At 46.9% G+C, this 121,896-nt stretch overlaps 3 protein-coding genes and 2 pseudogenes across 5 annotated transcripts; 1 reads left to right on the forward strand and 4 right to left on the reverse strand.

The window, feature by feature from the left end:
- Positions 1 to 812: 812 nt before the first annotated feature.
- On the reverse strand, positions 813 to 4,582 carry LOC118153097 (uncharacterized; annotated as a pseudogene). Its single transcript, XR_013528705.1, has 4 exons — positions 4,448 to 4,582; positions 3,050 to 3,690; positions 1,498 to 2,396; positions 813 to 1,188 (listed from the first exon to the last, which is right to left on the reverse strand). The product of XR_013528705.1 is annotated as an uncharacterized LOC118153097 (transcript).
- Positions 4,583 to 12,731: 8,149 nt separating this feature from the next.
- LOC128931550 (uncharacterized) lies at positions 12,732 to 32,674 on the forward strand. Its single transcript, XM_078345185.1, has 9 exons — positions 12,732 to 12,827; positions 12,927 to 13,044; positions 14,893 to 14,995; positions 15,668 to 15,811; positions 16,075 to 16,092; positions 16,362 to 16,419; positions 16,845 to 17,346; positions 21,154 to 21,227; positions 32,293 to 32,674. The coding sequence occupies exons 1-9, from the start codon at positions 12,732 to 12,734 to the stop codon at positions 32,320 to 32,322; spliced, it is 1,143 nt and encodes a 380-aa protein (XP_078201311.1). The 3' UTR covers positions 32,323 to 32,674.
- A 7,844-nt stretch (positions 32,675 to 40,518) lies between these two features.
- On the reverse strand, positions 40,519 to 76,356 carry LOC100413807 (dehydrogenase/reductase SDR family member 12-like). Its single transcript, XM_078355650.1, has 11 exons — positions 76,107 to 76,356; positions 71,578 to 71,711; positions 69,954 to 70,034; positions 62,478 to 62,572; positions 61,344 to 61,425; positions 48,106 to 48,167; positions 47,033 to 47,150; positions 44,139 to 44,223; positions 43,891 to 43,893; positions 41,534 to 41,661; positions 40,519 to 40,738 (listed from the first exon to the last, which is right to left on the reverse strand). Exons 1-11 carry the CDS (start codon positions 76,241 to 76,243, stop codon positions 40,629 to 40,631), a joined length of 1,035 nt encoding a protein of 344 aa, XP_078211776.1. The 5' UTR covers positions 76,244 to 76,356; the 3' UTR covers positions 40,519 to 40,628.
- Positions 45,666 to 46,396, reverse strand: LOC100389222 (U1 small nuclear ribonucleoprotein C pseudogene; annotated as a pseudogene). The gene has a single exon (XR_013528791.1). The product of XR_013528791.1 is annotated as a U1 small nuclear ribonucleoprotein C pseudogene (transcript).
- Positions 76,357 to 84,708: 8,352 nt separating the features above from the next.
- LOC103791411 (transmembrane protein 272) lies at positions 84,709 to 117,074 on the reverse strand. Its single transcript, XM_054252913.2, is given in 4 exon segments — positions 84,709 to 88,246; positions 88,248 to 88,351; positions 109,890 to 109,970; positions 116,915 to 117,074. Coding segments are annotated over 4 exon segments (534 nt in total). The 5' UTR covers positions 117,008 to 117,074; the 3' UTR covers positions 84,709 to 87,990.
- Between the last annotated feature and the right edge of the window lie 4,822 nt (positions 117,075 to 121,896).

A 121,896-nucleotide genomic window follows, 5' to 3' on the forward strand; every position in this document is an offset into this window, starting at 1 on the left:
CAACCCAATATATATATTTCATGTATGTCCCCTACATATTTTTTTAATTCTTATGAAACAGGCTGGTAGAAGAGGTTTCTGAGCCTAGCCCAAGGGCTTATTCATCACTATGGGTAAATTATTTAAACTCAATTAAGGAAAATATTTTCCCAGCTAGGAAAAAAGTACTCATTCTCATTTAAACTCATTTGGAGGGATCATATGAGTTGGCCTACTTAAAACTAGTGAAAGGTCCCTTTTTTCTCTCTCTCTGTTTCACGCAGCCAAATGTGAAAGTTGTGTTTTAGGAAAATCACTTGTGTTAAAGTGTAAATCTTATTATCAAAGTTATTTTGCTGTTTTCCTCCTTATCCTTGTACCAAATAAAACATTGACATTCTCACATTTTGTAGATGAAGAAAAATAACCAGGATGGAGGGGAATGTAGATTTTCAGGAATGAATGTCACTGTACACATAACATCCCTGAGGGGTTGGGAAAAGGGGCAAACCAAAGTAACCTTGCAGGTGCTACTTTGACTTACAATTGCAAGGCTAAAGGCCAAAGGAACTGGACCTCAGCACTGTGTTGCAACTTGTAAGTTTGTTTCTCATCGGGCTTGGGGTGGGGCTGGGGGTGGGGAGGCTGTGACCAATTCTGAAATAGCTTTACATGCACCATGAGTAAGAAGGGGCAAATAAGTAAATGAAGAGTGGATAGTGGGGGTCAGGTTTTTCACTGCTGGAGAGAGAGGTTATAGATAAGCAAAGGCAGAAGGCTAGAAGGAACCCTGTGATACTGGATTTGAGTTAGAGAAATAAGTATGACTCATATTTAACCACACATATATAAAAATTTAATAGATATGTGTATATACATGGGTTAATACACATATCTCCTATCCGTGTGCTCTGAGAGGGCCTATTACAGGGTTACAGATAGTATAGGGTTGCCAGATCAACACAGGATGCATAAATAAATTTGAATTTCAGATAACAATAAACAAATTAGGTCTGCATGGATGAGAGTGTTGGGGAGGCCCAGGCCACCTCTTGGTCCTGCTGGTGCACCTTACTGGGGGCTTAAAACCACCCCAAGTGTTTGGGTGTGGAGGCTCACACCTGTAGTCCCAGCACCTTGAGAGACTGCGGCAGGATAACTGAACCCAGGTGTTTCAGACCAGTCTGGACAATGCAGCAAACCCCATCTCTAGAAAAGAGAAAAGGAAAAATTAGTCAGGCATTGTGGCACACACCTGTAGTCCTAGGTACTGGGGAGGCTGACACGGGAGGATGGCTTCAGCCTAGCAGTTAGAGGCTGCAGTGATCCATGATGGAGCCAAGCAGGGGAGAAATATGGAGATGCACACACCCCTCCATCATCTCTACACAGACACAGAACCATGCACAGCTCTTGGGAGGAGGAAGATGAGCTGCTCAAAGCCAGGGAGGGACCTGCACAGTGGCCAGCATGGCAGGGACGGTGCTTTAGCCAAGGCAGGGATGGCGGGAGACCTACTTGGGATCCTCAAGGAGGCTGCAGCACTTCCATGTTCTTTCCAGATAACAGGGATGTGTCGATGATGATTAATGAGATGGACGTACACACCATCACAGACACACTGAAGCTCTACTTCCATGAGCTGCCTGAGCCCCTCTTCACTGACAAGTTCTACCCAACTTTGATGAGGGCATTGGTGAGCACGGGAGGCCTTGGCATCATAGGAGGCATCTCCTCCATGTGCACTGCTGCCGTTAGGGGCTGTGGAAAGTGAGGTGTGAGAACCCAAGCTGTGTCTTTTCTACCATGGTCAATGCTTTAACCAAGCTCAGAAAGCAGGGGCCACAACTGAGGCTGTTGTGTAAGTCCTCGTCTGTCCCCAGAGGACTCCTTGTCCTATTCCTCAAGGAGACCAAGAGAGTAAAATGCTCATCACTGCTGTGCTGTGGGGTCCTAAAGTCTGCTGTCCCCCTTCCAGCAGACCAGGGCTGAACGAGGGTCCCCAGGTGCTCTAGCCACGGGTCCTGGCCCAGTCAAGCACAGGATCAAACCTGGCCTGACCCCAAGTCAACCTGCAGGCTGATGTCTAAGCAGGGCACTGCATGTGTGGCCCTGTATCCTCTGCATGACCCTTAGGGCAGGCCTGCCTCCCGGGCCCACGCCCAGAGGACCAGTCTGAGGTGCCCCTGCGGAGTCTAGGGTGAAGAGAGGGTCTCTGCTTAGTTTGTGGGGCTGGGGCCACCCATCTCCCACCTCCTTGTGTCCCTCACTCCCCTTTTTCATTTTATGCTGAGCCTCCACTACTCTGGGCTGCCCTTGGGAGGGGGTGGCAGCTGCAGTTTCCCACGGGTAGCTCTGCCCATGAGCCACTGCTCTCACGCCACCTCCTGCTGCTGTTCTCCAGGTGCTGCTGACCCCTGTGGGGAAGAGAAAAGGAATTCAGGTGGCTCATACCCCACACTGGCGCCCTTCACAGGGTCCTTATTTGGGCCCAGTGCTGTAGGAGTGAGGATGATGACGAGCCTAAGCTTTTCAGGAGCATGTGTCCTGGGTGCTCCCTGTCACCCACTCGGGAGAGGTCTCCAGCTCGTTGTGACCACGAGAAGTAACCCACTGCCTTGTGCAGTAATTTCAGACCCCGCTGCAAAGAACTCCATGCTCAACCTGCCCTTGTCCCGGCTGGAGGCCAACCTGCTCACCTTCCTTTTCCTTCTGGACCACCTGAAAAGGTAGCCCAGCTCTCTCATGGCTGCCCAGGGAGGGCTACAAAAACCCAGGCCACAGGGTGTCCCTCTGCTCACATCAGACCCCCAGCATGGAGGACCTTTCCCCCCAACCCATCTACAGTCCCTCACTGCCTCTGGGAACCAGCACCCCTGCCACCCCCACCCCAGCCTCTCCTCTTTGCCCTGCTCCCCCCTCTGCACTGTGGCTTCACAAAGAGAGAGCTTTGGCCATAGCCAACAGTGCACTTGAATCCCCCAACTCCCTCACTCCCTGACCATGGAGGAGACCTCCCCACCAGCCCAGAGCTAACCCCTCATCGTGGGCCGCTGAGACCCACAAGTACCAGGGCTGGAATCAGCTTGCATCACAGCCAGGGTCAAGGTTGCTCCCTCCCAGAGGACTCCAGCATGGCCCAGCCCCTCTGCCTCTTTCCTGGTGGTGGCATAGAAATAGCACCCTCTTCTTCGGTCCTGCACAGGGTGGTAAGAAAAAGGCAGTCAATAAAAGTCCCTGCACAACCTCGCCATGGTCTTTGGCCCCACACTGCTCCAGCCTCAGAGAAGGAGAGCAAGCTTTCTGCCAATCCCAGTGGCCCATCACCATGACCGACAGCTGGTCCTTGGAGGTCATGACCTACGTGTGGGAAGACAGGCTTCAGCCAGCCCATGTCACCCCGACCTGACAGAGGTGGCCTCTGCCTGCTACACCCCCAGTCCTGCCCTGCCCAGCTTCCTACTTGCATTGTCTGTGGTGGTGCCTGAGATTCAGAGAGAGAAACTTGCCTAGGTCTGCATGGATGAGAGTGTTGGGGAGGTCCAGGCCACCTCTTGGTCCTGCTGGTGCACCTTACTGGGGGCTTAAAACCACCCCAAGTGTTTGGGTGTGGAGGCTCATGCCTGTAGTCCCAGCACTTTGAGAGACTGCGGCAGGATAACTGAACCCAGGTGTTTGAGACCAGTCTGGACAATGCAGCAAACCCCATTTCTAGAAAAGAGGAAAGGAAAAATTAGTCAGGCATTGTGGCACACACCTGCAGTCCTAGGTACTGGGGAGGCTGACACCGGAGGATGCCTTGAGCCTAGCAGTTAGAGGCTGCAGTGCCCCATGATGGAACCACTGTACTCCAGCATGGGTGACAGAGCAAGGCCTTGTGCACCTCTAAAATAACCCCCCCAAGTCATGCCTTGTCCTCATCCACACCCCCACCTCCCGTCTCACTGTAAAGGTTTCATGGCAGCAGCAGAGGACCCAGCACCTCAGCTGGACTTGGGGCTAAAGATCACCAGCTGTGAGCACCCTCTGAGCCTCTCTCCTCTTTCCCACTCTTTCTGGAAGGTCCAGGTGCTGCTGTACTTCCTGCAGCTGGAGGCCATCCCTGCCCCAGACAGTAAGAGACAGAGCATCCTGTTCTCAACCGAAGTCTTAAGGCCCCTGTCCATCTCCAGAAGGCAGATAGATGTCCCTGAAACCTCTGGATAATCGGATCATTGTAGAGTGGGAACCAAACCTTCCTGAGGTGTCCTTGGGCCAGCCCCAAGCATCAGGCCATCTGCCAAGGGACACTGAGACAAAGCAGAAGGACAGGTGGCCTGGGGACATCCTGGCCCGGTCTGGAAGCCCCAGACTGGCCCTAAACTGTGTTTTTTCCCATGGCCACCCGAGGGCACCCCAAGCCAGTATATCTCAGAGTCTGGGCCAGGTCCTGGGGGACAGAGTGAAGGGAGTTGGTTTAGGAACTTACATGTCTCCTGGATCACATCTCGACATGTGCCCTCTCCAGGGAGACAGGAATGTGACAGGATTTCCTCACTGTTGTATCTTGAATAAATGCTGCTGCTTCATCCTCTGGGGTCATGGCCCTGTCCCTGAGTGAGAGGGGCCTCTCCATTCCCTGACTAGGAAACCACACTCCATTTAGAAAAGAATTGAGAGGCTAAGTCAGCACTGGGTAACATTTTGACTCCATTCACGGCTTTCTTTTTTCTTCTTTCCAGAAGGACTTTTGTGCAGAAATGGATCTTTTCTTGCTGTGTTTGTCCTTATTGGAAGGCAGCTCCAGGAGGCCTGTGAAACGTTGGAGGACTGGACCCCAGGGGAGGGAGTCCCAGGCTGTGCACTTTAGGATTCCTCCTCCAGGGAGAGCAACCTCATCCCCGATCCTGACCGCCCTCCTGGCTCACGCGCTCCTGTTTGGCTTCCACAGGCCGGGACTTCTCTGGCTTCCCTCTGCCCACACTCTCCCTGCCTCAAGTGTCCCCAGCACGGGTGGCTTCATTTTTCTCTCAACTCAGGGAACTTGCTCAACTTCTGTAAAAGTCCCCACTTAGTGGTAGAGGCTTGCTGATGGCACGTTTTAAAACGTTGATTCAAATAACCTTTTAATACTTGAATATTTTAAGTTTTATATGTAGTTCCTAATTTTTTTCCTAACATATTCAGATACCTAATAAGATCCTAGAATGGCACCAGTTTGTCTTTCTCTAAGTACCTGGCTCTGCTCTCTCAGGAGTGGGTTCTGAGGTCTCTGGACTACAGGATATTCAGAAGGTCAGGGAGAAGCCCGGCCTAGGGACGAGGGGCAGGGGGACGGCCTCCTTCCTCAAGCAGGAACAGCACCATCTGCCGCCCCTTCTGCCAGCACCTGTGTGGGAGCCCAGGCATCCTTTGTAACCCTGCATTACCAGCAGGCTGAAAGAAAACAGAAGCGTGGAGGCCGCCACTTATTTTCAACAAATTAACCCATAAACAATTCCCTCACTTTTTCAGAAAAAGGAGGTTTGGGCAAGTAGAGGGGAGAAGGGAGATGAAACCCAGAGCCAAATTTCCAGAAAATCCTGCAGGAGAAAAAGATGCAGCTGCCCAGTGGAGGGAAGCAGGATCACACTCAGGAAAGTGTGTGGGGTCCTGGATGACACCAAAACCCAGTGTAGTTCTGTCTGGCTACCTCTGCACCGGACAAGGTGGCGAAGGTGAGTGTTCCCTAAATGTCTGTGGGCAGATCCTGCTGAGCATGCAGCATGTTGGGGAATCTGACACTGGAGCCATTCTCCTCCACTCCAGGCAATTCCAGGCAAGGCAAGGCAAGGCAAGACAAAACAATTCCAGGCAAGGCAATCCTAGGCAAGGCAAGGCAAGGCAAGTCAGGGCAGGGCAGGGCAGGGCAGGACCAGGCAAGGCAAAGCAAGGAAGGGAAAGGCAAGGCAAGGCAAGCAAGGCAAGGCAAGGAAGGCAAGGAAGGCAAGGCAAAGCAAGGCAAGCAAGGCAATTCCAGGAAAGGCAATTCCAGGCAAGGCAAGGCAAGACAAGGCAGGGAAAAGGAATTCCAAGCAAGGCAATTCCAGGTAAGGCAAGGCAAGGCAATTCCAGGGAAGGCAAATCCAGGCAAAGCCAGGCAAGGCAATATCAGGCAAGGCAAGGCAACCCAGGGTAAGGCAATTCCAGGCAAGGGAAGGGAAGGCAATTCCAGGCAATGCAAGGCAAGGCAAGGCAAAAAAAATTCCAGCAAGGAAATTCCAGGCAAGGCAAGGAAAGGCAAGGAGAGGCAAGGTCATTCCAGGCAAGGCAATTTCAGACAAGGCAAGGCAATGCAATGCAACACAATTCCAAGCAAGAAAAATCCAGGCAAGAAAAGGCAAGGCAATTCCAGACAAGGTAATTTCAGACAAGGAAAGGAAAGGCAATTCCAGACAAGGCAAAACAAGGCAAAAAAAGGGCCATTCCAGGCAAGGTGATTTCAGGCAAGGCAAGGCAATGCAATTCCAGGCAAGGCAAGGCAAGGGAAGACAAGGCAAGGCAATTCCAGACAAGGTAATTCCAGGAAAGGCAAGTCAATTCACCTGGAATTTCCTTGCCTTGCATTACCTTGCCTTGTCTTGACTGGAATTTGGTTGCCTGGAATTGCCTTGACCTGCCTTAGTAGGAATTGCCTTGCCTGGAATTGCCTTTCCCTGCCTTTTCTTGCCTTGCCTGGCCTGGAATGCTATTCCTTGCCTGGAATTGCATTGCCTCACTTTGCCTTGTTTTGTTTTGCCTGGAATTGCCTGGCCTAGAATTGCATTGTCTTGCCTTACCTTGTCTTACCTGGAATTGCCTTGCCTGCAATTGCCTTTCTTTGCTTTTCATGGAATTACCTTGTCTGGAATTGCCTTGCCTTGTCTTGCCTGGTATTTTCTTGCTTGGAATTGTGTTGCATTGCATTGCCTTGCCTTGCCTGAAATTGCCTTGCCTGGAATGACCTTGCCTCTCCTTTCCTTGTCTGAAATTACCTTGTCTGGAATTGCCTGGAATTTTCTTGCTTGGAATTGCATTGCATTGCATTGCCTTGCCTTGCCTGAAATTGCCTTGCCTGGAACGACCTTGCCTCTGCTTGCCCTTCCTTGCCTTGCCTGGAATTTCCTTGCTGGAATTTTTTTGCCTTGCCTTGCCTTGCATTGCCTAGAATTGCCTTGCCTGGAATAGATTTGCCTTCCCTTGCCTGGAATTGCCTTACCCTGCGTTGCCTTCCCTTTCTTGGAATTGCCTTGCCTGATATTGCCTTTCCCTGCCTTGTCTTGCCTTGCCTAGCCTGAAATTGCCTTTCCTGCAATTGCCTAGCCTGGAATTGCATTGCATTGCCTTGCCTTGTTTTGTTTTGCCTTGCTTGGAATTGCTTTGACTTGCATTGCCGTGCCTGGAATTGAAATGCCTGGAATTGCCTTGCCTTGCCTTACCTGGAATTGCCTTGCCTGGAATTGCATTGCATTACCTTGCTTCTCCTTGCCTGGGATTGCCCTGCCTTGCCTTCCCTGGAATAGCCTTGCCTGAAATTGCCTTGTCTTGCCTTGCCTTGACTGGAATTGCCTCATTTCAAGTTTCCTTGGCTTGCCTTTCCTCACCTGGAATTGCCTTGCCTAGAATTTCCTTGCCTTGCTTTGTGTTGCTTTGCCTTGACTGGAATTGCCTTGCCTGGAATTGCCTTTTCCTGCCTTTTCTTGCCTTGCCTTGCCTTGCCTGGAATTGCCTGGCCTAGAATTGCATTGCCTTGCCTTACTTTGCCTTTCCTGGAATTGCCTTGTCTGGAATAGATTTGCCTTCCCTTGCCTGGAATTGCCTTACCCTGCATTGCCTTCCCTTTCTTGGAATTGCCTTGCCTGATATTGCCTTTCCCTGCCTTGTCTTGCCTTGCCTTGCCTGGAATTGTCTTGCCTTGCCTGAAATCGCCTTGCCTGGAATTGCCCTTTTTTGCCTTGCCTTGCCTTGAATTGCCTTGCTTGGAATTTCCCTGCCTTGCCTTGCCTCAAATTGCTTTGCCTGAAATTACCCTGCTTTGCCTTGCCTTTTCTTACATCGAATTACCTTGCCTGAAATTGGCCTGCCTTGCCTTGCTTTGCCTTGCCTGGAATTGCCATGCCTTGCCTTGCCTGAAATTTTCTTGCCTTGCCGGGAATTTTCTTGCATCGCCTTGCTTTGCTTAGCCTGAAATTGCCCTGTCTGGAATTGCCTTGCCTTGGCTTGCCTTGCCTTGCCTGGAATTGCCTTGCCTTGTCTTGCCTTGCCTGCTGTGCCTGGATTTGCCTTGTTTGCAATTGCCTTGCCTAGCTTTGCCTGAAATTTACTTGCCTGGAATTGCCTTGCATTGACTTGCCTTGCCAGGAATTTCCTTGCCTTGCCTTTCCTTGCCTTCCCTTGCCTTGCCTTGTCTTGCCTTTCCTGAAATTGCCTTGCCTTGACTTGCCTGGAATTGCCTTGCATTAGATTGCCTTGTCTTGCCTTGTCTGGAATTGCATTGCCTTGCCTTGCCTTTAATTTCCTTGCCTGAAATTTTTGCCTTTCCTTGCCTTGCAAGCCTGGAATAGCCTTGCCTTGCCTTGCCTGGAATTGCCTTGTCCTCCATTGCCTTGCCTTGCCTGGAATTTCCTTGCCTGGAATTGCCTTGCCTTGCCTGGAGTTACCTTCCCTGGAATTACCTTGCCTTGCCTTACGTGCAATTGCCTTGCCTCGAATTTCCTTTCCCTGCCTTGTCTTGCCTTGCCTTGCCTGCAATTGCCTTGCCTGCAATTGCCTTGCCTGGGATTGCATTGCCTTGCCTTGCCTGGCATTGCCTTCTCTTGCCTTGCCTTGCCTTTCCTTGCATTGCCTAGAATTGCCTTGCCTTGCCTTACCTGGAATTGACTTGCCTGGAATTGCCTTGCTTTTCCTTGCCTGGAATTGCCCTGCCTTGACTTTCCTGGAATAGCCTTGCCTGGAATTGCCTTGTCTTCCTTGCCATGACTGAAATTGCCTCATTTCAAATTGCCTTGCCTTGTCTTTCCTTGCCTGGAATTGCCTTGCCATGTGTTGCCTTGCCTTGCCTTGAATTGCCTTCCCTGGAATTGCCTTGCCTTGCGTGAAATTGCCTTGCCTGGATTGGTCTTGCCTTGACTTGACTTGCCTTTAATTTCCTTGCCTGGAATTTTTTGCCTCTCCTTGCCTTGCATTGCCTGGAATTGCCTTGCCTGGAATAGCCTTGCCTTGCCTTGCCTGGAATTGCCTTGCCTGGAATTGTTTTGCCTTGCCTTGCCTGGAGTTGCCCAGCCTAGAATGGCATTGCCTTGCCTTACCTTGCCTTGCGTGGAATTGCCTTGCCTGAAATTGCCTATTTTTGCCTTTTCTCGAATTAACTTGTCTGGAATTGCATTGCCTTGCATTGCCTTGCCTGAAATTGCCTATTTTTGCCTTTTCTCGAATTAACTTGTCTGGAATTGCATTGCCTTGCATTGCCTTGCCTGAAATTGCACTTTTTTGCCTTGCTTTGTCTTGCTTGGAATTGCCTTTTCTTTTTTTGTCTGAAATTACCTTGTCTAGAATTGCCTTTCCTTGCCTTGCCTGGAATTTCCTTGCTGGAATTTGTTTGCCTTTCCTTGCATTGCATTGCCTGGAATTGCCTTGCCTGGAATAGCCTTGCCTTCCCTTACCTGGAATTACCTTACCCTGCATTGCCTTGCCTTGCCTGAAATTGTCTTGCCTGATGTTGCCTTGCCTTGCCTTCCCTGGAGTTGCCTTCCCTGGAATTGCCTTGCTATGCCTTACCTCAAATTGCCTTGCCTGGAATTGCCTTTCCCTGCCTTGTCTTGCCTTGCCTAGCCTGGAATTGCCTTTCCTGCAATTGCCTAGCCTGGAATTGCATTGCCTTGCCTTGCCTTCTGTTGCCTTGCCTGGAATTGCTTTGACTTGTATTGCCTTGCCTCGAATTGCTTTGCCTGGAATTGACATGCCTGGAATTGCCTTGCCTTGCCTTACCTGGAGTTGCCTTGCCTGGAATTTCATTGCATTACCTTGCTTCTTTTCACCTGGAATTGCCCTGACTTGCCTTCCCTGGAATAGCCTTGCCTGGAATTGCCTTTTTGCCTTGACTGGAATTGCCTTGTTTCAAATTGCCTTTCCTTGCCTGGAATTGCCTTGCCTAGAATTTCCTTGCCTTGTATTACCTTGCCTTGCCTTGACTGGAATTGCCTTGCTGGAATTGCCTTGCCTTGTTTTAGCTAGAATTGCCTTGCCTGGAATTGCCTTTCCTTGCCTTGTCTTGCCTTCCCTGGCCTGGAATTGCCTTTTGGGCAATTGCCTTGCCTGAAAATGCCGTGCCTTGCATTGCCTGGAATTTTCTTGCCTGGAATTGCCTTGCCTTGCATTGCCTCGCTTGCCTGGAATTGCCTGGCTTAGAATTGCATTGCCTTGCCTTACTTTGCCTTGTCTGGAATTGCCTTGCCTTGTCTTGCCTTGCCTGGAATTGCCTTACCTGGAATTGCCTTGCCTTGCCTTGCCTTGCCTTGACTGAAAATTCCTTGGCTGGAATTGCCCTTTTTTGCCTTGCCTGCCTTGCCTCGAATTGCCTTGCTTGGAATTTTCCTGCCTTGCCTTGCCTTGAATTGCCTTGCCTGGAATTACCATGCTTTGCCTTGCCTTACCTCAAATTACCTTTCCTGAAATTGGCCTGCCTCGCCTCGCCTCGCCTGAAATTGCCTTGCCTGAAATTGCCTTGCCTTGCCTGAAATTGCCTTGCCTTGCCTGAAATTGCCTTGCCTGAAATTGCCTTGCCTGAAATTGCCTTGCCTGAAATTGCCTTGCCTGAAATTGCCTTGCCTTGCCTTGCCTTGCCTTGCCTTGCCTTGCCTGAAATTGCCTTGCCTTGCCTGAAATTGCCTTGCCTTGCCTGAAATTGCCTTGCCTTGCCTGAAATTGCCTTGCCTTGCCTGAAATTGCCTTGCCTGAAATTGCCTTGCCTGAAATTGCCTTGCCTTGCCTTGCCTGAAATTGCCTTGTCCTGCTGGAAATTTTTTTGCATTGCCTCGCCTTGCCTAGCCTGGAATTGCCCTGTCTGGATTTGCCTTGCCTTGGCTTGCCTTGCCTTGCCTGGAATTGCCATGCCTAGAATTGCCTTACCTTATCTTGCCTTGCCTGCTGTGCCTGGATTTGCCTTGTTTGCAATTGCCTTGCCTAGCTTTGCCTGAAATTTACTTGCCTGAAATTGCCTTGCATTGACTTGCCTTGCCAGGAATTTTCTTGCCTTTCCTTTCCTTGCCTTCCCTTGCCTTGCCTTGTCTTGCCTTTCCTGAAATTGCCTTGCCTTGCCTTGCCTTGCTTGGAATTGCCTTTTCCGAAATTGCATTGCATTGCCTCGCCTCGCCTCGCCTTGCCTTGCCTTGCCTTGGATTGCCTTGCCTGGAATTGCCTTGCCTTGCCTTGACTTTCCTGAAATTGCCTTGCCTTGCCTGGAATGGTCTTTACTGGAATTTCCCTGCCTTGCCCTGCTGGAATTGCCTTGCCTGGAATTACCTTGTCTTGTCTTGCTTGACTGGAATTTTCTTGCCTTGAATTGCCTTGCCTTGCTGTGCCTTGTCTTGCCTTGCCTGGAATTGCCTTGCCTTGCCTTGCCTGGAGTTACCTTCCCTGGAATTACCTTGCCTTGCCTTACCTGCAATTACCTTGCCTTGAATTTTCTTTCCCTGCCTTGTCTTGCCTTGCCTTGCCTTGCCTGCAATTGCCTTGCCTGGGATTGCCTTGCCTTGCCTTGCCTGGCATTGCCTTGCCTGGAATTACTTTGTCTTGTCTTGCTTGACTGGAATTTTCTTGCCTTGAATTGCCTTGCCTTGCTGTGCCTTGCCTTGCCTTGCCTGGAATTGCCTTGCCTTGCCTTGCCTGGAGTTACCTTCCCTGGAATTACCTTGCCTTGCCTTACCTGCAATTGCCTTGCCTTGAATTTCCTTTCCCTGCCTTGTCTTGCCTTGCCTTGCCTGCAATTGCCTTTCCTGCAATTGCCTTGCCTGGGATTGCCTTGCCTTGCCTTGCCTGGCATTGCCTTGCCTGGAATTTCCTTGCCCAGAAATTTTTTCCCTTGCCTTGCCTTGCATTACCTGGAATTGCCTTGCCTGGAATTGCCTTGCCTTGCCTGGAGTCACCTTTGCTAGAATTGCCTTGCCTTGCACTCCTCTCTGCTTGTGGACCTGGTGAGGCAGGGAGCAGAAAATACAAAAATTAGTAGGGCGAGGTGGCACTTGCCTTTATACCCAGGTACTGTTGACACTGAGGCAGGAGAATCGCTTGAACCTGGGAGGCAGAGGTGCAGTGAGCCAAGTTTGGGCCACTGCACTCTAGCCAGAATGACTGCTCAACACTCCAGCCCAAATAAATAAGAAATAAATAAATGTAAGCCTGTAATTCTATCACTTTGGGAGGCTCCGGTAGGTAGTTCACCTGAAATCAGGAGTTCGAGATCAGCCTGGCCAATATGGAGAAACCCCATCTCTACCAAAAATATAAATACTAGTTGGGTGTTGTGGCATGCGCCTGTAGTCTCAGCTGGTCAGGAAGTTGAGACAGAAGAATTACTTGAACTCAGGAGGCAGAGGATGCAGTAAGCCAAGATCACACCACTGCACTTCAGCCTGGGTGACAGAGCCAGACTCTGTCTCAAAATAAATAAATAAATACAATTAAAACATTTTTTAAAATGTAGTAAGATTGCAGTCGTGCAGGGGAAGCATGCTAGTCCTATCCAGGTAGTGAAGGCCATGGTGGGAGATGGGGTCAATGACTCCCCGGCCTTGGCCCAGGCAGACATGGGCATCACCATTGGTACCAGCACAGATGTGGCCATTGAGGAAGCTGTGTCGTCCTCATCAGAGTGAGCACAGCTGCAGCCAGGCTGCAGGAGCAGGGAGGGCAATTGGCAGACCTCTTCTTCACTGCATGCTCCTCTCCCTCAGAATGATTTGCTGGATGTGGTGGCTAGCATTCACCGTTCCAAGAGGACTGTCCAGAGGATAAGCATCAACCTGGTCCTGGCACTGATTTATAACCTGGTTGGGATACCCATTGCGGCAGGTAGGCAGCTCTTACTTACTGTGCTTCAGCTGTGCCCAGAAAGGCTTCTCCCTCCTGGGTTCCTGCTGAGGTTAGTGAGTGGCTTACTCACTGGCTGGCTAGAGGCATTTTAGAAAGGCTGGTTGTGTTATGTCCCCTGCTTTATATGTCTCTAAAGGTAAATGAGAAAGTGCTGAGAGGACCCAAAGCCTTCATCCACTCTGGTCCTTTCTAAAAAGCTAGTGGAGATGCTTGGATATATTTTCTGAGCCATTTGTTAAGACATATAGTCTGAGAATTCATCATTAGTAAGAATTATGAGGCACCTGCTACATGCTATGAACATTTTTTTTGAGATGGAGTGTCACTCTTGTCACCCAGCCTGGAGTGCGGTGGCACAATCTTGGCTCACTGCAACCTCCACCTCCTGAGTTCAAGCAATACTCCTGCCTCAACCTCCCGAGTAGCTGGAATTACAGGCATGTGACACCATGCCCAGGTAATTTTTATATTTTTAGTAGGGATGGGGTATCACCATGTTGGCCAGGCTTGAGCTCCTGACCTCAGATGATCTGCCAGCCTTGGCCTTGCAAAGTGCTGTGATTATAGGTGTGAGCCACTACACCCGACCATGTTAGGCACAATTGCTGGTGTTTCAGAACCTTATATTGGACACTAATCCTGCCCGGTTTCGCTTTGATTTACACAGATGATCATGAAAAGAAATGGCTTTTTGTCCAAGCATGCTGTCTCATGCCTGTGATCCCAACACTTTGGGAGGCTAAGGCAGGAGGATCACTTGAGCTCAGGAGTTCAAGACCCGCCTGGGCAACATAGTCTCCCTTTACATAACATTTTAAAATTAGCTGGGCATGGTAGCATACAACTTAGTCCCATCTGGGAGTACAGAGGTTGTGGCAGGAGGATGTATTGCGTCCAGGAGCTGGAGGTGGCAGTGAGCCATGATCACACCACTGCGCTCTAGCCTGGGCAAGAGTGAAACTCTCAGAAAAAGAAAAAAGGAAAATAAATACATTTTTCTGCTTTGTAATTCCTCCTCCTTCCCCCTCCCAAGCAACTGCCTCTCTCCTGCCCTCTATTCCATGGAACATGGCAGGGAAAACTTCCAGACCCTTCTGCAAGGCAGTGCTCCTCCATGGGCTTAGGAGAGACCAAGTTTGTAAACTCAGCATTCCTGCCTGTGTCTCCCTTATGTCTGAGTGGTTAGTGATGATGTGTATAACAGGGCCTTGGCCTCCTGAGCCCAGTGAGTCAGTCAGACAGGTTTATTTCCTGTCTCTAGAGCCAGCTCAGGAGCTTCATTCCCCCCAGTGTGTGTGCCTCTGCCATGCAAAATTGACCATACCTGTCTCCTGACCCTGTCCTGGGACCCAGCTCTCATTCCTCTCTTAAAGATGTTATGAAGCCCTGGAGTCAACATCATCTGCTAGACAAGGGCTGTGGCCATCAGCCGTGATTATCCTCTGTAGGACTGTGGCTGCAGGATGGGCTGCTGGCTCCCTCACCTCCTGCCACTTTTCTCCTCCCCCTGTGCTCACCCCTCCCACTCCCTGTGCTTTGCCACTCCCCTGGAGCTGACCCTGAAATGAGATGCCATCTGTGGGTGGTTCTTGGAACATCAGGGCGAGTAGAAGAGAGTCAGGCCCACTTGATAGCACCCCACATCCATCTTTCTAGGAAGCCTCGCTTCGGGGGGCCTGTAGGCAAGACCCATCAGCAGGGGCTTCCAAGCATGCCAGGAGGAGACCTCCAAGGGGGCCACTGAGGGTGGGGCCAGCCTGGTGCTGGAGGCCCTCTCCTGGCTCCTCTCCCAGGCCTAGGTGTGAGTGTGAGTTCTTTCTTTCCCAGGTGTCTTCATGCCCTTCGGCATTGTTCTGCAGTCCTGGATGGGCGCAGCAGCCGTGGCAGCCTCCTCCATGTCTGTGGTGCTCTCATCCCTGCAGCTCAAGTGGTGAGTCCCCGCAGGTGGGGCATCTGTGAGAGGCTCCCAGGAGGCCCTGTCGCTCTGCATGCTCAAGGCACAGTGGGTCTTGCCTCTCACTCCTCATTCATTTGCCTAGGATAAATGCTGCAGTGGCACCCCACATGGAGCCAGGTGTGTGTGCGTGTGACTTAGCACCATGAGCAGGCAGTTCACCGCTGCACAGCCTCGTGCCAGACTGCCCTTACTCTGCCGCTCAAGGGCTGTTATGTGAACATCATGCAGACATGGGTCCCTGTGTATTATCTATCATTGTTTCCTTTAAACAAGATGTTCACTTATTTATGAGTCCATTCATTTAACTAAAGTTAGTGGCAGCATAAAGCATTTGCTTAGGAAGTTTCTAAATCAGTTGAGCTTTCCTGGAACCATAGGGAGTTTAATGCCCTTTTCCTTTGAAACTCTTGAGGTTTTTATACTGAATGTTCTGAAAAGATGGATGAGAGGCCTTCACCAGGTTAGAAAAAAAAAAAGAGCCTTGTATCTAGAATGGCTCAGATGCTGTTGCATTCCTGCTTTCCAGCTATAAGAAGCCTGACCTTGAGAGGTACGAGGCACACGTGCATGGCTGCATGAAACCCCTGATGGCATCCCAGATCAGTGTACACATTGGCATGGATGACAGCAGAGGGACTCCCCCAGGGCCACGCCATGGGACCAGGTCAGCTATGTCAGCCAGGTGTCGCTGTCCTCCCTGACGTCCAACAGGCCATCTCGGCACAGCGCTACAGTCGATGATGGTGGGGACAAGTGGTCTCTGCTCCTGAATGACAGGGATGAGGAGCAGTACATCTGATGGCTCCAGGCGGGCAGGGACTTGCCTCCACTCGCCACAAGCCAAGCAGGACAGCCAGCTGCAGGATGAGCAGAGCTAGCTTCCAGCTTTGGGGACTTCCACTCCCTGGACATGTCCGGTCACCCCGCCCTGCGATGTGTGGCCTTGTCTGGGTGGAGCTGGCCTTGGCCTGGAGAGGATGTTCCTGCCTGCTTCCTGGCCTCACTGGGCCATCAGCATGGGCTTTGTCTTGGACTCTAGTTCTTGCCTGTAGGACTGTAGAAGATGAGAGGTGAGCCACCCTCATCACAGACCTCTCCTGGAGTATTTAGGATGACTGCTGTGAAATGGAGAACAGTTTCATCCGGACCAAAAAACCTCGCTGGTCCTTTCCAGAGAACCAGACCTCACTGTCAGGCTCTTTCTGATGATGCCTGTGTGCCTCATGTTTCTGAGACTACAGTTTAAAGTGTGTCTGTTGCTTTCTGCCTGCATAGTCTGTTCCTTTTCTGTCCTGTGTGCTTTCACTGGGGACCCCGTGTGACCCTGCCTATCACCTAGGAGGGTGTCCTTGTGGTCCCTGCTGCTGCTCTCAGGTGCTTCTCCAATGCTCTGGAGTGTGCATTTCAGCCTGAATCTGCTTCCTGGCATGCAACTCGGGGACTGGGGGCGGGGTAGGGAGCGGCACGCGCACTAGGTACTGGAGGGAAAGGCGAGCACAAAGGGCTCGGAGTCTTAACGGATTGGCCTGACAAGGCACACGCGCAAGGCCATGATTATTAGTCCACGATTATTAATATCTCTAAGCTTTTGCTCATGCTATCTTTGCTCATGCCTTCCTGGAAAACCCTCCCCACCTCTAGGGTTATCGAGACCATCCTGGCCAACACGGTGAAACCCCGTCTCTACTAAAAATACGAAAATTAGCTGGTAGTGGTGGCACACGCCTGTAGTCTCAACAACTCGGGAGGCTGAGGCAGAAGAATCACTTGAACCTGGGACGCGGAGGTTACAGTGAGCTGAGGTAGTGCCACTGCACTCCAGCCCGGCAATAGAAAGGGACTCTGTCAAAAGAAAAAAAGAAATAGAACCAAAAAGAACCAGCAGAGCCTTGTCCACACCCAGCGCCACAGCTTCTACGAGCCGGAGCGGCGGCTGGACGGAGCTGAGCGCGGAGAATCGCTGCTTGTGGGAGCATCAGCAGCTGCTGCAAGCGTAGCTCCGCTAGAATTCCTTACCTGGTGGTCTTACGGCTGCCGGGCCCAGGAACTTCTTCAGCACTACGGACAGCGTTCTTTCTCCCAGTCGCAGCCGGCGCCTCGGCCGGCATCGTTTCAGAACCACGGACAGCTCCGGGCGCAACCCCAGCCGGGCCCTGGCGGCAGGGCTCACACACCCCAGGCGCTCCATCAGCACCTGGGCACACTTGGGGCCACGGCCAACAATGAGAAGAAAGGTCCCCCGGATTTCCATGCTGCCCCCGGAGCCCCTCTTCAGCAAGAATCTCCCTCGCCGTCGCCAAAGACGTCCCGAGCAGCAGACCTGAGTGAGCGGGGAGGAGCAGATGGGCACTGCCATGGTGGGAGCAAGGGAAGCAAGCGGGTGTGAGGGGACAGAGAAATCGGATGCGTAGGAATCTAAAGGACCTGGGCGATGTGTGAAGGGGTGAGAAGATGTTTGGGGGCAGAAGCCTGACAGGGAGATTTGTGGGGAAGGAGGGGAAAATATCAGTGTTTGAGAACGTTTTGGGGGAATGTTGGAGCAAAAAGGAGTAACCAGATCATCGGTAGGGGAAAAGGAGGAAAGAAATTGGACATTTAAGCCATTGGGAGCGGCGCGAACTAGGTACTGGAGGGAGAGGCGAGTACAAAGGGCTCGAAATCTTAACGGATTGGCGTGGCAAGGCACGCGCACAAGGCACCTGCTGGCAAGGACGGGAAAATGGGGGTCCAGGGCCGGGCGCGCGTAATAGGTACTAGAGACAGAGGCGCGCTCACAAAGGACCCGAGATGTTAAGGGATTGGTGCGGCAAGGTATGCGCAAAAGGCACCTGCTGGCAACGGGGGTCGGGGGAGAGCCGAGGCGGGAGGAGAGGGGCGCACAGTCTACCAGATATCTCAGATTACAAGTGTGGGACACCACACCCGGCCAATGTTTTGTATTTTTTTGTAGAGCCGGGGTTTCACTTTATTGCCAAGACTGGTCTCGAACTCCTGAACTCGAGCAACCTTACAGCTTCTGCCTCCAAAAGTTTTGGGATTATGGGCATGACCCCCACCATGTCCCGCCTAAACATTTTTGAGATTCATAGAGATGAATCTCATGAATAATTGTTCACAACTTGTAGTTTATGTTTTCCAATGTTATTGTCTAGAATTTTTATGGTTTTAGTCTTAGATGTAAGTCTTTGGTTCATCTTGAGTTGGTTTTTGTATAAGGTAAAAGATGAGGATCCAGTTTCATTCTTCATTCTTCTGCATGGGGCTTGCCAGTTATCTCAGCACCATTTGTTGAATAGGGTGTCCTTTCTCCACTTTATGTTTTTGTTTGCCTTATCAAAGATCCGTTGGCTGTAAGTATTTGTATTTATTTCTGGGTTCTCTTTTCTGTTGCATTGATCTGTGTGCCTGTTTTAATACCAGTACCATGCTGTTTTGGTGACTATGACTATGTATATAGTCTGAAGTCGGGTAATGTGATTCCTTGAGATTTGTTCTTTTTGCTTAGTCTTGTTTTGGCTATGTGGGCTCTTTTTTGGTTCCATATAACTTGTAGGATTGTTTTTTCTAGTTCTGTGAAGAATGATGGTGGTATTTTAATGGGAATTGCATTGAATTTGTGGAATGCTTTTGGCAATATGGGGATTTTCAAAATATTGATTCTACCCCTCCATGAGCATGGGATGTGTTTTCATTTGTTTGTGTCATCTGTGTCTTCCAGCAGTATTTTGTAGTTTTCCTTGTAGAGGTCTTTCACCTCCTTGGTTAGGTATCCCAAATATTTTATTTTACTTTTTGCAGCTACTGTAAAAGAGGTTGAGTTCTTGATTTGATTCTCAGCTTAGTCATTGTTGGTGTATAGCAGAGCTACTGATTTGTATACAGTAATTTTGTATCTTGAAACTTTGCTGAATTCATTTATTATAGGAACAGTCCTTTGCTTTTAATTCTGGTCGTGACTTCTTACTGTGCATAAAATGGTTTGAACCAATAGGGTGAAAGTGTCTTACAGTTTCTATATACAGTTGGTTTCACCATGTATAATTTTTTTGATTTTTTGATGGCAGCAATAATACCTTATATATAATTGTAGGACAGGCCTTGAACATAGTGAGCATTTAAAATTTTTCTTGAGAGAATAACAAGAAATATAGGAAATTGGGGGAAAAAACAAGGAATAAAGGAATGGCCATGAAGATCTAAGAGTAGCCTATGCTTTTTGTATAAATGTATTTTAAATTACATTCAAAGTTCAGGGGATTTTCTAATTATAGCATAACTGGATTGGATTTTGGAGGAAATCACACAGGGAATACTTTCAGATGGTCAAGTGAGCAGCCAAATAAGGTTGTTCATGGCTAGTCACTAGCCCCTTGGGGCTGAAATAGAGTTTTGCTTCATATGCTCATACTTATGGCTTCATAAATTGTGACATACTTGAAATTAATTTTAAGAGGAATAGCAACATAAAAATAAAGACAGTGTTATAGAAATAATTTTATCACTTGAACACAAGAATAATTTTTTATGTATCCTGTACTTTTATGTGTATATGTACTTTACACTGTTGTAATCACAGTGTGTTTTTTCTTTAGAATTTTTTCAGCTAACATGATAATTTTCCATGAAATTATTAGATTTTAATTCTGCACACGTTATGGGATTTTGAGACCTGGCATCTTACTGTTGTATGGAAATTGTGCCAACATAGTTTACAGGTCAAGGGCAATAAAACTGACTTTCTTAGGGCAGTGTATTAAATATCATTTGATTCCTGTTTTCAGCAGTGTACTCTTGGGAATCTGGTTTTATTTTGTAACCAAGTAGGAAGAAGTCTGTTGTACTGCTAGAAGTTTTAGGGGGAAATTCTTTTCGGCATGTTTTTATTTCTGAATATATCATGATAGAAAATGAGAAAAAGCTAAATTTCCGTTTAGAAGATCTGTTTGTTGTTTTATTCAGGGCCCTTTTATAGAGAGTGAAAAATATGTTACTAAGTGATATGTTTGTGAAGTGGCTGTCAGTAGAACTTGAAGTTCTTTTCTAGTTTAAAAATAATCTAAGTCGGTTGTTTGAAAATGGAACTGTACGTTTGAATGATGTCTTTGAATCTTTTTCAACTGTTTCCTATGTTACCTTGGGTAAAACATCTAATCATAACTGTGAAAAGTAGGAATAAAAATATTTGATGCTGACTGTGATTATGGTAATAGGTAGTTCATGATCTATGTAGCTTTTGTGAATATGAAGGGAGACATATAAAAACTGTGTTAAACTCCTTAGAATCACTATCAAATATTTCAGTATTGGGTAAATTGTCAAACGACTCCATTTTCATGAGCAAACATAGATTGAGAAGGCAGGGGCATAGGAGCTGAATGTGTAGTAAGCACTTGTTGACCACACATGGCTTCCAAGCATACCTAATTTACTTAGGCCCAGGTGTCCTCAGGCAGTCAGTCTTGCAGAACAGGGAGACCCAGATCAGTCCTGGGTGTACTGACTCACCTGGTCTCTTTCCTACAGTGTCTAGCCCTATGATGAGTTGGTTCTTTTTTAGATTGAGACAAATCCACCTCAGCCATTTTTAATCAGCAGACTCCAGCATACCCTCAAAGGCCAAGAGCAAAAAAATTCCTGTTAATTCACACACCCCAAATCAATTCTGAATCAAAAAATAGACTCTGTACTCCTATGTGTATGTGTCTGTATGTGGGTGGGGAGGGTGGAGGGATAATAAGATATTTCTTTTTTTTTGTCTAGTTCAGAAAGGATAGGTTATTTCTATTTAAGATGGAATTGGAGTGGTACAAAGAGAAACATTACACAGCAGAAAATATTCTTAATCTAGTCAAGCAAATTTAGACTCCATACTGACAGAACCAGCCAAGACCAAGCCCCTTGGAACTTGTCCAGTTTGAGAATATCTTGTTATATTCATTAAAAGGATAACTCAACAACTATGGGGTGGCTGTAAAATTACTGTTTTTATTTTTTGGTGAGTGGGTGTTAAATGAAATGTTTTCTAGGAGATAGTGGGAAAATACAGCTCCACACTTTTAGCTAGTTGGGCACGCCTGAATTGATGAGAATCATGGTTTTGTTAATTTCATCAACATGTTCATTTCTTTCAGCTCCATGTTCATGCATGTCTTTTAACCCGGAAACAAGAAGACTGTCCATAGGTCTAGACAATGGTACAATCTCAGTAAGTACACATAAATAAGATTTCCAGTTGAAATACTTCCCTTCCTGTGGAGTATGTATATGTATTTATTAGCTTTTTCAAATTAACAGAATAATTTTCTTGCTAAGTGAGTGAAAATTGCCGCATAGCAAATTATGTTGAGGTAAGAGATTCTAATATAGGGAGAGCTATTATCAGTATCCACTTAAGTGCTGACAGAGTTCAGCTTGACCTACCCTGTACACAGTGGCTAGGATGGGGGCATTCGGAGGCCAGTGAGTAAACTTCATGAATCTGCATTAGCGAGAGCAAGCTGTGATACTAGCGGCTTTAATCAGATGGTTAATCATGGTGCCTTAAGCTTTGCCACATAAGCAACTGAACAGGAGGAAAATGCTTTCCCTTATGTCTGCATGTCTGATCTTGTCTTTGATACTCTGTGTTCTTTCTCTCTTCCTTCTGCTTCTTGTTTTTTTTCCAGCTCCATCTAGCATATGACTAGAATTCTGTAAATTTGTATGAATTTGCGAAAACAGCATGGAGTCTTGATTTAGTCTATAGAGTAGATCCACATAAATATTAGACCCTTTGATTATAGATGTTGGAGGAATTAATGTGATTAAAGATTGGAATTTTGGGTTTTACTTACCTACTTAATCTTTCTACATATTATGTTTCAACTAGTATATTAACAGTAACGTGACTGATCTGGTAAATTCTCCATTTGGTAAATTATCCAGCATTGCTTTTGGTCCTGGGCAAGAGAAGTCCTGTATCAGAACCCATGAATTAATTAGAAGGCCCTTTTTTGTTCACACTTCCCCATAGGGTGAAGGATCTGAGGGGCCAAGGGGATGTGATCAGCCCAAGTCCTCCCTCTCTCCCACTTCATCCTCCCCCTACCAAAACTCTGGACTTTCCTGCCCCCAAGCTGCTTGGAATCTGCTTCCAAAGTCTTCATTGGCCTTTTTCCTGGATCAGTCCTTAGATAAAACCAGTGAGTATGTTTTTAGGCCTGAGAGGTGGCAAAGAGGTAGCAGTTTGTGGTAGACAGGATGTCCACACTTGAGTGCAAGGCCCCTCAAGGTCTTGACAAAACTGGGGAACAAAAAGAGAAGGGAGTAGGCTAGCCCCAGTGTCACCACAATATGGCATGGAACTTCAAGGAGTCTAAGAATTCTAAATTTGAACCTGTGTACCTCCAACTGGTGAAAGGTGTATTTGTCAAGATTGGAAGATGAGACCATATTTTATTTACTAGTTCAACTGGACTTGTAACTTTTAAATATGTAAACATGGGACATGGGCCTCTATTTGTAATCTTGCCCTAGCCCCTACAAATGTTACTGGGTCTGAAGTTTTCAATTTGATCTTTAGTCAAAACATTTGCTTGATGACCTTTTTGGGACTATTAATTATATTATTAAATATAAATCAGCCTATTGACAGGTATTTATGAAATTTCTGTAATATTCAATACATTTGGTAGCTCTGTAAACCCTTTCTTAGCTGGATAGACGTTTATGATACAAAGTTGTCTAAGGAGAGCCATTTTAAAAAGGAGGAATATGTATGAGATAAATTTATTTTTAAAAGATAAAGGGAGTCGTTGGATTATTCAATGGACTTCTGAAGTGTTCATTGCAAAGAAAATCTGAAAAGATGAACTGAGATCCCTCCATTACCCAACAGTTATAGGATAGTATCCATTACGCTCACTGTTCGTGAGAAGACTTAGGTTTATATATAACATAGGAGTGGTTTGTTGCAGTTTTGAAATCAGTGTAGGTGGTTTATGGATACTGATAAATGTGGCTTTGAAGGCAAGAAAGATGAACAAAGTAAGTTGTGGAGAATTCTAGCTATTTATTCTATGTAAGAGGAGAAACCACCTTAGCCATTATTTAACCTGCAGTAAATGAAACTGCCAGAGAAGCAGAATATGAATCAGGGCCAATCTTTTCAAGTATGTCAGTATACGGTGAGACCTTAACTTACTCCAGTCTTCTGAAAAAGATTGAGGACCCTAGCTTATATGAAATGATTTCCTTAAAAGTACCACCTTTGTATTGTTGAGGAAGATGAGTTACACACCCTACCTCTTCTCATCTACAGAATTAGAACAAGTTCTAAGTTAGCAAAAGGTACACTGACAGAACAGCATGTTTCAGGTTCAGGATTCTCATTGATCACTACAATAGCAGGCTCTTTACTGAAAATGCTGTCTCAGCTGTTTAATAATTTACTTTTTAGACATGAGAAATCCTAGTCAGAGACTATATATTCCGTTTCCCGAATATAGCCAATACATTTTAAGAAGAAATAGTGGTTAACTTATTTTAAAACTAAGAAAGTGTGGAATCAGAAAGTAACATCATTATTTCACTTGATTTTACTGAATAAAAAGAACACATTTTGTAGGATATAGAGACAAACTTATCCAGCTAGGTAGTGAATTAGAGATGAAGTAGAGATAAGATCTAGAGACCATTATTTCAAAAATGTGGCCACAAAGAGCAGGAAGAGGGAGAGCATGAGCAGTGGAGCAGGGTCTGGTAGGAGACAAGCAGCAAGAGGGTCCTGAACAATGTGGGAAAGTTAGCTGTGGGAAAGAATGGGGACAGTTGAGAGAGAAGGAAAGGAGAAAGGAATGTCATTCGGTTATGAGATATAGGAGAGGAATGCCTTTTACTTTTTCCTGTGAGCTAGCAGGTGAGGTCACCTACTAAGAGAAGCTAAAGATATGGGGTGAGAGTAAATTTTCCTATCTCTGCCTTTTGCTCTTTCTGATCATACAGCCCAGAATCCCATTCTGCCAGCTTGGTCTACAAAGTTGTAATTATTTTTCCCACCTCATTCAAATGTTATCTTTTTGTTTGTATTTTTATTTTTGGTGATGGTTCCTGAGCCCTACCAATGGAAATCAGTCACACATGGTACTCAGTAGGTTAGCTATATTGTGTTCTGTATTTAAATTCTGCTTGTGAAGTGTTTTTAAGTCTGTCTCTTCCATTAAACTGTTGGATGTTGAAGAGTTGACTAGTCTTTTATTCATCTCTCTTCCTGGTAGATCTTATTGTGACTCCTTGTATACAAATCGGGAACTCAATGAATAATTTGTTAAATAGTTTATTGATTAAAGTACAAGCACTATTATTTAATATAGCTGATTGTAATAATCACGTGCTTAAATTCTGAGATAGTTTATTTGTATAATTCTTTTACCATTCAAAATGTTTTTCAAAATAGAATGAACTTCTGTAGGGGAAAAATTTATGCCAGTAGTTTAATTTATCTTGAGCTTTTTCAGAAATGTCTTCTGTTTTAATAGAGAAATCAGGCAGATTGTGCTGCTATTCATGCTGAAGTAAAACTTTACACTTTCCATTTTTACGTCTCATGTATTTTAGCCAACTAAAAAATATTTGAATATCAGCTCTGTACAAAAGGTTATGCTCAATTCTAACATAGTGTGGCTTCTGTTCTCAAAGTATTTATTTTTCACTTAGGGAGTTAAAATGAAAAATGAAGTTATGGAATAAGTAATGCAAAGTCAACAAATAATCGCAGAAGTACCGTTACACCAATGAGTGTGGTGTTGGCAAAGCGGTGATGTCAGAAGACAGTGAGAGATAATGGTCTAGGATGGCTCCCTGGAGACTGGATGTGAACTGGATTTAGAAGACTGGCTAGGATTGGATTAGCTGAAGATAGGAAAGTCAGGTATTTCGGACAAAGTTAATGAAGTAGGGGGAAAAAAACCCAAAACCATGGAGGTGCCAAAGGACCAAAGATGTTTGGAGAGAAATAAACCAATTTGGTAAGAGGATTAATAGGATATCCTGAAAGCCTTGATTCAGGATGAGTGGTAAGCGTTATGTAAGGTAAAGGAACTGGATTTGTAACATGGAAGTTTCTCCCAATTCCGCTCTAAGACTTCATACCAGATTTAAAGGGATAATTGACTGATGAGGAAATATCAACACAGCTGTAAAGAATTTTCCATTAAACTAATTTTCACCCACCCTACTGAATAATTGCTATAGGATAGTATAGGGTGGATGTATATATCTTTTTTTTATTATTGCATTCTAGGTTTTGGGGTACATGTGCAGAACATGCAAGCATAGGTACACACGTGGCAGTGTGTTTTTTTTTTTAATTTTTTATTGGATTTTAGGTTTTGGGGTACATGAGCAGAGCATGCAAGACAGTTGCGTAGGTACACACATGGCAGTGTGTTTTGCTGCCTTCCTCCCCTTCACCCACATTTGGCATTTCTCCCCAGGCTATCCCTCCCCAGCTCTCCCCGCTACTGTCCCTCCCCTATTTACCCCAATAGACCCCAGTGTGTAGTACTCCCTTCCCTGTGTCCATGTGTTCTCATTTTTCATCACCCACCTATAAGTGAGAATATGCAGTATTTCATTTTCTGTTCTTGTGTCAGTTTGCTGAGAATGATGTTCTCCAGATTTATCCATGTCCCTACAAACGACACAAACTCATCATTTTTGACTGCTGCATAATATTCCATGGTGTATATGTGCCACATTTTCCCAGTCCAGTCTATCATCAATGGGCATTTGGGATGGTTCCAGGTCTTTGCTATAGTAAACAGTGCTGCAATGAACATTCGTGTGCATGTGTCCTTATAATAGACCGATTTATAGTCCTTTGGATATATACCCAGTAATAGGATTGCTGGGTCAAATGGAATTTCTATTTCTAAGGTCTTGAGGAATCGCCACACTGTCTTCCACAATGGTTGAACTAATTTACACTCCCACCAGCAGTGTAAAAGTGTTCCTATTTCTCCACATCCTCTCCGGCATCTGTTGTCTCCAGATTTTTTAATGATCGCCATTCAAACTGGCGTGAGATGGTATCTCAATGTGGTTTTGATTTGCATCTCCCTAATGACCAGTGATGATGAGCATTTTTTCATATGTTTATTGGCCTCATGTATGTCTTCTTTTGTAAAGTGTCTGTTCATATCCCTTGCCCATTTTTGAATGGGCTTGTTTTTTTCCTGTAAATCTGTTTGAGTTCTTTGTAAATTCTGGATATCAGCCCTTTGTCAGATGGATAAACTGCAAAACTTTTTTCCCATTCTGTTGGTTGCCGATTCACTCTAGTGACTGTTTCTTTTGCCGTGCAGAAGCTGTGGAGTTTGATTAGGTCCCATTTGTCTATTTTGGCTTTTGTTGCCAATGCTTTTGGTGTTTTGTTCATGAAGTCCTTGCCTATTCCTATGTCCTGAATGGTTTTTCCTAGATTTTCTTCTAGGGTTTTTATGGTGCCAGGTCTTATGTTTAAGTCTTTAATCCATCTGGAGTTAATTTTAAGTTAAGTTAAGGTGTCAGGAAGGGGTCCAGTTTCTGCCTTCTGCACATGGCTAGCCAGTTTTCCCAACACCATTTATTAAACAGGGAATCCTTTCCCCATTGCTTGTTTTTATCAGGTTTATCAAAGATTGTATGGTTGTAGATATGCTGTGTGGCCTCCGAGGCCTCTATTCTGTTCCATTAGTCTATATCTCTGTTTTGGTACCAGTACCATGCTGTTTTGATTACTATAGCCTTGTAGTATAGTTTGAAGTCCGGTAGTGTGATGCCTCCCGCTGTGTTCTTTTTGCTTTGCATTGACTTGGCTATGTGGGCTCTCTTTTGGTTCCATATGAAGTTCATGGTGGTTTTTTCCAGTTCTGTGAAGAAAGTCAGTGGTAGCTTGATGGGGATAGTGTTGATTTTGTAAATTACTTTGGGCAGTATAGCCATTTTCACGATATTGATTCTTCCTAACCATGAACATGGAATGTTTCTCCATCTGTTTGTGTCCTCTCTGATTTCGTTGAGCAGTGGTTTGTAGTTCTCCTTGAAGAGGTCCTTTACGTTCCTTGTGTGTTGTATTCCTAGGTATTTTATTCTTTTTGTAGCAATTGTGAATGGCAGTTCGTTCTTGATTTGGCTCTCTTTCAGTCTGTTATTGGTGTATAGGAATGCTTGTGATTTTTGCACATTGATTTTATATCCTGAGACTTTGCTGAAGTTGCTTATCAGTTTTGGGAGTTTTTGGGCTGAGACGATGGCATCTTCTAGGTATACTATGATGTTGTCTGCAAATAGAGACAATTTGGCTTCCGCGTTTCCTATTTGAATACGCTTTATTTCTTTTTCTTGCCTGATTGCTCTGGCAAGAACTTCCAGAACTATATTGAATAGGAGTGGTGAGAGAGGGCATTTTTGTCTAGTGCCAGATTTCAAAGGGAATGCTTCCAGTTTTTGCCGATTCAGTATGATATTGGCTGTTGGCTTGTGATAAATAGCTTTTATTACTTTGAGATACGTTCCATCTATACCGAGTTTATTGAGGGTATAGCATAAAGGGCTGTTGAATTTTGTCAAATGCCTTCTCTGTGTCAATTGAGATAATCATGTGGTTTTTGTTTTTGATTTTGTTTATGTGGTGAATTACATTTATAGACTTGCATATGTTGAAACAGCCTTGCATCCCCGGGATGGATCCTACTTGATCATGATGGATACGTTTTTTGATGTGCTGTTGCAATCGGCTTACCAGTATTTTATTGAAGATTTTTGCATCTATGTTCATCATGGATATTGGCCTGAAGTTTTCTTTTCTTGTTGAGTCTCTGCCGGGTTTTGGTATCAGGATGATGTTGGTCTCATAAAATGATTTGGGAAGGATTCCCTCTTTTTGGATGATTTGGAATAGTTTCAGAATGAATGGTACCAGCTCCTCTTTGTGTGTCTGGTAGAATTTGACTGTGAACCCATCTGGACCTGGCCTTTTTTCGTGTGGTCGGCTCATAATTGCTGCCTCGACTTCAGACCTTGTTATTGGTCTATTCATAGTTTCAGCTTCCTCCTGGTTTAGGGTTGGGAGGACACAGGTGTCCAGGAATTTATCCATTTCTTCCAGGTTAACTAGTTTATGTGCATAGAGTTGTTTGTAATATTTTCTGATGATGGTTTAAATTTCTGTGGGATCTGTGGTGATTTCCCCTTTATTGTTTTTTATTAAATCTATTTGGTTGTTCTCTCTTTTCTTTTTTATCAGTCTTGCTAGTGGTCTGTCTATTTTGTTGATCTTTTCCAAAAAAACAGCTCCTGGATTTATTGATTTTTGGAGGGTTTTTTGTGTCGCTATCTCCTTCAGTTCTACTCTGATCTTAGTTATTTCTTGTCTTCTGCTAGGTTTTGAGTTTTTTTTATCTTGCTCCTCTAGCTCTTTCAATTTTGATGATAGGGTGTCAATTTTGGATCTCTCCACTCTTCTCATATGGGCACTTGTTGCTATATATTTTCCTCTGGAGACTGCTTTAAATGTGTCCCAGAGGTTCTGGTAAGTTGTGTCTTCATTTTTGTTGGTTTCGATGAACGTCTTTATTTCTGCCTTCATTTCATTGTTTATCCAATGAACATTCAAGAGCCAGCTCTTCAGTTTCCATGAAGCTGTACGGTTCTGAGTTAGTTTCTGAATTCTGGGTTCTAATTTGATTGCCCTATGGTCTGAGAGACTGTTTGTTATGATTTCAGTTGTTATGCACTTGCTGAGGAGTGCTTTACTTCCAATTATGTGGTCAATTTTAGAGTAGGTGTGATGTGGTGCTGAGAAGAATGTATATTCTGTGGATTTGGGGTGGAGAGTTCTGTAAATGTCTATCAGGTTTGCTTGTTCCAGGTCTGAGTTCAAGCCTTGGATATCCTTGTTAATTTTCTGTCTGGTTGATCTGTCTAATATTGACAGTGGAGCGTTAAAGTCTCCCACTATTATTGTGTGGGAGTCTAAGTCTCTTTGTAAGTCATTAAGAACTTGCCTTATATATCTGGGTGCTCCTGTATTTGGTCCATATATATTTAGGATCGTTAGCTCTTTTTGTTGTATTGATCCTTTTACCATTATGTAATGACCTGCTTTGTCTCTTTTGATCTTTGTTGCTGTAAAGTCTATTTTATCAGAGATGAGAATTGCAACTCCTGCTTTTTTTTTGCTCTCCATTTGCTTGGTAAATCTTCCTCCATCCCTTTATTTTGAGCCTTTGTGTATCCTTGCATGTGAGATGGGTTTCCTGGTTACAGCACACCGACGGGTTTTGGTTTTTTATCCTATTTGCCAGTCTGTGTCTTTTAATTGGTGCATTTAGCCCATTTACATTTAGGGTTAATATTGTTATATGTGAATTTGATACTGCCATTTTGATGCTAACTGGCTGTTTTGCCCGTTAGTTGATGCAGAGTCTTCATTTTGTTGATGCTCTTTAGCATTTGGTATGTTTTTGGAGTGGCTTGTACTGGTTGTTCCTTTCTATGTGTAGTGCCTCTTTCAGGAGCTCTTGTAGAGCAGGTCTGGTGGTGACAAAATCTCTGAGTACTTGCTAGTTTGCAAAGGATTCTATTTTTCCTTCACTTATGAAGCTCAGTTTGGCTGGATACGAAATTCTGGGTTGAAAGTTCTTTTCTTTAAGGATGTTGAATATTGGCCCCCACTCTCTTCTGGCTTGTAGTATTTCTGCCAAGAGATCTGCTGTGAGTCTGATGGGCTTCCCTTTGTGGGTGACCCGACCTTTCTCTCTGGCTGCCCTTAGTATTTTCTCCTTCATTTCAACCCTGATGAATCTGATGATTATGTGCCTTGGGCTTGCTCTTCTTGCAGAATATCTTTGTAGTGTTCTCTGTATTTCCTGGACTTGAATATTGGCCTGGCTTGCTAGGTTGGGGAAATATTCCTGGATGATGTCCTGAAGAGTATTTTCCAGCTTGGATTTATTCTCTTCATCACATTCTGGTACACCTATCAAACATAGGTTAGGTCTTTTCACATAGTCCCACATTTCTTGGAGACTTTGTTCATTCCTTTTTGCACTTTTTACTCTGATCTTGGTTTCTCATTATATTTCATTGAATTGATCTTTGACTTCTGATATTCTTTCTTCTGCTTGGTCAATTTGGCTGTTGAAACTTGTGCATGCTTCACGAAGTTCTCGTGTTGTGTTTTTCAGCTCCTTCAATTCATTCATATTCCTAAGTTGTCCATTCTTGTTATCATTTCCTCGAATCTTTTTTCAAGGTTCTTAGTTTCTTTGCATTGATTTAGAACATGTTCTTTTAGCTCACAGAAGTTTCTTATTATCCACCTTCTGAAGTCTGATTCTGTCATTTCGTTACACTCATTCTCTGTCCAGCTTTGTTCCCTTGCTGGTGAGGAGTTTTGGTCCTTTGTAGGAGGTGAGGTGTTTTGGTTTTGGGTGTTTTCCTTCTTTTTGTGCTGGTTTCTTCCCATCTTTGTGGATTTATCCACCTGTCATCTGAGTAGTTGCTGACTTTTCGATTGGGTCTCTGAGTGGATGCCCAGATTATTGATGATGAAGTATTTCTGTTAGTTTTCCTTCTAACAGTCTAGCCCCTTTGCTGTAGGACTGCTGAGGTCCACTCCAGGCCCTGCTTGTCTGGGGTACACCTGTAGCAGCTGCAGAACAGTGAGGGGTGCTACCAGTTTCTTCTGCTGCTATCTTTGTCCCAGAATGATGCCTGCCAAATGTCAGTCTGATCAGTCCTTTTTGAGGTGACTCTTTGGATATACAGGGGTCAGGGAGCTGCTTGCGGAGGTGGTCTGTACTTTATAGTAGCTCACATGCTGAGCTATGAGCTCCGTTGTTCATTCAGGGCTGTTAGGCCAGTACATTTAAGTCTGCTGCAGCAGAACTCATAAAACTCCTTTTTTTCCTCAGATGCTCTGTCTCAAGGAGTTAGAGCTTTCTTTATGAGTATCTGTTGCACCTTCCTGCCCAGCTAGGAGGCAGTCTAGTCACTATTTGCCTGCCGAGGCTCTGCCCTGCTACCACGGGGTCCATTCTGTTGCTGTGGTCTCCGCCCTGCTGTTGTGGGCTCTGTCCTGTTTCTGTGGGCACCACCCTACTGTCGTGGGCTCCACCCTGTTGCCGAGGGCCCCGTCCTGCTGTCATGGGCTCTGCCCTGTTGCTGGAGTCTCTCTGTTATGGTGGGTTGTCTCGGCAACAGCAGGCTGCATCAGCAGTGGGAGTGTTCCTCAGTAGGGGTGGAATGCTTCGGTAACGGTGGACACCCCTCCCCCACTGAGCTGCACCATCCTGGATTCAGCTGTGCCTGCAGTGAAACTCTCAACCCTGAGCATCTCAAATCATTGTTTTGTTTGTCCCTGTGGGGATGGGACCCGCTGAGCCTGATCACCTGGCTCCCTGCCTCAGAGCCCTTTTTCTTTCTTTTTTTTTTTTTTAGGTTGAATGGTTGACTTTTTTTTTTAGGTTGAATGGTTTCAGTTGCCTGCCTCTGCGCCTTCACTGAGAGCTGCAATCCTGAGTTGCTCCTACCGCAGCATCTTCTTTTTCCACCCCACCTCTCCAATTTTTTAACAATAAAGTTGGATGGCTGGGCATGGTGGCTCACATAAGCCTGTCATCCAAGTGCTTTGAAGACCAAGGCGGGCAGATTACCCAAGATTGCGGGTTCGAGACCGGCCCGACAAACGTGGTGAAACCCCATCTTTAAAAAAAACAAAAACAAAAGTTAGGTTGGGCTCGGCTGCTCACGCCTCTTATCCAAGCACTTTGGAAGGCCAAGGTGAGTGGATCGTGAGGTCACAGGTTTGAGACTGGCCTTGAATGACACAGTGCAAATGGGTGCAGTGGCTCAAGTCTGTAATCTCAGTCTGGAAAACATGACAAAACCCCACTTTACTAAAAATACAAAAATTAGCTGGGTGCGGTGGTGGGTGCCCATAATCCCAGCTACTGAGAAGGCTGAGGCAGGAGAATCCCTGGAACACAGGAGGTGGAGGTTGCAGTGAGCCGAGGTTGCACCATTGTACTTGAGAAAGAAAGATCATTGTCATGTTTTTGAGCTTTCTTTGAAGTTTTTTGATGAGAAAATATTTTATAGATTTAGAAATCATATTAGTATAGTATGTAGTTTGTTAAATGAAAAAAAAATTCCTTGAAGAATTTAGTTATAAGGACTGTTATCCGCAACACAATTTAATTTTAGTTCATTCTGTCTTTTTTTTTTTTTTTTTTTTTTTTTTTTTGCAGCTGTGGGATATGACCCCGGTTGTGTCTTGATGACTCTCCCAGGAATACTAAAGGAATGGTTGTTTTAATCCGAATAATCACCAGAGCAGTAAAGCAGATATGTGAGAAGTCAGAAACTGAAGACTCTGGATGAATTTGCAGATTACTTGTGCATACAGTGGTAACCCAGCGAGTGCACACTTGCAAGGGGACTCTTCCAACTTGTTCATACAATAGAAAAGAAGCTATTTTTTTAACAAATGGTTTACATCATCTGGCTGTGCTGCATTGTTTTGACTATACCGAAAAATCTGTGTGGGATGTTTAACTTTTATACTTCTCAACACTCCATTTTACTTGTTGCTTTGTGTGTCAGAGAAATAAGGGAAGTATCTATTTAGAGTATTTTGGTCATTATAGTTTCTGTGTTTTCTTTACTTCAACATGTGTCACGTGGCCAGGGTCTTTTTCTTATCGTCCCTCTGCATCTACCTGCACCTTCTCTGCCTTTACTGGAGGGGATGTTTCTACATCATTTATTCCAGTGTTTCTGCTTTCATGTCCTCCTCAGTGGAGAGACTTGCAAACCCATCATGTGGGTTCGCCAGCTGGCTGTGGGAATCGTCTGAAGATTTGTTTGGAATGTCTGCCTCATTCATGGTCTTATTAAGTAGAAAAGACTGTTTCTACCTCAGTTGCCTCTGTCTTTCCCACATTAAAAAAAAAAAAATGCTGTGAGAAAGCTGCTCCCAACATGGTTATCACAGAAGTAGATTATTTTAACTCAGAGCTTCGATGATCAGTGCCTGGATCATTTAGAATTCAGTTGGAGCCTCCTGAGCCTTAGTTTTTGGACACAGCTCTTCCTAACTCATAACAATGAAAAGGGATGACACACACACAGAACCCTATATCAGCAGTTCTCAACTTTGTTGGCGTTAGGGACTGGCTTCAAAATGAAACTGTTCCACCTCAGATCATTAGGCATTAGATTCTCATAAGAAGCATGGAAACTTGATCCCTTGCATGCACAGTTCACTATAGAGTCCATGCTCCTATGAGAATCAAATGCCACCGCTGATCTGATGGGAGTCGGAGCTGAGGCAGTAATGCTCACTTGCCTGCTGCCCACTTCGGATGTGCAGCTCCATTTCTGTCCTCACAAGCCATGGACCAGTGCCCATCCACAGCCCAGGGTTGGGGACCCCCCCCACCATACATGCTCTGAAAATAAGTGTCTTTGAGATGTGTTTTTCTGTGTGACACTCTGAACTTAAATGTGTTTATTACAGCAAGGTTGTGATTCTGCTGTATTCCTTACCCTCTGTAGTTTGTCCCTTTAAAAACTAGATATTTTTCCTCAGAACACTTTGCACACTTTCTTACTAAAACAGTATGTGATTGGTCCAAGATAGGTACCTCCAGCGCAGGCTGTGTTCCCATGGGGAATGGAAAAGAGGACTTTAGAGAGTACACCTGAAGAACTCTTATTTCTAAGGGAGTCCAATCAAGCTTGAGAAAATGAAATATTCTTGTGTGTAGTGGCTCAACTCAGGATATTGAAGTCCTTTTTAAAGTCTTATTTTCACCTGTAAAAATGGAAGGAAAATTAATGGAAAGCCTGCCCTGGGTGCCTGCCCCTCCTAAGCACTTTACACATACAGCTCATTCAGCCTCGTGTGTCTGGAGCATCAGGGAGCTCACCAGTCTCTTGAGGATCACAGGCCAATTGTTTGTCCTTCCTGACCCAAGCCCCACCCACAGTGTCTTGCCTTCTGATTTTGCAGGTTTTTGGTGGTAATACATATGGGAGTGAAATTGAAGTCCCCCCTATTATTTTTCCTCTTTTCCTGGAAAGCCATTTTTTGCCCTCACAATCATTCATTCCTTCTCTAACTAGGGGGAAGTACTACAAGCCATCCTCGGTTACTGCTCCTACATGTGCTTTCTTCCTAGAGGTGATTCTGCTGCCCCAGCATTGGGAAGTAGGACCAGCACATGTGTCCCACACAGCCATGGTCCATGGCAGCTGTTGCCTGAGCCATCAGACCAGATCAGCCCATGTGACCAGAGCCCTGAAGAGGCACACACGCATGCACCACACAAGGCTGTTAGCACTTGTCACTTCGCTGCCCTGGTCCATACTACCCTTGCTTGCATCAGTCAAAACCGTTATAACTACTTGGAATCCTTTCTGCATGATTGCTCTGTGAGAGAGCTTTAATGAGGGAATGAAATTTAAAGTATTCAAATATCTATTTTGTAGTTTATTACTAGAACCTGCAGCCACTTACTAAGTTGTATGTAATAGAGGACTGCTGTGGGAAATGAGTAATAGACATGAATCTCTCTACTGTCCCTTCCTCAACTTTGATCTTGGCCTGTCTGCAGAGAGAGGAACACAGTATTAGGACAGCAAAGCCCCAGCAAGCCTGTGTGGGTTCTGAGATGGGTCTAGATGCATTCAGACCTCATTCAGGAAGCAGAGTGTCCTGTCAGATTGCCTATGTACTCTACAATCACTCTGGCCTGTGGCCCTGCATGCCACTCTGCCATCTCCCTCCCAGCCCACAGAGCCACTCAGAGGCTGAAGCCACTTCACATCTCACTGGTGTGGAAATTCATGATCAAGAAACCATAGATAAGTCAAGGTATCCATTGCTCTTCCCTTTTCTCTCATCTGTGTGGGTGCTTGAATTTGGTGAAATGCGTTTAGCAAACCAACTGTGTGTCTGTAATACTGTGAATTCTTGAGTTTTGCATTAAGTGTCTCCCCCATTTTTGTAATTTGTAGAGAAATATGTACTGGTGTTGAGTGTCTTCCAAGCATTTTATGGAAATTGAGGCTCCATTCCTTAGGAGTGAAAGCTGGCGCCGGCACTTGGCTTTTGTCCTGTCCAGGTGAACTCTCATAATTCTTGTTTCACCTTTGGATTTGCACTTTACATATATTTTTGCTCTATTACTTAAACATACAGCAGCTTTTGCCAATAATGCCTAACGTGACTGTGTTGAGAAAGTGGCAGATCGACACATCATACACAGAGATGTTCTCTGCCTGGCAGGACAAAACCAACCACATGCTCTCGGTTCCTCCCAACGAATGACATTACTTGACATTACTGCCTGAATGTGTCTTCACAATAGCAAAATTGTTAAGCGTTTGGAATCTTGTGTCATTTTGCATGAGGTCAACCCACCATGAGTTTCTCATTTGATTGTTTTAATTATTCAAGAAATCATGAAGTCACAACACTGGAAGGAATCTTCAGAGATCTAGAATGTTCCAAGCAGAAAACACATTTAGTTATACCAGGCAGTTAGCTATGGCTGAGATGTAAACAAGAGAATCTAAAAGAATGTTCAAGAAATAGCTGTTTTTGAACATTACTTAGTAATGGCATAAGTGGGAAGAGAGACTGTCAGCGCTTTGAGACAGGATGCTCTCTGGAACCAGGTTTGTTCCTCCTACTGCAAGCGTATATGACACTTACTTTGGCCCCAGCCCTGTGGTGGGGGAGGTAATTATTGCCTTCATCCACATAAATTCCTTCCTATACATCCCCCTTAGACCACCCCAGGGGCAAAATTGAAACAGAAATCTAGGGGCACTTAAAATTCACCCTACCCCATTTGGCCATGATTCCTGGGCTGACAGCACTGCCCTTATGGAATTATTATATTTTCATTTTCTGAGATTCATTTTATAAAAGTATAGCCAGGTGCCCTGGCTCACACCTACAATCTTAACACTTTGGGAGGAAAAGGTGGGAGGATCACTAAGCCCAGGAGTTCAAGACCAGTCTGGGCACCATAGCAAGACCCTGTTGCTACCAAAAATTTAAAAATTAGTTGAGTGTAGTGGCACACTCCTGTATTCCCAGCTACTCAGGAAGCTGAGGCAGGAGGATCACTTGAGCCCAGGAATTCAAGGATGCAGTGACCTATGATTATACCACTGCAATCTAGCCTGGGGAGCAGAGCAAGCCCCTGAATAAATAAATAAAAGTAAAATTTATTTTTGCCTGACATTAATCACTTCTTAAGGCCCAAATTTTGGTTTTTTGGCAAAAGGATAGCTCTAACTGTGGGTCACAGTTACTGCACATTCACTAAATGAGATTCCTTTGGTTATGGCTGTTCATAGAAGTTTAATTGTATATAAGTGTTCCTGTTCACTAAGATTTATATTTCAAAGTGAAAGAAAACACTTTACCAATACATTCTTATTTTTTTCTCCTTTAACATAATGTTGTATTTTTCCTGGTATGAAGGCAGATATGTATTAACTTGAGATTTGAAAATGCAGAAATTAAGTTCATGTTGAACACTGAGTTATCTAGATGATCTTTGAGATTTGGATGTTCATATCAACCGTGCTGAGTGCTCACCAGGCTTTAAACTAGGCAGTGGCGGTGGAAGGCATCTGAGGCCCATTCCCAGGCTGGGCAGAGATCACACAGTGAGTAAATGGGTCATTTCAGTACAATGTGGTCGTGATAGAGGCACGCCAAGGGTGCCACTAACCCAGCAGGTATGGCAGGAGGAGCTTCACAGAGGAAAGGACTTGAGCTCAGTGTTAAAGAATGAGGAGTGAGTCATAAGGGGGAAATATGGAAATGACTTTCCGGGCTTCAGAAGTAGCATAAACAAAGGCTTGAGAGCTGGAGTCAGTGTGGTGTGTCCAGGGATCACAAGTCGGCTGGAGCAGCTGTAGAAAAGCCAAGTGGCTCAGCTGCAGTCCCGGAACCAAGCTCTCGTCACTATCAGATGTTGCTGCTCCCTGGCCTCAGAGGAAGTAGCACACCGCTCACCAGGAGGGGTTTCCCCAGGGGCTCCTCCCGCAGCCAGTGCTACTAGTAGTTTGTATTATAATCGTATCCATTTCTTTTTCTTTGGAAATCTAGCCCTCGAACTGCTATCTGAAAACAACCCAGGATAACTAATTTTGGATCTTTGGGTGCACAGCCTCTCACTGGAGTCTAGGAGGAGGAAGTGGAGACTATTACATGCACAGCCTGCAACCAGGAAGGACTCCCAGACTGACACCAATAGTGTGCTGGGCTCAGCTGGTCCACTTTGGTAAAGGAAAGCCCTGGACCTGCTGCAGGAATGGATTGTTCTAGTCGTGTGGCATTGCACGGACAGGCGGTGCCGAGGCTTTGGGTGCAGATGCTGGCAGCTGCTGCCCTCCACTTCCTGCTCTTGCAAGTCACAGATCATTCCAGTCCAGTGTGGGAGATCCTGTTCACAGGGGCACTTGCAAGGGGAAGGGAGAGATTTTGTCAATTCACGTACAGGTCTGCCTGGGAGACCCAGCCCTGTGGAGGCAGGAACACTGCACCACATGGGGGCATGGAAGTGCCTGTCTTTGCTATCACATCATTTGCCTTTTCCTTGTAGGACCCAAAGATCTATGTCCAAAACAGTCCAGAAACATCTGTGTTCCTGTTTAAACTTCAGCTCAGCTTCATAACCAAGAATCACATGTCAACCCTTCAGGGTTGTGGTTTGTATTCTTGCCTTTAAACATTATCCTTTCCACCAAGAAGCCTACTTAGGTTTAACACATGAAAGCAGTGTCTAAAAATTAGATCTGTCCTAAACTGGAATGGGGTGTCTTCCTTGTATGTCCCATACAAGGGATTTTTTTTTTTAACAGAGTATGTAGCCTTTGCCAGCCATGTTGAAAGGGAGATTAAAGGCTTGAGTAAGGGATGAATTTAATCATCATTCTTAGTCCCTTCCAGTCCTGTGAGTCTATGATTCTATGGGTCTTGTTTATTACTGGACTTGCCTAACCCATCACCAGTGACCTGCCCGCATATTGCTGCCTTTGCTTGGATAAAGGAGAGTCTATCACCACATGCCTTTGTTGTCTTCCATCATATCGAGTGAGTTGCTTTCTGGACTTTTTCCATCTAGAGCCTACTACGTTTGGTTTTGGAAAAAGATGAAGTTTCTTTTCATGAGTTTGTAGGAAAAAAATTTTTTTTAAAGATGGTAAGGGTGGAAATTAATCATGGTACCATCTCATTAAAAATAGATACCTCAAAATGTTTACCTTTACAAGTCAAGAAGAATACCTGACTTGGAAGTGTCAGGAATTGCAGGTTAGCTGAAAAGTTAGATTGAGAATCTGACCTTGATATTTATGATTCTTTTTTCCCTTGGTTCTCGGGGATGCATGAGAAGGTGAGCGGTCACTCACAAAGGAAAAATGGTTTGAAAAATACGTTTCACATATATATACTCTTTTTATCATTTAAGTGGATGGCAGCCTTACAGTAGTATATGCCAATATGAAGTATGGACCAAAATACTAGTGTCACTCGTAACCATTGTACTTTCATGTATTTGTGTCTTATACCATTTGCCTTGCTTTTTAAATGACTTTGTTTTTTCAAGGTACTGTCATTTTGCAAAAGGTAATCTTTATATGAAAAGTACAAAAATTGTTACTAACTGGACAACAGGGAAGGTGCTGGCCCCACATTAGTGCCTGCCTACCACTCAACTTCTAACCAGGGACATGGATCTTCCATTCTGTACCTCCACCGGGCTGCAGCCCACATGTGGACCTGGCTGCAGTGGGCATGTTACTGTATGAGTATCTTTTTCTTTCTTTTTTTGAAGTGAGGAGATTCTTCCGGAGGTCAGGCTGAGAAGGTAATAAGCCTGGCATTGGAACAAATTTCTCCTGTGTGGTCTAGCTGGACCCCTCTGGCATCTGCCACACTCCCTGCCAGTCCTGGTCAGTCCTGACTTTGATTTCCTGAATGTGATTAGGTGGTAATGAGCAAAAATTTCCGAGGATGTTGAAATGTCTGTATCCAGGCGTCCATTCAAATGCTGCTGAATATTGTGAATGTTTTTACTCCGCTCACTTTCCCACTGTGCTTCCCTTTAACCGAAATATACGTGCAGCCATTACCAACATACAACTCTCAGTGTGGAGTTGCCTCCATGGTTTAAAATAAATGTGTGTGAAAACCTTTCTGCAGCTGTGGTCCCGTCACTGTTCCATGTGGCCACACACACACCGACAACCTTGCTGTGTGCTGTTTAGCCCCATGGGTTCTGTCAAGTTGGTGGGAAGGGGAGCTTCCGGCCACTCCACCTGGTCTAGATGCCAGGGAGAGCTGCCATCTGGAGGTGAATTTGGGCCTGTTCACCACAGTCTAAGCACATATGCGGGCTGTGGCCAGGGATCCCTTTTTCTGTCATGTAAGTCGGCTTTTTCCTGTGTTTAGTAAACTTTCCAAATGAGGAGGACTTCAGGGCAAACACTGCCATGGAAAGCCTCTTTTAAAACTTGTGGGGTTCATTTTATGGAGAAGAAAAATAGGTACAAAGATACCAAGTGACCTGCCTGGTAACAGAATCTCCGTCGACAAGGTGGCTGAGTTGTCCTGTCCCGGTGCTCCCAGTACAGCCTTGCCCACACCCAGCACTGCTGAGGCCCATCTTCCTCCTGCAGAAAAGGAGGCATGCAGTTAAATGGAGCTGGTGCATGCTTGACAGCACTACCTGTTGTCAGAAAGATGCTGATGTTTCAGGCTGGCACATCCAGAAAAAATCCCTTCCTTGAGGTCTTGGCTGATGAGACACTTCCATCCAGGGCTCAAGGACCACTGAGAAGCTGCAGCCATCTGGGTTTTCCTCTGGGGTATAAGTTATGTTTATTCCACCATGGACACCAAGAATCTATGTAGATATATTCTAAATCTGTGCATTGGTTTTGCTACAGCTTTCTCTGGAGCCACTAAGAGGTAAAATGCTATAAATTAGACGTTTTATCACAGTATAGTACCAGAATGCCAGATGCATTACAGAAGCCGCTCCTAATCTTAAGCAAATATAAACTAGGCCTCATGTAAAGGGTTTATGTGAATACACATTGTCCCTTGATTATACTGTGCTCCTAGGACCATGAACAGCAAAGGTAGTGCCCAGCCCTCTCCTGCAGGGGGGCCCAATACCAGCCTCTGACACTGAAGATCTGAGAAAGGGAGGGGAAGCACAGTCCACAGCGGGGCATTCCTGCTACCTCCACCCCTGCCTCCCCTCAGACTGACAATGGTGGTTCATCTCAAACTTCAAATTCTTTAGAAAACCACATTTTCAAATAAATGAGAGACTTGAACAAGAAGAGAGCCTGCTGCTTCAGGTTCAGGGTGAGCCTAATCACAGCCCCAGTAGGATTTATTTTGAAACAAAAGTTCCCATAACTTGTAGGCCCCTCACTGTAAGGCACATCTTCAAGGGGAAGTTGAAGTAAGGTCTGTTCACCGGTCCCTAGACCACACCTGGTATTTTCTAAGGCAATTCTGGTACCACATTGTGTCTGGGTTGGCCTATTTAAATGTCTGAGCCAGCTGTTCTAGGATTTCAATGAGCTTCTCTTCTTCAGCCGGTGAGGAGGACGTTCTAGCGAGAGGCAAGTGTATAGAAACTGGTTTCCGATCTAAAAGCGATAGGGAACAGCAGAGACATGTTAGCCGCCGCAGCAAGGCTGGGGCTGTCTTTGTGCTGCTCAGGCCCTGAAGTGACACCTGCTCGGGAGGGAGTGGTGGTGGCCCGCGGGTGTTAGACCCCATCCTGCCCTCAGAGGTCCCACATGGATTAGGCAGCGTGGGTCTATTGTGAAGTGCACTTTGGGAACTGGCAGGCTGCACCCAGGGCTGGGCAGGAGACCACTGAGTGATCAGCAGGAAGGGGCACGGCCATCCTCCCAGACACCCCAGGGTCACCAGCACTTCAGGATCCCTCAAGCAAGGTGGTTCTCATCAAGGAGAGAAGAAAGAGAAGTAGAGCAAAGAGCCTGGCTTCCACCCAAGGTCAAGTGTTCTCTTCAGATGGCATGCACCCATACCCCTGGCCCCTTAGGAGCCCACTGGGAAAAGGCGTGAACAGATCACTGCTTCCAAAAATAGTAGTGTTGATTACTCCCTTTGCATTGGAGCTTTAAATAGCGCCCCTCTCGGGCCTCAGGAAACTGCAGAGAAAATCCCCAAGGTAGGCACTGCCTCTACCTTGTCCCCACAGGACCTTGATGACAGGGTTATCACAAGTCTTCAAAGAATCTACCAATCGGGGTAAAGCACTTCCCAAAACTAACCTCAGCAGGCAAAGCAATCACCCCACCAGAGAAGCCCTGGCACCCCCAAGGGTCGGTCCCAATGGAGGGGAAGGTGCACCTCTAAGGCCCAGCTGCCCCCAGCCCTGTGTCAGCTGCCTTCATAGCCAGGGAGGATGTCACCTTGAAAGAAGTGGCCATTGGGCTGCGCGGCTGTGGCAGAGAGGGCCAGCCACAGCATTGTGTCCACGCCCTGGGCCTCAGAGCACAGGCGGTCCCTGAACCTGGCATGAAACCCCGGCATCACCTGCCTCACATCCAGGAAAAGGAAGGGGCAGGTGGGTTAGGACAGAATTCTCCAGCAAATGTGGTTGACTTTCCTTACTAGAAAAAAAAAGTGTAAAAATGAAATGGGATCATAAACTACTCTTTCTACTTGAAAGCAGCACTCACAAGCCACTCCCAAGTTCTTTGGAACTGATTCCAAAGAACCTTGTTAAAAAGCCCCTGAGGTGTCCCTGATGGGCCTGATTGAGTCCCCATGACCCAGGGACACCAGCACCCAGCCCAGCCGGAGAGCAGAGTCTCCAGCAGAGCCCCCCTTTCCACCCTAGGGGAGGATTCTAATAAGCGGTGGACCCACAGAGAGGCTGGGCCGAGCAAACCTTGACTCCGCCTCCTGGGTTTGGGTGCCCCCTCAAACCATCCTAGGCTCGGAGGATCCTGGCTGTTGGTTCCTTGGACTATTTTAGTATTTTCCTCTTTTTAGGGAGGAGTAGATGAGAGGGACTAATTCTTCACTTCCTCTGCCAAACCCCTCGAGGTGTCTCTCCCTCTGCATCCCAGGGCTACAGGGAGGTTTTTGCCTGGAGTAGCCTGCCCAGGCCTGGCCTGTGCTGCAGGTGGCCCCAGGCTGGCGGCTCTACCTGCCCACGCCTTCGAGGACTCAGCCATGGCTCTGGCTGCCGGCCACACCCCATTTTCCTACAGACTCCAGGGAACACAGTGTCTCCACAGTGAGCACGTTGGAAAACAAAATAGTTCTCTCTCGAAGCCAAGAAAAGAAATGAAACCAGAGAAAACAACTATTAAGAGCCTTACTGAGATCATGAGCTTAGAGACTGAAAGGATCACCTAAGCTAAGGCCCTCCTTTTTTAAATTAAACATCTTTTTTCTTTTTACAGAAGCAATATTTGTTAATTGTAGAAAAGTCAGAATGCTCTGCTAGGCAAAAATACAAAAATCTGAAAACCTGGTGTATCACTCACAGGTGACAAATGTCCACATCCTCAGCCCTCCCAGCCAAGGTCGTGTGCACAGCCAAGGTCGTGTGCACCTGAGAGCTGCTCTCTAACCTGTGAGCAATACATGGTAGACCCAGATGACAGATCCCAGTGGAAGGCGTGCCAGGCAGATTTTAAACATCTTAGCTGATGTTGGGATTCTCAGAATGGTATCCTTGGAGGGTAAGAGGCTAGGGGTCCCCTATGGTCTCCTGGAATTCACCCTGGACAGACAGAAGCAAGCATGTCTCCCATTAGGCAGTCAAAAGAATGGAGAAGCCACGCTCCCTGAGCCCTCCCCTGGTGCACTTTGCTGAGAACATCCTATTTGTATTTAAGGCAGGAGACTCCCATCTGTGCAGCAGAGGGCTAATTTCTGCCAACTCTCCAAGCTGGTCTCCATGGGATGTCACAAAGCACCAGCGCACACCTCTTTCTATAGGGATGTGGTAGTCACAAAAATAAGATCACAAGGTATGTACTATTCGGGAACTTGTATCTTCATTTAATGATGTAGTGCACACAGGGGTTTTTCCATAGGCATGATTGACAGCAGCGTCTTCAGCCCTGAACAGATTTTGTACAGGTGTTCCATAATTTATCAACTTCATCTCCTACCACCAGCACTGTGATAAGCAGTGCTTGTTTTCCCTATCTTTATTTATTAGGATGAATTTCAAGGCTTCTGATATTCAGAAAGGCCATGCCAGCAGTATGTGAGAGCCTAATCCCCAATACCCCCTGGCCAGGACCAGCCTCTTTGGGCCTCAGTTCCCTCATCTGTAAATGGGTATGATAACAGACAGTAGTGGCCACCCCACGGGGGCTCTTAGGGTGAGTGAGTGAATCCACAGACAGCACTGAGACCAGCTCTTGGCACCGCGGGTGCACCCTAGGGTGTGTGCTGTGGCTGCTGCTGCTTTCAGTTCCCTTATTTGTGGAGGAGAAAAGAGCTGCAGAGAGCCCAGGTGAGCTGCCTGAGGTCACGGAGTTGGTGAGGCAGGTCAGAAAAAGAATTCTGCTCCCCTCTACCGCTGCCCCAACTCGTTTTCAGATCATTCGAACTGTGTCCTTGTGGCCATCATTTACCTTCAAGCATCATTATTTCCAAAAACCTGGGGAGTGGTGAGGCAGCCTGGGCCTCTCCCACTACCTTCCTTCAGGCCCTGCTCATTCCTGTCTGACATGGAAATGACAGTGGTCAACAGCTCCCTGTCTTGCCAGGATATGCTGTAGTTAGGAGGGCAACCCAGCACCGCCTGCTCTGGTTCCCACCGTCCCTTTCCCTGACTTGGGCAGGGCAAGCTGCAAGCAAAAGCTCTGTGTCTGCATGAGGCTTCCCCCAGGTGCAGTCCCAATGCATCCCTGCCTAAATGGGAATGAAGCAGCTCCTCAGTCCTCATTATGCTGGTTTTAGGTCATTCCTGGGGAGAGTCAATCCTGCAGCGGCTGCTCAGGTATTCTTAGATGAAACCTAAGTGGCTCAGCAATTAAAGGCTATGACATACCTGGGGTGTCGGCCCAGCCAGGATGCATGGAAGAAAAATGGATGGCCGGGTGCCCTTGGGCCCACCGCTCCATCAGAACCTCTGGACAGGAGCAAGGGGGTGAACAGCAGAGAGGAGGCACCATTAGGTGCAAGGGCAGGAGATAAGCCCTGCCCAGCCTAGCATCCCTTACACTGGACTCTGCAGTATGTACGGCCCCTTGATATCACCCTCGTCCAGAATCACTCTTGACCCAGAAGGTCTGAATAGGACCTAGAAGGTTCTGCCTCCTCCAAAGAAGGGGAAAACAAGCAACAAGCAAACCCAGCAAAATGCTGTGAGAGGGGAGAACAGCAGACCCACCACCCATGAAGTTATGCCCCTCAGCGCCCAGGTGTTCCTCGTCCACAAATGGCCTGTTTGACTCTATTCTTTGCTGCTCACTGAGGGCAGGGGTGGTATCTGTCTTGTTCACTGCTGTACCTCAGGCCCCCAGCACAGACTGGCATGGAGTGGGTGTTCTGCTAATATGGGAATTAAGGCCAGGTGCGGTGGCTCACACCTGTAATCCTTGCATTTTGGGAGGCTGAGGCAGGTGGATCATCTGAGGTCAGGAGTTCAAGACCAGCCTGGCCAATTTGGTGAAACCCCATCTCTACTAAAAATGCAAAAACTAGCCAGATGTGGTGGTGGGTGCCTATAATCCCAGCTACTCAGGAGGCTGAGGCTGGAGAACCACTTGAACCCAGGAGATGGAAGTTGCAGTGAGCCAAGATCACACCACTGCACTCCAGACTGGGCAACAAGAACGAGACTCCATCTCAAAAAAAAAAAAGGGGGGGGGCGTGGGTGGGGGGAATTAACTCCTGCCTTAGGCAGAGCATAGCAAATGTACTGGGAACAATGTACTAGAAAATACATCGGTTATAGACATTAAAATCCTTAACTACTTCCTTTTCCCAGCTGCAGTCACACTACTGCCCCATCCCAGGGCAGCTGGAACATGCTTGGCAGAGAACTCCATCTCTGGGCCTCATTTATAACAAGTGGATGGTTTCTTCCCATGTCCTCTGGGAAAACTGTAAAGAAGTGCGGCTCTTTCAAATGTCAGGATTTGGAGTCATGAGATGTAATTCACCAGGATTTGGTCTGGGGTCAGGGAGCAAAATTGGGCACACCTGGGGCATACAAGCAGAAGTGGAGGCACAGAGAGTCCCAGACAGGGCCCCCTTCAGAAGGCACACAGCACCGACAGGGAAGGCGGAGGGGCTGGCAGACTTACAGACAATGTGGGCGCCCTACCAGGTGAATTTAAGGGCAAGAACTGTAACTATGGAAGTTATATATATCCGGCTTTTAAATATAGCTGTAATAAGCAGAGACACAGCAGTACAGGATGAGCATCCTTCATCTGAAATGCTGAGGCCCAGAAGTGTTTCGAATTTCAGATTTTTTCAGATTTTGGAGTATCTGCATATACATAATGAGATACCTTGGGGATGGAACTTGAGTCTAGACACCTTATGCAAATAGCTTGAAGGTAATTTCTTTTTTTTTTTTTAACTAAAGGAGTTGACAGTTTTATTTTCACATTTCCCAATACAAATGAAAACTGCATCTTTTTGCCCCACCTCTCCCCTCCAAAACTATTCTCTTTGATCAGACAGGGGAGCAAGTCTTCCTTATGCTGTTTAGAAAACCCAGCATCACAGCAGCATGATCTCCTGGTGAAGCCGAACAGGTAATATAAAACTGACAGAATGAGGCCTCCCCTCTGTCCTTATCTGTCTGGTCGAGTCATTCCAGGCAGAGTGGGCACCATCATGGGACGGGCAGGAGGTCTCATCATTGGGGGCCCAGGCATCATTGGCATATGGCCTCCCATGGGTGGCCTCATTCCAGGAGCAGGTCCCACTGGCATCATCCCAGGAGGAGGAGGGCCCATCATTGGCATCATGGGAGGGCCCCCCATATGGGGTGCTGGCATCATACCAGGGCGAGGAGGACCCGGAAGACTTGGGGGAGTTGGTATCATCGCCCCTGCAGGAGGAGGAGCAGAGAATGGAGTAGGAGGTATCTTTCCTTGTTGAAATGCAGCCACTGTTTTGTCAATCAGGCTCTGAGCCTGCTCTTCCATCCATTTCTGATAGTAGTCTTTCACATTCTCTTTGTGTTTCCTACCACTGCAGTGTGTCTTTCTCACAGATGGAGAGTCATGGGTGAGGTATGTATCGCAGTAGTCATAATAAAACTTGGGCATGTTGCTCTGCAAGCCATTGGCCACTCCCCTGAAGGTAATTTCATACAGTATTTTAAAAATAATATTGTGCATGAAACAAAAGGTGTGTTCGTGGAACCATCAGAAAGCAAAGGTGTGGGATTTTCCAGTCATGACATCATGTCAGTACTCACAATGGTTTAGATTTTGGAGCATTTTGGATTTGGGATTTTCAGATGAAGGATGCTCAATATGTAGAAATGTACTTTCTGTTCAGAGTAGTCAAGGGTTCTGGATTCTGGCCCCTTTGGTCCCTCAAAATTCCATGTGCAGCCCTCCCAGTGAGCCTGGGCATCTGTCTAGCCAGGGAGCCAGGAGCTGCCAGAGTAGAGAGGAGGGATCTTATTCCTTCTGAGCAGCACAGGACAATGGATCTCCCTGCTAGGATTCTGTTCTGTTTGGGTCTGAGAAACATCGAGAGCAGACGTGGCAGCTTTGTAGCTTCTCCTTGGATGCTGCTGAAAGCCCCCCGGGCCTGAGCAGCGCTGTGCTCCCCAAAGAGGGGCCCTCTTGGTCTGGGAACATTTTCAGGTTCTACGTAACTGCTAAGGTTCAATTACTGTGCATCCCAGAGTAAGCTTTCCTTGGAAGAGGGCCTGCACAGCCCGTGGGTACAATGCAGTCTTGGGAAACCCATGTCTCTGACCTTGTTTTGTGCATAGACCACAGTTCCATCAAACGGTGTTCTTTCAGACCGGAGATCATTAGTGTTCAGTTTCTGAACCAACATTCCTCCTGAGGAGACAGTTATCTGCAATAAAGGTAACAGATTTACAAAGTAAAGCCTGTGACTCCTTCCACTCTTCGCCCTCTGTGGAGCAGAACGTTTGCTATGGCTTGACACAACACACGTATTCTCCTACAGGATTCTCCTCCATGTATTCTCCCTCGGTTCTGGAGGCCAGAAGTCTGAGATGGGGCTCATGGGGCTAAAATCCAAGTGTCAGCAGAGTCGCGTCCCCTCTGCTGGTTTCAGAGGAGACTCCATTTTTTGCCTTCAGCTTCTAGAGGCTACTCCTTGGCTCACAGCCACATCCTCCACCCTCTGCTTCCACAGTCACTTCTCCCCTGACTCTGGCCCTCCTCCCTCCCTCCCATAGGACCCTTGAGACTCCATCAAGCCCTTGGATACTCCAGGACATGCTCCCCATCTCAAGACCCTGAACTGAACTGCAGCTACCAAGTCCCTTCGGCTATCTAAAGGTGACATAGTCACAGGTTCTGGGATTAGGATAAGAACTTTTGGTGCAGGCTGAGGGGGTATCATTACTCTGCCCATCACAGCAGAGAGAAGGCAGCCTCCATCAACTGTCTTCTTCCTACTTCCTCCAATGTAAGATATTTCAACCCACTGGGGGAGAACAGGCTCCAGTAGCCAGTCCCTTCCCCTCTGAGCAGGGGAGTCCCCAAGAAAAGCACCACCACCCTGACCTGAGCACCCTACAAGCTTCCCCTGCTCTTCAGAGGCCTCCCTCCCCAGTGCTTTGCCAACACCCATGTATAGCTGGGGGTGGGGTTGGGGGGGTTCAGAGAGGGCTAGGGTCTAAATGTTCTCTTGGCATGCCTCCATCTCCCTCTTGTCCCCCCCCAACAGAATTGGGGTTTTGCTGTGGATGTGGACAGAATGGCCCCCTTAGAGCAGCCTGGCATCAAACCTGGGCCCACCAACTTCCCATCAGGAGCAAAGTCCATTACTCTCAACTCACCACTTGGGGGTCGTGTTCTTTCTGCAGCACAGGGATCAGGCTGGTGGTGAGAATGTACACACCTGAGAGCGCACAGCATCCTGTAAGGGGCTGCAGGAAGCCCCACTCAGGGTGTCCTGTAGGGCTATCTGCCCGAACCCACCCCCATCAAGAGGGCAAGTGGCCACCTGAGGGGCCACCCTCCTGAGGATCCTTCTCCCAGAAGTGGAAGGAAGATGCCTTAGAGCCTCCTGTACCAATAGGAAAAGATGTCCACACTACAGAGATGCAGGAAGGGAAAGAAAACTGTCAAACAGCAGGTGGATCCACTTTGCAGAAGGGAAAATGCATCTACAAGTCCAGTCTGTGCACAGAAAAATGTGAAGATGAAATTTAGCCATACTGCTTAGGTCTCCAGGGTGGAATTCAGTAAAACTTTTCCTTCCTTTGTTATACATACCCACACTGTTTGGATTTGAGTATTTTTACAGTGAATATATATAACTTTATGGTTTTGTTACATCTTCAATCAAGAAATATACATATAGCATTTCTAATGGAATGAGAAAATCACTGAAGTGTATTTGACATGGAGAGACATTCCTAACATAAGGAATGAGAAGTTACAGAATGGTGGGAACACCATTCCCTTTTGGTGAGGAAAGATGTATCAAGATGAAGAGAAAGTGTCTGCAAGGATGAGACTGGTGCCCTGAATGGTGACAATGCTCATCTCTGAATGGGGGGATTATCACTTCTAAATACTTCTTACACGTTCTATATTCTCCTTATACATACCTGTAATTTTTTTTAAAACAATAAACACAAAAATAAAATAAATAAATTACCCTGTATTTGCAAAGAAGGGCGGCATTTAAAGCCCCTTATCCCAAAGTGAGGCAGGAATCTAGTTAGGGGCTTCAAGTGGCGAGCCCTGGGCTCTTTTCTGGGCTGCACCATGGAGCTTCTGTGTGACAAGCTCTCACCACCGTTTCCTGCACCGCCCGTGACGTGGCCTGCACCCAGCCTGAAGGAACTTCCTGACATCATGGGAAGGGTGCTGGAGGCAGATCCAGGGGCCTGCCTCTCAACCCTGGCTCTGGCACCTATCAGCAGTGTGACCATAGGCAAGTGCCATGGCATTTTCAAGAGATAATAGCTGGTCAGCCCACCTCACAGGATCAGAGGAGTTTGTGGTGGAATAAAAATGTGTGCATGATCTGTGAGGACTGGAAAGTTCTCTGGGCAGGCTGCGTTTGTCCTGCTCTTGCCGTATTATCATTTGCGATTCTGAGTTGTGACTTTCATCCCAGACAGTATGCTTAGTTGTTCACAGTGCAATTTATTTGGAGGAGCCTGCCTTGTTAGTATTTGCGGACTTGTAAAGTCTCCTGAACCCTGGGTCGCTAATAGCTATTAACCTTCCAGCCAGCGGTCTTGGACTTTCTTTGTATTCACCTCCGGTGGCTTTCTCTGTGATTTAATTTATGACAAGTAGAAAGGACTTCTGCCAAAAGCGATCTGCCCCATCAGCCTGCCCTGACGGGTTGTCATAAATGGCTCTTGCGAGGAAGGGAAATGAAAGCCGGTGGCTGGGCTGGCTCTGCTGCCTGTCGAGGGCACCTCCTCTCCTCTCAGAACGATGAGAGCTGGGGAGAGCCCCTTTGCACCTGTACTCCCTGCCTGGGAGGTGCTCGGCTTTCATTCCCAGTCACCTGCAGGAGGGCTGGCCAGGCCGGGCCGCTTGTCCCTGCCAGGTACCTTCCCTCTAGGGGACAGCCAGGTAGCAGGTGCTTTAAAAAAAAAAAAAAAAAAAAAAACTCCTAGAGAACGAGCACAGTTTCTAGCAGTGGGCCTTTCAGATCTTTTTAAAAGTCTCCTTTCTCCCCAAGTCTACAAAAGGTTCCCATGCCCACCCAGCCCCCAAAGGGAGCAGAGCTGAGACAGTGCAAGTTTCTGCTCACTTTTAGCCTCCTGGGTCACCAAAACATGCCTAATTCTTCACGTCCAGCAGGTATCCCTCCCCCATGAGATGACAAAGCAGCTCTCTTCCTAGCTACAAGCAATTTACAATCCTCCGAACTCCAGCAGGCCTTCTGAGACCCTTCCTTTCCAGGCCAGCAAAGAGAAACACAATATTAATCTGCTAAAGTAATACACAGTATATAAGTACGTAAGTGTATACATATGTGTGTACACATATACGTATGTGTATATATATAACCTATTAATGAAAGAATTAGAGTTACAGAATCCCAGAGAGGTTCAGTGACTTATCCAAAGTCCCAGCAAATTCATACAATGTGGAAAACAGAGGCAAATCTCCCTTTTCTTGAGTCGTTTAGCATGCTGCATGCCAACCAATGCCAGGGAGAAGGAAGATGCCCATCATCTGCAAGTCTTTCTTTCCTCAGTGGACATGGCACAACTGCTCCTTGCCCAGCTCACACAGATCCAAAGAGAGGCCTGTCATTAACACATGAGCCAGCATCACTCTTCTGCCCCCAAAGTCCTTTAACACTCTGGTCCCCCATCGAATCAAGCAAAACTCAGCCTGGTCCAGTAAACCTCTTTGGGAGATATGCCCCATTCCCTCTCTTCAGGTAGGCCCCAAGTACATCCTGTTTATAACAACAACAAACACGTAACTGAGTCTTTGCTCCAGGTGAGGCGCTGGGTTTATCCCATGTGGCCTTGACCCCACAGGCTCTCCTGGGGTCTGGGCCAGGAGGGTGACACCTGGTCCAAGCTGTCCCAGCCGAACCCTCTGCAGGAGTGTGAACATGGGATGCTGAACGGAGGACAGGTGACTCAGTGGCAGCCGTATGTGACCCAGATGCAAGGAAAAGCAGAGACGGGGAGTGAACAAGGCAGTTGTGGTGAGAATCCATGGAGAACAGTCCCAGGGAAGCAGAAGGTCCCCTCAGCGCTGACAGGTTCTCCAGTCCTGTCTCTGGCCCCCAAGCCCAGCTGTACCTCTGCCACTGAGTTCTGTGAGGGCTGCCCTTGTAGCCCATTGATAAATCATGTTTTTGTCTAGTCTTCCTGTGTGGGGTCCTGTTACTTGTGACCACACAAACCCTAAGACACTTGGCTTGTCTCAGGAAGTCCACCAGTTCTCCTGAGGTAACCAGCTACCCTTTAAAATAAGAATGTCTTAACAGGCGCAATGGCTCACACCTGTAATCCCAGTACTTTGGGAGGCTGAGGCTGGTGGGTCACCTGAGATCAGGAGTTTGAGACCAGCCTGGCCAACATGGTGAAAGCCCATCTCTATTAAAAATACAATAATTAGTTGGATGTGGTGGCGGGCACCTGTATTCCCAGCTACATGGGAGGCTGAGGCAGGAGAACTGCTTGAATCCAGGAGGTGGAGGTTGCAGTGAGCCAAAATTGTGCCAGTTATACTACAGCCTGGGCAACAGAGTGAGACTCTGTCTCAATAAATGAATGAATGAATGAATGGTCTCTGGACAGACAGGTGAGGCATGGATCTAAATGGTTAATGGATATTGTCAGTCATTCATAGCTTTGTGTGAACCAGTTCAACAACTTCCTTTTCTCTAAGACTTCCTATTAATATCAGGGACATTTGGGTGATTCAAGGTTTTGATGAGAGAGAGAGAGAGAGAGATATTTTAGAGTACTGAATCCAGCAGGAGCGCAGGCCTGGGTGGGAGGAAGGCACCTTCAGCTACTGGAAAAGTTGCCCAAGGTTAGTCCTGCTCCCAGTAATAAGGAAAATAATTCATTATCATTAAGACTCACTAACATTTTTAATTTACATAATGCCTTTCTTCCAAGGACCTCATTATGTCGATGGAGGTTCATTATGAGAAAGAGATCTGGGAGTGGAATTTATGTTGGACACAGCCTTCTAAATACGGAAACAAGAACTTTTATCACATGGGTACATGACTCGAAGCAAATCTATCAGCTAATTAAGAAGGGAGGTAGAACTGTGTCAAGCCCAGGTAACACTAAAGGAGAGATGCCGCATGTTCTTAGAGCGCTGTGAAACCCATGTTTGTGTCCTCCAAATATTAAATTCATCGTGTTTCTCAAATTATAAGGTATCTTGAGCATGACATTTTAATAGAATTAAAGGTAATTATTTTTAATGCAAAAAATATATTACAATTTTTAAACTTAGCATAGGAAATCTGATTGGCATTTCTATTAAGAAACCTTCAAAGCCGCCTTGAATTAAAGCTACTTTGGGTACTGGCCAATGGGTTGTGTACTTCCGTCCATTCTATCTGCCGGAGAAAATCATTGTCCTGTTATCACTGGGAAGTTTCTGTGTCAATTTTAAAGGAGCAGACAGCTGCACTGGGGGACGTGGTTTGGTATTTCTTTTGTAATGGTAACAAAAACATCCCATAGCGAGCCTGGGGGCTCACACGCTAATCTCACAAATTATATAAAGATGATTTCAAAGATCACATTACCTGGAGAAGCCAGTAGGACAGAGTCCCAGAGAAAATGAGCTATTAGAAGACATTTGAGGCACTGGTCTTTTATGGAGTATTCTTGGTTTAGGGTCAGAGGGTGGTTAGCATGAGTTACACCTTCTCCTTTGCCCCCAACCTCAACTCATCCCCACCACCTTATCCAGTTTCATGGACTGAACAAGTATTTCTCAAGGGCCTGCTGAGTGCCAGACCCAGTGCTAAGTACTCTGGATACAGACTGAGGGCTCCCTGGCCTCTCAGTGCCCACCAGGCGTTCCCAGGCATTATACGTTACTACGTGACTAACCTACACTCATGATCGAGGTAAGTGCAAGGCTGCTATGGGCATGTGGGGGTTCTGCATGAACTGTGAAGGGATATTTCAGTTAAGACCTGGAGGAGAGGTGGGGAAAGGCAGGTGGAGGGCTGGGGATGGGAAGGAGGGCTGCAGGTATGGAGCATACCTGTGCAAAGAGGCCCTGAGGCTGGAGAGTGCAACCAGGACAGCTGCAGCCGAGTGAGCATGGCAGGCGTAGGGCAAGGTGAGGCTGCAGCTCCGAGGGCAACACCACATTCACTCACCTTGTATGAAACCAAGGGGTGACTTTAAGCAGAAGGAAACAGATTCGCATGTATAAGGATCACACTGTCAGCCTTATGGAGGAAGCTTCTGTTAGGGAGGTGAGTGCAAGGGAGCACATAGGGCCCCCATATTACTCTACCACATCACAGTGACTGCAGTGGCTTGGGCAGCATGGTCACAGTGGAGCTGAAGAGAAGGAGACAGACTGGAGACAAGCTGTACAGGGAGTCCAAAGGCACGATCATTGCCTGGATATGGGAAGTGAGGGGGCATCAAGGATGAGCGGTGATGGACACGATGCTGGCCACTGGGGTAGGGCCCATTAGAGAAGCAGACTGGTGAGGGACTAATGGTTCAGTTTCAGGCCTGCTGAGTCTGAGCTGTGCGATCTGGGCCTGGAGCTCAGAAGAGAGATCTGGGCTGAAAGGAGGCCCTTGGGAGCCAGGCACGTGATGGCATTTGGGGCAAGGATGAGATCCTCACGGAGAGTGTGGGAGGAGGAGAAAGGAGGGTGCAGGATTGGTCTGGGAGAGACCTCAACATTTAAAGTCCCTGCAGACACGCTGGCTAAGGAGGCTGAGAAGGAGCGAACCCCGGAAGTTGGAATTGCACGTGGTTCGGAGGCCCACATACCATGGGAGCATGGACAGCTGCGCCCAGTGCTGCTGATGGACATGATAGAGGCGCACCCTCTGGAACCGGGAATGTCAGGGTCATGGGTGACCTCAGCACAACAGTGGCCAAAGGTGAGGGAGATAAGCCAACTGAGTGAGCTGCAGGATGCCCGGGACTGCAGGCAGAGGGGCTGGCTGAGGAACTGCTGTGAAGGCTCTTCCCAGGGCCTAGCCAGTCATGTCACCTCTGCTGTCACAGCCGCAGTGTCGAGGGTCCTGCATGCTTCACTGAGACATATGAAAGAACCTGCTTTACTGCAGGGGGAACCAAATGTGGGCACTTGGGCCTCAGTTCATTAAAAGGACAAAGGTGCTTATTTGGGATTTTGTTTCTAAAACTCCCCAAATGAATGCTTGTTACCAGCATGCCTTTAAAACACTCACCAAATCCCTGCTAGATAATTAGATAAGGTTCTGGCCCACAGGAGGACTTGGATTTGGAGTCAGTGCCCTTAGGCCAGGAGACTTAGAAGGGTAGACACCATAGAGCCCAAAGAGACCCCTGCATCACACAGAGCTGCCCAGAAGGAAGAGCGGGCCAGAGTGGGCTGCACAGCGTGGCCCAGGAAGCTCAACTCTGGGGAGCTTTTGTGTCTAATCAGAAGCAGCTTCCACGGCAGGCAGAAAACAGAAAATCAATGGAAAAATGATCTGACTTCTGAGCTTGTTCACTGTTGCTCCTTAGGAGGGCTCCCAGTGCAGTTTAAACCAAGAGCCTCACCTGGGGCTCAAAGGCCCTTCTAGGGGTCAAGGGGAAGGAGGGTTCCTAGAAGCTCCAGACTCCACCAGCCTCTCCTGTGGTCTGAAATCTGCCCCCACCCCAAGCTGGAAAGGATACAACAGCAGTTCACTTGTTACTGAGGAAGAGCACCAAGTAACAATCATAACGAATAATACTCCTCTTGCGATGGAACAGACTCACTACATGCCAGGCATTGTGCTGAAAGTTACAATGCTTTTTTTCTTGTTCATACATATAACTACTTTTTTTTTTTTTTTTTTGAGATGCAGTTTTGCTCTTATTGTCCAGGCTGGAGTGCAATGGCACGATCTCAGCTCACCGCAACCTCCACCTCCTGGGTTCAAGCGATTCTCCTGCCTCAGCCTCCCAAGCATGCACCAACATGCCCGGCTAATTTTTTATTTTTAGTAGAGATGGGGTTTCTCCATGTTGGTCAGGCTGGTCTCAAACTCCTAACCTCAGGTGATCCCCCTGCCATGGCCTCCCAAAGTGCTGTGATTACAAGCATGAGCCACCTCGCCTGGCCTAATTTTTTTAACAAAGTAAAATCTTGTGTGTGTGTGTGTACACACAGTTCTGAACTGTGACAGATGCAGAGTTGTGTAACTATGCATTAGCCTCTGGGGTGACTGACAGGAACTCTATCACCCCAGATGTTCCCTCACAGCCACTCGGATTCCTTTGTAGTCACACCCTCCTCCTGCTCCTCACCACCCCTTAATCCCACCCCAGCAGCCTCTGACCTCTTCTTGGCCCCCTTGGTTGCCTTTTCCAGAATGTCCTATAAATGGAATCAAACAGTCTGCACCCCTTGGGGTCTGGCTTGACTTTGGCTGGTGCATGTAAGAGTCACTCACATTGTTCTGCATGTCAACATTTTGTGCCTTTTAATTACGGAACAGCATTCCGTTGAATGGAAGTTCCAGTTTATTCACCACATGAACACCATCTATGCTGACTCCAGTTTCAGGCAATTATGAGTAAAGCTGCTATAACATTCACATGCATATTTTTGTGTGCACACAGGTTATTTCTCTTGAGTTAAATAACCTACAAGTCTTTTTAAAAGTATTCACTTCTGGCCCCTAAAAGTATCATCATTCCCATTTTACAGAAAAGGAAAGTAAGGCGTGGGGAGTCTGAGGACATTCATAGAGTCAGTAACTGGAGGAGGTGGACTACAGCCCCACTCAGTGCAGCCAGGGGGACTGAGAGCCTCCTGAGAGCCAGGTGGATTCCACCCTCAAGGATCCACACTCTGTGCAAGGAACCCCCCCATCAGCAGGTGGCTTCTACTGAGCCATGACAGGCACACAGAGGGGGCTGCAGGAGCCCAGAGGGGTGCACCTGACCAGGCTCTGGGTGGGGAGGAATATGTCTAGCAGAGTCACAGAGGAGCAGTACGATTTACTCAGGTGGGGGACATTTCTGGCAGGAAAGCAGCAGGACAAAAGCAGGGAGGTGGCACTGCCAGTGGCAAGTTCCAAAGTAAAAGGCTGATGGCTAGAGGGTTCATGTAGGAAAATAATGGGAATACTTTTAGACAGGAGGTGGGGTCTGCTAACAAAGGACTTCAATTCCAGGTTAAGGAATCTGGATGTTAAACAACATTAGCTGCCATTTCTACAGTGCTATTTCCCAGGCTCTGTGCCTCTCTGGTAGCCTTGAAGGTTTGTGACCTGGAAGGAGATCTTAGGAACAAAACGGTGTGCGAGGAAAGCTCAGAGTAAAGGTTATTGACAGGTAAGAATGCCTGGCACCAAACGCATGCCCTGTCTAAGGAAGCATTCTGCCTGGGAAGCACTGTTCTCTGTTTTCCTCTGAGTCTCCGTACCAATCTCCCTTCATGGATGAAAAGAACTTTACCCTATGATTACTGAAATTGTGTATGTGTCTAATGCCCCCACAAGGCCAGCAGTCCCTTCCATTTCTCGATCCCTATAACTGGCCACACATCTGGCATAAAATGGACACTTTATAAATGTTTACAGAACAGGCCATGTGTGGTGACTCATACCTGTAATCCCAGCAATTTGGGAGGCTGAGGCAGGTGAATCACCTGAGGTCAGGAGTTTGAGACCAGCGTGGCCAACCCCGTCTCTACTAAAAATAAAAAAATTAGATGGGTGTGGTGGTGTGCACCTGTAGTCCTGGCTTCTCAGGAGGCTGAGGCAGGAGAATTGCTTTATTGCTTGAACCCAAGAGATGGAGGTTGCAGTGAGCTGAGATCCTGCCAGTACATTCCAGCCTGCTTAACAGAGCGAGACTCCATCTCAAAAAAAAAGTGTATGAAACAAATAAGGTGCCTTTGTTCACTCGGTATTTTGATTAATAAATAGTTACCATATTAAACTCACATGACCCACTTTCAAAGAATTAGAATGTAAAAAAAAAATCTTGTGGCAGATTATTGTTCAACAATATTCATTCTCTCCTCGCCACCTCTGTGGGAGAAGCATACTTCTCTGATGCTTGATTTGGGGCTCTGTGAAATGGTTTGCTTTGATTAACTGGATATCTACTGATTTCTGGATTGGTTAAGTGGATATCTACTGATACCCAGTTAATCACAGGGGCTGGGATGCAAGCAGAGGCTTGGAATTGCTTGCACAGCTGGGCTCTGCTGTTGCCCTGAGAGCACAGCTTGGTCAAGGAGGATACAAGACATTTGGCACATACTCCACACCAAACCTGCAGCTTGGAGACACACAGCTGAGCCCGGCTGAGATCAGCCTGCCCCGTGAGTCTGCAGAAGAGTCAGCAAAAATGCAAGCTTATCACTGTGCGCCCCTGAGATTCTGGAGTTGTTTCGTAGCAATAGCTAATGATACAACACTAAACTAAAAATGCCCCAACCACCATTTTGTTGTCCTTTGTTTATGAAGCGAATCACAAACTGGTTTCAGACTACCTCTGAGCCTGCTTCCTCATTTATAAAATCTGTAAAATGGTTACGAGACTGAATGAGACCATCCAAGAAGAGCCTTCAGCGCAGCCCGGGACACGTGGACTGTGCTCAGTGTGTGCTGTTGTTATGAAGGCGTCTCTGGATCTGGGGTCCCCGCGTTGAACAGCAGCTCTCACTAGGCACTGGGACGTGCCCCTGAGGAGGGCAACAGATAACAGAATGTCAAGAGACAACACTCTGTCTCCTGACATATGTCCTTCCAAAGTGACCTAAGGTGAACTTTCTCTCCTTCTGCCAAAGAGCTAAGGCACCACTGCCTGTTTATCACAGTCAATTAATTGGTGATGCAGCTGTCCTGGTAGAGATAGAATCAGTGTCCTCGTCTTGTGTCCTGTGGTGAGAGAGGCTAAGATGCGGGTGAGAGTTTTAATCTGCTAACGCTAGGCTGTGCCAGGCTGCCAGCAGGGCACTTAGCTCAGCCTCCCCATCCTCCCCCTCCAATCTGTCTTCACTCCTCATGGACTCTTAATGCCACTGAATGCTAACAGGGAAAACGTATGTGACTGGAGGAGACCTGAAACAAAGGGGTGAGAACAGTCACCCAACAGAAGCTGTCTCCTGCCATCTCTCCCTCTCTGTGGCTCATCTGCCCACCAACCTACCCAGGGCAGCTCACTTTTGTCCCTCAGAATAAGCTATGAAAACCTCTCCAGGCCCCACCCACCCTGCAAAAGATTAAGAATTATTCTTTCCAAACTATCTAATTCATACACTGTGATGTCTCAACAAAGCCGTGTGCAGGCATGGGCACTGAAAGCATTTTGCTTTTAACTATTCCACCAGCTTCAAAACCCTTAGGATCTGGTGATAAATCCTGCAAATGCTGAGGTTTATGCTCTCCTCAGAGTATCAGGAACCTTCTGGTGTTTGGCTGGAGATTGCAAATGTTTCTGACAGCTCATATGAATCTTAGAAAATAGAAAACAACCTATCCCACATTACATAATCAGGCCAGGAAAACATGTTTCATATTAGAAAGGCAGCCAGCAATCTCCCAGGACTCAGACAGAGGTCCGGGTTTTTTGTCTGGCCTGGTTCTGCTGAGGAATCATGGCACTTTAACCTCTCTGGATCTCCTCGTCTCTCAAGCAAAGACCCATGGAGCTGCCCCTCTGTGCTGGCATGCCTCTTTGTGTATTGTATTATTTCTTTCACTTGAGAGAAGATGAGTAAATATCCAAGCCTGAGAATTATTACGCTTCTCAGAGAGGTTGGAATGATCAATAAGATGCTTCTAACACAAATAGGAAATGAAAATGGAGAGATAGCAAGGTCTTTAGACACAGGCTGGATCCTTACAAAGGTGCAACATAATCAGCTGCATAATCAGACAGACAGTCCCTTTACAGTCTATCAAGCCTGTCTATATTCCCAAGCAAGGTCAGGTTCCTCAGATTACCCTCGTTTTCACCTTCCAAAACCTTTGGGCTTCTCTGAGAGGTGCTCCCAGCCCCAGCCTCCCCTGGCTCAGCTGGTCACCCACTCCCAGTACTCTTTAGCACTTATTTAGGATAACACAACGATGGGGTGAGGGAGGACATGCTGGGGTGGGTGGAACTGTGCGCTGTGATGAACATGGGCTGTGGAGGAAGTCAGACCGAGGTTCACATTCTGGCTTCTCCAATTGACCTTGGGCAAGTGAAACAATCTCTCTCAGCCTCAGTTTCCTTATCTGTAATGTAGGAATATCTCCATCATCGCACTAAATGAAGAGAGAGAGAGAGAAAGAGAGAGCGAGCGAGCGAGAGAGAGTGAGTGTGGGTGCGCGCACGCACACATGCCCCGGCGGTAAACACTTGGCAGAATTGTCTCAGATGGTAGGCGGATGGGTGAGCGAAAGAGCTGGCTTCATCCTGCGAGGTCACACAAAGCCCAGCACTCGGAAAGACGCTGCACCTGGTTTAATGCTCTGTTGTCACTGCACTGAAATCCTTAAATTTTGAACATGGAGCCTCACATTTCCATTTGGTGCTGGGCTCTGCAAATTATGTAACCAGTTCTGCCAAAATAGTGCCTCAGGGGCCAGCTGTGGCACTCTGGGAGTCTCAGCTGTCCCATCAAGTTGTGAGCCAAACTCTAGCATGACCCCACATTTTGGTATTTTTGGTAATTTCGGCAAGCATACCACATTTGGAACAAAGTCAGCGATGAAAATATTTTGTACTAAACCTTGTCATTTCATACAAGCTTCCAGGTATTTCTTTTTAAAAAGGCAACCTCATCACCGGGGAGAAAGCGTCTTCCCACTCCTAGCCTTTCTTTCCTTGAAAAGAGAGTGCAATTAGGGTGAGTCCTTTCTCCCTGGGATGTTCTTCCATCTGCCAGGGAGGTGGAGCACATTTCAACAGTAAATTTAGGCTGGGAGCACTGACTCACACCTGTAATCCCAACACTTTGGGAGGCTGAGGCAGGAGGATCACTAGAGGCCAGAAGTTTGAGACCAGCCTGGGCAACACAGTGAGAGCCCACCTCCACAACAACAACAAAAATTTTTAATTAAAAAAATTAGGCATGGTGGTACATGCCTGTAGTCCTAGGGACTTGGGAGGCTGAGGTGGGAGGACTGCTTGAGCCCAGGAGTTCAAGGCTGCAATGAGCCATGATCACATCACTGCACTCTAGCCACGGAAACACACCAAGATCGTGACTCAAAATAACAACAACAAAAACAGTAAATCTGGGGACAATGTGCGGGGCTTGCTCAGTTCTTTTCCTCCCTTTCTGCTCTTTCTGGGAGGAGTCCTGCTCTTCTTCCCCAGAAAGAAGAGCAGGTGACCCGGTAGGTGAATCCTTCTAATTCTTGGGTTCCATATGAGGAAACCCATCTGGCTCTTGCACTGAGCCATGCCTTTCAACCAGCCTTGTCAGCAACAACGTGATATACTGGCTTTCAACTGTTATTCATCGGCTTACTCCTCAGTTTGCTCAGTTCTTGGTTGGGAACAGGGTTGCTATATAGTGGATAACCTCAGTGACTCCAACAACCACCCAAAGCCCTGCCATCCATCTTGTGGCCCAGAAGAATACTTAATTAAAACACCCCCCTCATTACAAAGAAGTAGGATAGGTCCTGGGAAGAGTCTTAGATTCACTGCATCTCAAAACTGAAAGGCAGGAAGACAATCTACTCCAGACCCCTTGGCTCAAGGAGACTAAAAGCATGATACATCAGTTATCAATTTTTAGTGTGCATCAGAATCATCCAGAAGGCCTGTCAAAATGGATTTAAACTCTTAGCCTCATTCCAGAGTTTCAGATTCTGTAGATCTGGGTGGGAATCTAAGAATGTGCCTGTCTACCTAGTTCCCAGGTGATGCTGATGCTGCTGGTCTGGGAATCCGACTTTGAGAGCCACTGGCCTGGTATAAAATGACTTCACTCTGTTATTACAGAGGAGCAACCAGGGCCCAGGTATCCTGTGCTCTAGCCACCACCCTTCTCAGTCCATCTTCTTGCCCATTGGATGCAGCTTCCTCAGCCCCGGCTGGAAGTTCCCTCGGCTGTAGTTTTTATATTTGTACTCAACACTTAAGCTGAACTTGCTCTCCTCTTCAAAATAGTATCTATAAAGAGCATTAAGCTTCCTAAAAAAGAAACACTTTAATACTAAGTATTTCTGGCACTAACACCCATTATAAGAAACATGAAAAGAGAAAGTGTTTTATGAAGAAAAATAAATACGATTCAGGATAAACTTAAAGCAAATGCCATCAGGCCCAGGACCCAGAACCCAAAAAGCTGGTCAATGTTGTTGTTGTTTTTTTTCCTTTTTTATCCTTCTACGGTACATTCTATGTTTATTTTCCTAAAAACAAATAAGAAAACTTCTTGTACTTACCCAGAGTACTGGTAGCGAAGTTTTTTTCAAGTCCGTCTTCTGTGAGTTCTCTTTTATCGATCATGCAACCTGCATTATTGATCTAAAAATTATAGTTCCTATTTCAAAATAAAGAAAAATAGGGCCAAAAGAACTATTTCCATCCCCACACCTCCACTACCCCACCCCAGCTCTTTCTCAACATTCAAGCGACAATGACAATTTGCTCAACTCATTCTTCATTCCAAACCCCTTACAGGAAAATACCACTTGCACAGAGGACCCAGCCACAGAACTATGCAAAGATCGCTGAGTGGGAGGGCTTGGCCAGGCCACCTAATTCATGAGAGAGTGCTCCGGAAATTCATCTGGTCCACAACTGTCCAATCAAAGTGTCTAATCTTCAGTTTTCTAGTAGCCACATTAAAAAGGTATCAAGAAACAGGTAAAACTAATTTAATATATTTAACAAAATATATCCAAAATAGCATCATTTTAACATGTAATCCATACAGAATATTAATGAGATGGAATGCCTAGTTTTTTTTAAGTCTTTGAAACCTGCTAGTTTTTATACTTACAGCACATCTCAGTTTGGACTAGCGACATTTCAGATACTTCACACTGGAGAGCACAATTCCAGACCCTGGGACAACATTTTAGAGCACATCGGAGACTCTTTGGACAGAAAAGCAACTTAGCTCAAAGCAGAGCATCTGGGAAGAGCACACTGGCACCTTTCTGAGTCCACCCAGGGTCCCCATGGAGTTTTGTGGTAATTATGTTACTAAAAACTTTGCTTGCCGGCAGTCAGTATTCTTTTGGACTAAAAGAACTTCTAATTTCAATACAGCAATCCCCAAATCTACAGAACCAAGAAATATTTATATACAAATTTTATAAAAAACGGAACATATCTATCCCCCCACAATACCTACCCAGTGGATGTCCCCTTCCTTTCCCCACTAATCTAACTACATGGGTCTCCTCTCAAATCCAATGAGTAAATCTGATTACATGAACAGGCCCAAGCATAAGAGTCTTACTAAGATTCTTCCATAAAGACACGCAAACATACATATTCGTCCACATCCACACAGACTAAAAAAATGTGCCAACAGAAGTTTATTCTCCACTTTTGTTTACAAAGCTCACCAGGACATTGAGTTTATGTTCTTGCTTGAATTTTTCAACAAATTTCCAAATTTGCTTGGGATCAGACAAGTCCACAATGTGCAGAAAAATGTTCCAAATTAGAAAGCGAAAAAATATATAAACCCTTTTTAAAAAGATATGAACTAGCACTTTTACTTTAAAAAGTACATGATTTTTAAAAAGCAAATACTTTGAAATGATATAAAATGGAAAATACCAGTCCCACTCCTCAAAAATAAACCATTGTTCACAGTTTTTTGTGAATCATCCAGAAATATTTTAAGCATACACTATATATACAATGTATATTTTTTAAGATGAACACACACACACACACACACACACACACAAATAGGATCAGACTATGCATTGTTCTACATCTATCTCTTTCACATAGTATGTCTTTTAGTTTACGGCAGTAAAAACACATTTTACTTTTTTTTCTTTTTCCAAGATGGAGTCTTGCTCTGTCACCTAGGCTAGAGTGCAACATGATCTCGGCTCACTGCAATCTCTGCCTCCTGCGCTCAAGTGATTCTCCTGCCTCAGCCTCCCAAGAAGCTGGAATTACAGGCGCACGCCCAACTAATTTTTGTATTTTTAGTACAGATGAGGTTTCACCATGTTGGCCATGCTTCTGTCGAACTCCTGACCTCGTGATTCACCAGCCTCGCTCTCCCAAAGTGCTGGGATTACAGGTGTGAGCCACTGTGCCCTGCTTTTTAAATTTTATTATGATAAGAATACTTAATATGAGATCTACCCTCTTAACAAAATTTCTCGCATGCCGACTAGGTAGATGTTGCACAGCACACCTCTAGAGTGTATTCACCTTGCCTAACTCACACTTTGTGCCCTCTGATAGTGACTCCACATTTTCCCGTTGCCCCAGCCCCTAGAACCACCATTCCACTCTTTGGTTCTATGAATTCGGAGTACTACAGTTACCTCACATAAGTGAAGTCAGACAGTCTCTGTCTTTCTGTGCCTGGCTTATGTAACTTAGGTTGGGTCCTCCAGATTCATCCATGTCATCGCAGGGTTTCTCTCCTTTTAAGGCTGAACGATATTCCACTGTGTGTATGTCTGTACCACATTTTCTTTATTCATTCATCTGTCAATGGACATTTACGTTGTTTCCACATCTTGGCTATTGTGAATAATGCTGCAACGGGTGTGGCAGTGCTAATGGCTCTTCAGGATCCTGCTTTCAATTCCCTTGGATAAGTACCCAGAAAAGCAATTGCTGGGTCAGATGGTAGCTCTCTTTTGAATTCTGGGAGGACCCTCCGTACTGTTTTCCATCCTGGATGCACCAGTTTGCATTCCTACAATCGGTGTGCATGGGTTCCAATTTCTCCACAACCTCACAAACACTTTTTGTCTTTTGTTTTTTTAACAGTAGCCATCCTGAGAGGTGTGAGGTGATATTTCACCTGGTTTTGATTTGCATTTCCCTGATGACTACTGACATTGAGTATTTTTTCATGTATGTGTTGGCCATTTATTGTTTTGTTCCTTGAGATGGATTCTCACTCTGTTGCCCGGGCTGGAGTGCAGTGGCATGATTTTGGCTCACTGCAACCTCTCTGCCTCCCAGGTTCAAGCGATTCTCCTGCCTCAGCCTCCCGAGTAGCTGGGACTAGAGGTGTGTGCCACCATGCTCGGCTAATTTTTATATTTTTAGGAGAAACAGGGTTGCACCATGTTGGCCAGGCTAATTTCAACTCCTGACCTCAAGTGATCTGCCTGCCTCGGTCTCCCAAAGTGCTGAGATTACAGGCATGAGTCACCTTGCCCAGCTCGTGTTGGCCATTTGTATATCTTCTTTGGAGAAATGTCTATTCAAGTCCTTAGACCTTTTCAAATCAGTTTATTAGTTATGTTGTTGTTTGTTTTGCTACTGAGTTGCAGGACTTACAAAAGGTCGTGGAGATAATTTTGTTATACATGAATATACCTATTCCTTTTAATGACTACATAACATACTTTTACATGGATATGTCAGTTTCTTGCTGCCGATCATTTTTTGTCAGAACTTTGCTCTTAAGACAGTACCTTAGGCACATCATAAATAAGAGGACAACTTCTGCTGTGACCCTTAGTCCTTGCTCACAATGCTTTTCAATCTCTGCTTTGTATCATGGTTACCACTAGACACAGCCGCCTCTCCAGGAGACTTAGAACTCCGTCTAATGCGCCCTTGCTCCTTGTGGTATTACACAGAATCATATGCATGGTATTTGACCAATGGACCTTGGCTGTCTAAACCTTTTTCTCTGTACCCAGAACCTAAGTCCAAACTTGCACTGTTAGCATCCAGTGAATGCAATGGCATCCTCTCTGAGTATCAGTGGACATATGTGACTTATCACTAACCCAAGGCAGAGACTCCTGCTGCTGCAGGCACCCAAGTGAACCTACAGACAAGGATCTGAGCAAGAGCCACAGCTCCTCAGTTTCCCCACTAATCGAGCTATAAAACCCAAAGCTGTAGTCAGAATTTCTTTCTACTGATCTTCAAACACATTGTTTTCTCACCTGAGACAAATGAGAAAACAGAAGCAACTCCACATTTTCATGACTCAGAAAGTCTGGTCAGGTTGAACACCATATTTGGCTTAAGCCCGGCCCAACTGAATATTCCTCTGCCTTCAAAGGACAGGGAAGATGTTGTCCATACAGAACTATTCTCTTTCAAAATGTCTGTGAAGGCCCTTACCCAGCCAGAGTGAACAAGGCTGCTGAGTCATACCTGAGTCAGCCGGGAGCCTGTACCAATCACTGCAAACTGAGTCTAGACACCTAATCCTACCATGTTGAGGCCTTCCCTGCAACCACCCTAAACTCCCTCCTACCAAAAAGTGCTGTGTAACATGCATACAAAATCCAGGTTTAAACAGCAACAAAATTCAAGGGAACTAAAACCAATTCTGCTTTAAACATTCCACAAGTTCTCTGAGCTTCCTGGAAGTGGCTGAGAAGTCTCAGAGTGAAAAGGAGATTGCAGCAGGGAAGAGAGAATCACACTGTCCCAGACAAATCAGCCATGGAGCTGGTGACACGAAGCACCATGAAAAGAGGAAGGAAACCATCTGTGTTCCTCTGAGGTGAAACAGGAGGCCACAAAGCACACAGAGGGCGAGGCCAGCAGACTGCTGTGGCCAGGAGAAGGAATGGAACTGGGAACTAGTGCATGTGTTTAAAAGTCCCAATCTGCAGAGCCACACACTGAGAAGGCTAACCCTAGGAGCCACTGGGCCCCAACTATGATACAAGTGTGGTTACTGAAATTGAACAAAATAAAACTCAACTGGGATCCTCTCTGCAGATGAGCCACCATCCACAGTGGCTGTGTGACCCAGGAGTCATGAGGTGACATCATGGGGACTGACCCCCTGTCAGAGCAGTTCCCACAACGAACATGGTAAACCGTGCATGGAGGTGCTTTGTCAAGTAGAAATCATTCTGGGGAAATGAGGCAGGATTTCATAAAAACACTGAGGTCTTGGAAAGCCAAACCAGTCATTCTCAAGAAGCTAGAAATCTGCACTGGCCTGGAGGACCTGGAGAGTAGAAACCCGTTTTTTATCACGGCGTGTTATGTTGGTGGAGTCAATCCCCCACAAGACCTAAGCGCTTTCACAGAACCTTCCAGCCACACCAGGAGGCCTGCAGGACCAAAAACGTCACCCAGGCACCTGTACCTCTGTGATCCTTCCTTCTAAAACCCATGACTCCAGTGTAATCATGAGAAAGACATCAGACAAATCCCAAATGAGGGGCATTCTACAAACACCTGACCAGTACTCCTCAAAACTGCAGTCATTAAAAACTGGGAAGTGTGAGAAACTGTCACGGCCAAGAGGAGCCTAAAGAGACATGTAATGTCCTGTGGGATCCGGAAATAAAAACAGAAAATTAGGGAGAAAACTCAGGAAATCTCAAAGTATGAAGTCGACTGATTTTAATATTGCATAAATGTTGGTTTAGTAGATGTGGCAAATGAACCACACTCATGCAGGATGTTAACAAAGAATAAACTGGCTGGGGACAAATGGGAAGCTCTGTACTATTTTCACAGGTTTTCTGTGCATCTAAAACTATTCTAAAATTAAAAGGTTGGCCAAGTGTGGCAGCTCACACTTGTAATGCCAGCACTTTGGGAGGCAGAGGTGGGGGGACTCTTTGAACTCAGGAGTTCAAGACCAGCCTGGGCAACATAGTGATACCTCATCTCTACAGAAAAAGAAAGTAAAACCAGCTGGGTGTGGTGGCATGTGCCTACAGTCCTACCTATCTGGGAGGCCGAGGCAGGACAAGCTTGGAGTCCAGAAGTTTGAGGCTACAGCAAGCTATGAACACACCACTGCACTCCAGCCTGGGCAACAGAATAAGAGCCTATCTCAAAAAATAATAAATAAAATACAACTATTTTTTTTAAATGTTGCCCATGGGGGTAACTGCTAGACAAAAGTCTGGAGCCAGGAAGTAAGGTGGGGCTGAACTGCGACCAGAAGCCTGGGGAGAAACATCCACGCTGTTTCTCCCCCAGGCCCTTTGGGAGGATCGTGTCCAGTGGACTGGTGAGCGGGGAGGCTGCTCTACAGTAACCAGCACTCCTTTCCCCAAACTTAGGCCACACATAACCTCTCTGCAAAGATCACCTCGGCATGATATTCACCTCTCTATAAGACCAAACGCCTGATCTTACCAAGCTAGCATGCACAAGCAGCCGAGATTCCCTCGTGACACTGAGTCTTACCTGGCGCCTGCACTCCCTGGCTCAGCGGGTCTGCTGCACACCTCACCCAGACCCTCCTGCCTGAGGGATCCTCTTTCTTTGATGTTCACCCAACCATGCAGGCAGGAGCAGCTGCTCCAGGGCCCTCACTGCTCTACCACACATTTCTGCTTCTGGGGGCCTGCAGGCTTCCACCTCCCACTGAGCAAGGCCCAAGCACTGAGTCAACAGAACAAAGCTGAAGCATGGAATGAAAGGTTGGGAGTGGTAATAATATTAGTATACACAATACTGATAATACCAACAATAATTATAGTAGCTGCTTCTATTGACTGAGAGCTGTTTATTCTTAGGACACCCTGAGCTTCCCATCTTGTAGCCCTTTGTTATTTCAGTAATGTCTAACAGACACCTCTTTCAAGAGAGGGAATTGAATGCAGGGATTAACTTCCCAGGTGATTAAGGAAGATGAGAACTCAACCAGGATTGGTGGAGTAACCCAGAGATTAGTAATAGCAGCATATTATCACCAGCCCTAGGCTCAAGGAACAAAGGGGAATGCAGTGTGGCCTGAGCCCAGGAACCAGAAGGAAGAACCAGAGAGGAGATTCAGCTGTCACTGGGGAAGCCAATATCTCAATTCCCCACCTTCCTTCCACCTGCCAATCTTCCTCTAATTCCTGCCATTGGTCAAACCCAGCCAAAAGCTGTCTGGCTGCAGGAGGTGAAGAAACATGTAACTTGAGGTTCACATGATTTGTCCCCCAACCCACTTGGGCTGTGATACACAGCACAGTGGCCAGGCCCAGGACAGGCACACAATTCAAAGAAACTGCTTGTTAATCGCTTTTATCCTGCATAAGACTGTCAGGGGCTGTGTCTGTCCCAATCACCTGTGTCTCCAGTTCCCAGCATGCTGCTTGGCATATAATTCACCCTTAAATACACATTAAAAAACCAATAAAGTCGTTACCCCTGTTTTTCAATGAGGAAAGGAAGGTTCTGGGAAGCTAAGAACATTGCCTGAGCTCACAGGCCAGGAAGGGCAAAACCAAGACTCCTATCAGAGCCCAACTTCCTCCTGTATACCATGATTTTGTGTGGGGGCTGCCTACCAATGGTAGACCAGATGAGGCTGTGGAGTGGGGCCTCTTCATAAGCAGGGAGGGGCAGCTGATCCCTGGCAGGGCTTGGAGGACACACTGAGTCAAAGAAGCCACAGGCACTTGCATAGGCAGACTGGGACCCTCATCCTGCAGGCTCCACCTGGAGGATGGAGCTGGAGGCCACTTATAAACCCAAGAGAGCAGTGACTGTCTGCGTGTGCATTCAAATCCCACTGAGTGCATCTGCATGGAGGTGACAGGGGCAGTAGGCAAGGGCCGGTTTCCTCCCCAGTCCAGGAACATGCTCGCTTCCCTTTTCAGCTCTCTTCCCCTCCTAAAGATGGTGGCATTGGTTATAAGCCTGGCTGGATATTACAAACAGATCCATACTATCATCATTTTCCATTTAAATACACTTTTTAAAGCCTGTGGCCCACACCAGAGCAGGCAGGAATCCAGGCAAACCTCCTCCTGCCGGCGGCCTGAGATTAGTATTCTTGTTGCATCCGGCAGCAGCACCACTGAAAGTTATCAGCAGGCAGCCAGCCAGCTTTCAATCTCAAGAACTGCAGCCCGCGGATCGCAGTGGCACTTGCAGACATTAGAGGGAGATTTAGAGACCCTCACGCTCACAGCCAGCACGAAGTCTCTGGTAGGCACCTGATGGCATGAGACTGGGGATTTCCACGCATAGGGGAAAGAAACAGACACTTAGTGTGAAAATGTTATTTCAAAGTTGATGCAAAATATTCCTTCCTAGATGGGGACATTCTGCTTTTTGGCCAAGGTCCATGCCTGAGTGGGGGTACTGTCTGTCCCTCCCCAGCTCCTCTTCCACAGGCCCTCCAACTGTGGGGTCTCCTAGGGAAGAGATGGGAATGGAATGAGGATGTTCTTTGGTGACAGTGAGCGAGCAGCCATGGTGACTGAGGGTCCTTTCTCTCCACTTGGTGGCAGGGGTCAGGGTTTTCCATCCAGGGCCAGCCTCATGGCTGCACAATGTATCATGGGAACATGATCCATACAGATGCACAGGCCCTGCAATCAGGCCTCAAGCTTGGTTTAAAGTTCTGCCTCTATTGTGTTGAAATTCCTAAATAACTTTTACACAAGCGTCTTGCATTTTCATTTTGCACCGAGCCCCACGAGCCAGTCCTGGTTCCCGCTCTCTCAGAAGAGAAAGACCACAAAATGTGAGGCAGCTCTGAAAGCTCGTGTCGGAAAGTAGCTCTCATCAGGACCCAAATGCTGTCGGCGGTTTCTCCTTATTAGAAGGCACAGGGTCAATGCAGGGCTCTGCGGCACCCAGGTGACCCTTGCTGATGTGGCTGGTAAGAAGCCTGGCACTATCATTGTCCAGCATAACGGGCCCCTGCCTGCTGGCCTCTGCTGGTTTCACAGGCAGCCCAGAGCCGTGCAGTTGAGCCTGAGCGTCCCACTTATCTCCTGGTCAAACCTAGCCATTCAAAAGCAGGGCCCAGCTCTCTGCAGGGTGAGGCTGCTTCCAAAGCAGAAGCACAAACACAGGCCGTCGCCAACCCAGGGAACGTGGGCAGGAGTGCAGCCTGCTCACAGCTGACCATGGAGGCAAGAAAACCCAGCAGGAGGGGTGAAGAGCTGCTCACCTGGTTACCGTTCCCCGGATGATCTCACTCCTGGCATCTTCTGCTCGGGCTTGATCTCGACAAACCAGGTGAACTGTGCCACCTGGTGGAATTCAGTGAAAACATTTGTGAGTTACAGCGAGAGCTACAGAAACCAGCTCCTCCAAATGAAAAATAAAGACATATGGGCTCACAAAAAGAATACCTGAAACTGACACCCTTCTGTTAAACCTAGATGGGTGGTCCCCACAGTTAGAGCAGTGAAGGCGATCGTGAGGGAGGTACTGGAACCTTCTTGCCTATCTGGGCCGACAGTGCTTCTGGGAGAACATCCTGATTTTTTAAGAGCCTGAACACATCAAGTATAAGAAACATTGATCCAGGTCGCATCTGCCTCCCTAACATCTAGCATGGCAGCTGGCACGGAGATCTCAAACCTGGCTGCACTTTAGACTCACCTAGGGAGCTTTTAAAGATCCAGGCCTGAGTGTGTTTTACAGGCTCCCTGGTGATATAATGTTCAGGCAAAGCAGAGAACCACTGGCCTAGCATGTAGTAGAGACTCAAGTATAGACTGAGCAGCGCTCATATCCCAGCAAATGCCACACCATCATCAATCAAGGTCAACTTAAAGCAGAACGTCTTCGTCGCGGCAGCTAAGGAATCATTACGGAGTCTGCTTTCTCTTCTAAAAATCACCCACTTGATTAAATGGGGTCTGTTTCACTGGAGGCTACAGGCTAACCATACCACTAGCCCCTGTCCTCTCCCTTCCTCTCCACACTTCAGAGTGCTTCCCAGCTGCTAAGATGCACTTAATCCTCTCCCTGACTTGGCAGATAATGAAATAAAGCTTCAAATGACATAAAAGTCCCCTGAAAAATGCCTAACTTGGATTTAGAGAGAGGAAAAAAAGAAAACATCTTCAGCATCTTAAAAAGTGATAAATTCACAACCTAGTTCCCCACCTTCTGCTGGAACATCCATTTTTCCAGAAGAGGCTCTGGAGAGATGCAGGAAAATTTTCTAGCCACTGCAGAGCCAACTGGTGACCCAGGATAGTTGAGCTCATGCAGGAAATTCTGGCATTCACCCATGAGGAAGACTTCTGCTGACTGAAGACTTCACAGGCATCTGCGGTGCCTCTTTATTGTCAAGGTTAGGGGAGGGAAGCAAAAAGAAGGAAGTTAGTTCCACACACTCCTCTCTCCAGGTATTTTGGGGGCATTGGTTCATAACTACCGTCCACATCCAAATAGTGGTGGACTCCCAGGCTCCCCCTCCCCTTTCCCCATCTCCAGGGAGTCTCACTGAGAAGACATGAGTTAGAGACCAGGTGTTCATTTTTTTTAAAAATTAAATTCCACGGGGGATTCTGATGTTCAGGGTTTGCTTCAGCCCCTCACTGCTCTTAATCAGAAAACACTGGTACACGTGCGCAAAACCCGAGCTCTCCCGTGAATTAATTGTTGAGGAAAGGCCTCCTGTTGCTCTCGCCACCTCTAGCTTGAGGCTCAGAAAGCTGACACCTGTGCCCAGAACCATGGGATTGCCATCCAGGACTTCCTGACCTGCCTGTGACACAGTGGTGAACCGGCCACAGTCTGGCCGTGGGGCTCAGTGGACACATGTTAGCAGCTGCTCACCTCGCTTGGCTATTTCAAGGGCAGTTGCTTTGCCAATGCTGCTGTTTCCTCTGGTGACCAAAAAGACTCTTCCAGGAACCTGGACCTCCAAGTCATTAGGGAGAAAGTCCTTAGATGCAGATTCATAGTCACTCCTAGAAACAGCAGACCTGCGAGAAGACCAGCTGTAAGGAGTGAGGGACACAAATCCCTGCAGAAGAAGCCGAACTCTAGGATAGGCATTATTGCTGTCTCTGCCTCTCCCAGAACATCGTGAAACTCCTTTCTCACTCGCCCTCCCTGGTCTCACAAACACCACCATGTCAGGGCCTGCATTTCCTGGGCCATTATCTTCCCAAACTTTTGAAAATATTGGAGATTCCAACACTTTGGCATCCAAACTGTTTTCTTCTGACTGCGCCGATACTGGGGAGTGGCAAAAAGAAAAAAATCCTTTGTCAGACGAATTGCTCTGTTCCCTTTTGTGGGGGGCAGGTTTCGGGAAGCTTAGGAGACCATTTGCATTGTGCTTACTGCATTGCAGGACAGATATCCTTCCTTACCAACTTGGAGAAATGGAGAGATTTGCAAGTAGGGGATGAAGAGGAGGAAGGTAGAGGCATTTAAGCTCTGCGCCCAGCAGAGGAAGCCAAGGCTCCTTCAGGGACACAGGGTGTGCACTGCACAGCACTAGGGAGTGCCATTTGGATCATAATGATGGAAGATTTGTATCTGCATTATGACAACATTCTGGCAGATGACAGAAAAGCATATTGCGGAGAGGCACTTTTTCTGATTTGCACGAAGGCATCATATTGGATTGATGCAAACCATGAGTTCCTTAACTGTTTCTCTCTCTCATTCCTTTGGAGCTACCTCTCTACCTTTACTCTCCTAGTATTTCCTGGCTATGAATTGACTAAGGGCAGTGGTGGCAGAAGGGTGGGGTTGGCAGCAGGAGACCCAGAGGGCAGACTCTGCCCACACACAGGCAGGCTGGGGTCTCACAGCTTGCATCTCTCCCCCAGAGCCAAGAGATTTCTCCCCGTCAGTACAGAATGGACTGTAATCTCAAGGCTCCACAGAGGCCGAGAGCCCTCCCACAGGACCTAGTGACAAACAGCTAGCCAACAGCTGGCCTCCTGCTCCATGCCCCGGTACAGCACAACTGCCAGTTACATGCCCTGGATATTTATGAGCTTGGGTTTTGGTTTGAAAGTCACTGCCACAGGGCAGGCATTGCCACTTGTTTCAGTAAACTCAGATGTTCTTAAGAGAACAAGAAAAATGTTCCTGTTTGCACCATCTGTAACTCACCGGAACATGCAGGGCAGCTTAGAGAACACCCTACCCATGACCAGGCATGGTGGCTCACGTCTGTAATCCCAGCACTTTGGGAGGCCGAGGCGGGTGGATCATGAGGTCAAGAGATCGAGAACACCCTACCCATTGCTTCTGCTGTGAGTGGCAAGCAAGATTTCTTATTCCAAAGCCTTCCTGAAAGGTTGACTTGAAACTCAAAAATATTAATAGCAAGGGCTTGAATAACCTGGGTTTGTCACAGTTCGGCCTCTTACTAGCTGTGCAGTCTTGTGTGTTGGCTTGACCTTTCTGGGCCCTTAGATCCTCATCTGCAGATAGGGAATAATAGAGATACCTCTTGGGCAGCATTTATGGCACTACTTGGAACATATTAGGAGCTCAATAATTAGCAGTTGACATTATTGTTATTATTTAGACGGAGTCTCTCTCTGTCACCTAGGCTGGAGTGCAGCTCCAGCTCACTGCAACCTCTGCCTCCCGGGTTCAAGTGATTCTCCTGCCTCAGCCTCCTCAGTAGCTGGGATTACAAGCACCCACCATCACACTCGGCTAATTTTTGTATTTTTAATAGAGACAGGGTTTCACCATGTTGGCCAGGCTGGTTTCGAACACCTGACCTCAGGTGATCTGCCTTCCTTGACCTCCCAAAGTGCTGAGATTACAGGCATGAGCCACTGCACCTGGTCAACATTATTATTCCTATTAATAATGACAGTAGCTTCCATGTTCAAACTTGTACTCATTTGGCCCCCAAGCCTTCAAATCAGTAGGGACTTTGAGCATTTTAAACTACAAACAGAAGGAACTGAAAGTTGTCCCCCCTTATACACAGAGGTGAGCCCTGGAATCTCTGTGAAAGGCTTTTCCGGTAGAGGCAAGGGCCTGAGTCAATAAATAGGGGCTTAGCTAGGAGGAGGCATTGTGGGGAAAGAGTGAGAACTTCCCAAATACAATAGAGCCAGAGAAAAAGCTGTCCACAGGGAATAGGCTTTAAGAGCCCTTCTCCAGGGGCAGGAAGCTGACAGGCTTTTCTGTGACACCCAGCCAGAGGGGACATTAGCCTCTGGGCTCCACACTGATCCATATGTTTGCTGAGGGTGGCTCCTCTGGGTTAAACCTCTTCCTCAAACAGCATGCTGGGAGTGCTGCCAAGTGGGCAGTGCCGGCCTGGGCTGCAGGACATGCCCCTGCCCTCTACCGGGTATCTTGCCTTCTATACAAGAATTCATTCTGGTCCAATCTGTTGTTAGTGGTAAGATTTGTCTTTTATGTACTCTGCCCCTTATTGGGAAGCATTTTATTTTCACAAACTCTAGATAACAGTCTCTATTCTTCAAACACAGACAGACATGATTTTCCCAAGGTCACCAGAAAGTAGTAGATCAGGCCAAAGGCTGGGTGTTCCATTCTTCAACACCCAGCCTCGGTGCCAAAGGGCGGCGCCCAGACACGCTGCATCAGCATCACCTGGAAACCTGTTGGAGATGCCTTGCCCGCAGACTCAGAAGTGCTTGCTCGGCAACCTGTGGTTGCATGTGCCTTGCAGGGGATTTTGATTCAAACTTCGAGAGGACGTCTGTACTTACTGTTTCCTGAACCTGAGGGGACAGGGACGGGGAGGGGAAAGCTCACAAGTATCCGTGTCTCCTGCCCCCTCAATTTACCCAAATATGGAATTTGCTTAGGACCCATCTATACTTGCCCAGGGTTTAGAAGTCTGTTTACAATTGCCCCAGGGAATTATTAGGTTCAGCAAAGTTTAGGAAACAATGATTAAATCCTGCTGCCTAGAAGCCCAAAATAGGGAAGCTTTATAAAAATCCTTGTGCCAAGAGAAACGCTGCAAACCCTAACTCCTCGCTCTCACTCTGAAGTCAAAATAACGTTGTTTTTCTCTCCCAGTCACTAAATCCACAACAGCGGGAAAACCCACCTAAGTTTGCCAACTGCCTTCCCCTCCCCGCCCCCACAATTGGTGTTGGATTGGGCCCCTTGGCCTCACTTCTACTTTCCCTCCCTCAAGGTGGGGAAATCAGAGCGAAAGAGTCCTGGGAGAGATTTTTAGAGCCTGCCTTCCCTGGGGCCCACCCCGGGTTGGAAACGGACTCAAGCTTTCATACTGTGTCATGTGGAAAGATCCATCAATGAATGGTCATTGCCAGAGGACACCCCTTTGAAAGAAAAAGGCCGACACTGTATTCTCCGAAAAGCAGTGGGACAGGGCACAGGGCTACACTTTCCCAGCATTCTCCGCAGCAGGGGCTCCAGGGGCAGAGCTGAACTTTTCCCAAAACGATGTGGGGTGAAGAGAAGGGAGTTGCAATTCCTACCTCCCCTAGGAGTGCTGGCCAGGTTGCCGTGGGAACCGAAAAAGCCCCAATGCAGGGAGAAGCCTCTGAGATGAGAATCACCTGGGGGATTTGGATGAAATGCCAGTCCCGGCCCCTGTGCAGACCCACTGAATCGTAATCTCAGAATCTCTCTAGCTCAGAAAACTGGTACGTTTAATCCTCCCGTGATTCTGATGAGCTGACAGGGTTGAGAACCACTGGTTAGCCTAACCAATTCTAAGATAAAACCTCCATCTTGCCTCGGTCACAGGAACCTGTTACCTCTAAAAACCACCATGAGGTGGAGAGCCAAGTAGGGCTCACTGAGCGTGGTCACGGGGCGGCGAAACCACCATGCACCGTCACCCAGTAGCACACACTGGGTGCACAGCCACCCTGGCTGGGGACCCAGGCTGGAAAGTGCCAGCTGGAGCCAGAGGTCGCAGTCCAGGTGCCGCATCTTCTTAGAGGAAGAAGCTGCTAAGAGAAAGCCTTGGCTAGCGATTTAGATCTAGCCCTATCTGACGCCGCCAGCAGCACCGCGAAGACACTAGCCGAAGCACACCCCGCGGGGCGCCGAGGTGACGCCCAGGAGGCTCGGAGGCGCCGGGGCCGCCTGACGTCAGTGGGACGGGCCCGGGCCTGGGCGCGCCACAGTCCCGCTGCTCGGGCTCCAGTCCCGGTCGCGAGCGCGGAGGGGCTGCACGCTGACCACCGCCCCACGTCCAGCCGCGGGCCGCTAGATGGCGGGCGCCCCAGTAGTTCGGAGCTCGCTTAGTCGGTCAAGCGAGAGGGTGAAGGGGCCGCGGGCGCGTTCGCGGCAACGCCGCTCGCCCCCGCCGAGGCGGGCCACGTGACAGCCCGGGACACACCCCCCGCCCCGCCGCGCCGCCTTACTTGGTGTACTCGCGCAGCCCCTTGACGAACCGCACGGCACTGCGGTACAGGGACAGGCCGGGCGCGCCGCACGCCGAGCCCCGGCGCGGCCTCCGCCCTGGTCCCGCCCTCCCGGGAGTCGCCCGCCCTGACAGCATCCCGGTTATTTAAGAGCTGCGGCTTCCGGGGCCTTGCTCCGCCGGGAAGGCGAAGGTCTCAGCGGCGGCCCGTCGACTCCGCCGCAGCCTCAGAGGGTGGAGTGAGGGCGGACGGGCCCTGCTGGGGACCGCAGTCGAGGTCCACAGTGTCCTGGTGGTTGAAATCAGGCGTCAGCAACGTTGAGAGAACACCTTTTCGCTGGGCATGGCCGGGAGGCGTGGATGGCCCTGTAACGCACCTCCTGGAATTTGGTTACCTAGAAAACCATGTGGAATAAAACGACGAGGCTTATGATATTTAAAAGATTTCTGCGTCGAATTGGTGTTAGTTATCATAAGGGTTATTGTAATAACTGGCGTTCTCTAAGTTCCTCTGTATCGGGGGATGCGGCGCCCTAGCACATACATCTCCGCTCTCCAGCAAGCACGGTCAGATTGGCCACACACAGGCAAGAGGCCGCCGTGGGGCTCCCACCTGAGAAGGAATTGTCTCCGTGGCCCAGACTTTTGCCACTGGTTCTGCAACTTCATGCATTGCCAGGGAAAGCCCCAAATCCTCATCAGTCTCCTTCCACCCAGCCCCAAATAACCGGTGTGAGTAAAAACGTGTGGTTGCTGTGTGAACCCAGATCTCAGACTAGTCATCCCCCCCACCATTCCAGCCCTGTTATGTAGAACCCAGACACCCCTGTCCACATCTAACCTCCAGCCCTAACGCCGCATTAGAAATGGAGACCTACTGCTGCTCTCATCCTAGTCACCCTGTTAAGTTCTATGCTGGTTTACCCAAGTTGCCCAGAGACTGAGCCCTTCTTACATAAGCTGAGCGGAGACCGGCTGCTTTAATAGCCTCATTACCTAGGATACAGGATCACTGTCCACCCTCACCACGCAGTAGGCAAGTTTTTACCTCAGAACAACTTTAGAAATCAATTTCCCCAGAACATCTCGCCCCTCTAAACAGGACTCTGAGGTTCCACTACATTAGTGTTATTCCTGACAGAGTGATGAAAGGAAATTTAAACAAGTGGCGTTTTGTAAAACCACCCAGCCTGGTGTGACTGTCAATGCCTGTCTGGCTTGGCTGGGAAAATATTTTAGATCCCCACGGCTACCCACTGTGATTTATACACTCCGCTTTGTGTCAGTGATGGAAAAGGTGTCAGTCTGCTCTGAATCTCTCTGACCACCTCAGGAAATACGCTTTTGGCTCACAGAGAGGGGGTGAGAAATGGTTTTGAACCACAAAGTCTCTTGAGGATGTCAGCAGCCCCTTGAATAAAAGTCTGGCTGGAAACCCAGCTCTCTGTTAACCAGGTGAACCAGAACATACTGCACACGCCCTCAGTCTTGGTTTTTAATGTGTAAAATGGGAATGATGCTCACCTCACGGGGTGGTTGTGATGATGAAAGCATTCATTATAAAGAGCTTAGTTTCCCACGAAGTGATCAGAAGCGTTCATTTCCCTCAAGTTCTCTTCTCATTCCTTTCTCCGCTCCACTTACAGCCATGCAGTGTATATTCAAGAAGTGTTCCATGAGGGCATGCAGTGTCCACTGTTAGCCTCACATCAACAAGTGTCCATGAGGTAGGGCATACATTATATACACTTCCAGAGGAGGTCTTAGGAAAAGCCGACCCCTGTCTCAAAATCAGCTTCTGCTCTCACTTGGATGCCAAGTAACACACACGCACAAAGAAACAAAGGGCAGTGTGGAGTTCATAGGGGAATGTTCCCGTTTAACTGGAGTCAGCTGAGCTGCATTCTAGTCCAATTTCTGCCAGTTATTCCCTGTGTGACCCGTGTGATAAAATGTATAGAAGGCTTAAAGTGTTCCAAGCATTGTGGAATACAGCACTAAATTCTCACACTGACCCATATGGTTACTCTTGCTATTATCCCCATCTTACAGATGAGCAAACTGAGAGAGGTTACGTAGCTTGACTGAGGTCACAGTAAATGCATAGTGGGGCCAGGTTTTGAGGCCAGGTAGTATGATTCCAGAGCCCACACCTTCCCCAGTGCATCATACGGAATGGGGGCAGGTCACAGCCTCTGGGCCTCAGTTTTTCTCATCTGAACAAAAAGGGAGCCAGACTGACACCCGGGACCCCTTTCAGCTCCAACTTTCTGTACTTCTAATAAGAAAATTACATATGGATGTTAAATAAGTTAGGCCCAGGGTGCTTCTAAGAGCAACGTCAAAGTGGGTAGAGTTGCTGCATTTCCCATGGGTGGAAAGCCACTAAAATATTTCTCCTGTGTTCCTGGTTCCAATTTGCCACTCAAAAAGCCAAACAAAGAAATCATCCTCCAGAGCTCCCTTCCAATTGATTTAGATCCCTGAGGCTAATTTTGACCAAATTGGAAGGAGAAGCAGAAGGTGTGGAAATCCATGGCTTCCTGCGCAACAGATACACATGATGAGAAGTCTGTATACACACACACACACACACACACACGCGCGTACGTGTTCATATTGCCTTCCACTGAAGCTCATACCAGTTCCTCTAGCCAAGTTGTCATGGCAACACCAGCTGCCAATGAGATCATGGAAGACAAGGTCATAATGGCAATGGTGCCTTATATTTTACCTGGCAAAGCTACTTAGTTAATAAGATGAATAACCATAAATCATAAACTCATAGGAAGTCAGACACCATTCATGTACATGTTTAGTGGGCAATTGGGGGTGGGGAATGGAAATGACAGTGAAGGGAAAGGAACGAAAAGGAAGAGAGGATGAGGCAGAGAGCAGGGAAGAAGGTCTCTGATGCTGATCCTTATTTTTCAGTGTGAACCATGCACAGGTGCTGACCCTGCCGTGCGTGGATTAAGGAACTGGGCTCTTCCTGATGACAAGAAGTTGTGGGGTGGGTCATGGGCTCCCAGCCTCAATCACAAAGGCTTATCAGAAACCCAGAGGCAACTGCTTTCTGGCATTCACTCTAGCAGAGGAGAGCAGCAGCCCAGGGAAGAGGTACAGTGGTAGACACCAACCCGCCCTCCCCCCAACTCCGCAGCTGACAGTTGCCATGTGGAAAGGCCTTTTCGGCTGCCTCCCCGTGTCCCTCGGTGCCCATCATCCTTTACAGACGGGCTTGCCCTAGGGCTGTCTGTTGCCCATCTGAACCAACTTCCTACCGAACAAGTCAATTTGATTTAGGGGTTTCCTTCCTTTCACAAGAAGCTAATCGCAGTGTGGGCCTCTGGCCAGAACTTTGGCAGTGGGGAGCTGAGGCGGGAGACAGACTCAGTTTTCACCGAATACCTTCTGTGCCATTGAATTTTGTACCATATGCATGAATCACTTGCTTAGATTTCAGACACGCAGAGATCCCCCTTCTTTCCCCAGCCCTGAGCACCCTCCAAGGACTGCAGACATTGGCAGTGAGATGGGCCCAAAGTGGGGCACTAGTGAAGCCAGGGAGGTCAGCCTCCATATAGCTGAGTTGATGGAGAAAGTGATTTTCCACAAACGGGACTCAAGTTTGTTTTAAAAACTCATGCAGCCTGCTTCCAGGGCTTCAGTTTTACCGCAAGCAGATTCTGTTCTGACTTGGGCTTTCTCTAGTGGTGCCTGGGGCAGAAGCGTGAGGCATGCAGGCTGCTTGGTGAGGTGGTTATAGTTCACGCTACCCACGCTACCCACCCTCCCTGGACCACCTCGTATACACTGCTGGCCTCGGGAGGAGGGCCACCCACACAGGCAGGAGAGGGATGCAGACACAAGGCGAGAACTGGGATAGAGAGTCAAAGGGCCCACGTTCAGCCCTGACGCATCTTCAGAAAAGACACTTTACCTCCGCCAGCCTCAGTTTCCCTCTACAGAGGAGCATAACTGTACAGTCCTCACAGCATTGTAATGAGGGCAAAATAAAGAAAATTTTCTCTTATTTAACAAATACTTATGTTCCACCTACTATGTGCCATGCACTGTTTTAATCTCCTTACAAATAAAAATGAGGTACCGAGAGTTTCAGTGGCATATCCAGGATCACGTGCATCTGGAAAGAGGCAGGGCCAGGATCCCAGCTTGAGAGTATGGGTCCAGATGCCACATGCATTAACCCCTTCTCTGTAAGGATGAGGGATGTGTCCCATGGTGGTGTCTCCTAGTTTCTTTTTTTAGTAACTTCTGTGGGACTGGAAACTTCCACTACTATCCCCTCTTCTTTTTTGGTTAGTTGATTTGTTTTTGTGTGTGATGGGGTAGCTTATAACTCCCACAGTTTTTTCTACCAGGATTCCTCCCAATCCCAACCCCCCCAAGCCAGGGGCACTCAGAGACTGAAGCTGGGTGCTGAGCACTGCAGTCACTAAGAGTGAGGTTTGGTTTGCAGCCTGGCCCTGTGTATGCATGGAATGACCAAAGGACCCCGTACTGGCCAGCTATTTAATACTGAGTGACTCCATCATTCTGTAGAGGCTTGGGAGGACCGAGGAATACATTACTTATTTTTATTTTTGACTATGGCAAAATACACACAACATAAAATTTACCATTTTAGCCATTTTTAAGTGTACAGTTCAATATTAACTACATTTATATTGCCACGCAACGGTTCATCTTCAGAACTTTTCCACCTTACCCAACTGAAACTCTGAACCCTCATTCAACCCTTCCCCAGCCCCTGGTTACCACCATTCTGCTTTCTGTCCCTATAAATTTGACTACTCTAGGAACTCATCTAAGTAGAAACATACTTTGCCTTTTTGTGACTGGCTTATTTCAGTTAGCATCATGTCCTCCAGGTTCACCCATATTGTAGCAAGTGTCAGAATGTCCTTCCTTTTTAGGGCTGAATAGTGTTCCATTGTGTGTATATACCACATTTTGTTTATCTGTTCATCCACGGATGCTTCACGGATTGCTTCAATTTCTTGGCTATTGTGAATAATATTAATATGAACAGCAGTGTGCAAATACCTCTTTAAGACTGAGATGTTAGTTACTTTGTGTGTATACCCAGAAGTGGAATTGCTGGGTTATATAGAAATTCTCTTTTAAATTTTTTGGGGGCCTGCCATACTCTTTCCCATGGCTGCTATGCCCGTTCTGTTCCCACCAGCATTGCCAAGGGCTCCGACTCGCCTAATTCTCACCAACTTGTTATCTTTGGAGTTCTTCCTTTTTTTATTTAATAGCATCCATCCTGAGGGGTGTGGGATGGTAGAACCTCATTGTGACATGTTATTAACTTTTCTTGTGTGTCTTAAAATACATGTTATAATTTCTGCAATACTCAGGTGTTGCCTCCGTCTTGTATCTGTTGCCGAATATATCTCAGTTGTAGGTATTTGCACAACCACGTAACATTGGAAGGATAGTTTGGTCCTTAAGTATGCGGCTTTGTTGATTTTTTTTAATGGTTTCATTGGTGATGATGGGATTTTGTTGACTCTCACACTCCTGAGGAACACAGGATGGCATCCACCCTAATCAGCCTCTCCCCTCGCAGGAGTTCGATGTGTTGTGGAATCCAGGTGAGTCTCCCTCAGGTGCCTCACGTGCCTGATTCAAAGGCCCTGCAATGAACTTCCCCACAAGCCCTGTTCAGCCAGGGGCTCCCTAGGTACATGACAGGAGGAATGGCAGACATTTCCTCAAACTGACCTCTCAGTTGTTCATTTGTCAAAATTACAGTTTCACATTACTGCTCTTCCCATTTTGATTCACAGAAATGACAGACCAGGCCAGTTAACAGAGGCTGTGCCTCTTTAAATGAGCCTTATGAATACGCGTTAGTCATGTTTGAGGCAGAGCTCTCCACTGATGATGGAAAGAAATCCATGATCCAGGAAGTAGAAAAAAAGCAGCTTGCCGAATAACATGAACAGTCTGATATAGTCTGTAAAAAGTACGTATACTTATGCTTAGCGATACATAGACATATTTCAAAAGGATACTACAGAATTAGCACTGGGTACCTTTTTGGGGACTGGGAGTTGGGGTGGGGCTTCAAATCTTTTGCTTTTTACCTCATACTCTTTGACAAGACTTGACTCTCTAGCCATAGCATGTATCACATTTACAATAAAAATAAAGCTTTAAAATCATCATTTTAGGAAAATAAAAGGGTTGTAAAGGGGATATGCTAGTAATTGATGTCATGCCTCCAGCTGTGGAGAAATAACCCTGGCTTAGGCCAGCTTCCCTGGAAGCAGAGTCTGAGATGAAGCTCTGGGATGAGGGACATGGTCTTGGGAGAAATGAACTAGGGTAAGGGAAGACACAGGGAAAAGGGAAGCATTGGGAGAGAATGTGGCTTCCCATGAAGCCCCACTTTCACCTGACCATGAGAACAGCTCTGGAGCATAAATGACACAAGTCTGACCTGCCCTGAAACAAGGGAGTTGGGTTTTTCCTCCCTCTTCCCCGACTCAGCCCTTAGCTCTGGGTGTCAGTGGGGTGAACTGGGAGGGGGCGGAACTCTCAGGCTCCTCTCGGCAGCTGGCTCCAGTCAACCAAGGCGGCCCCAGGAAAGGGTGCTGGTGTGCACCATGATCGCCCTCACCTGCTGCTGGGGCCCGGAGGGGACACTGGGCTGACAGATGGGACCCCAAGGGAATCTGGGCTTCAACCCCTTTCCACAGTGACTTGGGAATCAAACCCAAATGCTTCCTTATAAACAAATGTATAAACTGTAAACTGATGTAGGAAATGTTTTTCTTTTCTGTTTTCTTTTTGATGGCCATGGAAAAGTAAGTACAGGCTACAGGACATTGTATTAATAGCAGCTGAAATACTCAAATGAAGATATAAAGAGTAAACACATCAGTCTGGAAGAGTCCGCTCAGACGGCAAGAGCTCTGCAATGGTGGGAAAATCATTGGAAGCTGAAGAGGAGGACGTGCCAGCCTGCTCTCAGGAAGCAGGCAGCGAGTGTTCTGACCTGGCTACTGATGGCGGTCGAGAAGACTTTTCAATTTTTTTTTTAACTTCATGGACAATGTACATCTCACCACCAATTATATCACCCTTCCTGCATTGAGAATTTGAGAAAATTCAAAGACAGATTTGAATCCAGGACTAAATAACCCAGGGAATATGGCCAAAGAAAGGTGGGGGTGGCTGTAGGAGGCTGGATTGTAAGGCCTACAGTTGTGTGGGCTGCCTTGCTATCTTTGGGCCTCACAGAACTGTGAGTGAGTTCCCCTGCCCTCACCAGGCATGCCCCTGACCCAGCAGGCAAGGTCTCCCACCTGACCAATCCCCTATCAGTTACTTACCAGGCACCAGCCTAATTGTTTCACTTCACTGCCGGTCTGTGAAATTACTCAAGCAAGACAGGAACATCCTCCCATGGGAACACGGGGTTACCTGATCCTCTTGTTACTACAAGGCATGACCCCCACGGCCCCTGCCGGTCCACTCTGTTGCCGAATGCAAGCCCATGAGGCCCTGCATGGTACGTCATGTCTTCCTCCCCCAGGCATTGAGTCTGGTGACTAATAAGCTGCTGTCCATCTCATCTGTCCAGTGGGGGAAGGGGTGCATTTGGGCTTCTCCCACTATTTAGGACAGGAACCCCACCCTCACCAATAGGGTAAGTAGGAAGTCATCAGAACAGAGAAACATTTTGAGTCACCAGGCTTTTGGGAATATGCTGTATGTACAAACTCTTACTACCAGCAGCAAGCCCCAGTTGCTTTTCCTTTGCCTATGAAGCAGAGCTTACTCCTCTGAACAATGCGGTAAGTTTTAAAAGCTGACTGGTGTAACAAAGGAAGGAAGTGTCTTAGAGAAAACAACAGGGCTGGGTGAGGTGGCTAATGCCTGTAATCTCAGCATTTTGGGAGGCTGAGGTGGGAGGGCTAGGAGTTTGAGACCAGCCTGGGCAACACAGTAAGACCCCATATCTAAAAAAAATAAGAAAAGAACAGGGCTGGTGGCATTCCTGTAGTCCAGCTACTCAAGAGGCTGAGGAAGGAAAATTGCCCCAGTCCAGGCGGTCAAGGCTGCAATGAGCTTTGATTGTGCCACTGTACTCCAGCCTGAGTGACAGAGCAAGGCCCCATCTCAAAAAAAAAAAAAAAAAAAAACAACACTCCTCTCTTATTTCACTTCTGCTTGCAATGGCGAAATGCTGCCTCCTGGGATATCCAAGATAACTGAGCTGTTGTGATTCTAGGCTGAACTGAAAAGTGAATGACTGAAATTCTACCTCTAGAAAAGACAGATTCGTTGTCTTATGAGTTCTGTACTCATAAAAGACATGATCACTAGGATCACTAAGCAGAATTTTCTGTTAGATCATTTTTCTAGAATCTCCACTACAGACTCATCTACTGACTTGAGGATTATGAGTTTTATGGAGCAAAATTTGCCTAGAACAGGTTGTCAGCCTCTGTGGACACAGTCTGTACCTTTGGGAATCCCACTGGAAGAAAGAACCAATGAAGCATCCCAAGGACTGGAGGATTCTCTTCCCCCAGGGCATTCAAGGAAGACACTGGGGGACAAATTGAACAAAGTTTATTTCATCAACAATGAAAATGCCCAGAAGGAAATGAAGCACAAAATCTGGTCACACAAAATTGAAAGCTATTGACCACTTGGCCGCGTCTCACACTAAAAGAGAAGGAAATAACACAAGTGCTGGAATACACATTATCTTACCCTCACAGTCATGACCAGGACAGGCCCGACACAAGCCAGCCCAGGCTGTGTGTGTGGCCTGAGTGTGCACATGTGGTTCTCTGGCCACTGAATCAGAACCAGCCGGGCCCCGAGGGTCAGAGTCTCTGGGGGCTGTGATGCTGCATTGGAAACACGTCCTTGGGGAGTTCTGAGGGTTTGCCGAGGTTTGAGAGCCACTGGTGTGGCTGACTCCAGTGAAACGGCCCTATTTTTACTGCTGTCAACTGTCATTTATATACATTCAGGCAAAGAATGGTCTTTAGAATGATGCCCAATGTAGCAAATAAAATGACCTCAGCATACAGTTTGCTTTTGCTGCAGTCTTTTCTCAGATGGGAAGAACTGATTATCCCTCTCCGCCACTGAATTTGTTCCCTTGAGGTTTCATAGCCTCCAGAAAGTTCAGTGTTCCCGTGTCCACTTCTCATTGCCTTGCCAAGTTTCTGTTGAGGAAGGCTGCCCATCTCTTGGGCCAGTCTGGGGCATTTTCATTCTGCAGGTGTACACAGCACACTTCACATGAGTGTGGAATGCCTACTTCAGGCCATGCCAAGGGGTATAACCAGGAACTTCTTACACTCACCTCCAGCTGAGTGAAATCACACTAAGAGGTGATCACTTAAAGGGCACATGGCTCAGCCCTTCTTAGACAGTCCGATGTCATCCCAACAACTGAAGTCTGGAGTAAGTCAGACTTCAAAGAACCACAGTTACAGACCATTTGCCTTGGCCCCAGAACCTTTCCCTTGAAATGTGCCTTATCATAACCATCTCACCATCCCCTGAGGGAGGCCTTAATCAATCATCATTCCAAGCCTGCTGTGCTGAAGATGTCACCCACTGACCCACTCAGTGTCCCCTCTATGAATGAGTGCACATGAACATTTTCTTTCATAACTAACCTGTAATTTGTTTTTTAGAGATGGGTTCTCATTTTGTCACCCAGAATAGAGGGCAGTGGCACAATCATGGCTCGCTGTAACCTTAAACCAGGGAAGATATGTGACTTAGAGCAAGAGACCATCACCTCTTTTTTACTGCTTTGGTGACAAGGAAATGGAAAGCTAAAAATATAGTCCAGATTTTAGCAATTATTTAGGACCTATGACCAATATTCTCCATTACAAACAGGGGTGGGCTGGGAGGGGGTACATATAAGAATGAGCACACTTCATCCACCACTCCCTCTGGAAAAGATTTCTGCAACCCTCTGGGGATACTCATGCCTACCAGAAACTGGAAATGTCCAAGTTTGAGACCGAACTACTGATACACCCAAAGCACTAACCAGTCCCTGCCATCTGCTAACAGAAATCTTCATGCCCACAGCTGTTCACAGCTCCTTCTGCCTTTCCCACGGACCCTGCAACAGAAGCCTCAGAGGCTCTCATGTGGGAGTCATGCAGGGGCCCCTGGGCCCAGGTCTTTGCTGCTCACAGATGTCCAAGCATTGTCTAAGTGACTAGGCGTGGCTGATGACTCATGGACTGGGGAAAGGAGAGTGGGAGGGGAGCCCACAGAACCCCTGTCCACCGCAGCACCATAGCCCACAGACTCTCCCCGGTCTCCAACATGGAGAAGGCAACGCGGGACACAGTGAGGATGGAACTGGGCATCATAGGTGAAGTAGGATCTGCAAGCTGCACACCGGCTGGTCTTCTGCCATGGCTCAAGTGAAAATGAAAACAGAAACTGCCCAGAGAGACTGGAGCAGAAAAAAGAACTGTTCCTCCTTTGTCCAGCAGATGGCACACGAAGCACTTTCTTCTCACCTGGGAGGAAAGGGGGATCAAAGGTGACTGCAGGTGACAGACGTTGGCGAATGCTTCTAAACTCACAGGGCCTTTCCCTTAAAGCTATGGAGAAGAATGAGCCTCTCGGTGTGAGCTGACACTTCTGATGAAGGGAGATGCCTCCATTCATGGCCATTCAGGGATTGGTTTGATGATAAAGCACCAAATAAATTTAAAAATTTCCAAATAAACACAGCTCAGCAGTGTGTAAATATACAGAAAGGCTATGCACATGGCTGAGAGAAGCACAGTTAAGCAGGTGCCACGTGTGCCTGGGCACTGCCCTAGAAACACTCATGACAGCATCTTCATATGAAATTCTAAAGCATGCGGACTTCAGTCATAAAGAGGCTCCCCAGCAAGCACTGACAATGGACCTGGACCACAGCTCCCAGAGACTTCTCAACAGCGGCAGCTGGAGGGAAGGTTAGTGGTCACTGTGTGGTGTCATTCCGGACTTCCAGACATCTTGATTTATAAAAGGCTTCCAAAGCCTAACGGGTCATTAGGTTGAGGAGCCATTATTTGACATTTAAGCTCAGAAACCAAAAACAGCTACACTGATGGCACCCCAACTCATGCAACCTGGCCACCCAGGCAGCTGCAGATCACAGACAGGTACATGGATAGCCAGGGGCAGAGACAGACTCACGGCCAAGTGAAGAATCTGCAGCAGCGGCACTGGGTGCACATGGCGCTGCACTCTGCAATGCCAGGCTAGCAGGCCAGCCCTACCCCCTAGGTGGAAGCTACTGCCTTGACCTTGGCAGATTTTTTTTAGCTGACCTTGGAATGTTCCACTCATCACATCAAAACCATCTGATATTGGGCTGGAAGAGACTGCTCCTTCACTTTCTCAAAAGGCAGCTAGAGTCACTAAAAGAATATCTTTCTCCTTTTAATAACAAAAGCCATCATAGGGAGTGAAGTTAGATCTATCTGGTTTGAAAGTCAAGGTGACCATGACTGAATGACAGCAGCAGTGGCAACAACCAACATTGCTCTTGTACCAGTCATTGAAACTGCACTACGATTTGAAAAGGTCTCCCATTCTTTGGCTCCCACACTTCATTTCCTCAAAGACAATTATCCCTGTGAAAACTCTTGTGAGGACAAAATTCTCACTCTGAAAAGAGCAAAAGTGCTTTCCTCATGTCCAGGCAGGTAATGGTTTCTTTAGTCTGCTCTCATTATTCAGTGTATTTGGGTGGCTTTTTAAATGCCTGCAGGAAAGATTTTCTAATCTTTATGCCCTTCTCCTGAACCTCTGTGTGAGTGTACGTGCACATGTGCACACGTGGTATGCTGTCAGTCTTCAGCAGCAGCAAGTCTCCACCTGGAGCACAGGTAGACACAGCCGCTGCACAGCACGAGCAAGACCAGCACTGTGTGACTGAGCGCCAGGACCCCAACTGCAAACAGGTACAGGGTTTTGTCACAGTAGTCCTGAGGCTGCTGGAAAGGGGGAAGAAAATCAGGCAGGTATACAGAAAAGACCCAGTAGTTTCCCAGGATGAACCAGAGGAAGAGGAAGAGGCTCAGCAGGAGGTGAATGTAGTATCTGCGCATTCTGCCTCCAGGGGTACTCGTCGTCGTCATCGTCATCGGTCACCACGGCCTTGGACAGCAGTCGCCTCATCCTGGTGGAGTCGTACAACAGGAGAGACACCTGGGGCGTGGTGGGGAGCCAGGGTGGCAGGGCAGAGCAGCAAAACAGAGGGGAGGAGGGGGTATAGGAGGTAGCCATGGCAGGGTGTTGGGGGCGGGGAAAGAGAAAGAGGAGAAAGAGGAAGGTGTTACGAAAAGTGCACACACCAGTTAGAAATGCCACCAAGCAGCGACATTTAATGTGAAGAATGAGAATTAACACTGGCAAGAATGAAGGCATAAATTCATCGCCAGCATCCTCAGTGGCGCTTTCCTTTTAGATGTGTGAGTTGGTTTGGACAAGGCGTTAGCTGGGGCAACTTATCTCTGCATCAAGGTTCAGACTGACTCTCCCCTGTATTGTGCTAGCACATCTGCACCCACACATAATGTAAAAAGGACACCTGGTCCACATGCTAGAGGACCTTGAAATAGCTCCCTCTGCCTTGGGAGGAACCAGACTTTTCCCTGGTACTTCCAGGCCATGTAACAAGCCTGGCCGAATCCAGATACCATGGAACCGATTCCTCCCCACCCCAGCCGCGCCCAGCCTGCTCTCTCTTCTTGGACCACTCCCCATCTCAGGCATCTGGAATTCCCAAGTGGGGCTGTGCATTGAGAGAGCTGTTCCTCTTGTCTTCGTACATCTCTCAAGTCAGGAGCACAGACCCTTGTCCTTTAAGTGATACTCTTGGGGACAAAGACCATCTGGGCCCCTGGTAGATGGTCCCCGACTTCAACCTGACACTCCTTTGAAATTGTGCTTCCAGTTGTTTACACAAGACACCACAACCCACCCGACTCTAACTGTCACAGATGCCTTTGTCACAGGGGAGCACATTTGCCTCTGGAAATGCAGTGGCAGAAGAACACAGGTTGTCTTTGCTAAAAAATCTCTTAGCAGCTCCCCATCTTCTCTGCCTAGCGACTTGACCTGTGATTTTTTGAAAGCCTTGCCTGTGATTTGCTCTCTCTGGCTTCCCAGGCTGCCTACCTCTCCCAAGGCCAAGCTCATGGCACCCCTAACCCTGTAGAGCAGGGCATCAGAAAGAATCTTGGATGATGGAGGATGTGGCCGACTGGCAGAGATGGGGAGAGATTCTGAGCTTGAGTGAAATGGAAGGGCAAGTGGGAGCCAAGAGATGCAGCTAACTGGGCTCCAAACTGTGCAGAGAAGCAAGGATAGAATCAAGAGAGACAGAGAGATGGAAACAGCGAACCCCAAGCCATGTGTTTGGGTGGGTGGTGACTCCAGGTTTGGACTTGTTCCATGTTAAATTCCGGATGGAAATGCAGGGGATAGTGGCGCACAGTGGGGCAGAGTCAGAGCCTGGAGGTGAAGAGAGAGAGGTGAGGGCTCCTGGCCGAGATCTGGGAATTACCCCTGGGGAGGTGATAGGGACTCTGGGAATGGATATTGTACTAAAGCAGACCCCAGTGCTGGACAAGTGCTCAACATACATTGTCTCAATGAATTCTCCCAGCCTGCAGCGAGAGGTACTAAATAAACACCTGCACAGGACCGAAACTAGAGCCATGGGGCCAAAATGTCAACGGCGATTTTCTCTGGGTGGTGAAATTTCCAGATGATTTTGATTTCTTCTTTGTGCTTATCTGCATTCTCTGATTTTCCAAGGTGGAGAGTTATTACTTACGAAAGATAACAAAACCTAAGGACAGTGGTTAGTTCAATGCTTGGTATGTGTGATATTTAACGTCCATTCTAGCCTGGGGCTGCCAATTATCCCTGTTGCCCAGATGAGGAAACTAAGGCTCAGAGAAGTTAAGTCACTTCACTCAGATCCACAGTGAGTAAGAGAATGAGAAGGGCAGTGGTCCACACCTCTCTGACCACTGTCTACACCACAGTACACTGATGTTGAAATCGGAGGAAATTAAGTCGGAGGGTTCTCTCCTAAGACTTGCAGGCTGGCTGGGAGGCAGAATATCTCCGTAAGAAAAGGAAAGTAAGGTGTTAGGGGAGTTCAGAGAACCACTCACCATAGAGCTGACTCATCCAGGGTGGGCTTCCTGGAAGAGGGGGCATATTTTGGAACCCTATGCACAAGGAGAGGTGTGAGGGTCCTCCTCTGAAGAACAGTGGTGTGACAAAGGTAAGGCGTGGTGTGTTTAGGATAGGGAAGAAGCCAACTGACTGCAGTACTTGGCTGATGGTAACTGTGTGCTGGGGCAAGCCCAGGTTGAACACTAGCTTTGCCGTTTCCTCACTGTAAGCTGGAACTGAGAGTCCAGCTCAAGTTTCCGTCACTCAGATGCATTTCCCTTCCTTGCAGGGACCCGTTCCTTGGAGAAATTCCCCTGCTACCTGCCATGTGTCCACAGATCTGGCTGCCCTCCCAGGACTGGTTCCTGGCTACAGCGATGCCAAGAGAAAGGAACTAGCCCCAGGAGAGCCGTGGCAAGTAGGTCCCACTGCCCAGGCTTTCTGGAGCCACCTGACCCCCTTCTCTCCCACTATCCTTTGAAGTTGTAAGCTCTTCCAATCAATTACCTCTTAAGTTAGCCAGAGTTGATTTTTTTTGGTTGTTGTTCCTTATAGTCAAAGAATCCTTCCTGAAGCAAGTACCTGCCTCAAAGGGACATGGTGAGGACTGAATGAGTTCCAAACAAGGGCAGAGCTGTCAGCATGGCACCAGCAAAAATCACTTGCTCACCAGGGGTAGCAATCACCACTAAGAAGGGTGATGTGAGAAGATGAGGGGGAGCGCAGGGTAGGCAATGGTCACTGATTCCATATTTTGGAAACTCTCTTTAACACAACCTTCAGTAACAAATGCATTTTATGTCAAGTCCTAGTAACAGGACAACTGCATGTCCTTGTTGGCTTAGAGAAGTCCTAGTTTACACTGTTGTTCTGGCAGGATGATTATTAGAGCCCCCTTTGTACTCTCCAAAGTGTCCCAGTTAGGGTGATAAATTATACGGTCAACTCTCCCAAACACACACATGCCCATATGTAAGTATCACACATTGCTTAACTTACTAAGCACTCTAACTTTCTATTTTATTTTTTTAAAAAGTGGGTCATGACCTAGTTAATTCATTTCCTAATCTTCTAATGGGTCATGACCCTCAGTTCTTTTTGGAAGCTCCAGGAAATGTCAGCTCACATCTCTTCAAGTTTCTCTTCATAGAATGCAATACGGTGAAGCTATCTGATGCATTTCACTAAGGATGCTGGGACAGCATAGGTACGTTCTGTGGTTGAATACAAACCATCATTATCACAGGTAAACTTCTGCCTCTGGGGGCTCTAACCCTGTTTGCCGCTGCTCTAATGGTTATGGACTCACTGTATATTATCTTGCTATCATGAGCACAAAAATTTAATTTGGCTTCCAACAGTTTTAAATTGCCAGGGAAAAAAATCAATGTTGCTTATTAAGGCCTTAGTTTGTTCATTAAAATAAATTACCTTTGGGTCCTGGGCTGGCCTTCAGAAAGGAAAAGTTTGCTGTTATTAGGAGGAACAGACCCCATGGACAGTAATATCTCTAAAGGAAAGCTCCACTCAGCAGCCTGATGATGAGATAGTCGAGTGAGAATGGGAGGGCAGAGGTAATTACTGCTGGAAATGTTGCCCTTGTTTTGAGCATCTCTATGGCACTCAAACCGTCAGAGCCTTTCCTTAACACTGTGGGGCCACAGGGAAAATGTGGCCCCGCTGAGCCAAGCCCCTTTGGGTTTCCTTGGAGCTGAACAGAGTCCCAGGTAGATCCCACGGGATGAGGACGATCATCCCGTGATGAGGATGATCGTGGGCATTTGTACATTTTAGGACACTGCCCACCAGGCTGCTGCCAGGAGATGGGGCTTTTAACAGCAAGGTAACCTCAAACACAAAAGCCTTCAAAGGTCTGCCCCAAACCGACACAAGAACAGAAAACCAAATACCGCATGTTCTTACTCATAAGTGGGTGTTGAACATGAGAACACATGGACACAGGGAGGGGAACATCATACAACGGGGCCTGTCGGGGGGTGGGGGGGCTAGTGGAGGGATAGCAGGGGTGGGGAATAGAGGGAGGGATGGCATTAGGAGAAATACCTAATGTAGATGATGGGGTGATGGATGCAGCAAACCATCATGGTATGTGTATACGTATGTAACAAGCCTGCATGTTCGTTACATGTACCCCAGAACTTAATGTACAATTTAAATAAATAAATAAATAACAAAGGTTTGCCCCAAATCAGATGTCTCCCATGACAGAGTTGAGCTTGTGGCTACTGATTGCATATGAGAACCACAATTTTTAAGACATTCCTTTGATGTCTTAGATCAACAGCATGACCAGCACCACTGGCCAGGATCTCTCGAAGGATCCCCCCACCAGAAGGCAGCTGGCAAAGAAACCCGACAGTGGGTCTGAATGAAAGTCCACATTTGGCACTCTTGACACAAAACATTTGGTTTTCTTGTGTTACTGCTTTGTTTTTATAAAACCATCTGGGAAAATGAATGATCGTGTTTGCTGGCTCTGATATAGGAAGCAGTGAGGTGGGTTTGGAAGGGTGGGAAGAGTTGTTGATATCCAGAGGCTGATCTAAGCTTCTCTTGGTAGATGCAACATTTCTGCGGGCCAGAGATCTTGAAAACAACTGCAGGCTGTGCCACCCCTGATACTTCTTTAGTTGTTTTTCCTGTTTAAACAAATGTCAATACAGCCCAGGAGCAGATCAATTGCATAAGCTTGAGAGTCACAGAGAAGCACTCCCACCCCAGACACAAGAATACTTGAACAGTTGATTGATAACTGCAGCCAATTAATCCTATGTTAGTCAACTGAGAACTAGGAGGTATAGTTAAAAGCAGAAATCAGAACTGCTAAATCAAGCATTTTTTTGTTGTTGTTACCCAGGCTGGAGTGCAATGGTGTGATCTCGGCTCACTGCAACCTCCGCCTCCTGGATTAAGGCAATTCTCCTGCCTCAGCCTCCTGAGTACCTGGGATTACAGGCACGCGCCACCATGCCCAGCTATTTTTTTTTTTTTTTTGTATTTTTAGTAGAGACGGACTTTCACCATGTTGACCAGGATGGTCCCAATCTCTTGACCTCGTGATCCACCTGCCTCGGCCTCCCAAAGTGCTGGGATTACAGGTGTGAGCCACCGCGCCTGGCATCAAGCATATTTTAACCAAATACAAATGCTGCCCTCAACAAGAAGCTTCCCCCCGCCACACGCACACAAAAGCAGTAACAGTACAAAGAAAGGCCATGATTTTATTGGCTGAATTCAGTGGTATAACTGTCAGTCAGGGACTCCTCTGCATCAGCTCTTGTCAGACCTAAGCCACAGCTTAGTACATTGAACTCAACAGCAGGAAGGAAGCTCTTGCAAAGAGGCACGGCCCTGGGTAAACGCGCTGCATCTGGAAAAATCTGTCTCTGGAGCCAGCCCCATCACTTCAGCAACGGGCTTTGAGGGAAGTGACTCTGGCTCCCCTGTGAGTAGCAAGCAAGTAACAGGTGCATTCTAGGATGCTGTGAGTTAAATTTCTACAAGGACTACGAACAACAAACAAAGACACTTTACCTTTAAGGTACCGACGATGCCACCCACTAGCAAATATAAAGGAATGAGGGGCTATATGGGGCAGTCCTCCAAAAACTTCATTCCTACATAGGGCAAACAGAGGAGGATTGAGAGAAAGACATTCAACAGCACAAAGCCCGGTTTTGAATGAGTGGAACAAAATGTTCATCATGCAAACCTTATGCTCGTAGGGTCTGCACAGCCTCACCAGTCACCTGATCCTCAGGGCGCTCAGTGGATTGACGCCACAGAACTGGCTCTCACAGCGGAGTAGTGATAAATCCCCCTGCAGACAGGGCATGGACCAGGTGTCACTGCACCTTTTTCTGGGTATTAACTGGCTATGGGTCACACTCTGCTCATCTGAAAAGCCAGTGTATGCGAACTCACTGATACATGATTTGTTGTTTGCTTTCTCTACTTTGACCACCTGGAAGCCATGGGTGGCGATGGCTAGTTCTCAAGATTGAAGCAGCTTGGAGTATTATGTCATTACACTGCCTGGGAAGTCCCCGTGCCCCCTGACCCATGATGGAATTTGCATAAGCAAATTTCAAGAATTCAGGATTCAATATACAGTTTCCTTGATATGCTTAAAATAAGATCCAATTTAGGAGTCACGTTTCCAAAATGTGACTCTGTGTGAATGAGGTTCTCATCTACTCTGCTTCCAGGGGCCAGGTGGCAGGTGGCAGGGAGGAGCTGCTCTTCCTCCTTGTTCATCGAGCCCTCTGCTGTGTTAGTCACAGTCACCCTATGATCACCATTGACCATGTCACTGGCTGGACCCCACGCTGGGAAACACACGTGAACTCACATATGCCTAGCAACCAGATGCAGAGTACTAACAAGCCAGCCCGCTCAGATGCCTACCTTTTCTTAATGGTAATTTTCCTCCCCAAGGCAATGCTCTGTCTACTTTTCTCAGGTCTTTGTTCTCTAGACCTATTATTAACTGATGATATGATGTGTCTATTTAAAACATAAAGAAGAAATGCCCATTTCCCTCAGGGACTAGTCTGGCTCAAACGACCAGGCTCCAGATGGATTCTAACACACACCTTTGCTGTGGGAGACACTGACTGCCCAGTATGTGCCTCCCACATTGCCCACCTCCCTTCCTGGGTAGCAAGACAGTCTGACCAATTCTGACCAGTGGGCCGTGGGACACTTTGGGGCCAAAGCATTTATTTATTTATTATTTTTGAGATAGAGTCTCGCTGTGTTACGCAGGCTGGAGTGCAGTGGCATGATTCAGTCATAACTCACTGCAGCCTCAACCTCCCAGTCTCAAGCCATCCTCCCACCTCAGCCTCCTGAGTATCTGGGATCACAGGAATGTGCCACTATGCACAGCTAATTCTTTTTTTTCTTATAGAGAAGGGGGACTCACTATGTTGCCCAGGTTGGTCTCAAACTCCTGGGCTCAAGTGATCTTCCTGCCTGGGCCTCCCAAAGTGTGGGATTACAGGCATGAGCCACTGTGCCCAGCCTTGGCCAAAGTATTTAAAAACTGATACATGATTTGTTGTTTGCTTTCTCTACTTTGACTACCTGGAAGCCATGGGTGGCGATGGCTAGTTCTCAAGATTGAAGCAGCTTGGAGTATTATGTCATTACACTGCCTGGGAAGTCCCCGTGCCCCCTGACCCATGATGGAATTTGCATAAGCAAGAAATAAGCCCCTAGAGTGTCAAGCCACTGTGATTCCAGGGTAAATTTGTGACTATAGTACAGTTAAGTTACCCTGACTAAGACATCTGTCAACGGAGCCCAAGGAAAAGAATTCTTCCTGTAGAACCAAAGCCTCCTGTTTCCATGACATTTCGACTTCTAGCTTTGATTTGACATTTTATTTCCCATAAGTGCCTTGATACTTAAGCAGAGGGAGTAAGCCGTTTTCCTATGACTATACCGTATTCCACTGACATGAACAAAATTTTCTAGGTATACAGAGAGTCATAAATTCAGGCCCAGAACAGAACTTAGTCAAATACACACGTTGATCCAATCATCAGCCAGGCTTGTCTTTTAGTTATCTCTGATGTTTAGCCGAATGCGTTATTAAATGAAAATACTTTCCAAGTCTCAACACAGCCTTTTCACACAAATACCTTTAAGTACTTGATGCCAAATTTGTTGGACATGGACTGCCTTTCAATTCACAGGCCAGCTGTGAAATGAACATTGAGTAATGGCTTCGGTATCTGCTCATTCCCAATGAATAAAAACAGCTGCTGTTCACAGGAGAGTCATCAGTGCACAGATGGCTTAAAACAATCCTAATAAATTTAATAAAAGCCGTCTTTCCCCCTGCGTTCTCACGTACTGCTTAGGACCTACTTTACCTCATTGTCTGACCTGCCGTATCACGATTACTCCCTTTGCCTTTAGAGCTCTCCCCAGTTCAGATAACAATGACCAGATTAGTGATTTTTAAAATATTTGTTATTGTGATAAAACATCTCAACAAAAGTTGCCATTTTAACCATTTTAAGTGTACAATTCAGCATAATTACATGCATCATCTTATGCAACTATCACCACTATCTATTTCCAAAATGTTTCCATCACCCAAACACAAACTCTATATCCAATATTGCTCTATAAACATTAACACTCCAAACCCCCCTTTCTGTAGTGGATGTGGTGATTTTAATCTAATATCCATGGGAACTGGCTTGTAGGGTCTTGTCACTTTTATGCAGCCTTATTGGTGGATGAATTGTTGCAGTTAAGTTCATTTGAAAGATAACTGGCCGGGCACAGTGGTTCATGCCTGTAATCCCAGCACTTTGGGAGGCCAAGGTGGGCAGATCACTTGAGGGCAGGAGTTTAAGACCAACCTGGCCAACATGGTGAAACCCTGTCTCTACTAAAATTACATAAATTAGCCAAGCGTGGAGGTGGGCGCCTGTAATCCCAGCTACTAGGGAGGCTGAAGCATGAGAATTGCTTAAGCCTAAAAGGCAGAGGTTTCGGTGAGTCAAGATTACTCCACCACACTCCAGCCTGGGTGACAGGAGACCCTGTCTCTAAAGAAAAGAAAAGAAAAGATAACTAACCACATAGTCCAAAGGCTGGGATTCTCTTACCTCACAGATTTGCATAGAACGCCCTCTGGAGGGTACGCCCAACTTCCTAAGCAGAGTATGCCTAACATCTTGTGAACTCTTCTTGGAAGAACAGAGCCACATGAGAAATGTTAATTTTTGAATTGCACTATAAGCATCACAGCACCAGGGCCTGCTGAAGTGATTGCATTGTTCACTCTGACACTAAATGGCCCCAGACTACTCGGCTGTTTTAGTTCTCTGCAAACCTTAAAATCTACTTTTTTATTTCTTGTCAGGCTGTCAGCTTTCATGTCTTATAGATCTAAGGATACGGTTTTTCTTTCATTTTTAGTATTGTGGCTTTTGGCAGGGGTCCTAGGGTGAAACTCACATAACAAAATAAACCATTTTAAAGTGAATAATTCAGTGGCATTTAGTGGATTCACAGTGTTGTGCACTACCACTTCTATCCAGTTCAAAAACATTTTCATCACCTTAGAAGGAAGCCTCCTACCCATTAAGCAATTAGGGTACCGGGTGTTTCGTTGTTTGGCAATAATTCCTATGCCCTTTTACTTTATGCTTCAATATGCTGTGAGCTTGGACCTAGAACTCTGGGCCTGCTGAGCTTCTTTTTTGGAGGGGAGTTGGGGGGACGACAGTGTCTCACTCTTGATACCCAGGCCGGAAGTACAGTGGCACGATCATCTCACCTCAGTCTCTGGAGTAGCTGGGATTACAGGTGTACGCTACCACGCCCAGCTAATTTTTAAGTCAAGACTTGCATTTTTTGGTAGGGACAAGGTCTCACTATGTTGCCCAGGCTAGTCTCAAACTCCCAGGCTCAAGTGATCGGCCCGCCTCAGCCCCACTAAATGCTGGGATTACAGGCATGAGCCCCTCTTCCAGGCCATGTGAGGCTTCTAGGTAAATAAGGGTAGCTACATTTTGTACACGGGGCTCAGGGGCTCCCATTAGCAATGTTCAGAAGCATAAGATTAATTTCACTGACATGTGATAACAACTTTTAGCTACTCAAGGAGCTTCCCCTATCCTGCCCCTCTCCCCACTTCTGCAACATATCACACTTCTGTGATTATGAGGTTTAGTATGCATGATTTATGGAAACATTTATTCATTCATTCAGCAAAAAACATGTATAGAGTGCCCACACGTCATCTAGCACCAGCTGCACTTTTTGTATTGCTCGCAACCTGCTTCCACAAGGGAACACAGAAACTGGAAAGGGACTCTGGGAAACCTCTAGTCCAGTCACTTCCGAACTTGGGCTAGAGGGATCAGAAGCATCTGGGGACAGATTTCTAAAAGCAGGAGTCTGTCCCTACCCAGATACACTGCATCGATATCTCCCAGGATGAGCCCCAGGAAGGCGTATTTTTAAATGTTCCCCAAGTCATTCTGAGATGGCACATAGGTGTCTGGGAATCATCGGTCTGGCCAGTTCTTAAACACATATTTAATGTCTAAAGATCACATGCTGTGTGCCCACGCCCCAACCTGTCTGACCTGTGGCATCCAGTAGCTCGGCAGGCAGCTTACCTATGAAGGCCATGGACAGCGGCAGAGCGAGGAAAGTGCAGAGCACAAAAACGAAGCAGGCTGCAAGGAGAAGAAGGGGCAGGCACTGGATTAGAAACATACAGACCCTGGCATTTCCTCTTCACTGCAGTTTCTTAAGCATCCTGTGAAACCTGACCTTCTCTCCAGTGGCAAGTCAGCAGACGGGAGAAGGTCGCAGCTCACCTGGGGCTTCCACACGGTGGATGCAAGCCAAGACTCACATTTCTCAGTGAGCTCAACATCTCTCGTCATCACTCTGCCAATGCCAAGGCCCAGATTTTCTGCAGGCCCTCTCCAAGTCTGACAGCTTATAGAAAAGGAGTTTATAGACTGCCCCTGTGCCCGTGCCAGGACACCAGAAGCTGCCGGCATTCACGCAGCCAGGCAGGATCCACCCTGTGCTTCCTGGGTGCCTGTACCCAGGGCAGATGGTTCTTCTCTTCCCTGGTTAAAATTCACTGACAACTCACTTTATCACTTAAAGTCTTTGCTTCACAAAATCGTTTTCCCTTTCCATTCATTTGGTTATATATTCCACAGTCCATGACATTAGGTGGCCTCCTAAAACTTCCTGCTGACACACAGTATAATAGAGCTTTGAACTGGCTTGGGGTTCTTCTTTCTGCTCATGCCACCAATTCAACTTTTAGACATTGGGAAAGAACAGAGGAATGGGGGCTACACAGCCTTGGGTCCAAATCCTGGCACTGTCACTCACTGGCCATGTGGCTTTGGGCAAATGTTTGACCATCCTGAAGCCCTGTTTTCCTCTTCTGTAAAATGTGGTGGCAGATGTATGCATGAGGACTCAGTGTATGGCAACTTTGATAATTAAGCAATTACTTTCCTGCTTTGCTTCTTGGTTTCCTCATCTGTTAAATAGACTGCAGATATAAGTTTTGCGTGGCCAGCATGTTTTTTGAAAGTATTAATTTGAATGCCTCTTGGGTAGGTCTACCCCCTAGTTCCCTCTTTCAAACTCTTGACAGCATCACGTCTGGGTTTTCTGCCGAGTCCTGTTGTCATCCTGAGCAGAGAGAGGATCTCTGAGCGAATGTCATGGCAGCCCCTGCAGTGTCTACTCCTTCCGCTCTAGGTCATCATCTCAATTATTTTTGGGTACCCCCACCTCCCGACCTCCCCAGTCTCCTGTGCCGTTTATGTGCCCTGGCAAAAGCTGACCCCTCCCTGGCCTTGGAAAAGGGCATGAAGTTTCACCCTCAATTAACCCATAGAGTCCCACTCACTGAATATGTTATTAGTGGATGGGCTCATGACTTATACTGGGAGATTTACTGAGAGTCAGGAAAATGCTTTCTCACTCTTCTGACATAACTTCCAGAAACAAGGTTTCTCCCTCCCTAGCCACTGGTGAGGAATTGAATCACTCTGGGGGTAGCTGGCAGCCTTCTTGCCACCACGAGGGGAAGGCAGCCTATGAATGAGGCCAATGTCCTGGGAGGCAAGAAGAAAGGTAAGAAGAAACTGGGTCCTCAGTGACATTCGTCACCCATGGAATCCCACCACCCTTGATGCGAAACTACTTCTGGACTTGCCATTTATAGGAGCCAATAAATGCCCTTTGCTACTTAAGCCAGCTTGAGTTGGGGTTTCTATATTTATACAGAGCCCTCTGTACCTGGCTTAATCTGCAAGGTCCTTTGCAGTTTTGAATTGTCAAAGATCTGGGATTTATCCGGGAAATTGTCTTCTCTAGAGGAGAAGAGATCTAAGGCTGCAAGTGCCTCCAGCTGGGAGCCTCACGTGCACACTACCAGATGCCAGCTCTGATCTTGCTACCCACAGTGGGCAGGGTGCACAGGGCTGGGTGCTGCCCCTCTCTCAAAGAGACTCCAGGAGTTGCCCTCCATGACCATCTTGACCTTCACCTCCAGGAAATGTTGATGGAGACAGGCATGCACAGTGATTTGCCCCAATTTCCACTCCTCCCCTCAAACCACCCCTGAGCTGGCTATAATGCTGTCACCAGAGCCAGCTTCACAGGCGTGAAACTTAACTACCCCATGCTTGGGTAGACCCAGCATCTGGTTTGACGCTGTTCTGTTGTCATCTTGAAATTCTAAATAAATTTCTCTCAAAATTGTGTATTGTAAGTGAAGCTGGACAGGACAGTGAGGCATACGTGTGAACAGAGGGGTCTGTGAAATGCTTGTGTGGGCTGCTCTTCACCGCCAATATTCACATTTAACTTTACGAGACTCAGAGCCAATACAAGAAAAGCGTGTTGTGTCTTCAACTGAGTAAGCAGGGGGCTGACAGTCCTGAGAAGATATACTCCCATTTGAACCAGAACTTGCTTCAGATGCAGACAGAAAGCAATGATGTTCTAAGAAACAGGAACCACCAAGGAACCCACCAGCCCCTTTCTGACCCCTAAATTAGTATATCTGTTCCTCTCAGACCTTCTTCACCCATCCATGAGCAGAAGGTGGAGAATATGGGTAGAATGCGCCCGTATCAAGAAGCAAAATGAAGAGCTGTTAGTTTTGTGCAATGTTTCCAATGTTCTGGTAAAAGCAGAATACGTACGAGAACTATGAAACACAAGTTGCGTCATTTCAGTGACTCAACATATGAGTTAAATGCTCTCACAGTTGCCTTTAAAATGAACATATATGATATGAAGATGAATGGTAAGATATATACTAATAAACATTTTGATTTCTCTCTACTTAAAATGACATTAAATAGCTAATAAAAAGGCCAAAAGGAGGCTTCAGAAGAAAGGGAAAAGCTTTTTCTATTTTAGTCCCTTGTACGGTGCTTTTTTCCTGCCTTTTGAACAAGGAGCTTTGCATTTTTCTTTTGCTCTGGGGTCCAGCTGGTCACAGGTGACACAGTGCTGCTGGCAGGTGTGGCGAGTTAGAGAGAATTTCAGTTAATCTAGCCACATCTGTTTTAATTCTCAGAGTGGGGTTCAAGGAAGAAATTTCTTGCTGGCAAAGGATAGACAGTCAGGGGTTGATGAATCCCATTCTCTATTTCTGACCTTGGAGCTTGTTACCAGGATGATAAGAAGTGATCGGCATCCCGGAAAATCCTGCCCTGTGTGCAAGCTTGAGGCAGATGGTGCCACCTGGCCACATATATAATCCAGGTGGTCGGTGACACAAAGAAATGGAGCAGTCCCCAGGGAGGCACCTGCCACCCAGGCTTCCTACTGAAGGGTGGCAGAATATGTCGCCCCAAACTATGCAGTTATGGCATAAGGGTTATTTTGAGCTAAAGGCACATAAAAAATAACAGATGGAAGACGGGTGCCCTGACCCTCTTTTTCTCCTTCTTGAAAGTGGGAAATCAAAGCCTCATGTAGAGGATGTCCTCCCTCTACCAGAGGAAGGCACCATTGTTATCATCAAGGACGGGACATTGAGACCAAGAGAATTCTGTACAAACAGATTGTGTCAGAATCACCCTTGTCTTCCCTTAGCCCCCCACATGGTTTGCTTACTTTTCTACAATTGCCTCTCTGTTCAGCCCAGTATAAAAGCACTCACGTTTTGCTGTTTCTTTGGGTTTCCACTCCTTATGAGGCTCTTGCGTCATGTGAACCTGGTACTGAATTAGTGTGCTTCTCTCCTGTTTGTCTTACATAGTTTAATTCTCAGGCCCAGCTGAAAGCCCCTAAGAGTGGAGAGGTAAGACGTTACCTCCCCTTCACTACCTCCCAGCAGGGCTGAGAGAGATGGCCCTGGTCACCACCTGGAGGAGGCTGTAGACTCATCACCTGCAGCCAGGACACCTGAGTCCCAGCCCCATTCCGCTCCTCATGACCTGCAGCAGAGACTGCAGGACTCTTAACCTTTGAGGTTTTAGTGTCCTCATTGCACACACGAGCATGATTACAAGATTTTCCTAACAGACTTGTCAAAATCATCAAATGTCATAATCTGCGTAGGGCACTAGACACAGGGTCTGCCACATAATAAACACGGATAAATGCTGGCCATTATCATTACTATTATTATTTTCCTTTCCTGATGGAGAGACTCGGGCTTCCCCTTTATTTCAGCCCCCACTTCAGAATCAAATGGAGAATCAAGAAAACAACAGGGGAGGTGTACACTGTGGTTCTCATGGTCTCTGAGCAGAGATGAGACTGTTCTACATCTCAACTCCCAAGTGGGTGCTGCCTTACTCCCTGGCCCTGTTCTCAGGCTGCGCCCTGGCTTCATCCAGCAAGCCTGCTTCTCTGGATCGCCTCTCTAATGAGGCTCACTCTCACTCACCGCACCTCAGAGCCGTGACTCTCAGGTTCTCATTGGCTGCTCTAGATCTCACAAACCAGGATCAGTACAAATGGTGCCTGGGAATCTGCATTTAAAAAGCAAATTCCACCCTGACATGTTGCTCAAACCTGTATTTCCAGCATTTGGGGAGGTTGAGGCAAGTGGATCTCTTGAGCCCAGAAGTCTGAGACCAGCCTGGGCAACATGGCAAAACCCCGTCTCTACAAATAATACAAAAATTAGCCGTGCATGATGGTGCGCCTATCGTTCTAGCTACTGGGGAGGCTGGCTGAGATGGGAGGATTGCTTGAACCCAGGAGTTCAAGGCTGCAGCGAGCTGTGACCCTGCCTCTGCACTCCAGCCTGGGCAACAGTGCAAGACCCCAACTAAATAAAATAAAATAAAGGCAACTCCCAGGTGATCGTGAAGGAGCCGTGTTTCTGTAAGCTAGCTGGAAAATCTTCAGGGGCTTCCTAGAGCCTGTCTGCTCAGGGCAGTGGGAGGTGCTGGGGCTGGGCTGGGCTGGGTAGTAGGACCACTGGGACGGAGTCATCAGTAGTTACCAGCATGAGGGTTTCTTTACAGTTGGTCCTAATAAGGACACACAAGCCACAGTCAGGAATCGGGGAACCCCACTCTCGCCTGATCCCTTTGCCTCCTGGGGCATCTGGTTACCCAGACCTTGGTGTTTGCAGCTCTCTGGAACAGAGGCTGAGCTTCCTGGTGATGTGGCTGTTGCCATGGCAGCAGCTTGACAGCAGTGCCCACCACTAGTTCATACTGCTCTGTCTTCTGGTCTACTAAGCACCAATTCCAATGCAACTCAGAGCGCCACATTCTGGCTTCTGATACCATGAGAGTCTCCATCTAGAAAGTCAGTTTGAAAGAGATGAGGGAGAAAAACTCATCAACTTGAGGGTCCCAAAGGAGAAAATAATCCAAAATTAGAGCAATAGTAGGAGGATATTAGAATCAAAACGTTGGCATCAAGTCATTCTTTATGCCAAGAACACAGATAAGCTGACTCCTGACTTACTGAAGGTTGGGAAAAGACAGCACATGGGGAAGGGCGCCCTCCTCAGGACGGCTTTTGCGTTGCTGGCTCCGTATCCTTACTCCCCTCCTGCGGTGCATTTCAGGGTGGGCTGCTCTCTTGACTGCTGGTTGCTGGGCCCGTGATTGTCGGAGGGAGCGACCTGGCAGCAAGTGTTAAAGATACACTGCCATCCAGCTGTCAGTCAAAACAGGAGAGTAGCCCGGAGAATTCAACGCATTTTTAAATGGGTAATCTTGGTAGGAAAGTGGGTCGCTTTTGGTCTGTTCTCAAGGATCTCCAGAGTCTGTTTCCTAAGAATAGAAAGTATTTAACATATCCCCAGATCCTTTGCTTAGATAGTTTAGTGCAGAAACTGAGACCAGGATCCAGCAGTTTTTCTCTGGAACACCCCCCTCTGGCGTTCCAGAAGGCAACGGGCAAATACCCAGAAGGCAACAGGCAGAGAGTGCAGGAAGGGAAACACCAACTAAACTCCGCTTTCCAAACTGCCCTCTCCACCTCCCCGTATCATAATGGTGCCCAAACCCAGTCACCCAGGCCTCTTCTGCCCTCTCCTGGTGTGTTCAGTCATTCTGTCTCTGCTTCATATTTCCACTTACCCCTCTTCCCAGCCCTGCACCAGCACTCTGCATTGCCTTAGCCACCCACTAATCCCCACAGGTCACAGGCAATAGCAATTTATATGAGGGGGTATTTTTTTTTTAGCACCTAATCCACTTTGAACAGAGATGAACTTCTTTATAGATATTCAGCTATTCATTCTTGCATTTGACCAAGATTTGGGCAGATGTAAAGTGAGTATGAGAAGCCTCGGCAATGCGGACTTCACAACTGCTTACGGGAGATGAGATGTGCACGCAAGGGACGGTACAAATGAGTGTGTGGGAGGAAACAGCAGGGGCAGTGCACGAAGCAGTGAGGAAGCCTGGAGGAGGAGAGTCCCCAGGAAATCAAGGAAGACCTCAAGGAGGAGGTGATGTTGGCACTGGGTGTTGATGGATGGGTAGGATTTTGACAGGCTGAGTTGTAGGGAGATGGCTTTTCAGTCAAAGGAAGAAATCTAGAGGAAACAAAAGATTTGAGAGACAGAGACACTCAGAATGGTTTGCGGGAGTGGCAAATCATGAAATGGAGCTGAGCGTCTGTCATCCATCATAACAGAGAAGGAGAGATCAGATGGAAACTAGATATTGAGAAGAGAGGGCGTTTCTGTTTTGCATAAGGACATTTTGATTTTATTAGGAAGATAAAGAGAGTTGGGGGATTTAGAATTGGAAAGTGGCATAATCAAAGCTGAACCTTTGGAGAAAATGGGGACTCAAGGGGGTGTCAGCGGGTGCAGAGGCCAGCGAAGTGGCTGTTGCATAATTCAGCCTGGAGAGAAATTGCAAGGCTTCCGCGGGGCTTTGAGCACACTCTAGATGGGGAATGAAGGGAAGAAGGGGTAAAGAAGGACGCAAGTGCTGTGCTCAGGTGACAAGAATGATAGAGGCACAGACAGAAATGTGAGGGACAGAAAGAGGAGGGGCTTGGGGGAAAGGATGTATTCAGTTCAGAATTCACTGCATTTAATGTGCCAGGGGAATGAACTGGAGTATGGGATTCCAGAGCTCCAGGAGTTTCTAAAACCACCTCCACTGTCTGCTTTTGAGATTTGCAGTTGTTCATGTAACAGGACAAGTTAGTAAGAAACATTGAGCCCTTCCACAAATATGGATGCTGCCATCTATTTCTCTGATCCCTGAAAAGAGAAGGCAACTTTGTGCTTCTAGAAGCCCACTGAGAGCAATTCTATGGGATTGTCCAAATTAAAAGGGATGCAGGGAAGTCCCCCGAAGAGGAGGAGCAACAAAGGGGTGGGGGGGCTGCTCAGGATGGAACCTGGGGTTGGTGGCCCCTTACCTGCAGTGTCCAAAAGGAATTGCTACTAGAAGCACCTACGTAGGTGGCACCAGGTCCCCAGGCTTGTAAAGACCCCAACATCTCAAGCTTGACTCCGGTGCTGGCCGGATAGCAAGGACAGAGCGTGCTGCTGTGTGGTTTGTGCAGAGAAGAGAGGGCCTGTGTGAGGCTGTGGGGCTGAGTGAAGGTTGGAAATCCTCTCACTTGGAAGAAGGGCGCACTTTTCTTCCAACAAAATCACTGTCTACTCCTAAGCTGTGTCCTGGAAGCTACCACTGCCAGGGGCCACCTTTGCAACATGGCACAAAGGGTCTGTAGAGGTCATAATGGCTTGCCACAGAGCAGAGCACACCCTGCCCCAGACCCCGAAAGAGGAAAACGTGACTCCCCTCCTCCAACTCCAACACTTGAATTCTTGTGTGACCCGCAAAGCCCAGGACTGATTTTCCTGCTACTCTGGCAAGTAGGAGCTTGGAGTCAGACTAATTTTATTTAGAGAGGAAGAAGTTTTAAAGTTTTGAAAGTACATTAAAAATAAAATAACATGCTATTTCTCCTGGCCAGAATTGTAGAGCAAAATCTGCCACTCTCTGTTTAGTATGCGGAGTGGCATAAATTTCTCTCATAGCTATGGGGCTGCAAACACCACCTAGTGTCACGTCCCTCATCCAGGCCTGAGCAGAAGGTCTTACTCCTGGTGGCCCCCTTGAACATGCACTTTGCTGGTCCCATCTCTGCTGCTGTCTCTGAGTGAAGAGGACTTCCCGGGACCCCCTGACAGGTGCAATGACCTGGGTTCACTGCACTTGTCTGTTTAATTGAGTTATTTTGTGAGGGCTGGAAGCTGCTGCACACACTGCATGTGTATTCATCGAGATTTCACTGCTGCCCAGTGATGAAAGTCACCCTCTGGGGCAGCAGGAGGCCGCAGGGAAGCAAATGTTCCGCAGCAGAGAGCTTGACAGAGAGAGCGCGCCAGATGGAGAGGCTGAGAGCAGGGCTGTGCGGTGGCCCAGGAGAGCTCCAAAGCTCCCCCAGGTGGCTTGCTGGTGTGTGAGGGCACGGAGGCCACCCTGCTCCCTGGAAAGATGCCCAGATGAGCAGGCCACCCCTCTGAGGCCGCCACCACTTAGCAAACTCCACATGTGGATAGGGACAGCACCAACCTATCTAAGGGGATATCTGGAGAGTGTTCTTAAAGCATAAAATAAAATAAAAATAAAACTTGCATTCTCTAATTACAAAAGTATGTAGCTTTATAGGAAATGTGGAAAATGTAGACCAGACAGAAGAAAATTTAGAAGTCACTTGAAAGGAAAACACTATGGCACATGGATTTGCATCTATGTACTATGTCGCCAGGTCACGGATGCCAATTTTTTCCAGCCTAAAAAGACATATTAATTATGAAAATTCATAAACATTCATACAAGTACAGAGAGTGATAGAGCAAACATTCAGAGTCTTGCCACTCAGGTTTCCATCTGCATGCCTTTTAAGTTTTTTAATTTTTTAGTTGGAAATAATCCCAATGTGCATTTCCTGGGGATAGGGATATTCTCTTATTAATATACTACCTTAGGACAGTGGCAGCTTCTTACACTGACACAGTGTTTTAATCTGCCATCCATATTCCAGTGTTGATGACCTAATAAAGTCCTTGCCTCCAATCTAGGGTGACATGTTGCATTTTGTTGTCATATCTCCTTTGCTTGATGTGGTTTGAATGTGTCCCCTGAAGTTCATGTGTTGGAAACTCAATCCCCAGTGCAAAAATGTTGGGAGGTAGAACCTAAATGAGAGGTTATCAGGCTATGGGAGCACAGTGAATGGGTTCATGGCCTCACTGGAGCAGGTTCATTATAAAAGGGGGAGTTGAGCCCTTTTTCTCTCACCCACGTGATGCCTTCCTCCACGGGATGACACAAGAAGGCCCTTCCCAGCTGCTGGCCTCTCAGTCTTGGACTTCTCGGCTTCCAGAACAGTCAGCAAACCACTTTCTGTTCATTATAAATTACTTAGTCTGTGGTATTCTGTTACAGCAGCACAAGATGGATTCAGAGACCTCCCTCAAAGCTAGAACATTCTCACTGCCTTTTTTGTTTTGTTTTCTAGGATGTTGACATTTTTGAAGAACACAGTCCTCTCTGCTTCTTTTAAAGAGAACACTCCTCACTTTGTAATTGGCAGATGTTCTCTTGTGTTTGGATTTCGGCTGTGCATTCTTGGCTGGATTACTGCATTGGTGACAGGTACCCGTCCCTCACTGGTAATGTTCATTTTAAACCCCGAACTGTGGTCTACTTTTTCCACTGTATGAGGATTATTCTATTCCTCCCTTGCAACCAATATACTTCTTGTCATCAAAATTTCCTCTTAGATTTAGTGTCTATTGATAATTCTTGCCTGATCCAACCTTTATCTGCAGGGGCAGGTGGGAGGAAGTAGACATCTAGGCAAAGAAACACATGTTGGAAGGCCCAGGGAGAGAACAGAAGCTGGTGTTTTGAGGGAGCCTAAAATGTTTTTGTCTGGCTGGATTTTCCAGAGCGAGAAGGGAAGAAGAAGGAGTGATTCAAGGGGTAAACAGGGACCCGATCACAATGGGTTTCACGGGAGAGCAGAAGCTTTGGTTTTATTCTAGGGAATGGGGAGTCACTTTGCAGTGAAGGACTCCCCAGAGGATTTGCTGAGGGGGCAGGCAAGAGGCAGTGAGAACAGTTAGGAGGCCTTGCCACTGTGCTGGCTGAAGACAGAGTTATTCATAAAGCGAGGGCAGAAACCTCAGCAATCAAGGAGGCCGTCGTCAGGCCAAGGTTGGCTGAGACCTTGACATGCAGATTTACAGTGCAGCCAGGAAACATCTCTTTTTCTGGGAAACCCTGAGCCTAACACTTCCTCTCTTGCCAATCTGGTGTTGCCATCAGCACTTCTGTTGCGTACACCGGTAGGACGTGTGTTGGGGGAGGTCGTGGTACTTAATTTGCTGATGATACAGAGCAACAATATAACCGGTGGTGTCTCCTTTCCCTGCCTCAGTACACCTATGAGCTTTCATCCTGCAGAGCATCAGAGGCCCTGGCGCAAGGCTCCAGCACCACTGTCCCACTCTGTGGGGACAGCAGTAGGTGTGCTCCAGGGGTGAAGGGGGTGGCCCTCAGAGCTGTCCTTGGGAGTGAAATGACAGGGCTGTGCCTTAGGAGAATGAGGTGGGCACTGGGCCCACTGGCGAATAGAGAAGGTCAGTTGTATCTGGGAGCTGGCGCTTCACTCATTCATCTGCTTAGTCAGCCAGTACATATTTATTGAGCTCCTAGTGTATGTCAGGCACTGCTGGAGGTGCTGGCATGAAGCAGTGCAGGAAACATCATGGGAGGAGAGGCGGGAAGTGGAGAGTGTGTGCTAGGACATGGTAAATGCAGGTAAGGAGAGGTACCAGGCACCTGTCCATCAGCCCCTTGTTCTGCTGTTCCTCCGCCTTCGTCTGCCCCCACCCACTGACTGCTGCTGCCTGATACTAGTATCTGGAGATGAATTGCTTAAGGCTTCCCACAATGTTCCCTTTATTCATGTTTGATCTGTAAAAGTTAGACCATACATCTCACCATGAGGTAAAACCTTTCAGTCCAGGGACCCCCAAGGCTTGGGATCTGATTTGGGGATCTACTTTTGGGATAGTCTAAATACAAGAGAGACTGGGCCTTCTGTAATGTGGTCCAGCCCTTCCGGACACAAAGGACCCCAGCAGGTGATGGCGGGAGAAAGTCCAACTTGGTAAGGAGACAAGTTGAGGTGGGAGTAAGGGAAAGCTACCCAGGTCCAAAGTGTCACATTGCCCTGCGATGGTGCCCCACACAGCTGCCATTATACCTGGGTTGTATCAGTGACTCTATTCACACACATATTTTTCAAACAGGTATTACACAGAAAACATATACAGTGAACTATGGAAAGCTAAAGATGAATAGGTAAGGAATGGAAGGAGAAGTCAGCCAACCGAGGGCCGGACACTGTCTTCCCAGGTCTACTACCCCGGGGCCACCCTGAGCCAAGCGCAGCCCACCCATGTGACCCACTCCAGCTTTAGCTCACCGTGTCATCCCAGAGCCCTCGGTCCTACAAAACCAGGGCGTTTCTCAGAGCTGTGACTCACCATTGCTGGCGATTTTGGAAATGCATTCATGACAGGCTTTCTCCAGACCTCCTGGCATTGTTCTTCCTCGCTCTTCAAGTTCTGAGGATCAGAAATAACTCATTAGAAAGGATGCTGGAAGGATTTACTCAGCACTAATAACCGACCCCCTCTGTGCATGTCAGTGGTGGCCTGAGTCAGCTTGGGGGTCTGGGTGCCAGTGTCGGTGCTGCTCTTCCTGCAGGTGTGGCCTTGTTAGTGGTTAGCGGGGCTGAGAAAAAGATCCTCAATTCCACAGATGAGGGAACCAAGCTCAGAGAGGTTAAGAGGCTTGCCCAGTGATACCAGCCAGGAAGACACGGACCTGGAGGGGGAAATGGTAAGAGCTCTCACTTGCTGAGCAATGACTGTAGCCAGGCATTGTATTAATTCTTTAAATAGGTCATCTCTGGGCCGGGTGTGGTGGCTCATGCCTGTAGCCTGTAATCCCAGGACTTTGGGAGGCCGAGGCGGGTAGATCACGAGGTCAAGAGATCGAGACCATCCTGGTCAACATGGTAAAACCCCGTCTCTACTAAAAATACAAAAAATTAGCTGGGCATGGTGGCGCGTGCCTGTAATCCCAGCTACTCAGGAGGCTGAGGCAGGAGAATTGCCTAAACCCAGGAGGTGGAGGTTGCAGTGAGCCAAGATCGCTCCATTGCACTCCAGCCTGGGTAACGAGCAAAACTCCATCTCACACACAAAAAAAAAAAAAAAAAAAAAAGGTCATCTCATATTTAATCCCACAACAATCCAATCTAGGAAGTGTTACTGACTCCGTTTTACAGATAGCATCTTAGATACCCAGAGAGCTTAAGATTCACCCTGAGATCAGAGCTGGCAACTGGCAGAGCCCAAACTTGATCCAGGTATGGACCCAGGTACACAGCAAGAGCCCTCACTTCCCAGTGTAGCTGCTGCACCCTCCCAGGGCCCAAACGGGAAGGGAGCCATGCGTTTGACCAGAGCAACCTGGGCCGAGACCCGAGCAGCCTGGAGCACCACCCCGGCTCCCCTGCAGATCTGCTGTGGTCTGAGCAAGCTTATTGACACTGTGAGAAAGGACGTTCCTTCCTTGGAAGAATAGCCTTACACATTTTAAATCCACCAAAAAACTCCAGCTCATCAAGAAAGCAAATTTTCCTGGCCAGTGAAATGAGGTAGCCCTGTAAAGACGTTAGGAGAGGAAGGGAGTTCCTAGGCTGGGCGTGCGGAGTTCTACCACTTCCCACCATTTCGTTGCTTGGGAGTGAGGCCTCCATGGGGGCTTATGGTGATCCTGGTAGGATCTGGGGCAGATATCCTTACTTCACACACAAAGTCTCTCCAGGGACCCGTTGTGAGTAGGCACAGAGTCATGTGAAAGCACGATGTAACAGGGTCCTCATTCCTCATACTGCGGGGATTTGCAAACCAGGGGACCGCCATATTTGAGCAGTGCTGCCTGCAGGCCCTCCTGGGTGAGCTAGAGGTTAGTGCAGGGGGAACAGGCCATGACAGGGAAGACTTGTGGTCCGAGGACAGAGGTGGTCATGATGACAAAAGGAGAGCTTGCTTTGGCCAGAGCTGTGGCTCACGGACGGCGAGTCACTCCAGCCCCAGCATGGGCCTCCAGGCAGGAGCCACGTGGCCCACAGCTTCTCTCTGCAGCTGATCCACAGCTAATGTACAGGCAGGGTGATTTAGCTGAGATCCAGGGTTTCTATTCCCCATCACTGTGGTTCTAGGACATGCCATGCTCAGAACCTGGCTTTGTGTCAGCAGGATCTTTATAGCAGGAGGCAGTATGACCAGAGTCAGTCCCCAACCAGAGGCATGTCACCAGCACCCTGCCAAGATCTTCCACATTGTTAGCTCATTTAATCTCTCCAGTTCTTTCAGGGACAGGTACGTCCCATCTTACAGAGAAAACCAAGATTCAGATCAATCTGTTTGCTCTAAGTCACCCAGCTAGTAAGTGGTAGAACTGGGGTTTGAAATGAGGCCTCCATGACTCTATCTGAAACCTGGACTTTGTGCCTTCAAAGCCCACAATCTCTCTACTTCACCCCAGAGCAAGAATAAACAAGAAACCTAGAAAGGAGAGGCTTCTCAAAGTGAGTCAGGGACTAAGCCAGGAGATCACGGTGCCATCCTGGTCAGATCTGTTATGCCTGGGTCTAATTAACTAGGCAAAGATTCTTATCCCCATTTTACAGATGAAGAAACTGAGGGTCAGAAAAGTGAAGAACTCACCCAGGATCACACAGCCAGATTGGGATCCGGGTGTCCTGAGATCTGCCAAACTTGAGGTGCCCACTCTCTGTTAACCAGAATCGACTGTGACAGTTTTGACTGCAGTGAGATAATGGGACCGAGTGGCAGGGCTGAGCACCCAAGATTTTCTGACCCCTCCTCCAATCCCTGGGAATCCCAAATGCAGTGCTTGGGATTCAAATATCTCTTCCCAGGCTCCATTTTCCCCCATAATGTCCTTGCAAAAACTACAGCTGTGGTGTCCTTACACACAGAAAGCACTGCAGCCCTGGGTAAACCACAGCCTCCTGCCCTTGACTCGGCATTCTACCCACCAAGGTGAAATTAGACAAGTTCTCTGGCCTAATGGGGTGTGCCAGGTGCACATCCTTCTGTTAAACAGCGAATAGGCCCCAAGCCATGGACAAATGGCTACTGTATGGATTACAGACTTCACACTGATGTCCACACTTCATGAGGTTGATGGCCACAGGGCGTCACAGAAGCTAAGCAACTTAAAATCCTGCCTGAAAAACAATCCTCCTGAACGCAATGATAAGCTCAGTTATCTAAAGGGGCCACAGCCCATCAAGCCTCCTAAAGGCCTGGAAGGTCAGTTCCTTTCCTCACTCTTAGGGAAAACAGAGGTGCGCTTCATGTCACAGGGAGGGTGTGTACTTTACATCTTCCAGCCACGAACCACAGCATTTTCCTCCTGCCTCACAGAAGGGACAGAACAGAGGGAGGAGAAATGTGAGCCATATCTTTACACTTCCATGGTGGAGTTGCCACTGTTATATAAACTTCCTTCGAAGTGTGCTGAATGGTTTCTGTCGATGCCTATAAACCAAGACACTCCAGTCTTCAAATCCACAGGAGCTTTGCAGAAACCATCTGTGTCACATCGTAACAACACATTTCTACCTTGGGCCATTCACTGGGGTGAGAGGCGCAAGCTTTAGTCTACGAATCCTGAAGAACAATGTTCTACCACAAAGAGTAATATGGGGCTGCATATACATTTTTTAAAATTCAAATGTTCTAAATTGGCTGATCCTTTTAGAGACTAACAGCAAATAAGGGTAGAAACATCAAATTTAAAAACGATATCTTTACTGATAATGTCAGACCAAATGAGGCGGGAGCCAATAGAATGCACCCACACAAGGCACAGGTATTAGATCCATTTTATAAATGAGGCGAGTCTTATTCCTTCAAGCTTGTTATTTTCATAAACTGGCAAGATGGATGAGAACTAAAAAAAGAAAGATATGTTATTAATTCTGTAACACCTTAAAGAATGTTCCCTAAGAGACAGGTAGCAGTGGCAGTAGAACTTAGCTTTGGCACCCAGCCAGAAAGGGAAGATGGAATTCCCAGCCACAGTCCCAAATGCCAGCCGACAAACTTTGCATATTGTGTTCAACTTCCCTTACAAGGAATAAAATGTTAAACACACACACACACACACACACACACACACATCATATCACCTTGTGCATGTAATAATGTCTGCAAATCTACAGAAACACAGAAGCCAGGCACGGTGGCTCATGCCTGTGATTCCAGCACTTTGGGAGGCTGAGGCAGGCAGATCATGAAGTCAGGAGTTCAAGACCAGTCTGACCAACATGGTGAAACCCCATCTCTACTAAAAATACAAAAATTACCCAGGTACAGTTGTGGGCACCTGTAATCCCAGCTACTCAGGAGGCTGAGACAGGATAATCACTTGAACCCGGGAGGCAGAGGCTATGAGCCAATATCATGCCACTGCACTCCAGCCTGGGCAACAGAGTGAGACTCCGTCTCAAAAAATATATATATATATATAGAAAACAATCAGAAGCATAAACACTAAACCACTGTGAATAATTGTTCCCTGTGAAGGCAGGTACAGGGATATGGGGCCACTGGGGCTGGGCTAGGGAGGAATGTGCTGGAAGCAGGTGTGGGATGTATTTGTTTTAAATAGAGATGGGGTGTCACCATGTTGGCCAGGCTGGTTTCGAACTCTCGACCTCAGGTGATCCACCCATCTCGGCCTCCCAAAGTGTTGGGATCGCATGCGTGAGCCACTGCGCCCCACCTCAAGGGATGTATTTTTATTTCCACTGATACCCAATTATTGCCTTGCCTTTTCCCCCATTAGCAGGTTTTACCATTATAATTTTAAACTTCTTTTTTAAAACCTCTTAAAATTCAAGAAGAGTTATTTGAAATGAGAAGTAGTTTGCTTTCCAAAAGTCCAGAGATTTTTAAAAAGTTGCATGTAGGGGATAGATAAGCAGAAAGGAGCAAGTCCACCAGGGAGCAAACAGAAAAAGGAGAGCGATTATGTGACGGTGGTAGGTAATCTTTTCTCTCTTTTGGAATATTTTCTTTATAAATTACAAAAGCAACTTCGCAGAAAAATTAGATCACAGAGAAAAGACAATCATTAGTCATTATAAACAACGCAGACTTCCAGCCCAACAACGGTTAGCATTTGGGGCTTTCAAGTATCTGCATATGCACACATGCATGTGTGCAGGTACACACATTCCACATGGTTGCAGTATTCAGGCGCATTAAGTGAACACTTCACATTTTGACAGAAGCATTCTGTTACCATTTGCTCTTCAGAACTCTCATTTTCGCAGCTGAATTATATTCTACAGAGTAGGCTACATCAAACTATATTTCTCTGTATCTTGTTTTGGGATATTTACTTTTCACTCATAACTAATCCTAAGAGACATTTCTGTCTGTGAAAAGTGCTTTGTTTCAGGCATCACATAGATCTCCTGGAATAGTTATTTACTTAAAAAGCATAAGCAATTTTTGGGGTTTGAGGTAAAATTGACTTCTAAAGGAGCTGTATCTATTTCCAGCGCCACCAGCAGTATGAGAGAGCCAGTTCCACCACACGGAACCACCACTGGGTGGCAGAAAGGCTAATGCATTTTTATTACTCTCATAGGCAAACGTGGAAATGAATTATTTTAATTTACGTTTTTGATTGCCAGTGATATTGCCAATTCTTTCTAGGCTTGTTTTCCAGTTGTATGTTCCCCTTTGTGATTTGGTTTTTACAACTCATGATATGGATTTATTTCAATTCAGATCAAGCCCACAAAGAAAGCTGCAAATTGAGAAAATAGCAGTGAATCTGCTTTTTGATTCACAGAACTCCCTGTGTGAATTTGCAGATTCAAATATGCTACAAAAGACCTATTCGCTATTATGGTGGGGACTTGAACAACTCACAAAACTCAATTACATGTTCCTTGGAGCCCTTTGAAGTGGTAGCTCTTCCAAGACAGGGTCCCTCAACAGCAGGAGATGTCCAAAAGAGCAAATACATAGTAATGATGGATTCATGTCAATGCAATCCATTTAATGGATTTCTATGCCTCCTAAGTACTAAGAAAATGGGCATTTTTTCTTATTTGATAGAGATTTCTTATTTGTTAGAAATCTGAAACAGGAAGAGATTAGGGTAACAGGCTGGGCAGTGTCTTCTCTCCAGTGTGATCAAGCAGTGACTTAGAAGTTCATGCTTGTGCATGCTGTGATAGGACGCTGTGTCTCACACCTAGAAGGCTAGTGAGAGTAGCCCCTGCTGCTTCCTCTCCTGGCAGCTGAGTAATAATAAAGGGTGCCATGAAACTAATCAATAATTGCCAAATGACATGCTCGACGCACTTCCAATTCTCAGTCCAACTGATACATCTCAGTGGTTCTCAACCACAGGTGATCTGACCCCCAAGGCACATTTGGCAATATGTGGAAACATTTTTAATAGTCATGGCTGGGGCAGGGCTGTGGATAAAGAGACCAGAGATGCTGCAAAACACCCTACAAGGAGCAGGGCAGTGTCCAAAAACAGAGTTATCTGCTCCAAAACGTCAATAGGACTAGGTCTGAGAAACCTTCTATGACTAATGTTCCCAGTTTTAGAGTTCAAATTTATAAAATTCTACTTTATTTTTAACCTCTGATTTGTGTCATGAATCAACAGTGAACACATATATGTGACTATGATTTTACTGATTGGCTTGGTAAATTATTCATTCCTAAATCAGCTGTGAGGAATAACTCACTGCTTGGTTTTGAATAACATTGAATATTTGACATTAACCATCCCCATACCTGTTCCTTCCAAGCAGATGTTAACTAGCATTGTTGAATATTTCCAACAAACATTTCGGGTGCTCAGGACACAGGCCTCTCTTATCTGCAGCTCTCTATGTAACCTGTGCTGTTTTCTCTCCTAGCTATGCCCGCATGCACGAATTCAGCCGAGGTTACTGCATTCCTACTGTGTCCCAGAGTCATTGCACAACCTCCCTAGGATGCCTTCATTGTTTGGCTCCTAGGAAATGGAAAATGCACTTCCTTTGAGCTCTACCACCCCTTTAAATTGACCAAGTCAAAGCCACTTGCTCAGAGCCCCAACAAGTAAAACGTGGAGGTGACGTCTGTGGTCCCCACTCGCTATCCTGCAGCCGCCAAGTTGTTTCTAACAGTCCCACAAACTTGCTTTCACCCTACGGTTCATTATTCCTTTACGATTATCCACTTCTTTCGAAAACCCTTTTCCCTTAGCCTCAATGAAGACTATTTTCTTTCCCTCCACACAATCAAGAAAAGCACTTCCACAATACAGTCATTTCTTTCCAGGAAGCATAAATCAGCACATCGGCATCTTCCTAGGAACGATTCCAAGAAACCCTCTGCTAGGACTCTCTCCAACGTCACAGGCCGCCCAGGGCTTCCGGACTCACCTGAGCTGCGCCCAGTGGGATCCAGAACCAGGCAGCACTCAGCCCCTCTGGGGACCCGGTGTCTAGGGCTGACTCTGTGGGGCTCCTCTTCATTTGGGGCTCCCAATCCCTGTCGCACGCTTTCTTTCTCCCTTTCTCTCCTGAAACGCAAGAGCAACTCGTGGCTTTTCCTCTAAGGGGCGGGTTCTCTCCATTTCCCACTCCCACGTGTGGGGAGAGCAGCCCCACTGCCGGCTCATACCCCTGCAGTGTTCCCGGGGCCCGCTGGGGGGCGGCAGAGCGACCCGGTAGCTGTGGAAAGATGGCCGACCCCTCGGAGTTAGGACTTCCCGCGGGAAACTTCATTTCAGTCCCTTAGACGCGAAACCTATGGATTTACTTCTGGTGCGAGTCCCTTCTCACCCCTTGCCCTCCCTGCGTGCTCGTGGCACATGAGGGAGAGTGGACCGAACAGCGGCTGCTTAGGAAAGTGGGTGAAAGTACTCAAAGTGCGCTGAGGATATGAGGTGCGCTATGGACTTGAGCACTGCCACGTAGAAAAGGGATTCAGTTGATTCTGGGTCATTCTAGACGCCAGCTCTGAGACAGGGTGAAGTTACAGGGAGGCCAAATTGTGCCCCATGTCATCAACTTTCTCCCAGTGGCCTTCTAGTCCTGAAGCAGGCTGCTGTGTGACGCTGTTGTGTGTTGGTAGCAAGCACCTAGCAGTAGAAGTTCTCAACTGCTGATTTATAAGAAGTGCCAGAGATTCTTTATTGAAATGCGGATTCCTGTACCACCTCCCAAAGATTCTGAATCTGTAGGTCCGGCCTGGGCCCAGGAATCTGCAGTTGAGACTCTGGTAAGCCTCCTGCAGGTGCTCCATGGACCACAGTTTGAGAAACTGGCGCCACACGACATTAAAGACATTCTCCAACCCTGACATTCAGATTTTTGTTGTCATTTTGGTGGAAAAGGCGAGTCTACTGAGGAGGGACTGGGGTGAGGCAAGAGCAGAGCCTATGATGCAAAATGTAAGGAGCTGCTCCCTCAGAGGCCACCCCTGCACTTGCAAGGCGCTGGGAGGGCACCTCCTTAAGCCTTGTGCCTCAGGCCACTCCCTCGGCTCACTCCAGGGCTGGCCCTGCCACTGTCCCAGTCCTGAATCCAAGCTGACCACTTCACACCACAGGACAGGGTGGGGCAGAGGAGGAAGGGGAGAGGGCGTACAGTTACCGTTACGAGCCACATAACAATGTTTCAGTCAATGATGGACCACATGGATGGTGGTTCCCTAAGATTGTAACGGAACTAAAAGCTTCCTATCACCTGGTGACGTCATAGTAGTTATAATGTTGTAGTGCAACACATTGTTCATGTGTTTGTGGTGATGTTGCTGTAATCAAACCTACTGCACTGCCAGTCAGGTAAAAGCATGGCACACACATTGTGTATAGTACATACTTTACAGTAATAAAAAACAATCAAGTCCCTACCTTATCTATTGATTATACTTTTTATCATTATTTTAGAGTGTACTCCTTCTACTTATGAACAAAAATGGTTAACTGTAAAAAGCCTCAGGTGTGCAGGCTAGGAACAATAGGCTGGACTTATGACAGTCTAATGCCTGATGATCTGAGGGTTGAACAGTTTCATGCCTAAACCTTCTCCCATCCTCACCCCCATGAATCTGGTCTCTGGTGCCAAAAAGGTTGGGGAGCACTGGGTATGTAGTAGGCTATGCCATGTGAGTTTGTGTGAGTACATTCTATGATGTTCATACAATGGCCAAATTGCCTAATGACACATTTCTCAGAACATATCCCCATTGTTCAGTGAAGCATGATGGTACTTGAATCTTATCTCACATTAAATGAGCAGAAGCAGAGTGACTATGAGCAGTGAGGTCAGAGCCTTAAGACTTCCCTGCTACCATGGTGGCGTCTGGGAGCACACAGCGATCAAGAGCCTGCCCTGGACCTGGCCAAAAAGGGACAGTAGACATTTCTGAGCACATTTTAGCCCAGACATCAAAACAAAGAAAATGTCAGGTTGTGGGGCAGTCTTCCTGGGAGTTCAGGAAGGGAGAAAATAATGGCAGGTCATTCAGGAGCTTTTCCACATGTCCCCAAAGATGCAGCAAAACATCAAAGAATATTTTTCTGCCAAACCAGACAACTGTATTTATGAGTGCAGAAATAGGAGATTTTTGTGGAAGAGGAAGTAGGAGTGTTTGGAACGTGATTATGAGACTCCAAAGCTAATGATAAATGATAGTCATAATAATCGCTGTGTCAGTTAGGAAAACAGGGAATTCGATATGGGGAATTAGTTACAAGAGCCATGGAAGAGGTGAAAAATCACACACGACGTAGGTGGAGTAACCCAGAGATTAACAATTGACAATGGAAGCAGCTGCCAACCCTAGAGATGTGAGCAGAAAACCACCACTGGAAATGCTGCCCAAAGCAAAGCAGGTGCGATTAATACCCCCACTTCAAAGATGAGTAGCACAAGGTCCAGAGAGATTAAAGGCACATGGCTACAAAGCAAACTCAGGCCATGTGAGAGTCCACTTGTGGCACCACTACACTATTCCCATATGAATAAAGGGCACATTGGAGGCGAGGAGAGTAGAATTGATTGAAAGTTGAATTCAGAGTATAAATTTTTAAATGCATGTTTTTAGTTGAGGTGGTTCTCCTCGTAAAAGTGAGTTTATTCATTCATTGAACGAATACTGCTGACTCCAAGCCAGATACTATGAGTAAAAAGATTACTTAATAAAATCAAACGTATCCCATAAGGAATTTTGATTTTGATGCAAAAGTAGTGAGTTAATGAGCATGTCCCTGAGTTTAATTACAAAGGCAACTGTGAGTTAATGAGGGTAGGCCTGACTTCTTGATGGAAGCTGTAGTAATGTTGATACTAAAGTTGCCCAAAGACCAGGTTGTGCACCCCACAAGGAGCAATCAGAAAGCCGAGGGACATTGATGAGTTCACTCTCGCTCTTCCCCAAGACTGCGCAAAAGGTTGTCTTTTTTCATCTTTGCTTGTGTGGTATTCCCCAACGAATTAGTTCTGTGTAACCATCCTCATTCTTTGAATGCTTTTTTGGAAGTTTTCCATTCTGATGTCACTCTTCTACTTGAGTCACCTTTTCTATATTTACCATCTCCTCATCCTGATGGCTTCCTAATTTGGGAGAAAACCTTCAGGGTTCCTCACTTTAACTTTTACCTGAGTCAAAAAGCATTTCAATAGAAGTTTTCATTTTCTTTTTGACTTTTCACAGTATTTTAATTTTCCTGAGGACAATTTAAGAAAAAGAGAAACAGAATGTGTGAGTCCTGAAAGTAGTTCATAGTCCAGAAGAAGAAGAATTAAACCACAGGCAACCCCTGACCACGCTGCAAGCTTGAGGCCATTATGCTGGGAAATAAGCTAGCCACAGAAAGGCAGATGTAAGACTCCACTCACATCAGACACATAGAACAGTCTACTCTCATAGAAACGGAAGTCGATGGGCGCTGGAGAAAGGGGATGGGTGCAGGGGTTGGAGGAAGGGGAGCATGGGGTGCTGGTGTTTAAGGGATGCGGCATTTAAGTTTTGCAAGATGAAAAAGATTGGTTGCACAACAATGTGAATATTCTTAACACTACTGAACTGGACATTTTTCAGTGGTTAAGATGGAGAGTTTTATGTTACCTGTATTTTAGCACAATTTAATCAGCAAAGAAATCCAGCATCTGAGAGGCTGGGGAGTCAAGCTCTAACATTCCAAGGGTCCTGCGGAACCTGGCAGGTGTCCAAGGTGCTCTGGAACAGAGGGACCCAGTCGTCTCTTTCAGGAACAGGCTGGACAAGGTGGCTCACACCTGTGACTGAGCACTTTGGGAGGCTGAGGCAGGATGATCGCCTGAGGCCAGGAGTTCGAGACCAGCTCAAGCAACGTAGTGAGGCTAAAAAATAAAATATTAGCTGGGCATGGGGTGGTGTGCCTGTAGTCCCAGCTACTTGAAATGTTCCCCTGTGGAAAGAAAAACCCTTCTGTAATTTTGTTTGAGATTGCACTAAAGTTTATACATAAATTTGGGGAGAATTGGCATTCTACTGTCATTATCAACTACAATTTTGAGTTGATTTTCTCTCCCCCTCTTTATTAGGTACTAAGCCAAGTCATCTATAAGTAATGATGATTTCTTTCTAATATTCATACCTGTTTTCTTAGCCTAATAAATTGGCTGTTATTTACAAAACAGTGACTGCTACCCACTTTGCCTTGTTCTTTAATAATGTCTTCGGGGATATTTTGAAAGTATTTAAAAGCTAGACAAGAGCCCTGAACAGTCAGAGTGGAGGCATCAGTCAGCTGGTATACTTACATCAATGTGAAATTATGGGCACACAGTAAGCCCTGAGTGTTTTATCATCAAGTATGTTTGCTGATTTGTAATAAATTTAAAATAATACTTTAATTCTTATTATACCTATAATTTCTTCTCAGGATAGAGTCAAAGGTCTTTATAACTTGGTTTGGACCTATCTTTCCAGCCTGATATTTCTCAACATGGCCCAGCAGGCAGCTCCCCGCACTAAGTCCTTCAGCCACTGCCCAGCATTTAAAACCCCCAGTCACATGAAACATGGGTTTCCAGATCTGATTCCCATGGCTCCACGCCCTTCTTGTGGGCTCTCTGTTTGAGAAACCCTTCCAACTAATAACTTGGAAAAGCACCCAGTTTTCAGGACGTGGCCTGGTCCATATCCTCTCTGAAGTCTTCTTTGGCTATCTCCTGCTCTCTGTGCAATTGAACTCCAATAAGAAAGAGTTGGCCCCTTTGTCTTTTGCACACCCTCAGTGTATCCTGGACTGTGGTGTTTTTCACACTGTATTTGTATTTAATTGTTTCCATTTCTTCTGCATTTGTGGACTTTGGGCTCCTCTTAACAGTGAGCACAAGATTTGATGCTTAATTAGCACTTGACCAATATT

Source organism: Callithrix jacchus, chromosome 1 (genome assembly GCF_049354715.1).
Source record: "Callithrix jacchus isolate 240 chromosome 1, calJac240_pri, whole genome shotgun sequence".
NCBI lineage: Eukaryota > Metazoa > Chordata > Mammalia > Primates > Cebidae > Callithrix > Callithrix jacchus.

What these genes read in the sequence shown, in the direction of transcription:
- LOC100413807 (XM_078355650.1), bottom strand. Translation starts at nt 76,243, where the DNA reads ATGCTGTCAGGGCGGGCGACTCCCGGGAGGGCGGGACCAGGGCGGAGG. An exon ending in GGGCTGCGCGAGTACACCAA is followed by an intron (nt 71,712 to 76,106) that starts GTAAGGCGGCGC and finishes TGCTGTTTCTAG; the next exon opens with GAGTGACTATGAATCTGCAT. An exon ending in CCTTGAAATAGCCAAGCGAG is followed by an intron (nt 70,035 to 71,577) that starts GTGAGCAGCTGC and finishes GAATTCCACCAG; the next exon opens with GTGGCACAGTTCACCTGGTT.
- LOC128931550 (XM_078345185.1), top strand. Translation starts at nt 12,732, where the DNA reads ATGGTGGGAGATGGGGTCAATGACTCCCCGGCCTTGGCCCAGGCAGAC. An exon ending in ATGTGGCCATTGAGGAAGCT is followed by an intron (nt 12,828 to 12,926) that starts GTGTCGTCCTCA and finishes CCTCTCCCTCAG; the next exon opens with AATGATTTGCTGGATGTGGT. An exon ending in CTTCTCCAATGCTCTGGAGT is followed by an intron (nt 16,420 to 16,844) that starts GTGCATTTCAGC and finishes ACTGCACTCCAG; the next exon opens with CCCGGCAATAGAAAGGGACT.